Source organism: Tenrec ecaudatus, chromosome 9 (assembly GCF_050624435.1).
Source record: "Tenrec ecaudatus isolate mTenEca1 chromosome 9, mTenEca1.hap1, whole genome shotgun sequence".
Classification (NCBI taxonomy): Eukaryota; Metazoa; Chordata; class Mammalia; order Afrosoricida; family Tenrecidae; genus Tenrec; species Tenrec ecaudatus.
Window position 1 is genome coordinate 159,361,275 of NC_134538.1, and position 140,659 is coordinate 159,501,933.

Consider the following 140,659-nt stretch of genomic DNA (forward strand, 5'->3'; position numbering starts at 1 on the left):
AACGGGGTCTTATAAAAGCAGTCCCTGCTTTACAAGCAGTCCCTGGGCCTGCAAATGGTGACATGCTTGGCTGCTCATTGAAAGGCCTCCCGTTTGTGTCCACATGGAGGTATTCCGGAAGGAAGACTTGGCAGCCAGAGCCACTGATGACCCTAGCCATTGATACCCACAGCCCTTTATAGCCATAAACATTGAGAACCATAGCCCTTGGCAGTCAGTCCCTGAGGACCATAGCCCTTTAGAACCATAGCTCTTTCTAGCCAGAGCCCTTGATAGTCAGAGTTCCTAATAGCCATAACCCTTGATGGCTAGAGCCACCGTTAACCTTAGTCACTGATACCCAGAAGGAGCGCTACTCTGACACACGACAGGGTGGCCAGGTGTTAGTGCTGACCCAACAGCAATGGATTTTTGCAGCTGGGTGATCACACAACACACCCTTATCCTGTGTTCTTCTTTCTCTGTTAAACAGGACCCTGTGTCTGGATGGCGTTGGGCCTCCCTGCCACGGTTCCTGAATTGCTGGTTGATTTGAATCTCTGTGTACAAGGGCGGTTACCCGTAGTTGGCCGCCACCCGCAACTGGTAGGACACACTTCAAACCGAGAGTGGGGGCGAGGTGTCATGCACCCTCTCTTCTGCAGTGCTCAGCAAAGGTCACTGGATCCTGGGAGCCATCTCTGGCGGCGGTTTGCAACCCGCTCACTTTCATTGGGCTGCCCGGGTGTCCATCAGCTATGCGCCACACACATTGGGCAGCCCCAGTGTCAATCAGCCCTCGAGTACAAATCAGTTCCAAGGCAGCGTGTGCGACCCCTGTTTAGAACTCGCCTTTCCACCTCTGTTATGTTGAATCGGAATCTACATTTTAACCAGAGCCGCAAGTGGCTCTTACATACACACAAAGTCACGTGGGAATCCTCATTCAGCATAGCTGAGGTGGATGGACACCCTGCCCAGCAGGAGGCAGAACCCCAAAGAACCCATTTGAAGCCCTGCCACAAACTTGGCTTGTCTTCCAAATAACCCAGCCCTGGAAGCGTTTACAAGTGATACTGTGATCCTGACCTCCATTGGCTACTCTCTGGAAGACTGTCGGGGCTTTCTACTCCTGCAAAGAGCGACAGTCTCAGAAACCCACAGGGGCAGTCCCACCCTGTCCTGTAGGGTCACTCTGCGTTGGAAATGACTCAGTGTCTGTGAGTCTGTTTTTAGTAAAATAACGTGGGTTACATTATCACCTCCCAGGGAGATACTATCTTGGAAACCCACAGGGGCAGTCCCACCCTGTCCTGTAGGGTCTGTGAGTACAAACTGACTGCACGATAGAGAAGTTTTCGTTTGAGGTGAACCTAGAAGATGCCAGAAGCTTCTAGGGTGGGAGGGGGAATGGAGGGAGAGATTTGGTTGTGTAACAAGACATTTGACAGTTTTATTTGGGGCCTGGGTGGGGGCGGTTTGAAAAGACAGACTGCAGCTTGGGGGCACAGGGGAGGCCCTGGAAATTTAGGGAGGGGGCCTGGTAGCCAAGAGGTGAGCATCCGGCCTGCAGCCTACTGTCCCTGCTGAACTAGGGCTCAGGGCTCAGGGCTCAGGGCACAGGTTCATTGCTTTCAACTAGAACTCTTAGCACCAGGTTGACTGGGATAGCTCTTTGCTTACCATACTGTCAGCGTGTTCACTGTTCTTAAGGGAAATTAAGAAGATGAAATTTGCAGGGGTGAGGGGCATTGAAGAGAAGAAAACCCCCAGGAAGGAGGCAAAAACTCAGAAAAGTGGCTGGCTGGAAAGGGAGCCAGCCACCCCCTACCTGGAGAAAGAAGCCTACGCAACAAGGAGCGTTGCCGTTGGCTTCAACCACGCATGAGACGGCTGTGTCTCCAGATGATACCTTCTCTGAGCCCCAGACGGCACCAGGCTCTGCCCTTCGGCACAGAACAACTTTAAATATGATTATTTTTATTCACGGTCGGAGAACATGTCTAAGCAAGCCCTAGACACATGGTAGCAGCAATTCGGGCAGCTGCTGGGTGGAGGGCAACCTGCAGCACTATCCTCCGACGATGAAGACCTGCACATGGTGATCCTGACACAGACTGGTCATGCGTGGCTCTGCCCCCGCTGTACAGGGCCACTCTCTCTGCCGCTCAAGTGTTACTGATGACAACACAAATCACCTGACACAGGCCGGTCCCAGTAAAATCTGATTCTCAAGTCACAGGCTCCGGAATGAGCAGGTGTCAGCCAAATGTTCCTAACTAGGGCAGTCTAGGAAGAAAGGCATGGCGATTGACTTCCGAAAAGCAGTCCATGTAAAGCCTAGGGATCTCAAAGTGTGGTCCACAGCGATCGTGGGCCTGGCACGCTGCTAGGCAGCATTTCCTCGTGTTACGTCCCGGCTCAACCAGGTGGCAGCATCTGTCAGACATGGCAGGAGCACACTCACGATTACAGAACTAGGGTGGGTGTGGGGCGGGAGAATGGCGCCCCTGTCAGCGCCCGCCCTGTTGCAATTAGTGACTGGGGTGTCTGGGGTTTACAGCATTCTGTTTCCCTTTTGTTGCTCATTTCACTTTAACAGAATTTGATTATTTTTTTTCTTCTTCTTCAAGGTTTTCTGCATACTCATGTGGTGAGTTACATAACATCACAAACCAAACTCAAACACCAGACATTGAGTTCCTTGTGACCCACAGAGACCCCACAGGACGAGTCAAAATGCCCCCTGTGGGTTTCTGAGAGGGTAACTCTTTTGCGGAGTAGAAAGGCCACCTTTTCCTGAGGAGCAGCTGGTGGTTTTGAACTGCCGACCACAAACGGTGCAAATTCGGCTTTCTTCACAGACCTCTTTGAGGGCCTTGGTGAGGAGGAAGCGTATCTCTGCGTTTCAGAGCCAAGAAGCAAGTTCAGCGCTGGCCAGTGCAAATGAACTTATTAATAGTGTCCCCATGCGGGATCACAGAGGCTTATTAATTGACTTGAGTTGTTACCAGGCCCCGGGCCATGCGGAGATGAGCTATGCAGCTTTGTCCTCCCGGGCTTGGCTCAGTACGTCTCAGCGTTAGCGCTGGTCTGCCTCCCAGCGCCCCATCAAGAGTCTCTTTGTTCCTTTTCTGTGCGAGCAGCCCGCGAATGCACCCTGCCACCGCCCGTCCTCGTCTGCCCAGCGCGGTTAGAGACGGGATGGATACAGGTGTTAATGAAAGAAGAGTGGGGAGAGAAGGGACGGGCCCTGCGCCCCCAGGGCGATGGCCATTAGGGCCGGGCAGGGGCGACGCGGGGACGACGGGCCTGTGTTCCTGGGATGCGCCAGCAGGTGGTAGCAGCACTTCGTAGGAAGGCGCGCGCGGCTCAGGAGCACCAGACAATAGACCCCATTCCGCCCTCGCTCGGAGGGGCGGCGAAGGTGGGCGGACACACGCTGGCGGGGCGCCCTCCGATTCCCACCCAGTCTCATGCGCCAGCTGAGTTCACCTGCCCCCCGCGCCTCTCCTCTCGGATCTGGGACACCGGCTTCGCCCCCACTAGCCCGACCGCCCCCGCCCCCTGGACAGCTCCCCCACCCCAGACAGCCAGCTAGGTTCCGTCTCTGAGAGAGGGTTCTCGAGCCCGAAGTCCCAGCGTGGACCGAGATCCAGGCCTGCACAAAGCCCCCGCGCGCAGGGCGCCCGGACTGCGAGCCCCGGACCTCTGGTTCGTCTTCTCCTTTTTCTTGCGCTCCGCTCTCGCCCACCTTAGCGCGGCCATGACCCGGCACCCCGCGGTCTAGTTCCCGGAGTTACAGAACTAGGGTGGGTAGCGGGGCGGGAGGATGGCTCCCTGCAGAGCCACCGCGAAGCTCGCCCCGACGCGCCCGCCGGGGGAGCTGACCCCAGCACGGATCAATGGAGCCCGGCGGGACCCCCGAGGGCGGCCAAGGGGCGGGGAGGGGGCTAGGTTGTAAAGGGGCCGCACAGGGTAGGCCTAAGGGGGGGCGGTGTCATGGGTGGTGGGCTGGGCTTAGAGGGGACGGGCCAGGCTGTAAGGGGTCGGAGCGTGGACGCGGCTGGGAGGGGACACGGGGGCGGGGTTAGTGGGAGAGGGCGGGCTGGGCAGGGACACGGGGCCGGGCTTCGTTGGGAGGAGGCGGGTTGGGAGGCGACCGGGGGGCGGGCCGTGGTAGAAGGAGGCTGGTGGAGCCGGCGGAGTTGGGCGGAGCCTGAGCGGGCCGGGGGCGGGTCGTGGTTGGCGGGGCGGGGCGGGGCCCCCGGGGGCGGGCCTGGCTGCGCCTGCTCCAGCCTTGGTCCAGCTCGGCGGGCAGCGGGACCCGCCACCGAGCTCAGCGACGCGGATCCCGACGCGGCCCGTCAGGACCCCCGCGCCCCGCCTCTGTCGCGCCCCGCGCCCCGCCCGTCAGCAGGGATCGAAGCGGCGCTGCCGCGGGCCAGGCTCCCCCGCGGGCTTAAAAGCAAGTCGGAGGGCGGCGGTAGGTGAGCTCCGCGTCGCCGGTGGTGTTTGGGGGGAAAGTGTGCAGGGGGACCGTGGGATTAGGGCTTGCAAAAGTGGTGGGGCCCTCCAGACAGGCTTCTGCTGTTTCTCTGCGCACGCCCCCCCCCACGCGCGATCCAGATCCGTGGGGTGCGCAGCGGTGCAGCTTGTCCCCCTCGGACCCGCCATTACTGATACTCTGATCCCCCGTGCTGCTAGGACCCCTACTCTGGCTTGATGGTCCAGGTTGAGGATCCTCGCGGAGACCTGGGGCTCAGGGTCCTGAAAACGAGCGCCTTTCACTAAGACTTCTAGTTTCTGGGCGGGTGGAGCAGGGCAAAGGACTCTCAGCTGCTCCCAGCGCCCCACAATAAGTCCCTCTGTCCCCCATCATCACATGAAAGCTGGGAGGCGGATGGAAGGCCCCAAGGTGCTGTCCATTCTCAACCCCCAAGTCCCAACTTTCGCCCACCGCCTGCTCCACCCCACTTGGCACCTGGGGCTCACCCTGTGCCCCTCCTCACCGCCTGGGCTGCCTGCCCCCTCCCTCTTGCCCCAGGGAGCTGGCCTGGGTCCAGCCCTGCGCTGCTGTCTTGTGCCTGGCCATGCCCAGGAGAGAAGTGGCCAGGCCTGTTCCCCATTGGCTCATCCAGGCCCTCCACCCAGCAATGTGGCTCAGCGCAGGGTGCCCAGGAACTGCTGGTTGGAGGCAGGGAGTGACTGGGCAGGAGCTTTCTCTTTTTAGCGACCAGCATGCAAATGAGGGGGGCTCTGGGGCCATAAACTGTGTCTGAGAATGCAGGGAACAACAGGCAAGGGTCCAACAAGGGATGTACCAGCTACCAACCACCTTCCCAGCACCTGTTGGACCCACCCCACTCTGCTCCCAGTGAGGGCACTGTGGAGGAAGAACCCCCCTCATCTTCCAGCCCACCACCCTCCAGATGGGGTGGGAGCAGGAATGTGATGGAGTTGAGAAGGGTCCTCTGTCACTCCTGAACTTTTGCTGGTTGCCCTTACACACACACACACGCACACACTCTCTCTCTCTCTCTCTCTCTCTCCCCCTCCCCCCTTCCACAGGACACCTTTGCTTACACAGGATATGCTAACAGGTTCCCCTAGACTTTCATTTGCCTGGACTCAGGCCCTAGGCCTCTCCATCTCCTCTGAAAAAGCATCAAGAGCCAGGGCCAGGGCCCAGCCCAACCAGATGCTAAGTCTGTATCTCAACACCCACCTCTCCACCCTCACAGGCCTTAGGGAGGCACAAGTGTCTCAGCCAGCAGGTTCTGGGGGACATTCCCAGGCCAGACCATGCTTAGATTGCCTTCCCCAGCTGGGACAGCAAGGACAGCAGAGCTCCCCAGACACTACCTCCTCCCTGTGTCCCTGGGTGGCTCTGCAGAGGCTTTGTCGGGGCGGGAGGCCAGACTGCGGTCAGGCTGCCTAGAGTGTGTGCAGAGAGAGCTGTTGGGAGCAAGGATTATGCTGGCATTTCCTGGGGTCAGCTGCTGCAGAGTTCAGGCCTGGGCCTGCTGCTGACCCAGGAACAGGTGCAGCGACCAGCCATTAGCCTTCGGGGCACTGGTGCTGACCCTCGGCCCTCAGGGCGCTGTCTCGCTGCTTTGGCACACAGGGCAGTAGGAGTTGGGTTGGAGGCTGCATTTATATGGTCAGGTTGCTCATGGAGATGTGGTATGACTGTGTGTGATCCCTCTGTCCCCTCTCCTGTCTTAGCCCGGCCATTGGCTGGCATCTTGTGAGTGGTGCATCCTGTTTGGTGTTTTGTTGTTGTTGTTGGGGAGGCACCATTTGGATGGATGTATTGGGAATGAAACCTCAAGGGGTCCTAGGGGGAAAGATGCTTGGCTTAGGCTCAATCTCCCCATCTCTGCGCTGCTTTTAAGAGAGATATAGAGAAGGGAGAAACACGGGGGAATCAATGCATATGCATGCTGTGCTTATTTGGGTTTACAAGTACTTTCCTTCATGCATTTAGACCTTAATTATGAGATCTTGTTTTAATTTTGAAATTAGACTGTAACAAGAAAAGCCACTCACGTATGCAGATGACAGTTAACAACTGCCCCTCCCCACCCCCACTTACCACCCTCCATTTCTTCCGAGCCAAACCCACCCCTCTAGGACAGTCGAACGGCCCCTTGTGGGTTTCTGAGACTGCTCATCTTTACGGGGGCAGACAGCCTGGTCTTTCTCTCAAGGAGTGATTGGTGGGTTTGTACTCTGGACCTTGTGGTTGGCAGCCCAGCGCCTACCCCACAGCGCCACCAGGCCCCCTTCTGCTTCCTGAACCAGCAGAGACAAGGGCCCTGCAGCACCCTCTCCCAGGCTCCACTGTTCATTTTAAACATTTGCTTTGGTGACCAGTGGGCATCGATGATTTTAAGTAAGTTAGATGTGCTCCGAAGACTACCAGATCACACATTGGCTCCTGCTGTGCTTGGAGCCCTTGGAAGTTTAAAAGGAGACCCGCCTGGTGTCATCCTGGTTCAAGCATTTGTCTGGCAACCCCAGAGTCCCAACCTCCCACAGTTCCAGAGCAGCAAGAGGTGGCAGTCTGACATGCCAGGATGATTGACTTGGGGCCCTATGGGGCAGGTCATTCGACTTGGTCCTGTAGGGCGGCTACGACGGACCGGACAGCAGTGGGCAATTTTGATGTACTCCTTTGATTTACTTTTAAGACGGTCTTTGATAAGAAGTCAGAGTTGTAAGCTGGGAGACTGAAAGTTTCTGAAATCTTGAGTTTTTACCGGTTGGGGAAAGCAGACATGGATCAGAAACCCTGCTAATATTCCTGGGGGCCATCTCCTGCATGCCTGTGGGGCAGAGTCAGACAGATGGCCCCTCCAGCTCTCTAGAGCAGGGGTTGGCACATTTTCCAGATGGAAGAGCCAATCCTGCCCCTCACAACAATTTTAAAATGATTCCAGAGCCATATGTATATATATATATATATATATATATATATAACAAATGAAATCACCCTGGTCTGAATGTTTGCCATTTTACTAAGTCAGAGGCACAGGGACACCTCAAAAGGTTGGTAGATGGCTCCCACACTGGCTGAGCGCTGGGCTACACCGTGATCTTTACAGGTGCAGATCACCTGTATGTCCCTGCAAAGGTGCTTCACAGGTTCATGCCACAGCCCTTCTGGCCAGGGAGCCAGCCCAACAAAAATAAACAAACCAACAAACAAAGCCTCACTGCCATGGAGTTAATTCTGCCCCAGAGTGACCTGGTGGGACAGACAAGAACTGCCCCTTTGGGTTTCTGAGACTTCAGCTCTTTACAGGTTCAGACAGCCTCGACTTTCCCCTTCACAGTGACTGGTTGGTTTGAACCACTGGCCACGTGGTTACCAGCATAGTACATAGCCCATGACGCCAGCAGGACTCCCTAAGAAGCCACACAATGCCATTTTTGTCACCCAAGGCTGTCTAACCAGTCCCATTTTCTGAGCTATCCTTTTTCCATCCGCATTCCCACTGTGGCTGGTGCTTCTCATCGTTTAAACCTTCGGAGCACCTGCGACCAAAGGTTCTCATGATTGTGCTCCATCCTTGGCTCTTCCCCTGCAGGGGTGGGGGGTGGGGGTGCTTTCATTTGCGGTCCTGCCCACTGACCCATCCCAAGTCCTGAGCTGCTGCAGGCAGGGCCGCTCAGGCAGGCATGAGGGAGGGGAGCAGGGCCAGGCCTGGCAGGCGTCCCTCTCCCGGCCTGCTCCTCTGGACCATATCAGAGGGATGCTCTGCCCACCCCTGCTCTGAAAATCAGCTTCCAAGTCCTGCTCGTTTGTATTCTAGGCAAGGACTGCAGCCTTGATCTTGTCACTGAAGTGCCTGCCTTTGAAACCTGCTTTAAAGGAACCTGCAGTCGATGAGTTGGCTGACAGCAATCCTTTCCAGATCTTAATAAAGTTTTTCTCCTTCTTTATTTTTATTCTTGTGATAGAGATGTTCTCAGATTGCATATATCTATATATAGATATCGTATGTATGTGCCTATATGTACAGACACACATTTAAAGTTTGTGGAACATTTCCATGATCCTTTAATTCCATTTTTCCATGAACTTTTAAAAAGCATGGGTATGTGTATGTGTGCATTCCCATGTTTGTATATGTTTCTATTGATGTATTAGAGAACAAGAGAGATAGGAGAGACTTAAATGAATCTAGGAATCAATTTGGGATGTTGGGTAAGCCAGAACTGACCTAACTTCTTAGTCTGGCTCAGTAACAGCTTTTGTTGTTGTTTTTTCTGACTTCCCAATTTCCCGGTCTGAGTGTAAAACAGCTCTTTTTCAAATATCCAAAGAAGCTGCCTGGGTCCACGCAAGCCCCCAGCCTGTTCTCTGCTGTGGATTTCTTTATTCTCAGTACTATCTCCTGAGTTTGCCCCTGTGCTAATCCGCAGGCAGTGCCTCCATCGGATTGGTCCTTTTCTGGGTAGCCAAGCCGCTCAAACACTTTCCCTCATTGCGTCTGCTCTTTCCTGGCTCTGGAGGCTGGCCAGCTTCCTGTTGGCATGAAGCTGCACGCCCAAGGGAAACCACAAGTGGCCATGCTCCCTGCATGCTGGGTCCTCAGAGCGGGCTGCTCGGCACCGCTCACCCTCTCAGATGCCTCCTATCCTGCAGCCCCCGGTCTTGGCAGTCCGTGTCTTACCCTGCCTTGCAGTCTCGCAAGCAAGCAGATTCACGGAGGTGTTACTAAAGCGCGTATCCCTCCTGCTCTGGGGGCGTATGTAGGTCTTGTTCTCCGGGAAGCGTCCACAGTTCCTCATTCTTCTGAAGAGGAGAGACAGGCTTGAGGAACATCAGCGGCTTTCACCCAATGGCCCCTCTTGTGTGGCGAGCTTTCTGCAGGCACTGTCCGCTCTAGACACCAGTGTTCGCATTACGCCCCTGCACAGAGCCAGAGCCACTCCACCCCCCTGGGCCAGTGTGCCTCCCATGAAGATATCCAGAGGCAGACAGGTCTTCCTACGATTTGAGTTACTTCTGGATCTCCCCTGAGGGGGACCCTGTGACCCAGGGGTGGAGCACTCGCCTGGCCGCTGGTCCCAGCCCACCAGCGACTCCTTGGGAGAAAGGCTGGAGGTCTGCTTCCATCAAGGCTTTGGAAACCCACAGGGGCAGTTCTAGTCTACTCCGGGTGTGCTGTGAGTCACATTAGAGCAACTCTGGATACTAAACAGTTTTTAAGCCATTCAACAGGACTTGGTGCCAGGTTCCTGGGTGAGGAAAACCAACTGTCTATTAAGCCAAAGGTCGGCAGTTTGCACCCACCCAGCAGTGCTGAGAGAGAGAGGACTGGCTGCCTGCTCCCATGAAGCCCACAGGCAAGAAAACCCTGGACAGTGTTTCTTCTCGGTGGGCCGCAGGGGACACCTGAGCCAGCTGGTGTGTCTTCTGTGGAGTGTTTGATGCCCACGCCTGTGTCCTGGAAGTCACAAACTTGCTAAGCACTGGATGTCAACATAGCATACTTCTTTGCTTCATGATCTCCCTAGAAAACAACCCCAACCCCCAAAAGCTAGTTGCATGGAGTTTCCAAAAACCTGTGTGTTGCTATTGTGAGGTGAGGTTAGGAGTTGGTTCTGACTCACAGTGGCCCGATGGACACCAGAAGGAAACACCGACCCCCGGGCCCCGCCCGCCATCCTCACAGCCCTTGCTCTGTTTGAGCCCATTCTTGCAGGCACTGTGTCAATCCATCTGCACGGGGGGGGGGGGGGTCTGCTTCTCTTTCACCGGCCGGCCCTCCACTTTACGGATCTTGGTGCGCCTCTCCAGGGATTGGCCCCTCCTGACAACACGTCCTCACTACATGAGAGGGAGCCTCCCTCCTCCCTTCTGAGGAGCATTCTGACTGGGCTTCCTCAAGACAGATAAGTATGCTCAAACTAGAAAGAGCAAACTCGTGCCATGGGGTCTGTTCTCACGCATAGTGACCCACCCAGGACAGAGTGGAACTGCCAGGGTTCCAGAGACTGTAACTTTTATGAGAGGAGAAAACCTCATGTCTCCCCCATGGAAGGGCTGGCATTGGCAAACCTTTGACCTTGAGGTTAGCAGCCAGTGCGTGACCTACTGGGCCCCCAGGGCTTCTTGATTTGGGTGTTAGCAGGCATCAAATGATGTTTGTCATATTTATCAAGGATCAACACAGCTCCATAGCTTGAGCTCCTTCGCACTGAGACAGGTATGTTCAGTCCTACCCGGGGACACAGGCCATATGTTCTAGGAAGAGCAGGCTCCAACTTCCCTTCCCATGGCTTTATGCCCCTGCCTTCCCCTGTCCCTCCAGCAGCCAGGGCTGTGGGTGCCTGCTTTCTCCCCAGCAGAAGTGAAGGTCCCACTGCCTGTGGTAACAGAACCTAGGGACTCGGGCCACTCCCATTCCCCCCACTTGATTCTTGGACCCAGGGATCTTGCCTATGGAGAAACAGCACCGAATGTAGAATGCTGGCTTAGAACATAAGCAGCTTCCGGGAGAGCATTGCCTCAACCCAGCAAGGTATTGCCACCCAGCTGGTGCAACCATGACATCCTTAGAAGGTCATGCTATGGTTTTATCTAGCCAGCTGTTTCAGGATGGGAAACATTGCCAGGCCAGCGAGTTCTTTGAGCATTGCCGCACTTCGTTTGCTGTGAAATGACTCTCTTGACCTGAGGAAATGCTGTGTGGGATGCCGCGTTAGTGGGGAAGGCGTTGCATGAGTCCGTGGGTGGTAGTTTTGCCAGCAGCATTGGGTGCAGGGAAGGAAAAGCTCTATCCAGCGTGTCTGTCTCAGTAAGATCAACATGCTTCCCTTTCCATGACAGAAGGCTTCCTAAGGCATTGTGCCACCATGCAGCTGGCTAATCGTCCCAAGGAATGGGTCCATACAGGGGACTCTGTTGGCCTCTGTTGCTGGCAGGGTGGGCACTCAGCATTGGCAGTAGCCAAGTTTACCTTGGTGAATAGAAGTCCATACTGCTGGACCCATGGGTAACTCCCACCTTGGCCATCATGGTCACTTTGCGTATGAGCCCATTGGGCAGTGACAAGAGTGACTTAGGAAAGAAGATGACTGGTTTCCACAGAATGTATCATCTGATTTGCTTGATAGTTGGTAAAGCCCTTCTCTGCCAAGATTAGCCTATGGGGAACATTCACAGGGGATACAAATATCTTCAGGTGTGGTCGATTCAGAGAGTTCTAGCCACATGTCTCTTTCCCATAATTGTCACCAAATATCCCATCATAGTCCTTCCGTGTTTCTGACGAGCCAGCCAGAACATTGGCCGCAGCCCATGAATCAGAATATAGACAGAATACACTTCTTGTTCTAAACAGCATGAACAACCAAGTACATGCTCATTGAAAAATTTCTGCTTCACCACTTGACTTCAGGAATGTTAGCACTGCCCTCTTCCAAGTGATAAGCCTCCAGGAATGATCTCTTCCTTGGTCATCTGATCATAAGCAACGCAACACAGGACTTAAGTGTAGAGTGGTAGAGGAAAGTCATGTGACAGGAGTGGAGGCCATGGGCATTTGGGCCACTTGCTCATTGCAATTACTTGTGTCTTCAGGTCCTTCCTCAAACCTGATCTCATACGTGCCACTTCCGGTTGATAATGGTGTGCTGCTGTGCACTCCCAACTGTATGGCTGATTCAGACATTACCAGCTCATTATGGGCAGTTCAGGTCACTTGGTGATGACTTGGTGGTCAATGGTTAAGTGATCAGTCGTTATTGAGGCCCAGCAACAGCCCCAAACTATTTTCCAATAGGAGAGTGTAAGAGAGAGAGCGATAGGTTAGGAGAAGATGAAAGGGGAGAGAAAGAGTTTCTGATTTATATTCAAGAAATGGCTCATGCAGTTGTGGAGATCTGTGGGTCAGGCATCGGGCTGGAGCCTTCTCTTGACTCATATGGTTCACAAATTTCAAATCAGCCAGCTGGTCAGGCAACAGGCTGCTGGCTCACATCTTGGGACCCAGAGGTCAGGTGGTGGTGAGTCTGCTGAAGGACAGAAAGTGATTGCTCTGCCCAAATCCGCACATTCTGAGCATTGGCTGCAGACCACACCCCCAAGGAAGCCGCCTGACCTCAGACCACAGATGAAGGATCCTAGGTAACACTGACCAGAAACCATTGCCCATCTCCTGTGTCTTCCCAGGAGGCCAGCGTGGGCTGCCCCAGCTTGGCAGAGGCAGCAACCCCACCTGGGAGCAGGTGGTGGGTAGGATGGTGGTGAGAGCCCTGAAGATGCCCCATGGCTCCTGAGGCCGCGTCGGGCATGGTGTGCCGTTTCTGGGTCCTAGCCCTGGTGTCCTCGGCTGTGGCCTTAGAAGGTGAGAGGGAGGGGTGGGCAGAGAGGAGTAGAGATAGCAAAAGATGGGAGTGGGAGGGGGACCAGGCCTGCCTTAGGTATTTCAGGGAGGTCCCAGCAAGTGGAAGAAGTCCTAACAGCCTGATGAATGGAGGGTCAGGGAGGCTTAGTCTTTGCACTGTTGGAGGTCACATGGGGTGGCCCTGCTGCCTGGCCACCATGGGTCTGTTTCTCTCTGGGCAGAGGTATTGCTGGACACCACCGGGGAGACCTCCGAGATCGGCTGGCTCACCTACCCTCCAGGTGGGGTGAGTGTTGCCCCTTGGCTCCTCTCATTTGCCCCCAAAATCAGAGTGGCGATGATGGGGTGCGACCCCTCTCTCAGGACGAACAGGATATGTCCTCACCATGCTGACTTGTGATCAGCCTCCTGCCCCTTCCACCTCCCACCCCCACCCAACCAGCCCTTCACCTACCCACCTGCAAAGCTCTCCCAGGCCCCACAAGATACGTGCTTCTTCCTGCCCCCTGCAGTGGGATGAGGTGAGCGTCCTAGACGACCAGCGGCGCCTGACCCGCACCTTCGAGGCCTGCCACGTGGCACGGTCCGACGGCTCCGTGCAGGACAACTGGCTGCAGACCCACTACGTGCAGCGGCATGGCGCACACCGGGCTCATATCCGCCTGCACTTCTCTGTGCGCGCCTGTGCCAGTCTGGCGGTGGGCGGCGGCGCCTGCCGGGAGACCTTCACCCTCTACTACCGCCAGGCTGACGGCCCCGACAACCCTGACACCGCTGCATCCTGGCACCGCCAACACTGGACCAAAGTGGACACGATCGCAGCTGACGAGAGCTTCCCCGCGGCCGCTGCCTCCCCGAAGGGGGCCGAGGGGCCACGCGCGGGTCTGCATCTCAATGTCAAGGAACGCAGCTTCGGGCCGCTCACTCGCCCTGGCTTCTACGTGGCCTTTCAGGACACTGGCGCCTGCCTGGCCTTAGTGGCCATCCGGCTCTTCTCCTATGCCTGCCCTGCCACCCTCCGAGGGCTTGCCTCCTTTCCTGAGACTCAGGCCAGTGGGGCAGGGGGCGCCTCCTTGGTGGAGGCGGAGGGCATCTGTGTGGCTCATGCAGAACCTGAAGAGGATGGAGTTGGGGGCCAGACAGGGGGCAGCCCCCCCAGGCTGCATTGCAATGGAGAGGGCAAGTGGATGGTGGCCGTGGGCGGCTGCCGCTGCCAGCAAGGACACCAGCCAGCCCGCGGGGACAAGGCCTGCCAAGGTGAGACCCACCACCCTTCTGTTTCTGCAAGCTCACAGCTCCTGTCTGAACACCAATGGTCCCCTAAGAGGTCAGGCGCAAGCTGCTGTAGGAAAGGCCCATGTTCCCGGGGGTGGCGTGTTCTCCCAGTTTTATTTCTTGAGCTCACCTGCTTGCTCTCATTCGCTCTGAAATGTCTGGAGCCTTGTGGGTGCCAGGGCTGCAGGCCCAGAGAAGGGAGGGCAGTCGAAAGGAATAAATTGGGAGGGAGTGTCTTGGCATGGCAAATATGGGAAGGTGTGTAGGGGGTGTGGGGCCCAGTAGGGGTGCAGGAGACACCAGGCAAAGCTGTGAAGACAAGCCAGGACACCTGGCCGCCTGGGGCCTCGGCCTGCATGTAGACACCTCACTTTTTCCATGTGTGGAAATGCAATTCCTTGGCGGTGACATGGGTCTGTGCATGCGTGTGTAATCCCCATCCAGGGCCAGGAAACTAGGATTGGGCTGAGGGTTGGGGGAGAGGGGGAAGGCTCTGGGGCAGTCTGGGAAGTTTATGCAGGATAGTGGGGTTCGGTGGTGAAGGCATGCACATGATGCCTCACTGCCCCCCCTCCAGCTTGCCCTCCTGGATCCTATAAGGCCTCAGCTGGGACTGGACCCTGCTCTCGGTGCCCCGCCCACAGCCACGCGCCAGATCCCGCCGCCCCGGTGTGTCCCTGCCTCCCTGGCTTCTACAGAGCCAGCTCAGACCCCCCAGGTGCTCCCTGCACTGGTGAGCCCCACGCACCCCCGGGACCCAGGGGCGGGATGGAGCCCAGGAGTGGGGCTAGGAGGAACAGGGATTGGGTGTTTGCGGTGGGGATGGTGTCTGGGGGGGTGGTCCTATATCCTCCCCCTCCGGCCTTACCTCTCTATTGATACCTGCTATATGGCCTTACCCCGCTGCCCCACTGCCCGCTTTCCCCCCTCCCTCCCACAGTCGCCCAACCCGCGCCTCTCCCTGGCCCCCAGGCCCCCCGTCGGCGCCCCGCGAGCTCTGGTTCGAGGTGCAGGGCGCTGCACTGATGCTGCACTGGCGCCTGCCAAGGGAACTGGGCGGCCGCGGGGACTTGCTCTTCAACGTCGTGTGCAAGGAGTGCCCAGACCCCCGGGAGCCCGGTGGGGGCCCTTGTCGCCGCTGTAGAGACGAGGTATACTTCGACCCCCGCCAGAGGGGCCTTACCGAGAGCCGTGTGCTGGTGGGAGGCCTCCGGGCGCATGTACCCTACATCCTGGAGGTCCAGGCGGTCAACGGTGTGTCAGAGCTCAGCCCGGACCCTCCACCTGCTGCGGCTATCAACGTCAGCACCAGCCACGAAGGTGAGAGCAGGCTGCCCTACGTCCGGCCCACCACAGCCCCGCCCCTCCTACACCACCGCTCATCTGTGGCCCCTCCCTGCTGTCTCTTCTCATCACCCTGGGCCCCGCCCATATCCTGAGGCCCCACCTCCCAGTACCACCCTCTGCTCTAGAGGCCTCAGAGTACTGCCGGGGCCCCTCCCCTCTCCAAGGCCCCGCCCTCTGCTGGAGGTACCGCCCTCTGCACGTCCGTGTCTCGCACGACCCCTGACCTTGTGGCTGCCATAGTCCCCTCCGCAGTCCCCGTGGTGCACCAGGTCAGTCGTGCGTCCGACAGCATCACAGTGTCCTGGCCGCAGCCTGAGCACGCCAATGGGGACATCCTGGACTACCAGCTGCGCTACTATGACCAGGTGGGCGGAAGGCAAAAGGGTAGCCTGACCCCTCGCCCTGGGCTGCCACTGGGCAGTGAGCTGGGCCGAGGCGGAAGGGGCCGAGTGCTGACTTTTCCCCCAGGCTGAAGATGAGTCCCACTCCTTCACCCTGACCAGCGAGACCAACACGGCCACTGTGACCCGGCTGAGCCCTGGCCACATCTACGGGTTCCAGGTGCGCGCCCGCACTGTTGCAGGCCACGGCCCCTACGGTGGCAAAGCCTACTTCCAGACACTGCCCCTCGGTGAGCGGGTCTGGGGGTGCTAGGTGGGGGCGCTGGGTGAGGCAAGGAGGGGTTTGTGCTGAGAGGGCCTGGGGTTTAGGCGCAGATTGGCTCCCTTGTAGCTCACTTGTGGATCCCTGTGACCCCCACTTTGTGACTTGCTACACCTCCTGTGCTCCCCTATGCCTCCCTGTGACCCCCCTGTGGCTGACCTGTGCCCTGGACCCCCTATGGCTGACCCGTGATACCTCCTCTGTAACTCCCTGTGGCTGACCTGTGGCCCCCCTGTGCTGACCTCTCCTCAGGAGAACTGTCCACCCAGCTCCCCGAGAGGCTGTCTTTGGTGGTAGGCTCCATCTTGGGGGCCTTGGCCTTCCTCCTGATGGGGGCCATCGCTGTGCTGGTTCTCGTCTTCCGCAGGTGAGGCCTCTCAGGTCCCATCCTGCCCCCTGCCCCTGATCCCCAAAGATACCCCACCACAGTCCCTTCCTATCCCCAGCCCCCCAGCCATGTGGAGATAGAAGGGACCCAGCCTCCTCCTGCACAGGTAGCGGGCATGGTGAGTGGATGTCCCTCTAGACCAGAACTCTGCTCTGTCCCCAGGAAACGGCATGGAACAGGGTACATGGAGCGCCTGCAGCAGCCCAGTAGCCCAGGTGGGAGCATGGGGGCTAGGTGGCTCCTCCAGGCTGAGGATATCCAGTGCCCCCACCCCTCACACTGAGTCCCCTCCCCCCAGGACTCGGGGTGAAGTATTACATTGACCCCTCTGCCTATGAGGACCCCTGCCAGGCTGTACGGGAGCTTGCCCGAGAGGTGGACCCTGCATACATCAAGTTGGAGGAGGTCATTGGGGCAGGTATGGCAGGCCAGCAGGCCTGGGGTGGCCAGACCCTGTGGCATGGAGGACCCCAAGCGCCCCTCACTGACCCTGTTCTCTAGGCTCCTTTGGAGAGGTTCGCCGAGGCCGGCTGCAGCCCCGAGGCCGGCGGGAGCAGCCTGTGGCCATCCAGGCGCTGTGGGCCGGGGGTCCTGAGAGCCTGCAGACGGCCTTTCTGGGCCGGGCAGCGGTGCTGGGCCAGTTCCAGCACCCCAACATCTTGCGGCTTGAGGGCGTGGTCACCCGCAGCCTGCCACTCATGGTGCTGACGGAGCTCATGGAGCTGGGGCCCTTGGACAGCTTCCTCAGGGTTCGTGCGCTCCACCTGGAGGGGTGGGGTTTCACACTCCTGGCTGCCCCCAAATCCATGTGTTGTGCCTGTACCCCCCACCCCATGCTGACTTTGCCCTCTCCTCGTGATCGACTGCGTGGCAGTGAATGTGTTTGGTTTCCCAGCAACGAGAAGGCCAGTTCAGCAGCCTGCAGCTGGTGGCCATGCAGAGGGGCGTGGCGGCGGCCCTGCAGCACCTGGCCAGCTTCGGCTTTGTGCATCGAGCCTTGTCTGCTGGCAGCGTGCTGGTCAACAGCCACCTGGTGTGCAAGGTTGCCCGCCTTGGACACATGCCACAGGTGGGCATGGGTGTGTGTGTTTGCAGGAAGGAGGTGGGCCCCTCGTGGGGGCATGAGCATGCTGGAGGCAGGCCCCTCAAATGTGCAGGCCATGGGCCCCTGGATGTGAATTCTTAGTGTGAACCGAAGCTCACCCCACCCCTCCCCAGCATTGAGGACTCAAACAGATCGCTGGGGCCTTGCTTGGACAAGCTGGTCGGGTCACTCCCAGGAGTGTGAGGGAGGCACAGGATGGAGATTGGAGTCTTCATCCCATGGGCTCACAGCCCCTGTCACTAACCCTCTCGTCCCCCAGGGTCCAGGCTGCATGCTTCGCTGGGCAGCTCCCGAAGTTATCACACATGCAAAGCACACCACGTCCAGTGATGTCTGGAGCTTTGGGGTCGTGATGTGGGAGGTGATGAGCTACGGAGAACGGCCTTACTGGGACATGAGTGACCAGGAGGTGAGCCCCCCGCCACCACCATCACCCCCTGAAGATGCCAATTCTATGGCCCCACTCACCTTCCAAGACCCAGGGACTCTCCTGTCCATGTTATGTCCCTTTCTTGCTCCATCCTCCTCTGTCTGGTGGCCTCACTTCCTCTGCTAGCACTGCCTTCCCATGCACCCCCCCCCTCTGACCCCAGGTGCTAAGGGCCATAGAGCAGGAGTTCCGGCTGCCCCCACCCCCAGGCTGTCCTCCTGGGTTGCATCTGCTGATGCTCGACACGTGGCAGAAGGACCGCGCCCAGCGTCCCCACTTTGACCAGCTGGTGGCAGCCCTGGACAAGATGATCAGAAAGCCGGACACGCTGCAGGCTGGTGGAGGCCCCCAGGACAGGTCAGGAGCAGGGCTCTACAGCTTGGGGGATTGGGGGTAGTGGCTTGGGTTTGGAATCAGAAGAAAACAAAACAGATGAAGGGGCTGGCTAAGATGGGGAGGCAACCATGACCTGTCCCCCCTCTTCCCCAAGACCTTCCCAGGCCCTTCTGGACCCTGTGGCTCTGGACTTCCTGTCCCTGGACTCCCCACAGGCCTGGCTCTCGGCCATCGGGCTCGAATGCTACCAGGACAACTTCGCCAGGCAGGGGCTCTGCTCTTTCCGGGATGTGGCCCAGCTCAGCCTTGAGTAAGCAGGTGGGGCACCCTGGTGGGGAGGGTCGTGGGGCGTGTAGCCCCGGCCTCATGGAGCCCTCCCTTCAGGGACCTGCCCGCACTCGGTGTCACCCTGGCTGGCCACCAGAAGAAACTTCTGCACAACGTCCAGCTCCTGCAGCAGCACTTGCGGCCACCCGGCACGGTAGAAGTCTGAGGCCCAGGCCACATACCCAGCCTCCACAGCCCTCAGCAGGGACCAGAGACAGCCAGCCAGGTCCTGGTTGTAGCCTGGGAGGATGTAGCCTGCCTTGTGGACACTGCTCCCCTGATCCCCTCCCCCCCCCACACACACACACATTAAAGGGAGAAAAAGGGATTTCGCAAGTTGGCCGCATAGCGGTCTTAGTCTGCAAGGTGGCGAGGGGGTCTTCAAGGAGATGCCGAGCATGGGCAGCAGAGACACAGTGCAACAAGATGTAGAGGGGCTCAGGGCCAGACAAGAACAGAATGGACTTTATTGAAAGGGGGGAGGAGTTGCCCCCCGCCCTTCCTGCCTGGAACAGCACCTGTCTTCCTCAGACACAAGTCCACAGGCCAGTGCCCTGCAGTCTGCAGCACCACGGAAGGGCTGTCCCTCCCACTTACCACGCAGGGTGGGGGCTGGGCTCCACTGGCTGCTGCCCCTAAAGTGCTTCGCTGCCAGTGCAGCGGTCCCTTGGGAGGGGCTGGCAGCACACTGGCACCTTCCTTGGACCAGCCGTGTGGATGCATTCAGGCCCCCAAAGTGGTCCTCTGTGCCCCGAGCAGAGCCCCTGCTGGCCTGACTCGTGGGGTCTCCGAGTCCCTCTCGGGATCTCCACCTAGTCCCCTCACCCAGCCCTGATGGGCTGTGCTCCCGTGTCCACCGCTCCTGGAGGTGGCCAGTGCTCAGATCTGGTACTCCCAGCGGTCGCCGTCCTCCTGCAGGGCCCTGTTGATCTCCCCCCGCAGCTCCCGGCGCCAGCCCCCCTGGCGCAGCCTCTCCCAGTTGGTGCTGCTACGAGAAGTGCTCCGAGACACGGATGGCGTGGGCAGGGGCAGGTGATGGCTCGGGGTGCAGTACAGCTGCAGCTTCTGCGCCGAAGCGTCCTCCAGGCTGTCCGAGCCCAGGCTCTGGAAGGCTTGCGCGTAGCGCTGCGCACGCTGCCGATTGAGGTCCTGCCTGTCTTCCACCCTGCAGAGGACCAGGCCTTGAGAGCTCGTCCGCCTAGGGGGGCCACCTGCTCTTCCCCTTCCTGCCCTCTGGTCATCATGCCAGTGGGTGCTGAGCACTTCCCGCACCCCTAGCCTGCCCCTTAGCAGCAGCCTGCATCCCAGCGTGGGGTGGGCACAGACAACCCTTCCAGGGTCCCCGTGCAGTGCAGAAACCCGACCCGCATGCCACTCACCGCAGGTACCAGTGGTCCCCCAGCCCATACTCGTGGCCACAGATACCCGCACGAGGCCACAGGCAGCGAGGCAGCTTGCGTTCCAACATCACAGTGGTGTCCACGACCTGGGCGGGGCCAAAGAGCAGTCAGGGGGCGGGGCCCAGCCAACAAGCTGGGAAGGGGGTGGGGGAGAAGAGGAGCCCCTAATCCATCTGCCCTCTGTCGAGCATGGCCGCAGGGCCCCAGCTTCACCCAGGACTGTCACAGGACAAGGAAGTGAATAATTGCGTTCCCGAGGGAAATGGACAAGCGTGACCCTCTGACCAAGGGCGCTTGGGCATGCCCGGGTCTTTGGAGCCTGCAAACCTCGCAGCCACTTAGACAAGTCGAATTCTACAGACGTGGCTCTCAGGGCGGGGCCTTTTCGTCCCTCACCTGCGTCCCGCCTGTCTCCTCCGCTGCTTTCTTTCTCCGAGCTCTGCCCAGGGTGCTCTGAGGGCTCCAACAACTCGTTTCATTTCGCTGGACTGACTTTTGCTGTGATAAATCACTTTCTAAGAATATTTTATGCTGTGGGTTTTTATTCCGTAGCAGTCTTTCACCGCATCAGGGTGATGTGCCTGGAGACAGCTGTTGCCACAATGGGAAGTGTGTGGGATCGTCCTTAACAAGTCCCATTTCTCTGGGCACATTTTGCAGACTTAAATATTGTCAGGAAGGCTTGATGCAGGCGTTTACCCTCTGTCATGAGAGATACCGAATCCAGCTCCACTGCTCGCTGCTCCTTCCTGATGATTCTAGAGGACTAAGATTTTCAATTTTTCCCCCCTTCCCTTAACTAATTTTTGGGCTGCTAACTGCAAAGTCAGCAGTTCAAATTCACCAGTCCCGACAACAGAGAAAGATGGGGCTTTCTACTCCCATAAAGAGTTCCTGTCTCAGGAGCCCATTGGGACAGTTCTACCCTGTCCATCAGGATTGCTCTCAGTCAGCATCAACTTGATGGCAGTGAGGTTGGTTTTTTTTTGGGGGGGGGTTGCTATTTTTGAGGCACCTTGGCAGGGCTGTGGGTTAAGAGCATCAGGCTGCTGAGTAAAAAGCTGGTTCCAATCTTCTGGCTGCTCTGCAGGAGGAAGTTGAGGCTGCCTCACAGACCCAGGGGAGCAGCCCTGCCCTGTCCCTATCGGGTCACTTTGAGTTGGAATGGCCCTGACGACAGTGGGTTTGGTTTCGAGTTTAATCTCCTTCCCCTTGTGGTTGAGAAATCACGCGTAGTCCTTTTCAGCTATTCCTGCATTGCAGTCTCTGGGTGGTGCCAGTGGTGATCTCACCTAGCCACTGAGAGAACGGAGGTTCAAGTCCACCGTGGGGGCACTTGGAAGAAAGGCCTGGCAGTCTTCATGTGAAAAAGCAGCCACTTGAAAACCCAGCTGAGGGAGCAAGTGGGTTCAGTGGCAGCAGGCTTCATGCTGTAGAACTGCTCATGGCCTTGTCCATTCTCCCACAATGCATGCTGCTGTCTTTTGTGATGCGCAATAGCTATGCAAAATGTGTGTGTGGGGGGGGGTAGGGATCAATAACCATGCCTACTGACAGGGAGGAGACAACACCAGCTTCTTCCTGAGCAGCCACAAGGGAGCCTGCAGTAGTCCTCCCAGCCCCCAGGGGGCTCACCTGCAGCCTCCAGAGCTCATCCCGCTCATGGGCCACCCGCCAGTGGGTATCGCCCATCATGGCGATGAGGAGGTTGAGCATGAGCAGTGCAGCGATGATGGCGAAGGCAGCGTATGTGACACTGAACATGAAGGGCAGGTCCACGTCGTAGTTGGCAGGGCCATCGATGACGGTGAGGAAGAGCTCGAAGGTGCTGAACAGAGCCATGGGGTAGTTGTAGAAATGGCCCAGCTCATGGGGGTCCTCAGCCTGGAAGAGGATGTAGAAGGCTGCCCCAGCAAGGGGTGAAGGTTACCATAGCACACACACACACACACACACACACACACACACACACACACACACACGGTCAGCCCACACACTGGCTACTGGGTTCCCTTTGAGCCCCAGTTCCCTCATCAACAGCCTGGTCTCAGCCCTGCAATGCCTTTGTTACACAGACCATCTTTCATAATGCTCTCCCTGACTAAGGGCCACCTCTTCCGAGAACTCCGTCGCCCTCCCCTTGGGGTCCATCCCCTTGAACCTCTCTTCCCATCCTTCCCTGAGCTTGCTCAGGGGTCCTATGCCCTGTAAGGTCCCAGCAGGCCCCTTCCTATGACCTGGCCGGGGCAGGTTATTCACCTGAGGCGAAACCCAGGATGACCACAACCATCAGCCAGCAGAAACGCATCAGGTCTCCAAAGATCATCTAGCAGGAAGAAGGAGAGCATTACCCTGTGCACCCTAAGCAATTGCCACTTCTGCCGGCCTCCCACAGGCTCCCCCAAAGCTTGTCCTCTACGATCCTCTAGACCAGTGGTTCTCAACCTTCCTTCCTAATGCCGTGACCCTTAAATACTGTTCCTCATGTGGTGGTGACCCCAACCATAACATTATTTTCGTTGCTACTTCATAACTATAATTTTGCTACTGTTATGAATCGGAATGTGAATATCTGATATGCGGGATGTATTTTCATTGTTACAAATTGAACATAAACATAATTAAAGCATAGTGGTTGATCACAAAACCATATGTAATTATATATTGTCAAACATTTATGTGTTTTCCGATGGTCTTAGGTGACCACCTTGAAAGGGTCATTCGACCCCCAAAGGGGTCAAGACCCACAGGTTGAGAACTGCTGCTCTAGACTGAGCCTGTAGACTAGAACTACTTGGGGGCTTCCTCTTGGCCCTTGAACAATGGTTCTCGTGCTTTGAAAGAGTTGTAGAAGGAAGAGGGGGAGGGAGGAGAAGGGGAGGGAGGAAGATGTTGAGGCGAAACCAGAGAATGAGGAGAAGGAAAGAGACCACCCACTGCCCACAGGGCCTAAGAGTTATGGTGTGGCCTGTGTCGAACGTGCTCCTGGAGCCACCCTCCAGCAGGCCAGGGCCTGCAGCTGAGCACAGGGGACAAGTGGGGGAGGCACGGACCTTCTGGATCATGATGGTGAAGGGGCCCAGCATCTGGAACCCCCGGGCAAAGTACATGACATTGCACCAGCCCAGCACCAGGGCGAAGGACATGGGCACCACCTCTCCGTTGGTGTTGGTGAGCCTCATGACCATGATGACCAGCACCAGGCAGGCATAGGTGACTCTGGGGAGGAGCAGAGGATGTCAGGGTCATCATGGGGACTGGAAGTGAGAAGGTCATGGTCCGCACACCCTTCGGTTCTGCCTTCTGGCGCGGGGGTCTGCAGGAAAAGGCGCTCCAAGAAGGGAGGAGGGAGGAGCTGAAGGGAAGGAGGACGGAGGGTGGGGAGGATGGAGACTCACATGAGAATATGGAATGGCCCCCCAAGCATGGTCTGACCAAAGAAGCGAGTGACCCCAACCCTGAAGATGTCCGGGACCTGGGGAGAGACAGAGAAAGGACCAAGGTACTCATAGAGCTGAGCTTAGGTGGGTGTCTGTCAGATCCCTCACCTGGACCTGCCAGCAACTCACCTCCAGGAGCAGGATGATCACAGCCCCCAAAATAGTCACTAGCTCCCCTGCCAGGCGGATGCAATCCTTGGGGGTCATGTAGGCCTCCTGAGGGGGAGGATGGGCAGAAGTTAGGTGAGGCTTGGAGGCTCTGCCCAGAGAGCAAGACCAGGGGAAGGCATGGTATGCTCCCCCCACACACACCCCAATCCCACCCCCTGACTCACCTGGAGTGACTTCTGCTGCAGGAGCATGTTGTCTCGGGGGCCCGTGCGGTTGCTGATCCTGGGCTTGAGTGGCCGGTAGACGCAGCACATGGTGAAGCAGATGATATAGAGCAAGTAGATGGTGCCTAGCACGCAGAAGTATGGCCGCCCATACCGCTTCCACTTGAGGCTGACCAGCTCCTTCAAGGGTGTCTGGTCCAGGATCTGACGTGCCTGTGGGGTGGAGGTGAGGGTGGCTCAGAGCCCTGCCCGCTGGCCCCAGACCCTGCCCAGTGCTCAAACCTCCCACGGGCCCCAAGACATGCTATCCACACCTCCCTCTTCTTGGCGGTGACAATGAGCTCCAGCAGGGACAGCTCCTCCCCACATGAGTCGATCTCGGTGAGGTCGTACAGGGTGGAGGTCAGCGGCCCGTACGTCCACTGGATGTGCTTCCGTCGCTGCATCAGGTGCTGGAACATCTGGGGTGGGAGGCAGTGACAAAAGGACTGGTGGTCTATTTGAGGACAGTCACCAGGGGTGGGTGGGGCTCCTCTGGGAACGAGGACCACCGACCACCTTCCTGGGGCTGGTCACTGGGTGGGACAAGGACCATTGGAGTGGACAGCTTCAGCTCTTCTGTGACCCCAGCCCCCTCTCCCATCCTGTTCCCAGAGCCCGAGGGCTGGTTTTCTGAGGGTGGTAGGGAACAGGGGACATCAGGAGGGACCAACGGGACAGTCAGACAACAGGAGAGCGACATGGTGGAGTAGAGAAAGGGTCCCTCCCACCTGGGCTGGGGGCAGGGAGCATGCACCCAAGGACCTTGAGAGCCAGGGTGGGGACCAGGGCACCAAGGAGCCGGGCTGGGGGTGTCCTCACCACCGTGTTGCCCTCCACCCCGGCCAGCTTGAAGGGGGTGAGGCCCTGGTGGTTGGGCACGAGGTCCAGGGACTGCAGGGGGTCGCCCCCGCACCCATCATGAGACAGCAGCAGGTTGTACATCTGGCAGGCGAAGGTCTTGTTGGGCTGCAGGGTGAGGATGTGCAGCACGGTGTTCCCTGGGGGGACAGGGTGTCACGTGGCCGCCTCGCCCAGGCCGGGTACCTCCCCCCAGGCCCCTTCCTTCTTACCCAGGGCGTCCTGGGCACGCAGGTCGGCTCCGTACTCGATGAGCAGCCTCACGATCTCCTCGCTGCCCACGCAGGCGGCAAAGGACAGCGGGTGCTCGCCTGGGGGCAGAGCACACCCCGGCTCAGCTCAGGGCCGTGTGGGGAACAGGAGCGCGGGACACTGCGCATGCCCGCCAGGACCCCAGCTCTCACCGAAGTAGATGAGGTTGTGGGGGCTGCGACGGAAGGCGGTCCCCGTGGCTCGGGCGGAGACGCTGGCCCCATGGGCGAGCAGAGCTCGGACCATGTTCACATTCTGGTTAACGACGGCTATGTGCAGCGCGGTCTGGCCTGACCAGAGAGGGTGTCAGAGGTGCTGTCCTCTCAGTGGGCCGACCTTTCCCCCAGGGGGACTCATGGGGAGCGGGAAGAGTTGGTATCTGAGTACAAGCTATGGGGCGTGGGGCGGGGGGTGCTCCCAACATGCTCAGACATGTGACTTGACATGCCTACTCCTCTAGCCTGCACCCAGACCCTCCTGCCTGGTCCCCAGCCTCCCCACACACCTCTGAGGCCTGGTCCCCAGCCTCCCCACATACCTCTCAGGCCTGGTCCCCAGCCTTCCCATCACACCTCTCAGGCCTGGTCCCCAGCCTCCCTACACACCTCTCAGGCCTGCTCCCCAGCCTCCCCATCACACCTCTCAGGCCTGCTCCCCAGCCTCCCCATCACACCTCTCAGGCCTGCTCCCCAGCCTCCCCATCACACCTCTCAGGCCTGCTCCCCAGCCTCCCCATCACACCTCTCAGGACTGCTCCCCAGCCTCACCCTCATACAGCTCAGAGACCATGGGCTCCCGGACCAGCTCCGGAGCCGCCTCCATCAGCAGCAGAGCAGCCTCCAGGTTGTCGTAGAGCGCAGCCACGTGCAGCGCCGTCTCCCCCAGGGCTCCTGGGGGCGCAGAGTGGAGAGACTGTGGTCTCAGAGGGGGTCGTGGAGAAGGAACGGTGCAGACACAGTCTTCCTGTGTGGTTTTGGGTTCTGTCTCCCTCACCCCCACCCCACAGCCCTGGGCCTATGTGGCCGGCCAGCCAGGGCAGGCTCTGTCCTCACCCCTCTGGTGCAGCTCACAGGCCTCATACTTGATCAACTTGGTCAGCACCTGGACATCATTCTCCTTGGCTGCCAGGAGGAGTGGGGACTCCCAGATCCTGCAAGGGTGTAGTGGGAGCGGGGACAATGAGTGTAGGCCATGCATTGACGTGTATAACTTTCACCGTCACTGCATACAGGCGCCCTGGGTGGGAAAGGACCTGTTGGTGAGGTGGGCCCATGGGGGGTGGGGTGGCAACACAGCTACTTTCCCAACCCCCCTGCCTGACCCTGAAGGCCTTCACAAAGATTGCTGCCTGAGCCTATTGCTGCAGTCACTGTCCATCCATCTCACAGAGGGTCCTCCTCTCGCCCACTGACCCTCACTTAGCCTTGTTCAGGGACTGGTCTTGCCTGGTGACAAGGTCTTGCCAGCCTTCTGGCCTTCCTCCTTGTGTGACAGGTTTGCCTGTGGTCCTGGCAGTCCGGGGCATCATCAGTGTTTTGTCAACATCAGCATCAAAGGCATCCATGCTCTGGCCCTCCTTGTTCTGTGCCTGGCTCTCTCATGCTCAGAAGGTGACTAGATCGACCCCGCCTGGGTCAGGTGAGCCTCACTTTCAAGCGATCCTACTTCAGCTGCTTTCCCACTGCGCATGCCCACCATGCGATTTCTGCATGGCCACCTTCCTTTGACTGAGACACGAAAACCACTGAGGTTGTTTTTCCCTCAACCCAGAGCCGTTGGGTCTTTTTATGGGGGTGAGGGGAGTAAGCATACCTCCGACGGGGATCACCGGGGTGACTTAGGAGAGCTCAGTGGGGCCCTAGGCTCCCACATGGGTGGGTGGGCAGATGGCACAACTTCCCAGGCCTCCCTGACCACACAACCACCTCAAGTCCTGCTCACACCTTACTGTTCTCTCTATTCAGCCCCACCCACTTCCTTACTCCTCCTTAGAGCTGACCAGAGGGTCTCCCACATGCCGCCTGCCCCCACCACCCTTCATCGTGTCTCCAAACACAGGTGTCTTCCAAACACAGGTGTGAGCATGGCCGTCCCAGCCCACAAAGCCCAGCTCTGAGGGACTGCTTTCATGTCTGTGGGCAGTGACTTTCCACCTGCTCCGCTGTCACCTGTTTTCCCCTACCTGGGATGCCTGGGCTCCCTAAACTGGGCCCATAGAACCCCTCCCACCCTCATGCACTGCTCCCCGCAGCCTCTGTCCTCTAGGCCTGCCCATAGACTTCCCGACCACTGACTGCAAACACCAGGGAACAAGCAGTCCCATCAGGGCCTCGGGTGTGGCCTTCAGTCTTCTCTGGCTCTCCATCATCAGCAGGAGCCAACCCTGTGTAAACACGCTACCTGCCGCCGCTGCCCACTACCATACAAACAGAGCTGTGAAACAAGTTCACCGCATGCCCTTTCCCACAATCGGCCACTCAGCTGCTCCCCACCCCACTTACAGATCTCTGAGAGCTGCACAGGGCTGGAGAAAAGCAAATAAAACCTTTCGCAACCTCCCTGACACACACACAGGGCCCCACAGTCACATGCACACTCACACGCAGGCACACTCAAGCACCCACACACAAACCCCACACATTCACACTGAACACTCATACACATACACACAGTCATACACACTCACACTGTACACTCATTCACACACATGCACATGTATGTTGTTGTTAGGTGCCATCGAGTCAACCCCAACCCACAGCGCCCCGAGGCAGAGCAGAAGGAAAGACTGCCTGGTCTTGTGCTATCCTTGCAAGGATCATGTTGGAGCGCATTGCTGCAGCCGCTGTGTCGGTCCAGCTCGCCGAGGGTCTTCCCTTTTTGCTGCCCCTCTATTTTACTAAGCATGATGACCTTCTGCCTGACTGGTCCCTTCTGAAACGTGACCAAGGTAGCTGAGATGAAGTCTCGCCATCCTAGTTTCTAAGGAGCATTGCAGCTGAGCTTCTCCCGAGACGGGTCTGTTTGATCTTTGTGTCGTTTAGGGTACTTTCAATATTCTTTGCCAGCACGGTAATGCAAATGCGTCAATGCTTCCACAAGTTCATGGTATCATTTCATGACCTTTGAACGGAGTTTTTCCAGGAACATTTGAATCCTCTTCATATGCGTGCACACACACGCATTCAACATTCCTGCTCACACACCCCACACCGCACTTGCTCCCACCCAGTCACCGACCCGGGTGTGCTCACAGAGAACACACGGCCAGACACATTCATGTGCGAGGGTGGATGGAAAAACCTGGGGCTGCAACACCAGGCAGACTTTCGTTAAACAAAAACACCTGAACGAGAAGGTGCCGTTCTCCATTGTGTACACCACTGAGGGCTACTCGGTTCTCTGAGAGTTGTTTCCACCTCTCGAACCCTTCCCAGAAGAATTATTGCGCACGCGCTAAAGAACCCCCGTGTCAAAAAGACAGCTCTGACATCCACACGGGCTCAGATCATGTCCCTTTGAAGTGTTGAGTTTGGGGCACAGAAAGACGCCCGAAGGGGCAAGCTCAGAGACGGAGGGCGGAGCAGACGTGCAGACTCCTTGCGTGGAAGGCAGCCTCGTTGCGCCGGGAAGGAGCAGGTACCCTTTTGGGAGTGGAAAGAATCCCTCAAGACAATTCCCTCGCCTTTTCTCACCGATGCAGCCTTCCAGTTCCCCAAAACACCTTCAAAGGAAGCCCTCATGACCATACTCCGTTCTTTGGGAACATCGACCTAGTTGGCTCCTTGGGAATTCCACCCGGCAGTCGCCATAACCTTCAGCGCCGGCCTGTCTGCGTCGAATTGGACTGGCCCAGCAGACGTCCTCGGAGCCACTCTTTTGCTTGGACCTTGCTTTCTGCAGCGTTGTGGGAAAGCCAAGACTCGGCTTCGATGGACTCATCCCAGGACATTGTCCTCCCGCGTTTCCATCTTGCTTAAAAGACTGGGGGAAGATCAGCCCCTTGAGCTACCTGATCTTCCTGTTAAGCCTTGTGGCACCGACGGGGCAGATGTGGTCTTGCAGTCGTAAGTGTGAGACCCCAACATCAGGCGCTCGTGCATGGTCTTCTTCCGCCGGTTTCTGGACCTCATTCTTCGTTCCTCCGCCTGCCTGCTCTCTCTTCGCTCACCTTTGAGGCCTTCCCTCGGCTTCCTTAGCGCACCTGAGCCAGTGGAAACTTCTTTCCTGGTGGGTAGCAGCTTCCAAAGCTGTTCCAAAGCTTCAATGACGGGGACTTGAGGCCCACTTGAGTTCTGCTAAAACTTTGATATTAGCCCTGACCTCAAAATCAATCCTCGCACCCTGGCAGCACAAAGGTATTGATTACGATGATCATCATCGTTTTATGGGACCGAGACAAGTGAGTTCCTGCAGGGGAAGCGGGTCCTTAATGTGGCTCTTCTACACCAAGTCTCCAGCTGTCACCAAATGGCCTTTTCCTGCAGGAATCTGGCTTAGAAGTTGGGAGAAGAAACTGATCATCTGTAATTAGTAACAGGATTCCTTGGAGCGCCATCCTGCTGGGTGTAAATGAGCCCTGGGAGAAGCAAGGGGGGGCGGGATTTTCGCCCACCAGGAATAGAGCTCATCCTCTGGACCCGAGATTCCTGCGCAGTGAACCTTTGGATCCAGAAGGCAGCAGCAGGACCAGGAGTTGGAGCATGAAACAGAGGGATGGGCGTCGAAATCCACGGAGTAAGGACAGCTGAGTGCTTTTGTGCAGGAGGCTGGATTGTGGAGTGGGGTGCCTCTGGGCACTCAATTGGGGAAGTTGGGCTCGCTGACCCACAGAAGTGGGGCCACCGAGTGCCTTCTGGCTAAGGCTTACAGGAGTCTGGGGCCCCTGGGCACCTCCTTCAGGGAGCTGGATTCACCGACCCACAGAAGAAGAGCTGAATGCTTTCAGGCTGAGGCTTCCAGCAGTGGCATGTGCTCTGGCATGTGTTAGCGACCCGAAGTTACTTTGTAACACATCCTAATGCTCATTTCTAACCTGAGCATTTTCCACTGGCAATGCCATCTGTTAACATCCCAGCAAGCCCTTTACCCAGGAATGCTGTCCTTGAGTTCTGTGTAGCCATCTCAACCAACAGATAACCTAAATGAAAGGTCAAAAAGGCTGCTTAAATGACAGAACCAATGGCGACTGAGACACCCTGTCTGCGTCTGTCCACATGTCCATGAGCCAGGGTTGGAATAAACCTGTGCGAGCATAAACTGGAATCCTAGAAGCAATACTTTACGATTACCCTTGTATGCACTAACACACTCATGTTCACATCAACTCACCTGGGCATCCCCCCCCCACATACCTATACACACACACACACACACACACACAAACCTACTCACAGATATATGTACACACACCTACACACATACCTATGCACACATACACAGGTACATGCACACACAGATACATATACACACAGACACAATAATATCTCTACACACAGACACACACATGCTCCACACACAGATACATGTACACACACCTATCCAGACACAGATACATGTATACACACAAACCTACACACACAGATACATGTGCATGCACACGTATCTGCACACATATAGGCACACATACCTATCCACACATAGATACATGTACACACACAGATTCATGGAGATGGGTCTGTGAGAGGTCTGGAGATGGTGTTTTGGCCCCGATCCTTGTCTCAGGTGCCAGTCCTCATCCCCACAAACCTCGCCCCGTTGCCCCACATCCCTTCTATTGCCCATGGGTGGGGAGAGGGCTCGTCCTAGCACCCAACCACAGGCTCAGAGCTTAGCAGATAACCACACAAGACTCCCAGTTAAATTGGAATTTTTGTTTTATTTTGCTAGTATGAGTATATCCCTTGCAGTATTGGGGACACACTTACCCTACTGATCTGTAGTTTATCTGAAACCCAGCTGTAAGTGGGCCTCCTGTGTGTTTTGTTTTCTGAGAGCCCTGCTCAGACTACACTCTGGGGGAAGCACGGGCTGTGTTCCACCCAGCAGGGTGTGCAGATCAAGTCCTGGTGCACTGCAGCGGGTGGCTGTACAGTCCCAGGGGCTTGGCCAGAGCCATTACCTGCAATACTAACTAATGGCCATATGGAGGCAGCAGAGAGAACGTCTTGGCTCAGGTTCTCAGCAGCAAGTCTTCCCCCCAGCCCCACCTCCCGCCCCGCACCCAGCAGCTCCTGACCCCCCTAAAGAAGGGCGGAGACCAGGGCTGGTTTATTCAACTGCACCCCCACTCTGTTCCTCACCCTAAGAGTCCTCACTTCTCATCCTAGAATGTGGGTCTGGAGCCAGATCCTTCCCACCTCCCACATCTCCTGGTGGGGGGGAGGGAGTGGGCTTGGGGTTTTCATGAAATGCCTTCCTGTTGGAAGGATTGAATGATAGACACTCTGTCCCTGGCAGGGGGAACTTTGACCTGATTCTGCAGAAGATGTAAAATGATGGCTGGAAAGCCTTCTTTACTATGCAGTAGTTCTCCGCCAGGGCAATACCCCCTCCCAGCCAAAGGGATGTTTGTGGAGCCAGCTTGTCACAGCGGGGTCGGGGCGCAGGTGCTGCTGGTATTGGGGGGTAGAGGGCAGGGATGCTGCTGAACACCCTACAATGCCCCGGACAGCCACCACCTCTCCAGGGATGACTCGTGCCAAATATCAACAGTGCCCAGGTGGAGAAGGCCTCATTTGGAGGCGCAGCTCATTACTCAAGGTTAATTTCAACAGGGAATTCACTCACTCACTTTCTCTCTCTTGCTCTCGCTCACTGCCATTGAGCCAATTCCAACTCATAGTGACCCTACAGGACAGGGTAGAACTGCCCCTGTGGGCTTCCGAAACTTTAACTCTTCATAGGAGTAGAAAGCCTCATCTTTCTCCTAAAGAGCAGCTGGTGGTTTTGAACCGCTGACCTTGTGTTTATCAGTCCAATGTCTAACCATGAGAAAGCTCCATCCACATGTGCACCCCGATCATCACACACTTAATTCCGGAAGAAGCAGAGGTGAGCACCTCTGAGCACATGCCGATGGGACACCAGAGGAGCCTCACAGGCAAACCTGAAACCAGACTAGTGCAACACTGTGCCTTTATTCCCAGCCTCACGGGGACCTGACTGGCCGTGGCACTGATCATGACCCATGGCAAGTGGGTCAGGGCTGAGCTCCACAAGGCTGCCATCTTCACCACAGACCCCTGAGTCAGGTCTTTCTTCCACGGTGCCACTGAGTGGGCCCGAACCACTAACCATTTGGTTTGTCCTTGTTCTTGAGTCGACTTTGAGTTGGCATAGCAGCCCTGCTACCTAGGGATTTCTGAGATCCAGCAGAACAAGCCCCTGCATGGTCCTGCACCACCCTGACAATTGGTTGCATCTGAGCCCGTTGTTGCAGCTACTGTGTTGGTCCATGTCCTTGAGGGTCTTCTTTTCGCTGCCCCTCCACTTTACCCGGCATGATGTCCTTCTCCAGGGACTGTCCACATGGGCCTGTCCTGATGACACACCTGGAGCAGGTGAGAAGAGGTCCCACCATCCTTGCTTCTAAGGAGGTCTTAGAGGCTGTCCCGCCTCTGGGATAGGCTTGCTGGTTTGATTATCAGGCAGTCCACTGTCCACTGTCCCCTCCAGGCGTGGTGAGTAGCCAGCACAATCCGTTAACCCTGGAGCCTTGGTTCAATATTGTCAACCCCAAAAGAACACAACCACTTGGCTCTGAGTCTATTCTGGCTTCTGATGACCACACTCAGGAGATGGTGGAACTGCTGCCCTGGACTTTCAAGGTGGTGGACATTGGAAAGCGGTGGCCAGGCCTTTCTCCTGCATGCCTTGGGCTCAGATCACTAGCCTGCTGATCATTTGTGCCGCCAGGGGGCGCTCCGGGTTGGGTATCAGTTACAGGCCCATTTCTGACCCTAAACCACACACCGGACATCTTGGTTGAATGAAGGCACCACGGGTCTCCTGGGGTGTGCCACAGTGCCCAGTGTGGGATGTGCAGGTTCCCACTTGTCTGAGTATTGTCCATGTGAAGTCAGACCTGAAGGCCCTAGGACCCTTGGTGACTTTTTCCTCTGGTGACAGAGAGGCGGAGGACCACTGAAGTGACAAGTGTGAGAGCGGAGGAGGCTGGGCCTCTCTGCCTCTGAGTTCTGGGCTGAGGACATCTCAGAGGGGTTAGAGGACAAGTCGATGCGGACAGTCTATGAGGCCCCCTGGGCCGGAGCAGCATACTGTGGGCGAAGGCGCCCAGGGGGCCCAGGCTGTGCCACTGTGGTACCTGACCTGAAAGCCTGACCATGGGGCACACATCTCCCCAGGGTCACCTGCGTCTATGTGGGCAGGGGGAAGTTCCCCCAGTTCCCAGGGGAGTCTGAGGCCGTGTGGCTAGAGGGAGTCGCAGGGTCACACCTGGCCTGGGCACCTACTGGGGGTCCTGCAGTGCTTCCAGTTCCTGGTCCTCAGAGACTTTCCCTCCGGGTCTGGAGGGGGTGGGGGTGGGGCGGGGCACTGACCACAGTGGAGCAGAGAGCAGACAGGTCTGGAGAGGACAGTGGGCACTCCCAGAGCCAGTTCCCTCCGGTGGGGGTGGGGAGGGACACACAGGGAGAGGGCACAAAGAAGGGAGGGGCCTAGGGAGAGGGACACGCAGGAGGAAGCGGGGCCACAAAGACAGGAGGGGCAAAGAAGGAGAGACATGGAGAAGTAGGGAGACCTCCAAGTGTGTGGAATGTGTGGCCTGTGGTTGAAGTGTGTGTGGCGAGGTACACGTGCGAGTGAGGCAGAGAGGGTGTGTGTGCCAGTGTGCTATGTGGTCTGTGGGTGTGAACATGCACATGCCTGTATGTGGATGGTGTGCTGTCTGTGGGGAGTGTGAGGTGGTGCACATGCGTGTATGTATGGTGTGGTTCAGTGTGTGCATGCATGTATGTATGGTGTGATCTGTGTGCGCACATGTGTGGCTCTGTGCGTATGCATGGATGTGTGGGGTTCGTGTGTATGTGCTGACTGAGCCAGAGCAGGCCGGCAGATACACTCATGGTCTATGTGTGTGGGTACAGATGTGTGTGCGGTGTGCTCTGTGTATGTACATGTGTGCTGACTGAGGCAGATCTATGCGTGTGTGTGTGTGATATGTGCGGTGTGTGCCTGTCTGTGCACTGTGTGCTGACTGAGGCAGGGCAGGCATGTACACTCAGGGCCTATATGTGTGTATGGATGTGTGTGGTGGCTAAGGCAGGGCAGGCAGGTACTCTCAGGGCCTGTATGTGTATAGATGTGTGTTGTTTGCTCTCTGTGTGTGTACATGTATGGTCATTGAGGCAGGGCAGGCATGTACACTCATGGTCTCTCTGTGCATATGAATGAATGTGGGGTTAGTGTGGTCTATGTGCATGTATGTGCTGACTGAGACAGATCTGTGTGTGTGTGCATGTATGTGCTGACTAGGCAGGGCAGGCAGGTACACTCAGGGTCTCTGTGCATGTACAGATGTGTGATGATAGGGTGGTGGGGATGTTGGTGTGTTGTGTGTGTTGTAGTTGATGTGGTTGTGTGTGGTGTGTGTGTGTGTGTGTGTGTGTGTGTGTGTGTGTGTTGACTGAGGCAGGGCAGGCAGGTATACTCAGGGTCTCTGTGTATGTATGGATGTGGTTTTGTGTGTGTGTGTGTATGCTGACTGAGGCAGGGCAGGCAGGTATACTCAGGGTCTCTGTGTATGTATGGATGTGGTTTTGTGTGTGTGTGTGTATGCTGACTGAGGCAGGGCAGGCAGGTATACTCAGGGTCCTATGTGTGTATGGATGTGGTGTGTGTATGTGTGTTGTGTGTTTAGGGTAGGTACACTGAGGGCCTAGAGCTCTCTGCCCACCTGCCTTCCCTCCCAGGCTCGGCCTGGAGGGGCATGGAGTCGGGCCCTCGGTAGAGCTGCGCCCCCCCCCCCCCTGCCCCTCAGCAGCACGGGGTCCTCCTCACTACAGTCACTGTCCTCACTGGAACTGTGTTGGGTGACCTGGGAGCAGGGAGCTCCACATTCACTTCCTGCATACCTGCTGGAGACCTTGGCAACCCACAGTTGTCTGTCGGGAAACCCCAGATGGAGGGAGGGGCGACCCAGGGGAGTCAGTAAGGACCCGCAAACGTAAGAGGAGAAGAATGTCCACTTGTCCTCCCGCACCCCCACCCTGACTAGCTCTGCGCCTGCCCAATGCAAAGGAAGGTAGTGGACAAGCGCCCCACAGACAAGGCCTGCTCTCCCCTATGCACCCCCTATCCATTATGTGTGCTCACAGCTCCTCTGCGGGCTGATGCCTGGCCGGCCAGGTCAGTGTTCTCTGGGCTGGGCCCTCCCAAAGGGGCGTAGGCTAGCCCCTTGTCCTTGGAAAGGGACTGAGAGGTCATGGAATGAGCTTGTGGCTGAGGGGAGGGAGGCGGGGTGATGTCTAAAAAGCCAAGTGGGAGCAGCACCCCCCACCCTCCTCTGTCTCCATGTTCACGCAGCCCCTGGGGCCTCTTTGTGCCTGGTTCCCCCAGCCGGTGGGGGGGGGTCCTGGGAGTGGGAAGGGGGTGAGTGGAATGGGTGGCCTGTTGTGGAACAATGGTCCCACTCTGCCACACCAAGATGTCATCAGGGAAACATGTGCCCAGCACCCACCCTCCCAGGCCTTGGGGGGAGGTAGGCGGCTGCTGTGGGAGGCCGAAGGTCTCACAGAAGGAGTACTGAGACCCGGAGCCCTCAGACAAAGGCAGGTCTTGGCCTGCACACAGGCTGGAACAACAGAGCCCATTACTGCCCTCTCTGGGGCCAGAGCGGAAGCCCCCTGAGGGCAGGACTTCCTGCCGGAGCTGCCCCAGGGGCGGGGAGGCCACCGAAGGCAGGGAAACCCCATCCCTGGGAAGCTGCATGGTGGAGTGGGGCACCCCTGGAACTCAGGAATACTTCCAGTACTTGGGGCACCCTGTGCCTGTCCTCAGGACTCAAGACAAAGGTCTCCCTAACACCCAAAGAGTATTTGGTCACCATGCAAACATGGCTCCCTGCAGAGTTTGCTGGGAGAGGGACTTTGGCCTACTTTGAGCCTACGTGGTCAAACATGCCCATCTGAGAAATTGACCTTACGCTGTAGCTAAGGAGCCCTGGTGGTGCGGCAAGTTAAGTGCTCCGAGGGAGAAACAGGAGGCTGTCTGTTCCCCTAGAGAGTTGTAATCTGGGACACCCCGAACAGCTAGCAGTCTGCTGGGCCTGTTGGGTCGCTGTGAGTCGGAACCCACTGGACAATGGAGCGCTGCTCAGGGTCAGAATTAACTCCATGGCTGTGCGTTTGGGTTTGCTTTTTGAGCTCCTGTGTTTCAACCCAAAGGGGGGCCCAGTGGCACAGGGGGTGAGGCGTGGGGCTGCACAGGGCAAGGCCAGCTGTTCGAAACCACCAGTAGCTCCTCAGGAGAAAGGCAAGGCTTTCTACTCCTGTGGCGAGTTACAGTCTCAGACCCCCCCCAGAGGTAGTTCAACCCTGTCCTATCATCCAGCTCAATGCCATGATGCTGAGTGTTCTGTTTGGTTCGAAGTTCCACCCTCCACCAACCTCAGCCCAGCGCTATCCATCCACTCCTCCCTGGAGGGACATCTGCCAGCATCTCCTGCCGCTGGCACCCTCCAGCACCCTCCCTGGGCCCAGCGGCCGCCCTCAGCTGGTCCTTGGCGCCGGCCGGCCTGCACTTACCTCTGCTGCTGCCGGAGGTGCTGCTCATCTCGGCTCTGCGCCCAGGCCTCTCGCTTCTGCACCCACCCGCTGAGCTTGCCCCACAGGCTGCGCAGCAGTCCTGTGTCCAGGGTGCCTAGCCCCATGGGGCCCGGGGCCGGCTCCCGAGGGCGCCAGGGCCGGGGCCACCCCCAGCCGGGGGCCCCCAGGCCCAGCCCGCCTTCGCCCTGCAGAGGTCCCGTCCCGCTGCGCGTCCCACGAGGGACAGGCTCCAGGGACCGGCAGGAACTGGGGCCTCTGGGAGCGCTCCAACAGGCACTCCCTCCTCCGCCCAAATTACCTGAGATTAAAGAGACAGGCGCGCACCTGGCCGCGGATTTACGCAAATGCTCCCGCCCTTCTCCTGGGCCCTGGGGCCAGTCCGGGTGGCGACGCCCCAGACCCGCGTCAGGCCACCTCGTGACCTTTCTTAGAAAGGCCGAGACAGGTCCAGCTGGCTGGAGAGGCTGGGACCCAGGCGCCTTACCTCCCTTCCCGCTGTCCCCAGCCGACCATCTCCTGGGCCAGACAGGTGTGCAAAGGGCTAGGGGAGGAGTGCGTTCTTACGCCCCCTGTCGCCTGCCCAGCAGCCCTCACCCACGCTCACCTCTCAGAAGCAAGGGTCTCACACTGCTCTCTGAGGGTCGCTAGATAGTCCAGTCAGCACTCCACGTCCCCAGGCCAGGCTTGCTCTGCACCCTGTACCCGCTTACAGCCCTGGCCCTCCAAACCCCGCAGCCCACCCCCTCACCAAAGGAGAACACATCAAAACATCTCTCCCACCGCCACGCCCCACCTGGGGCATCCCCGGAGCCCCTTCGCGTTTACACTCATTCCCACGGATCCAGGCACAACCCCTCCTGTCCACACTACCGACTGACGTGCGCCCCGCGTCCACGCGCACCCCTGCACCGCCCAGATGGTTCACACGCGTTCCCGCAGCTCCACTCATGCACACCCGCGCACACCTGTGTTCCTCCTCAGGTATCCCCGCGGATCCATGCCTGTCCTCTCAGGTTCACACCCACACGGAGGTCAGTCTGCAAGCAGGGTTGGGGTGCTTTTGTCCCCTCCACCCTGTAATCTGTAGGTACCGCCCACCTTCCCAGCTTGATGGTGAGTCTCCCCATGACATCCACAGGACCCTGACCTTCAGAACACAGAGCTTACACAGCCTTAGGACAGAACCCTTCCCCAGCCCCTGCTGGTGGTCCGCCAGCAGCCTCGGATGGAGCTGGGGACAGGGGTGGGGGTGGGGGGCAGGGGCCCAAAGCCTACTCTGGGGAAGTAAGTCCACCTTTGTGGCGGTGGGTAGCAAAGGCAAGACCCCCTTCCAGCCCTCCCTCCTTCCTGTCCTCATGCCCACCTTTCCCCAGTGAGTGCCCCAGGGACTCTTGAGGGTGACATGCTCAGCCTGGCCTTGGTCCACTGCTGGGACTCTCGCATGAGAGGCTGGACAGTGGAGCAGCCCAGGACCTGCACACTGGGAGCCTGCAGATGGGCCAGGCCCTTGTTCCCACCACTCTCCTGGCCCAGTCTCTGTCCCTGGACGGAGTGTGGCTTAATGTGTGTGTGTGTGTGTTCACACGCACGCGTTTTCTGTGGCATGAGGTGTGTAGTGAGTGTCTCCCGTGTATGGTGTGTGGAATGTATGGAATGTGTGGTATATATTGTGTGTTGTGTGTGCGTGGCATGTGTTGTGTGTGTAGTATGTCTGTGGTATGTGCATGTATGAAATGTGTACAGGGCAGAGGGGAGTGGTGCTACTGGGTGGAGTGTCTGTCCCTTGAGTGAAGGGTGGCAGCCACCTCACCCTGGTTGGCCCTCCTCCCTTGCCCAGAGGTCAGTGAGTGCAGAGCGGGGTGGGAGGGCCCTGGAACCCAAACCTTGAACCTGGGACCTTTGGGCCCATTAGCTTGTTTGTTGTCCTGCGGACCCACCCAGCTTCTCTACCGCTACTAAGACAGGGCAGAGACCCCACCAGGCCCTCGTGGGGATGGGCAGGTGTGTATGGGGGGGGGGGGCTGTCCTGTACTCTCTTCCTCTTGCTCAGGATGGATGGAAGGTTCTGGATGAACTCAGAGTGAGGTGGAGAAAGGCAGAGAGTTTGCTGCATGTGAGCCTCTCTGCCAACAAGGTTGTGTGTGTGTGTATGTATGTGTGTGTGTGTGTGTGGTGGGGGGGTGGGAGGGTGGGGGAGGGGGTAGAAGGCCAGGTGGGTGGAGCAGCCATGGGATGGTGTCACCTCCCCAGGCTAATGCTGCCTTATGCCCTCACCCCTTCACATCTTCCTGGTAGTCCCGGGGAGAGGGGGGCAGATAGACCCTCCACAGCGGAACCTGGCCCTGTGGTCACACTGCAGGATATTGACACAGGGTGCAGGACCCCAAGGCTTCAGCTGAGGGCAGGTGTCAGCTGGCTTGTACCTTTAGGGGACTCCCCACCTGTCAGTCAGTCCTGCGTATCTGAATGGAGGTGACTCCCCAACAGCCCATGATGAAGGGAGCCCCTGCACCTGCTCTGAGGTCTGAAAAGGTCTCACCACCAGGTGCAAGCCCCTGGCTCAGGGTTGCTTGTTCTGTACCTACAAGCTCCACACCGGTCCCCCAGCTCTGCTGCTCAGGCCTCCATTGACGCATCTGCTTCCTTCCCTGCTCCTGCCATGGCTGCCCTGCCCCTGGTGTGTGTGGTATGTGAGGGTGTGCAAGGGTATGACTTTGTGTCATATGTCTATGCAGTGTTCATGGTGCATATGTGGTATGTGGTATGTGAGTGTGTATGTTGTATATGGTATGTGCTGTGCTGTGTGTGTTTGGTTTTCCATGTGTACTGTAAATATTGCGACATGTGATACATGTGTTGTGTGTCTTATGTAGTGTGATTGTATGTGGCATGCGATGATGTCATATGCACATACATGTGATTGCATGTATGTGTGCTATATGGCCATGTGTGAGTGTGTGCAGTGTGATTGTATGCACATGTGTGGTATGTGGTTGCATGTATTTTTATCATGTGATTATGTAATCTATGATTGTATTATGTGATGTGTTTGGTATATATATATATGGGTATGGCTGTATGTGTGGTGGGCCATATCCATGTATCTATGGTGTATGTATGTATGTGTGATTGTGTGTGATGTGTGACTGTGTGTGTGATGTGAATGTGTGGTGGTATGTGGTATGTTTATGTGCTTATGTGGTATAATAACTGTGTGGATGTGGTATACTGTGGTGTGGTTGTGGTTATGATTGCATTGTGTGTGGTATGTGATTGTATGCATGTGTGTGGTGTGTGTGGGACACCTGTGTGTTATATGTGTTGCATGTGTGGTCTGCGTGTCTGTGTGAGGTATGTCCCCGGTCAGCCCCCATGTTCTCCAGTGTGTGAGAGGGTGTTCCCTTGGTACTGCCTGTGAGCCACCTACAGGCCAGCCGGGTGAGGATGGAGCTATTGGGCGTGAGGTCAGGGAGGTCAGCTCACTGCTCGTGCAGCTTGGAGTTTGCTCAGGTCACAGGGTTCTCTTGTCCCCTGGGTGGTTCCAAGAGCCAGCAGAGAGCAAGCGAGTGAGGGAGAGGCCAGCAGGGAAGAGCTCCTGCAGGATGACGCATGTACACACACACACACACACACACACACACACACACGGCTACAGTGTCCAGCAGGATGGCTGAGATGTGGGCTGGGAGTCACTACCTGCATGTTGTCCACTCCTGGCCTCCAAGTTCCTGGCCAGCCGATTCTGGGACAATGAGTCGCGTGTGACACCCTGTGAACACCAGGCAACAAGGCGTTTCACCTTCCATGGAGGGAGGGGGAGCAAGAGCTACAGAACCTGTGTGTGCCCCTCCTCTCCCTGTCTACAACATAGCAGGGAGGGGCACAGGGCTGAGAGGCACAGAACCTGTGCACACCCCTTCCCATACACACCACACTCTGCTTCTCTGAGCTCCCGGACCTTGTCCCCAGCCTGGTGCAGAGAGAGGCAGGGGTGAGCCGGGCCCTGACAACAGCCCATTCCCCACCTCAGAGAGAGTCTCCCCCTCCCCACCAGGAGTCTTTCATGTGAGAATGGAGCTGTGTGGCAGCAGTGTGTGTGTGCACGTGTCTGTGTGCGCATGTCTCTGTCTCTTCGTGTTTGTGTCTCGGTGTGTCTGTACATGTGTGTCTCTGTGCATGTGTCTGAGTGTCGTGTGTCTGTGTGTGTCCGAGTACCTGTCTGTGTGGGTCAGGATGCTGTGTGTATCTGTGTTTGTGTGTGTGTGTCTGTGGATCTGGGCACTGGGTGCATCTGTTTGTCTTCCAGCGCCTCCAGGGTTAACCAGGTTCTCATAGGCCACTTGCTCCCCTTTGCAGAAGGGGCCTTCAGGGAAGCCACCCCTCTCTGGGGCCCACAGCCTCAGCTTCCCAGTGAACGTGAGCAGCTGTACTGGACCCCGACTGCTTGCTGACCTGCAGGGTCAGTGTGTGGTGGAGGGTGTCAGAGACCCCTCTTCATCTCTCTTCCTCACCAGGCCCTCTCTGTCGCCCCCAGTCCTCCCACCTTTGCCTCTTTGGGAAGAGAAGTCACAGAATGTGGGGCTGACCCCGGGGGGAGCAGGGAGAGGGGCTGCTGAGACAGCCAGGGTAGCTGCCTGGGCCCAACTGGACCAGAAGTCCCCAGGGCTCAGGACAGGCATGTCCCTTCAGTGCCCTGCTGCACAAACTAGGGCCCTAGTTTGTGGGCCCTCTCTCCACTGCCCAGCAGCCCTACCTCCCTTCCCATAGCCCCAGGATGTCTCTGCCAGGCTGAATCAGGACATGGGATGCACAGTTGGGGTCTCTTGTCCACTCTGTTCAGGTCACCCCCTGCTCCACCAAGGGACAAACAGCAGGCCACTGGGTCCACCAAACATAGGGCCGTCTGTAGTGGGCACCAAACTCCCTGGGCAGCAGACTCCTCCAGGGGGTGGTGAGGAGTGGACAGAGGGGCCTGGGGTTTGACAGAGAGCAGCCCCAAGCAGGAGGGAAAAAAGTCTTGGGTGGGGGGTCCCAGGGTTGAAGGCCGGGACAGGGAACTGAGCATCCCAGGACTGTGGGGCAGACAGGGGTGGTCCCTGAAGTGGAAACCTGAGGAGGGTAGGGTGGGGGCTGGGCAGGGGTGTCAGGAGCCCAGGGTCAGGTGGTGCCCCCACTGGCCTTCAGAGAGGGATGACTATTGGCCAATTCTGGACCCAGGCGCATATGAGGTAGAGCCAGTCACTCTACCAGCAGGAACAGGGAAATACAAGCCACATCTCCAGGGACTGCCCAGTCCCATGTCTGCCTGCCCCGCCTATGCCAGACACTCTGTGTGGGCATGGCAGGCAGGGGGCCATGATCAACTGGAGGGACACTGTCCCCACTGCAGGAACCCTGCCGTGCCTGGCCCCTCCTCTCTCCTGGCTCCTCGAAGTGCCTGCCCAAACAGCTTACTTAGGAGTGTCTGGGCTGGGCCAGTATGGCCATGCGCCTGGGCGCCGCTTAGGGGCAATGGTCAGGTGGGGCTCTGGACACACATCATTACCCTTTGAGGTTTTCAAGTGCTTCCTGGTAAGCCACTGTCCACTCCAGGGCCCCAGCTGTGGTGGTGGACTGAGGTCAGTCCTAACCTCAGGATGGCTTCCTGTTTAGCCCTTGCAGGGAAGGACAGGAGAGGTGGCCTGGGACAGAGTGGACATGCCCACACCAACCTCAAATAGAGTTGCCAGCTTGGAGTGAGTCTGGGGGGCCTGGATACCCGGAAGCCTGCTCAGGGGTCTAGCCAATGGGGTGGTGTCCACTGGTCTGAACCAGCTGGCCTGGACATTTCAATGGCCCCAGGACTGTGTGCACGATCTCAGGCCCATCATCTTCCTTGTCCATGTTCCGGCTGCTTTATGGGGCTGTTCTCGACATCTTGGAGATAGTGGCCCGAGATGCTGGGTGGGACGTGCTGGGTGAGTCTGTGTCCAGTGAGGGAGAGACTTCTTGGTCAGAGACCAGCTGCCCTACTGGGGACACCTTGGGGCCAGGAGATTACTGAGCACTGCTCTCTTGGACCCCAGGCCTGCCTCAGCTTCCATGTCCACAGTGTGAGTGTGGTCAGCCTCACCTGGTCCCTGGCACAGGGCCATCTTCGTGGGCCTAGTGGCCTCTCATAAAACCGGGTGATGTGTGCTGTTAGTGACTTATCAGATGAGCCGGGAGCCAGCCAGGCAGCCTGCCCTGGTGGCCCTCCTCCTGCCCAAGCCCTGGAGTCCCTGGTGACCCACTGACCCCTGAGGGCAAAGGAGCAGGCCCTTCCCCAAATGGTCAGCACCCAGAGTGAGTGCTTGGTTGTTGGCTCCCATTACTGGCTGAGGGGACAGGGTGCAAGTGGGCTTGGAGGAAGTCCATGACACCAAGATGGGCGGGAGGACCCCAGCTTTCTCTGGTCCTTCAGCTCAAGTGCGAGATTGTCCGAGGCCCCTGCTGCAGACCTCCCCCTTCTCTGGGTGCCCCTCACAACCTGGAGACCCCCTTCTCACACCTTTGATGGATGGGAGGTTCAGCGCAGCATCCATACCCCTCTCTGCTTCCCTAGACTGCCCCCCCCCCACTGCTGGGGACACAGCAGCCCTCTGCCCCCTGGAGCAGCTGACACGGCATCAGGCTGAGTCAGGTTTTATGAGGGATGATCTGTGTGCAGGAAACCCCAAACTATGTAGTGGGTGCAGGTCTTTTCCTGGGCCTCAGGCAGAGGTGGGCCAGTAGGGGCAGGACACGTGTGTGTTGTGAGCACAGGGTATGTGTGTGTGCATTGTATAGTTTGTGTTTGTGATATGTATGTTCTGTGTATGTCTGTGTGTAGGTGGCATGTATGTTTTGTGTGTGTCTGTGTATAGGAGGCATGTGTGTTTTGTGTGTGCAGGTGTTATGTATGTTTTGTGTGCGTCTCTGTGTGTGGTATGTATGTTTTTGTGTGTCTGTATGTATGTGGTATGTATGCTTTGTGTGGACATGTGTGTATTTGGTATGCATGTTTTCTGTGTCTTTGTGTAGGTGGTATGTGTATATTTTGTGTTGTGCGGGCTTGTGGTATATGTGCACTTTGTGTATGTCTGTGTCTGCGTGGTATGTGTAGTGGATGTATGCAGTATTCATGTGTTTATGCATTTTGTGTAGTGTGTGCACTTTGTAGATGTCTTTGTGTGTATGTAGTACAGGTGTTTAGTGCAATATGTGATGTGACATGAGTATGTTGTGATGTGTTTTGTGTATGCTTGAGTGTGTTGCATGTAGTGTGTGCATGTGTTGTGTATGTGTGTGCATGCATTTTGTGTAATGTGTTTGTGTGACGTGTGTGATGAGAGAGGGGGAAGTCAGTCCCCATCCCCTCACAGAGCAGTCACTCTGGCTCATGGGCTGTGGAGGAAGGAGGTGGGGTGGGCAGCAGAGGCACCTCAGTGCACACTGTCCCTCCCACCACCCCGCCCCAGGCCCTGGCTGGGACCCAGACTGGCTGTCTATGGTTGGCTGGCCTATGGTGCTGGGAATCAGGCCCGGGCTGCCCTGTGGTCAGACCACAGCACGACTGAGACCCAGGCTGCTCCCTGGGTGCCCTGTTTTGAGACCCAGACTGAGACCTGGGATGCTCGTGGCTGGCCAGCCCTGAGACTGGGACCAGGCAGCTGAGAGGGCCCCTTTAGCAACTGGACTGTCCTGGGACTAGGGGAGAGGAGACATTAGCTGGAGGCATGGTCACTGGGAAAAGGAGGAGGCAGTGCCCTCTCTCTGGAGCGGTGTCCACGGGGAGACAGGAGAGGTAGTGGACCTGAGAGCCTGTGTGCACCCCCTGGGATCACCCCTGGAGTCTGGGCAGAAAGAGGACCCGAGGGCAGGTCAGAGGTCACCTGTGTCGAGCCCTTCCTCCTTCTTGGTCTGAGTTGGGAGTACACAAGGTGGAGACTCTGAGCTGGCCACACAGCCAACATGAAGTGTCAGGAAGGCTGCTTTATGCCTCACCTTGTCAGGTGGACAAGCCAGGTTCCCGCAGGAGAGGAGCTGGGGGAGGGGCTGTGGTGGGAACCGTCTGTGGGTGTGCACACATATGTACATGCACACACACAGAACTCTCTTGCGGTGAGATTACACGGCACTGCATGGGTCAATGTGCATGCACACACAAGTACACTGACACAGACTCTGACGTTCACATGTACCCGTAAGTGCACACCTGGAGACCTTACACAGGTACGCAGTGCAGTGTGAGTCAGGGGCACATACAATAGTGTACACACATGCACACATACACTCTCACATGCACACATGCGGGCAGGGAGCCTCTGTACAATGGGTCAGGGCACCCCTTGGGTCAGGGGCGTGTCTCTCAGTTCCTCCAGCTGTGCAGCAGGCTTGCACCAGCCCACCCCCTCGGGCCTAATTGCCGTAATTGCTCCCTCCTCCACCCCAGGGGGAACAAAGAAGAGGTACAACAAGTGAAGAGCTATGTCTGACCCTGGCCAGGTGGCTCCTGCCCGCTGCCCTCCCTCCGAGGTCAGCCTGACCTAGTGCGGTTTCCTTCACCTTTCTCGTCCTCCTGGCCTTCCAGGGACGGGACTGAGGGCCTACAGGAGTCAGGCATGGGGCCCAGCCAGAGTGTCCAAAGGGAGGGGACAGACCACGTGGGCAGCATCCCCGAGGCAGAGACGGGATGTTTTCTTCCCAAGTCCCACCCTGTCTCTGGAGCTGTGGGTGGGAGCAGCACTGTGGGCAAGGACTCTCAGCAGGAGTCTCCCCGCTTCCTGGGCTGCCCAATGGTAGGGTCAGGCTCCTGGGGAGGGGTGGGGGCCTCTCCTGGACTTCCTTGAATACCACTAGCAGTGAGCACCACACAGCCAGGGCCACTGAGTGCCGGCCATCCCTCTCTCTCTCTGCTGCCCCTCCCTCCCTCCCTCTCTCCCTCTCTGCCGCACACACACAGATTCATTTCAGCCGAGGAACTTCCCTGCTGCTCACGAACACCTGCACTAAGGGCCCCACCCGCAACCCCCGCGCCTCTCTGCCAGCATGCGCCTACACCAGGGCAGGATTGCCACCCACTTCAACAGTGGTTACCCATTGGGCTGTTAACCGGTTCGAAAACACCAGCCGCTCCTTGAGAGAAAGATGAGGCTTTGGGCTTCCATGAAAAAGGCAGAGTCTCCATGAGGGAGGGGGGAATGGGGAGGGAGGGGGAAAAAAAGAGGACCTGATGCAAGGGGCTTAAGTGGAGAGCAAATGCCTTGAGAATGATTGGGGCAGGGAATGTATGGATGTGCTTTATACAATTGATGTATGTATATGTATGGATTGTGGTAAGAGTTGTATGAGTCCCTAATAAAATGTAAAAAAAGAAAAGAGAACAAAATGATTAGGGCAAAGACTATACAGATGTGCTTTATACATATGTATGTATATGTATGAACTGTGATAAGAATTGTATGAGCCCCAATAAATTGTTAAAAAAAAAGAAAAAGGCAGAGTCTCTTTGAAAATGACGATGGCAACATCTGTACAAATGTGCTGGACACAATGGATGGGTCAATGGACTGTGATCACAGCTGGAAGAACCCCCAATACAACGATTAAATAAAGAAGCAGCAATATGAAAATATCTTAAGTAGTAACAACAACAAGTTAGTCTCAGAAACACCCCGGGGGCAGTTCTGCCCTGTCCGGCGGGGCCACTAGGTGTCTGCATTGACTCAACGGCGGTGTGTTCGGTTCGGTGTTCAGCAGGCAACACAAATGCTGAGGGATGGCCAGTGGGGCTGAATGAAAGCCGAGCCCAGCAGCCACCAATTCAGTTCACAGATATTTATTACAGCAACACAGACCAGGACTCGTAGTCAGCACTGGGAATACAAGTGAACAAGACAGAACCCACCTCTGCCCCCCACAGGGCTCCCAGTCTTAATCAAGAGGCCAGGCCTTTCAGGGAGCCATCACAATGAATCATGGGAATGGAAATAAAGGGACAGACTGTGGAGTGGCCCTGGAACGTGGAGCAGGGCACCCTAAGCTAGCCTGAGGCCAAGGGGCACCATCGTCCTTCCAACACCCTCCTCACTGAGTTGTGATCCTGTGATCGTCTAGCTGAGACCCACAGGTGAAGGCCTGCTACAAAGATGGGGGAGGGGGTGGGGGGGGCGCAGAGAGGAGGAAAGGTCTGCAGAAGCAGAACCTGCTTCTCTCCAGGAGCCAACACCATTCCGCTTGCTGAGCTGGAGGCCAAGGGAAGAGGAGCAGGAGCAGAGCCGGGAGAGGGCCAGGAGTCAGCTCATGGAGGCTCTTCCTTCCACCAGGCAGCAGGCTGTGGCGGAAGGTGAATTTTCCAAAGAGCTTCTGGGCTGCAGAGTGAGTGACAGCCCAGAGGGGGGCACAGAGCGTTCTCGGATGGGGACTGGCCCTGGAAGCCTGGCAGTAGGGTTTCTGAGGCAGGGACACATGACGGATGATCACGGTTTCTAATGTTCCATTGACGCAGAACTGTCTCCAACACATACTGTTAAGTGCGGGGCAAAAGCAAGGGTTCTTTTTCTGCAGACGCTGTGGGCTGCTGCCTCTGAATTGCCTCCAGATCCAAGGCGATCCTTCCCTACAAACAGAACGAAGCCCCTCCCGGACTGACATCATTTTCCTGATTGGTGGTGTGCGCGCGCGTCCATTGTCCCAGCTACCATGTGGTGTTCGCCCTTCCCATTGAGTGTTCTCCCGGCCATTTGCTTCACCCTTTTTGAGAGTGATATTTCCTGATAACATGTCGAAAGGGTGTAGGCCAAAGTCTGACCATTCTCTCTTCTAAAAAAGCATGCTGTCTGTCCTGCCGCCAGGACAATTTGTTTGTTCTTTTGGCAGTCCTGTGGTGCCTTCAGTGTTCTTCACCAATGCCACCGCTTGAATGCACCCATTCTTCTTTGGTTCCCCTTTGTCTGCAGTTCAGCCTTGTTCACATGCAGATGGGAGGAGGGAAAAGACCGTGGCTTGGGTCAAGCTCCTTCTAGCCACTATGGATGTGTCTTTAAGAAAATTTGAGGGGGCTTCAAAGAGTGAATGGGGAAAAAACTCCTCTTCTCTTTTGACTGTGTTTCCCATGGACGTTATGAAGTTCTTCGCGTACACACACGTATGTTTGGATAGCACGGTATCTTCTGGGGGAGAACAAGCCAAGAATAAGCAATGAGTGATTGAGGCAAGGTGAGAAAGCTTAGATTCCCTGTGCAGTGTACGTAGTTGTGGTTGAATCATTGAATCTCCAATAATGATCCTGTATACAACAGCACAAACACCCCCAGGTCCCACATTACCTCACCGCTGTTATGCAGCCACTGTGCCACAACATCTCATCGAGGGTCTCCCTCTCTTCTGAGGACCTCTATCAAGCATGATGTCCTTCTCTGCGGACTGGCCTCTCCTGATACTATGTCCAAAGTACATGAGATGAAGTCGCACCAGCCTCATTCTGAGACAAACCCTGGCTTGTACTTTGTCTACCATGTAGCTGCTGTCAGTATGTTGCCTGTCGTGGCTTGTGTGTGCTGTGGTGCTGGAAGTCCTGTCTCTGGTATTTCTGAACCCCGAAGGGTCACCCAAAGTAAACAGGTTTCAGCGGGGCTTCCAGACTAAGAACAGATTCCGAAGAAGGAATAGGCTGTCCACTTTGGGGGAACTAGCCACTGCAAACTTAATGGACAGCTGGAAACACTGTCAGATGCGGAAACATCACGGAGAGAAGCAGAACACTGCCCGAGAGGAATCGTTGTGACAGGGGTGCAGGACCGGCCCATGTTTCACTCTGTCACACAGGAGGTCGCCGCGAGCCAGAACCGACTCAATGGCCCCGAGCAACGCTTTTTCCAGGAAAGATTTGTTTGTTCCTCTAGACCAGTGGATCTCAACCTTCCTCATGCCGTGACCCTGTAAGACAGTTCCTCCTGTGCTTACCCCCAACCATAAAATTATTTTCGTTACTACCTCAGGACTGTCATTTTGCTACTGTGATGCACTGGGCGATCCCTGTGAAAGGGTCATTGGACCCCCAAAGGGGTCGCAGCCCACAGGTTGAGAACTGCTGCACTAGTCGTCTCCATGGCACCTTCGGTGTTCTTCACTGACAACATACTTCAAGTGCATCAATTTCCCTGTGGCGTTTCTTCACTGTCAAAATTTCATGTGCCTATGAGGTCATTAGAAATACCATGGCTTGGGGCAAGGGCACCTTAGTCCTGAAAGCGACATCTTTCCTCTTTCACATCTGGAAGGGCTTTGCGCAACAGATTTGCCTAATGCAGTGTGTTGTTTGATTTCTGGACTATACATCTTGACTGTTGATTATGGATCCCAGAAGAATGAATTCCGTGGCAACCCTCAGTTGCTTCGTGTCTGTTGGTCCAGTTGTGAAGACCTCTTTGTTTTCTTTTTTTTTTTCCTCTTTGTTTTCTTTACATGGAGTTGTAGTCCATCGTGAAGGCTTCAAGTCCTCCTCGCTGCATCCCACAGGTTGTTATGAGCCTTCCTCCGATCCTGATGCCACGGTCCCCTTCATATAAGCTCCGTGTGGCTGGGTGCGTTATAGGCTGTGTAAGACTCACTGGTTTTCAAAGGACGTGCTTACGCAGTAGAATTTGCAAGACTTGTGTCTTGCTGACGTGAGAGTTGAGGCAAGAGTTGAGTTGATGCTTGGGTGCAGGCAGCTTTGCTGCATCAAACTACTCAGGGGATCTCAGGGGGAGAGCAGGTTGGCTGAGGAAGGACATCTGTCCCAAAGGGAACCATCTGAGTTTTCAGGTGCAACCCAACCCCCCGCACCCCACTCCAACCCAACCCACCCCAAACTAACCCAACCCAACGCAACCCAACCCAAACTAACCCAATCAAACCCACTGCCATTGAGTCAAGTTTAAAGGTCTAGATAATTCCAGGTAGAGCCACTGAAACGTGCCTGGGCTGATCCTTCTTGGAGGTCAAGAGTCTAACTGGAGCTGGACGCAGGGTGTTGGGGACTTCAGCTTGGGTAAGTCACAGAGTGAGGGAAGGAGCCGGGTTTGTGGATCAAAATGTTGGAGCATCTGATATTGACAAGAAGCATGGGTGCCGGAAATAGGCAGTGGCTGATGACCGTGGCATAGTACAGAGAGTTCAGGTAGGCCCAAGACTGCCCGAGACCTGGCTTCAGGTCGACTGCCTTGCCAGGGGTGATGTTTGCAGCATAGGAAGGCCAGTCCAACTCAAGATGGGCTGAGAGCTCAGTGGGCCGCTGGGCTGGTGTGGGTTACTGCGAGAAGCCTGGCCTGCATCGGGAAGTAGGGCAGGGCTGAAAGGAGACATGGTGGAGAGGGTGGACAAAAACTGAGCAGGAGTGTAAGCCAGCAGTGACAGCTTGCGAAGAGGGAAGTTGACAATGTGATGGACACAGATCGCATGTCCGAGACAGACTGACACTGAGACAGAACAGGACCTGGGTGAAGAAAGGGGCTGAGCTAAAACTGCTGTGGACATGTTTGCATCATGAAAGGCAATGAAGCCAGACTGGTGACTGAACCCACTTACGCCCGTCCCCACACTACCTCTGTCTGCCAGGGTCTGTGCCTGTGTGCATGTGAGCATGCATGTGCAGGAGTGTGCACGCATGTGTGTGTGCATGTGTGCGCCTGTCAATGCAAGTGTGTATAAAGTATACGCACACCCAGGTTACATGTGAATGTGTGCCTAAGTGTGTCTGAGTGTGTGTATGTGTGAACCTGATCCCACTGATGGACACACTGGTGTGTGTTTGTGTGTCTGGCTGGTGTCACCACCAGCTGCCTCTTGGCTCGTCCAGACCACTGTTCCCTTGAAGCAGACATGGCCTTGCGATAAGGTCAGTGACAGGGACAGAAAGGGGTGTCATGACTGTGGAATAAGAGGGAGCTGCCCACGAGCCATTGCGGTGGATGCTCTGGAAGCTGGTTCCCAAGTTCCCTCCGAGGGTGGCCCTGCCCTCTGCCCTGCTTCCCCCTACAGCTCCTCACAGTGGAGGGGAGGGGAGGGGGAGTGGCCAGGATGGGAGACACCGAGGAAGTGACTGGTATCCGAGGAACCCCTAGTGGAGGAGTGGGAGGCCCCCATGGGAGAGAGGAGACTCTACTCTACTGCAAGCTATGCCAGGAGGTGAGTGGGATGGGCACACTAGCAGACCAGGACCCTCAGAGAGCCAGGAGAAGGAACTACTTCTTGCAACTTCCAAGGTGGGTGATGGGTCTCTGGGTGAGAGATCCCAATCTCTGGGGGAGTGAGAGATCCCAATCCCTGAGGGAGTGAGAGATCCTAATCTCTGGGGGAGTGGGACACTGAGAATAAGCCACAAGCTCCTGGCCACTCTGGCTCCTCCACACTCCGCCCGTGGAAACCAGGCTGTGTATCCACACGGGGCAGAAACAGACATGCCCCAGGGATTTGTCCAGCTACTCCAACTGGGGCCAGGAGTGCCCAGTCCCACACCAGACACCTCCTCGCCCTGAGGCATGGTGATCCCAGAAGCTGGGGCACGTGCTGTCCATGGGTCTTCTCTGACATGTGGATGAGACGCAATTCCCCGAGAAGTGAACTGTTCATGTCCTTCATGGCCAACAGGCATAGAGGCGCCGGCCCAGGCAGGCCTCTCCCACTCTGCTGGCCCCTTGGCCCACCTGGACTCAGACCGGGAGCAACAAGTTCCTCGTCATATGTGGTAGACTTTCTCCTCCCCGTCCCTCTCGTCCCGCTCACCCAGGTCCAGCCCCAGGTTCACATGGCCCAGGGTGTTCTGGCGAAGGATCTCCCAGCCGCGGTGGCTGCTGCTACTGCCAGAAGTAGTCCGGGACAGTGAAGACATGCGCAGGGCCAGGGGCGCTCTGGCTAGTGCTCCGCTCTCGGCCGCAGAGGGCAGTTCCCCAGGAAGCTGCTCCTGCCCATCCTCCTTGTCGGGAGCCTTGAAGGCTTCCACGTAGCGAAGCACACGCAGAGGGTTCTGGTCGTGGTGGGTCTCCACCCTGGTGGGGGAGGGCAGAGGCAGAGGTGAGTGGACCCCATTGCCCATGACTGGGAGGGAGAGCCGAGGGAAGCAGGGAGGCCAAGGGCAGGCAGTGGGATGGAGGGGGCAGCAGGTAACCAGCATCAGGGTTCGGCCTTGGACACAGGTGTCTCTGCTTGCAGGTGAGAGACAGTGGAGTCAGGGAGTGGATGTGGGTGTCATTAAAGATGAGGAGAACACAGATCTGGAAACACTCTGGGGAGCGTGGAGGCCAGGAGGTCAGGAGCTGGGCATAGGGGTGGAGGAGGAAGCTGGACCAGGATGGGGGAGGGGGACATAATGCAGGTCAGGCCTCTGCCTCCATCAGTGAGCCCAAGGAGGTCCCCACCTGGCCCACATGTCGCTGGACCTTCCCTTCCAGCCTTATGCTCCACCGCCTAACTCCTCAGCTATCAATCATGGTGTCACTTCACTCAGGGACAACCTCACCTCCAGAGGGTCCAGGCTGGGGTCTCAAGAAGGGAGAAGGAGGCAAGCATGTGGTCTCATGTCCCCGGGCCCACCTGGCCTCCCATGGGTCATCGCTCACTCACCGCAAGTACCAGCGGTCCCCCAGTCCAAACTCGCGCCCACAGATGCCCGAGTGAGGCCACAGACAGCGAGGCAGCTTCCTTTCCAGCATCACTGTGGTGGCCACGACCTGGAAGAGGCCAGAGGCAAAACTCAGGCCTATGGGTTTCAGAGGGCCAAGGCCACTGACAGAGGACAAGGACAGCAGGTCAGGGGTGAGGATGGCAGTCTGTCCTCTCCCCATAGTGCGCTCCCCATCCCATAGTCTGTCCCCACCTCATCTTATACCCCCACCCGACAGTCTGGCCCAACCCCATCATTTGTGCCCCCTACCCCCAACCCCCGAATACTCTGTCAGAGTGACCCCTAGAGGCAAGGACCTCGGGACTTCGTCTTAGATACTTTGAGCATGTTGTCATGAGGCCACTCCTGGAGAAGGACACCGTGCTTGGTTAAGTGGAGAGACGGCCCAAAGAGGCAGGCCCTCAAGGAGATGGACAGACATGGTGGCTGCAGCCATGGGCTCGGGCATGGGAGCAATCATGAGGAAGGGGAAGGGGCAGGCAGGACTTGGCTCAATCGCGCATAAGGTGGAGATGGGTCAGGCCGACCCAGCGGCATCTCACGGCAGCAACAGACTGTGCCCCCACTCCAACACCCGTCCACCAAGAGAGGAGGGCAGACAGCACCCTCTGGGCCAGTGGTTCTCCACCTTCCTAACGCCACGACACGTTCACACAGTTCCTCATGTGGTGGTGACCCCCCAACCATAAAATTATTTTCATTGCTATTTCATCACTGTCATTTTGCTACTGTTATAAATCAGGCAATCCCTGTGAAAGGGTCGTTTGACCCCCAAAGGGGTTGTGACCCCAAGGTTGAGAGCCGCTGCTCTAAGCCATAACCAGAGCCAGGCACTGGCAGCTGGGTGAATGGTTCCGGGGAGGGAGGGACCAGGAGAAGAAAGGGTGTTTCCCCTGCTCACGTCCAAACTGAGCTCATTTCCTGTTTCATGGGAAAGGCACAGGCCCACTCTCTGGGCTATCAAAGCACCAGATCAAACCGTCTCTTTGTGATCCCGGCCGAGAAGGACCGTAGCTCTCTGTTCAAGGACTTTGCAGCAATCACAAGCCCTCGTCCTGAGACAGACTGATGGATGAGTCAGAGAGACATTCCTGGTGGCCCGTCACGTGTGGTGTGTGTCCCTTGCCCAGCTTTCCTCCCATGCATGACTTAGATGGAACACAGCGGACGTGCCAATCGAGTATGCCTGTGGCCCCAAGCTGAGATGGACGGTGACAGCAGCCTTATCACGATGACCGCAGCAGATGAGATTTCTCACCTAGTGACAGTAGTGTGGGATTGACGGAGACCGAGTGGAAGGTCTTCCCTTTATGCTGCAGCTTCGAGAAGGAACTAGGCAGCAGAGCTGAGCTGGGTTGCAGGGAGTGTGGAAGGGGTGCAGGGGTTCTAGGCAAACATAAGCTTCATTTTCTAGAAGGCCGAACTGGGCACTCAAACCCCAAACTAGACTCACCGCTCTTGAGTCCATGCCGACTCACAGGGACACTAAAGGACAGGGTAGGGCTGCCCTTGGTGTCTGCGACTGTCCCTCTTCATGGGGTAGAAAGCCTCATTCTCCCATGGAGCCGCTGGTGGTTTCAAACTTTCTGCCTTGTGGTTAACAGCCCTGTGCATGACCACTATGCCACCAGGGCTCCCGACTCAGCATTAGGTGGTATTAATAGTGTACCTAGCACGGCTCCTCTTGTGACACATCGCTCCATCGTATAAGGACCATGTAACTTCGAAAAGAGCGGGATCTATTTGGGCATGGACAGAGGGTGCGATTGGGAAGGACTGGGGCAAGGGAGGCTTTGGAGTTGAACCCAAACCAAACTCACTGCCATTGAGCCCATGCTGACTCACAGTGACCCTACAGGACAGGGCAGAACTGCCCCAGTGTGTTTCCCAGGCTGTACTCTTTTACAGGAGTAGAAAGCCCCATCTCTCCACCTAGCCACCCCCTGGAGTGTCTGGTGATTTCAAACTGCTGACCTTACGGTTAACCGCCCGATGCATAACCATGGCACCACCAGGGCTGCTAGTTCAAGGAGCTAGCAATCCTCAAATAGCCGACTCCGGCCTCAAGCTCTTCCATCCCCGCCATTCTCGTCTCTCCACGCTGACCTCCTCTCAGCTTCCTCCCAGCCCAGCAGGAGTCTGCCATCCTAGTCCCTTCCTTCCCTGGGTGGTTCTCCTCCTCCTGTGTCTAGAAGATGCTGTTCATGGCCTCCTTCCGCCCCATCGCTCAGCACCCACCTCCTTGTGGTAGCAGAGCTCACCCTTCACTGGGGATCAGTCCACTGGGCAGAGTAGTAGACTGACCTGTATGGAGTCAGTAGATGTACTGTCCCCCAAACTCATCACCTCCCCCCCAGCACCTCCACCACTGCCACCACTGCCTCTACCTCCAGCACCACTGCCACCCTGTCCATTTCTCCTGTCACCTCCACCACAAGCCCCACCCCCACCATTACCACTACCACCGCCAGGATTTTTGCCACTGTCATCGCTGCTCTGCCCTTGAGGAAGAGGCGCTCTTTGAAAGGCTGCCATGCTGCACAGCACCGGGGCACACTGAACACATGGCGGGCCTGTATAGTGCCGCCACCAGGAGGTGCAATGCCAGGGACCAGCTCCTCCCCTGGGAAGTCTGGGGCATCAATGAGCCCTCATGGTGGGTCCACATATCGTCCTCCCTGCAGCCTGGAGTCCTAATGGACACATCCTTCATCTTTAACTGACTGACTCCTCGCCATCTTTATGACCTCATCTTCAATGGCACTTACTCAGGACACATTTCCTCCCTCTCCAGGCAGACCACCCCCTTACTGTGTGCCCCCGGCTCAGTGCACCATGTGTTTCTCATAGGACCCTTTGACTACTGGCGGTGCGCAGCTACCTGTAGGTTGTCTGTTTGTCTGTCTACAGCAAGTTCCAGAAGATCCTAGACTGCACCTGCTGTGTCCACCCTGTGTCCGCAGCTCCCAGGTAGCTCCCAACACGCAACAGACTCTGGCTCCTTCGTTGTCCTTGGTTGGGCAGTCTGAGGGGCTGCATGCTGGCTGTATCCGAGTGTGGGAAGGGTGCTCACAGGGAAGGGCCTGCTCTGCTCAGAGACAGAGGGAGGAGGAGAGTGGAATGCTGGGACCACAGGAAGAACGGCTTCAGCTCAGTCCAGCATGGATCTTTCTACTGGCATAAGCTTTCAACACCGGGCAAAACTCACCGGTCACCAGCCCTGATCCATACCCCTGAGAGAATCCATTCCTGTGCAGGCCTCAGAGGAGCCGCGGTGGCACTGTGGGTCCCACCAGGGACTGCTAAGACATGTTTGGTGGATCAAGCCCACCCACCAGCTGCTCCACGGGAGAGCAATGAGGCTGTCTGCTCCCGTAAAGACTTACAGCCTGAGAAACCCTACAGAACAACCCTACCCTGTCCTGTAGAGGGCTGCTAGGGATTGCAATGGACTTGGGGTTTGATCAGGGTCTGAGAGGATACTGAATGGTTCTTGGCCAATAGATGATTATCATGCTAGGTAGGAGGAGGGTGGATTGTTGGTGTACAGGGTACACATCAGGCTGCTAACCGCAGGGTCTGCAATTCGAGACCACAGGAAAAAGATAGGGCTTTCTGTCCTGTGAAGAGCCTTAGTCTCAGCAACCCACAGGGGCAGTTCTACCCTGTGCTACCAGCCAGCCTCGACTCAATGGCAGGGAGCTTGACTTTGGGTTTCATGCTAGGTAGCGAGCACTTGAGCTCCCTTCCAGCTCTCAGATTTGATTAGTCCATGATGGAACCAAATTTAAAAAGATGAAAAAGCAACAGGGACCCAACAGGATTCTAACTAAAACTCAGAACCAGCAAGAGAGGTCTTTGCTCCCATTGGAATCCAGGGTGACTCCTGGGCTGGTCTCCTCTCCTTCCAGGACCCAAGCCCTCACCTCTTGCTGCTGTGCCACGATGCCATCCTCCTTCCCCCTTCTTTTTCTCCTGAGGCATCACCCCAGGTTGGCACTCAGCTCAGTCAAGATGAGGCCTCCCCTGGTCATACTGTCGCTCTTCTCTGAAGAGCGTGCTATCCCAGATCCCACTTTGACGTTTCTCTCCATCCCTGTCCCATAGCAGGACCCATTGTCAGTGACCATTGAGGCCACTCCAGTGCACGGTGCCCTCGTTCATGCCCAACAGATTGAAATGCTGCCCAGGCTCATGAGCCTTGGTGCATTCAAGCCCATGGAGGGAGCTGGCGTACTGATCCATCTTGTTGCGGATCCCTCTCATTCCCACAGACTCTACCTAAAACCCATGCAGGACTACACCACCGAACTCACCTGGGCCCTCCAGAGCTCATCCCGCTCGTGGGCCACCCGCCAGTGGGTGTCGCCCATCATGGCGATGAAGAGGTTGAGCATGAGCAGCGTGGCGATGATGGCGAAGGCACAGTAGACCACACTGAACATGAAGGGCAGGTCCACGTCGTAGTTGGCAGGGCCATCGATGACGGTGAGGAAGAGCTCGAAGGTGCTGAACAGAGCCATGGGGTAGTCGTAGAAATGGCCCAGATTGGTGGGGTCCTCTGTCTGGAAGATGATGTAAAAGGCTGCCCGGCCCAGGGAGAGGGGCATGGGGACCATGAGCAGAGACCTGTCGGGCACTCACCCAACCGTTAGCACACAGACCTCCACCGATGGATTTGCACCCCCAACACCCTCCAAAGTGCAGCGGTGTGCATGTGTGCAAGGAGGTCACATTTTATCTCTCAGATGGCCCCTGCCTAAAGTCATCAACGGGGGTCATGGGGATGCTCAGCCATTGAATTGAGATAGAGAGAGAGAGAGAGAGAGAGAGAGAGAGAGAGAGAGAGAGAGAGAGAGAGAGAGAGAGAGAGAGAGATGGTGAGAGGCACCTAACTGGTCTGGGTGTTTTAGAAAGCCACAGGGTTAAGAGGGCTCACTGCAGGAACTGACTGAAAGCACTGTTGTTGTTGATTTTAATCTCAATGGCCCCTGGAGGATCCTCCATTACCCTGGAGATGGCCATTAGAAGATTATCCTGGGCAACCTAGCATCTCAGAACAGTGGTGGAAACTTTAAGACCCTTCTCTGAGTTGTGGCAAGGCTGACCTGCTCCAGGAGCAGAAATGGGGTCTATGGTCACACACCACTTACTTACTTACGTATGGGGAAAAAAAACAAATAAAAACAAGTGCAAGGCTGAGAAGACTCAGTTCTGGGGGTTCTCGGCATAAGGGGTCTCCTGAAACTGCCAAAAAGCAAAACAAACAACAAACGTAATGCCCCACCCTCTCGTCAATTCGAGGCACCAAGACACCGAAGGACCGAGTAGAGCTGCCTCCTTGGGTTTCCGAGTCGGTTCATCTGTGCAAGCATAGACAGCCTTCTCTTTCTGCGCAGAGCGCCTGGTGGGTTGAATTATCTGCCTTAAAGTTAGGAGCCCAGCAAGGGATCCACTTAGTCACTGGAGCAGGTATAAATGGCACAAGGGTAGGTGCAGAGGGAGGGGGTGGGGAGCAAGGGCGGAGGAGGATTCATGGGGGAGGAGGGCCAGCAGACAACCCCAGATCGACCCTTCCCTTGTCAGTCCTTGGTGGGTTTTTCCTCTGCTGTTTTGGGGGGGAAGCTGGATCAGTGGCCCCTGTGCCCTGTCCTGTTCTGTTAGAATTGGTGGGAGGTCTTCAAAGGCCATTGAGGATACCCCCCTTGTCTTATGAATGAGCAGCTGGAGAAACAAGGGGGCTGATTGAGAGCTGTGGGCCTTCCTCTCATCCTGCTTAGCCCTCTGCAGCCTACGTCCCCCTGGACAGTTTCTCCTCCTTTCTGCCCACCCCTCCCCCTGGCTCTGGCTCTGCTCTCTGCTCTCTCTCTATCCCCGTCTCTGTCCTGCTTCACCTTGACCGAGTCTCTATTCCCCCTGTACCTTCTTTTTCTGACTCTCCCCTTTTGCTCAACTTCAAATAGGCACAGATGTGGGAGAGGAACCCCGTGTTTTATTGGATGCTTTATGCTTCTTCTTCTACTTCTGAACAACAAAATGTAGGAGGTGAAGTGTAGCATCGTTTGCCCACACCATCCTCCAGGGTCCACAATGGGCCAGTCTTTCCTTCTCTCTCTCCCTTTGAGACCTTGCTGGGCATTGAGTCCCTGCCATGCAGTTGGTTCAGAGATTCTGAACACACGGGTCTTCGTCTCTCCCCTTCTGAGTGGTACAGACCCTGTGGTGATGGGTGTGTTTTGGACGCGCTGGTTTGGAAGGACAAAGGGGAACTAAAAGCTGGAGTGAGCATGGGCTCTCTGGAGACCTGGGTCTGTTGGTCAGTGGATGAGGGAGTGGGACTCTCACCTGAGGCGAAGCCGAGGATGACCACGGCCATGAGCCAGCAGAATCGCATCAGATCTCCAAAGATCATCTACCAGAAACCGAGAAGGGGACAGAGCGGGGACGAGTCCTTCTCTGCCTGTCCCTGCGCAGCTTCCCAGCAGATCAGGCTCCACCAAGTCCCCCTCCAGCAGTGGTTCCCCTTAAGCTCTTACAGCCCTTCCCGTGGTTGACCCAGAGATGCCCAGGGGAGGCACGGACCTTCTGGATCATGATGGTGAAGGGGCCCAGCATCTGGAACCCCCGGGCGAAGTACATGACGCTGCACCAGCCCAGCACCAGGGCGAAGGACATGGGCACCACCTCCCCATTGGTGTTGGTGAGCCTCATGACCATGATGACCAGCACCAGGCAGGCGTAGGTGACTCTGGGGAGGAGCAGAGGAGGGCAGGGTCATTGTGGAGACCGGAAGCAAGAGGGGAGAGAGAGAGACCCACATACCCCAGCTTAGTCCTTATCCCCAAAAAACCCACCCATGCTGTTCCCACACCCACTTAGGAAGAGCAACTTGGGTGCAGGTCAGCTGAGGTCTGGACCCTAGAGAGCAGTCTAAACAGCTGGAGGAATCTGAGGGGATGGGGATGCTGGGAGAAGGACACACTCACATGATAACATGGAATGGACCCCCGAGGATGGTCTGTCCAAAATACCGCGTGGCCCCGACTCTGAGGATGTCTGGTATCTGAGGCAAAACCCAGAGAAATGAAACAACACAGCTTTGAGCTCCCTGGAGACTGACTCTTGGGCTGGGGTTCTGGGCAGAGGGCCTCACGGGGACCTGCCCACATCTTACCTCTATGAGCAGTATGATCACAGCACCCAGGACGGTCACCAGCTCCCCCACCAATCGGACGCTATCCTGGTAGGTCACATAGGCCTCCTGCGGGGATTAAGGATAAGATATGCTTTCAGGTGAATGGAGAGCTGAATCCTTTCAGGGAAGAATTCTGTTATGGATCCCAGTTTCTCCCAAAGGATATATTGATGTTCTACATCCCCTGCCCCTGTGTACATGGAATCCATTTGGAAGTAGGATCTTTGAAGATGTTGTCAGTTAACACAAAGTCCCACTGGAGTTGGAAGGTCCTACACCAGTCATCGTCACGTCCTTACAAAAGAGGAGATGAGACACAGAGGAAATATGGCCACCTGAAGATGGAAGCAGAGTTTAGAGTGACCACCAATCCTTCTCAGAAGTGGAGAGAGGCACAGTACTGTTGGCCTCTCAAAGCACCCCAGAAGAAATCAACACAGCCAACACCCTGAATCTGAACTTCTGCCTCCAGAAATTTGAGACAATAAATTTCTGCTCTGAAGAGAGCCACCCAGTTTGTAGTCCTTTGGAGGCAGGTCTAGCAAAGGCAGTCTGGGGTTTCTGGTTGCCAGGGACTGTCTGAGCTGATGAACAACTTTCCCTGCCACCCCCAGCCCCCTGGTATTCCCTATTGTGGCCAACTCTGTTGACAGAGTTCAAGTCCATGCAGTCAAGGTTCAGTGTTAGTTCCTCCTGCCAATGGCTGGTGCTTTCCCCCGGTGAGTCACCTCTTACGTGTGTGTCTGGTCTGTGGGCCGTTTATAATGTGTGTAAGGAGGAGCTGGGTTCACATTCATTTCTCAAGAAGGCTGAACCAGCGGGAAGACTCATGATGGTCTGAGGTTCAGGCGGGACCAGCCTCACCAAGGGGCATTGGGGACGTTTCCGCAGAGACCAGGGCAGGAGTGGCCTCGGCGTGTCTGGCAGACCCAAACAAACAAGCATGACTAGACTTCAGTTAGCTTAAAAAAAAACTGACCATCTGTAAACTTCCCCAAGGCGTCTCTCTTTTATTTTATCATGCCATGGGGATAAAAGCTCCCCAGCCCTCCCAGCAGCCCTTCACCATGGTGCAGTCCTTTCGGTGGCTCTTGTTTGGTTTGTCTGAAGCTGCTGTAATGGACTGTACGCATTTCCTCTCTCTCTGTGGGAACCCGCTCGTTTCCATCTCAGTAACATTAGTACATGTGTCCTCTCTTGCCCTCCTGGTGAGAGGCAGGTAGCTGGGTGTATTGTTGTTGCTGTTGCTGGCTGCCATGAACTTGCTGCAGCCTCCTGGATACTCCAGGCAACTGAGTGGAACTTCCCAGAGGATCTTCTTGGCTTGAATCTATGTTCCAGTCAACACCAGGCCTTTCTCCTGAGGAGTTCCTGGGTGCCCTTGAACCACCAACCATTCCATTAGCAAACAAGTACTTAACCAGTTTCCTACCAGGGACCCCTGAGGAGGAGTTCATGAAAAACAAAAGAAGTCTAAATTTTGGGGGGAGAGAGAGAGAGAGAGAGAAGACAATACCACTCAACTGCATCTATACTGTGCATGTGTCTGTACAACATTTTCAGATTCCTTGTAAGCCTCAGTGTGTTATTCGCTGAGTTTTCAGAAAAGATCATCCATCTCCCTGGGCTCAGAGAAGAGAAGGAAGTCTACCAGATGGCCAGGACCACTGTGGGGCTTAGAGTGCTCCTAGTGGCTGGTGGAAGGTAGCGACAGTTTTCCACCAGGGAGTTTTAAACCAAGTGCCCCAGGGTACTGTCCAGATGGGAAGGCGTAACTCCCAGGCCAGACAGCACTGGGGACAGTGTGATTAGTGAGCCTGCCTGCTGAGACTTGTCTGCATCAGTTCCTTGTCTATCCAGAGGATCCCTTTATAAGTGGGAGTTCCCTCAGCCCAAGTCACCTTTGTCTCAGGTGCCCCAGCCCCTCCCTGGTCACAGCAGAGAGCCACAGGCTGGGGCAACTCTCCCAGACCACTGCATGACCCCATTGCTGGGGGCCCTCAACTGTGATTCTGGGAGAGCTGCCTCATAGGCTTTCCTAGGCTGTAAGCATCATGGAAGCAGGCGGCCACTTCTTGCTCCCACTGAGCTGCTTGCCGGATTTGAACCATCCACCTTTGGGTGAACAGTCAACTGTGCTGCCACCAGGGCTCCTTACCAAACCAAAACCAAAACCAAACTCATGGCCATAGAGCTGATTCCGACTCACAGTGGTTACGTATTGGGCTGCTAACTGCCAGGTCTGTGGGTCGAAACTGTCAATCTCTCTGTGGGCGAGAGACGGGGCTTTCTACTCCATCCTATGGCGTCTTTGTGAGCTGCATGGACTTTAGGGCAGTGGGGGCTTCCTGCAGAGACCTTCATTTAGGGCTGTAGTTTGTTAACCGGCCCCTCTGGAACCACACACGCTGCCATCAAAATCACAATGATATTGGACGCCTGACCCACTGGCTCGTCCCATCTCAGGGGAATCTTTCTCTCGAGCTCCGAGGGACAATGGCGCCTCTTGGTTTAGAGTACATCCTCTTTGTGAAGTTGGACAACGGGTACAGGGATTCGATTCCACCACGTAACTTTTCTGTATCTGCCACACTGATAAAACAAGGGTTCCCCCTCCCCTGCCGTGAGCATCCGAGAACAACTCCCAAACCTGAACCAGTGACGGAGTCTCACTGTCAGTATTGTAGAACGTTTGTCTCAGGATTCCATTCAAGCTTCCCCCTCTTGCATGGGAGGAGGCTCCGTGGCTTTCTTGGTGTGTGGCCCTCATGGAAAGGTCTTGGGGGTTGGTGCTCTTTGACAAGGCGAGTCAGCCAAGACTGGCTCATAAAAGGCTGTCGGCCCAGTCTCTGTTCAATCCTTGCCCTCCATTCAAGACGTTACCAACAGAATGCAAGCCCCTGCCATTTACTATCTAGACCACCGAGGGCCATTTCTCCCCTCTCAACTAGAGCCCCCATCTGGACTGATCTCTCTGAAATACAAAGGTTATCACCTCCTATCTTTCATAGCCCCCAGTGCCATCGGATTCAGGAAGGAGGGGCAATGGGGTGGAGGTCTTTGTCAGATGTTTTTTCCTCAGTAGAAAGAGTCTGAACCTGATTAGCACCTCATTCAGCCCCGTGGCCAGATACCAACAAATGAACAACAAAACTGTTGGCAGAGTGGATTCCGACTCACCACCCACCTGTTGGGTGGTCAATGGAGAATATTTTGGAAACAGATATCCAGTTCTTACTTTTGAGACACCTCTGGGTGCGTTTTGACCTTTGGCTTTTTGGTGAGCATCCAAGGCTGTTAACTCACTGAACCTCATAGAGCCAGGATCAGGGACCTTTTGTCAGCCAAGAAGTATTTGGATATTTATAGCATCACTCAAGGGCCATACAAAATCTTCAACTTAAAAGTGAACTTGCTCAGAGACTCACTAGGACAGTTCTACCCTGTCCTCAAAGGTTGCTATGAGTTTGATGGGAGTGGATGGAAGTGATGTCCCAGGTGGTTGAGGGATAATATCCTGTTACATAAAATGACAATCATGTCTCTAAGGTGAACCAGAGTCATATATAAAACATAGATACATAAGTAGATTTTGGGCTTCCTCTTAATTTTAGTCCAATCCAAGAATCATTAGTTCTTATGACTTGGCCCTGTTTGAAGCTTGCCCTCATGAAGAGGTCACTGAAGATAGAGGAGCTATGGTAAAGTGTGGTGAAGAAACTAGATGGTTCACAGTTATCAGAAAGAATAGCATTGGGGGTTTGAAAGGCTTGTGTTCAAGAAAGCAGCCCTCGAAGTGAGGCATCAACTACGTCCACATGGAAGAAGCACACCAGCCTGTGTGATCCAAGCACTGTAAATAATATAATCCGAATGTACAAGAAGGAATGGCATCAGAGCTTAAATTGTGAACACGTGGCTTGAGAAGGATATGGATGACAGTGGAAGCCCAAGATACATTTTCAGGGTCCACACCTGGGTCAAGCCTCCGACAAATCCCCTCTGACCATAGTTGAGGAATGTGAATAGCCCTATCAGACAGGGAGCATTGTAAAGGTGCTTATGGCAGACGTAGTTAGGTCAAAGTCTAATGTCTCATCACTTCATTTCCCTTTTGATCCATTTTAAAGCTGTTTCCCGTAAAAAAAAATGAAGGGAACCCACATGAACTAATCCTCGGTGGGTCTCCTCTGACCACGCACCAGGATACGAACAGCTTTGCTATCATTCAGAATGACCCGGAGAGTGGATTGTTTCAGATACAGTACATTAAAACTGAGTGCCCTTATGACTGGATTAATGGTTCCTTGAGGGTATGGCAGGGGAAGTTGAGGGGACATGGGGAGCTAATAACGATGACTATGAGAAATGGAAGACATTCTGTCAAGATGGCAACTGAGTAACACATACCAGAGGGACTCCACAGAAATCAGCACAGCAGAGCAACTGAGAGGGAATTCCACACTGCCAGGTCACAGGAGGAGCATCATAAAGAAAAGTAGACACAGATTCGCTAGGTTTTGAGGAACTGTGGGCTTTTGGCTTACTATAGTGGAGCCAGTTGAGGCTTAACCTGAACCCTGCCATGGTCTCAGCCAGAGCCAGGCTCCTTCAGCTGGCTCAAGAACTTTACCACAACAGAGCCACAGCTTGCCACCACCTCTGGGCAGGGTTTAAACAGTCAGGCGATCGGGGCTTAGCTATATTTTTATTTTTGTTTCTTTCTCTTCTCTCTTTCCTCGCACAGTCTGAAATGGCTCAGTTTTTTGTCTTCTCTTTCCCCTCACATGCCACTGCCAGCCTCCAGGCCACACTCCCCTTCACCTAGGGTAATGGCGCCCACTATCCACCTAGTTGAGGCAGCTCCTGCCCTCTACGGTGTAACACATGGATGGGGAAATCATGCCTGCATTCCCAGTGCAGGGGAACTCACACCAACCTCCAAGGCCCTTTAAGTGGCTATAGGAACTCCTGCCCACCGTTTGGGGAGCTCCACCTGGCTGGGGGAATCTCTACCCACCTCCCATGGTACTCCATGTGGCTGGGGAAACCCTGCCTGTCCTTCACCAACCAACATGATGGAGGAAACTTCCTCCCACCTGCCATAGTACCTCACACAACCTACGGCAACTCTGCCAACACTGTAACATTCCACACTATAGTAGGAATCTCCACCCAACCTACGCAGCGATCTACTCCACTAAGGGAATTCCGCCCACAATCTGTGGTGCTCTACACCAAAGCAGGAACACCCAACTGCCCTCTGCAGCACTCCTATTGCAACAGGCACCCCTGCACACCTTCTGAGGGGCCCCAAGCCACCACGGGCCACACCATCATGGCTTCCTGTGAGATCACCCAGTGTTGTGCCATCCTCAGAGGGCCACAACCACCAAATCAGTGTCCCCTGAGAGGATCATCAAACTTGCCATCAAAATAACAGAATACTGGTTATGTAGGGAAAGAGTGAAACCACAGGATAAACCAGTAGCCCCGCCCCACATTGCAATTAGCAACAGGCAGTTCGAAGAAGCATTCCTATGAGTCCCCCAAAGAGAACACCCAGTGCCCTTCAAATCTCTGGAAAAAGGCACTGGGCTCCTGAAAACACACACACACACACACACACACACACACACACACACACACAATACAAATAGAAATCAGTCCCTAGAGCCTCAACGAAAACCAGAAAAAAATGAAAGGATGTCAGAAGATGTCCTGAATCTAACGATGTGCATAGAAGAAGTGGACACTGATCTGCCACAGAAAGAAATCTTCAGAATGTTGCTCGGAGTCATACAGGATATGAGGGAAGCAATATAGAAAAAGGATGAAATGATAGAGGAGATAAAGGCCATGTACCAAAGGGAAATACAAGACTTAAGGGAGAAGATAACAAAAGCTAGTAGCAAATTCACAGATTTTGCCAAGAGACTTGAGGAGGCAGAGGATCACACCAGTAACCTAGAGGACAGCCTAGCAGACTTTAACAAACGTGAAGAAAGGGCAAACACGATAACCAGAGAAGCTGAAGAAAACCTGAGAGCCATGTCTGATGCTATGGAGAAGCGCATCAAAATAATTGGATCACTGGAGGAAGACACAACAAAGAAGTCAACAGCAAAAATAGCGAGGGAATAATTGGAAGAAAACTTCCCCAGCTTAATGAATGAAAGCCAGGAAATCATTCAGGAGGTCGAAAAAACACCAGCTAGACTGATTCCCAAGAAGTCACCAAGGCATATCATAGTTAACCCTCCTGGAGGTCTAATTATGTCAGTAATTTTGTTAATTGAAGGGCGGATTGATAAATGGTTTGGCAAGCCTCGTCTTTCTTGTATCTTGCTCTTTGATCATCAGACCAGTGTGTGGCTGCCTTGCTGGTTCTGTGCCTCAATTCGAAAGCTACACTACCTGTGGGACACCTAACCCATGGACTGTGTCACTGTAATTTGAGGTTCCTTAAGGGACTCCTCTGAAGTGTAACACTCACCAGGAAGTAGCACCAGGGAGGTTAAACTATCCAATTTTGAGGAAAAGGAGAAAATCATGAGAGCAGCTATGGAAAAACAAGCAGTCACATATAAAGGTATCCAAATAAGAATATGCTAAGACCCATGAGCAGATACTATGAAGAAGAGGAGAGAGTAGAGTAACATATTCCAAAAATTGAAGGAAAATAATGCAAACCCAAGAATACTCTACCCATCCAAATTATCTATCAAGATAGATGGAGAAGTAAGAGTCTTCCCAGACAAGGAAAAACTCAAAGACTATATTAAAAGAAACCTAGTCATACAAAAGATCCTTGCCGACCCAGTATGGGCAAAATAATATCACTCACCCAGCTCAAATAAGAGACCGCTACATAGAACAATCCCACCCTGAAGTCAACAAAGAGAAAAAAGCCCCCAAGATAACATTGTCTCAAGGGTGGAAAGAAGACAAGAATGAGACATACACACACACATGCACAATATACTGACAAGAAAGGGAGGTAGGAAAACACCCAACACAAAAGGTACAATATGAGATTACAGTGTCCACAGATGGATGTAATAACTCTGAATATCAATGGTCTGAACTCAGGAATTAAAAGGCAGAGGCTAGCAAACTGACTTAGAAAACACAACTAATCGATCTGCTGCCTACCGGAGACACATCTCAAGATTATAGACAAAAAATAGGCTGAGAATCAAAGGCTGGAGAAAAATATACCAAGCAAATGGCACTTCAAAAAGCAGGGGTTGCAATCCTAATCTAGGACAATATTGAACTCAAGGTGCAGGCCATAAGAAGAGGTAAGGAGGGGCACTATACATTGCTCAAGAGAATAGTAGACCAAGAACCAGTGAAACATAATAAAGATATACATGCCCAATGAGAGACCCATGGAAGTCATCAATCAAACACTCTAAAACATGAAAAACTAAATAATAGGCTCAACAATTATGATAGATGAATTTAATACACCACTGTCCAATAAAGATAGATCACAGGGAAAGAAACTTAACAAGGAGGCTACAGATCTAAAAATTGCAATTCGATGACTTGACCAGATAGATACTTTAAGGACTCTCCACCCAAATGCCAAAAATTCGCATTCTTTTCAAGCCCACATGAAACATACGTGAAGAAATGCCACATGCTGGGACACAATTTGAATCTGTGTTAATTCAAGCACATAGAGATTCTTACAGGCTTCTCTCTCCAACCACTATGCCATAAGGCTGTAAATCAACAAAAGGACGATTAAGAAAGCAAGGACAAACAATTGGAGGATGAATAGCTATCTATTGCAAAAGGAATGGAGACTGGTCAAAATCAGAGATGAAATCAAGGAGTTTCTAGAAACCAATGAGAATGAGAATATGACATAACAAAACCTTTGGGACACAGCAAAAGCAGTTATAAGAGGAAGTTTGATAGCAATACATGCACACATGAAAAAGGAAGAGAGACTTATGATTGATATGCTGACATAAAACTTAAAGCATTTAGAACAGAGTCAACAGGACTATCCTATTAATAGGAAAAGAAAAGAAATAATAAAACTTAGTGCTGAAATTCATGATAGGGAAATCAAGGAGACTATGGAAAAATGAATGCAGTGAAAAGTTGGTTCTTTGAAAGGATAAAAAAAATCAACAGACCTCTGGCAAACCTAACCAAGGAAAGGAAGGAACAAATTTCAATAGCAAGGATGAGGGATAAAACAGGGGACATTTCAATGGACTCTAATGAAATCAAAACAATAATTACACAGTCCTACAAAAACCTGAACGTCAATGAATTCAACAACTAGGAAAACCATGCATAAATACTTTGAAAAAACAATCCCTCCTTTGATTATCCTAGACGGATGTCAAGAATCTCAACAGACCTATAACAATAGAAGAAACAGGCAAGGTTATCAAGGGATTACAAACAAAAAATTCCCTGGACCAGATGGCTTCACAGGAGAATTCTACCAAGCATTCAGGGAAGAACTAACACCTATCCTCCACAAACTCTTACAGACATAGAAAAAAGATGGCAAACTACCAAACTCTTTCTATGAAGCTAGTATAACTCTGATGCCTAAATTGAACAAGGATCCCACAAGAATTGAGAACTAGAGACCAATACCCCTAATGAACATTCATGCAAAACTCCTTAACAAAATATTGGACAATAGAATACAAAATATATATAAAATAAATAATTCACCATGACCAAGTGGGATTCATACCAGGGCTGTAGGGATAGTTCAATATACAAAATACCATTAGTGTTATTCACCACATTGACATGAAAAATTATAAGAACCACATGAGAATTGCGATAGATGTGGAAAAAGCATTTTGACAACAACCAACACCAAATCCTGTTTAAGACACTTTAAAAGATAGGAATGGAAGGAAAATTCCTCAATATAATACAAGCTATACATGAAAAAATAACAGCCATCGTGATAGTCAATGGAGAAAATACGAACACAATCCCACTGAAAGAGGGGACCAGAAAAGGATGCCCCTTGTCCCCACTCTTATTTAACATCTTACTGGAAGTCCTAGTTACCAGCATAACACAAAGGAAGGACATAAAAGGTATTTGCGTGGGGAAGGAAGAAGTGAAACGATCATTATTTGCTAATGATATGATTTTATATATGGAAAATCCCAAAAGCTCCACAAGGGGAGTATTGGAAGCAATAGAGGAGTTTGGCAGAGTGGCAGGATACAAGATCAACAAACAGAAGTCTATAGGACTGCTATACACATTGGACAAGACCACAGAAGAGGTGCTCGAAAAGGTGGTACCCTTCACAATAGCCAAGCACAAATTGAAATACCTAGGGATATACCTGACTAAGAGAACAAAAGATTTGTATGAGGAAAACTACAGAACACTATTACAAGAAACCAAGAGTGACCTCAACAAATGGAAGAATATCCTATGCTCATGGATCAGAAGACTCAATATAGTAAAAATGTCACTTGAGCCCAAGGCACTATATAAGTTTAATGCTATCCTGATACAAACACCATCATCTTTCTTCAAAGATCATCCAACTTCATATGGAGTGGGAAGAAGCCCAGAATTAGCAGAGAACTCCTCAAGAAGAAGGACCCAGTTGGAGGGCTTGCTTTACCTGACTTTAGCACCTACTATACAGCCACAGTTATCAAAACCACATGGTATTGGTACAATGACAGATACTCAGACCAATGGAAAAGAACTGAAAACTCAGAAATAAAATTATCAGCATATAGACAACTGATCTTTGATAAGGGCCCCAAAGATATCCATTGGGAAGCAGATGCCCTCTTCAACAGTGGTGCTGGAAATAATGGATATCTATCTGCAGAAAAATGAAACAAGACCCTTACCTCACTCCATGCACAGAATAAACTCAAGATGTGTCACAGATCTTGAGGTAATAGCTCAAACTATTAGGGCCATCAATGAGGGAATTGGGATAAACCTGAGAACTTTGGCACAAGGAATACAGAGGCTATCAGAAATAGGGTAGGGCACAAATACAGAAGAGGCACAAATTGACAAGTGGGATATCCTGAAGATAAAACACCTGTTTATGTGGAAATAATTCACCAAGAGAGCTAAAAGAGAGCCCACGGTCTGGCAAAACATCTTTAGCAATGACACATCACACAAAGGCCTTATTACTAAAATTTACAGTACTCGGCTAGTTTCCAAAAAGAAAAAAGCTAATTGCCCACTGAGGAGGTGGGCAAAGGACCTGAATATAAGTTTCAAAAGGGTAGACATCTTAATGGCCAATAAACATGGGAGAAAAGTTTCTTGATCATTATCCATAAGAGAAATGCAAATTAAAACAACTATGAGATACCACCTAACATCCTCAAAGATAACCCAAACAAAAAAAAAAATCAGAAAGTAACAAGTGTTCAAGGGGCTGTGGTGAGATAGGAACTCTTTTCCACTGCTGGTGGACCGGTAGGTATGTACAGCCACTATGGAAATCTATTTGGCAATATCTAAAACAGATGGAAACCAAGCTACCATATGGCCTAGCAATTCCCCTACTGGGTATATACCCAGAAGAGGCAAGAAATAAACCATGGCCAGACATTGTGTTCCAATGTTCATTGCAGTACAGTTCACAGCTGCAAGGAATTGGAGCCAATCCAAATTTCCATCAGTAGAGGAATGGATTGAAAAACTGTGGTACATACATACAATGGAGTACTATGCATCCCTAAAAATTAGTGATGAATACATGAAACACACTACCACATGGGAGGAACTGGAGGAAATTGTGCTAAGTGAAGTAATCCAAACAAAAAAGGACGAGTACAAAATGAGTCCACTGAGGTAAGCTTAAAAATGCAAAAGGGGCATAGAAGAAAAGCTACTGTATACATACATTCCTGGGGTGAGGTCCAGGTAGTATGGCAGGGGCCAGACCCAATCCAGGGCTACATATGACAGCCAACTAAAAAGGAGGGGAAAGAAAAAAAGAGACATGGGTAGTGGGGGAACAGGGCTCTAACTTACCCAATGGGAGGGTGTTATTTATATTTCCACAAGAGTGGGAAAGAGGGACCAGACCCAGCCTTCAACCTGGTGGGCCAAGGCATGAATGCACCAAACCAGCATGAAGCAGGGAACCAATAGAGAGGTCTGCAGGGCTGGCCCCAATCTCAAATACCTGGACACCCCACCCCCTCCCCCCAGAAGAATTCACTTCAGAGGACAGCACTGAAGCTACAGTTCAGGGAGAGGGACGCGTCTGATCAGTGCACACAGGAGCAAATGCAGAGGGAAAGAGAGAGTGGAGCACATCCTGGGCCCCCCAAGCCCCAAGGATGATATTTCTTCTCAGAGTAGCCATGCACAGAGAAGACCTTAGGGTTGGCCCCATGATGAGACACGTCGTCCCTCACTGACCCATAGCTCTATGAGGGTCAACACTGGAGTCACAGTGCGGGAATTGTGCCTGATGTGACCCCACCACACCGGGGCAAAATTCTAAGGGCATGCAGCAGAGCAACAAGGGAAGAAAAGCAACGAAGTCCACGGGAAATATAAAAAATAGACTTTGGGGCCAGGGCATGGCATGTCATCAGACTGGACTGGAAAACACTCCTAAAGGTCAACAAACAGACCTGGAACTATTGAAAGGCTTTTCTTTTTCTTGTTGTTGGTTTTGTTATTGTTGTTTTGTTTTCCTTTGTTGTTTAGTTTTTCTCTGTCTTGTTTTTCTTCATTATCGTTTCTGTATAGCAATCTAGATAAGATAGGTGGGATAAACAATCCAGAGGAGAAAACATGGGGATCGATGGTTCCAGGAGGACACGGTCGAGGGGATGGCCCAGGAAAGGAAGTAGGTATTACCAAACCCAGGGACAATGGGAACAAGTGACCTAAAATCGATGATGAAGAGGGCATAGGATGTCTGGTAGGGCATGATCAAGGGCAATGTAAGAGAGGAGTTACTGAAACCCGAATGAAGGCCAAACACGATAGTGGGACAAGAGGAGATTAAAAGGAAATAGAGGAAAGAACTCGAAGGCAAATGGGCATTTATAGAGGTCTAAATACAGGCATGTACATATGTAAATATATTTATGTATAATGATAGGGAAATAGATCTACGTACATATATTTCTATGTTAAGTACTAAGGTAGCAGATGGACACTGACCCTCTACTCAAGCATTCTCTCAATGCAAGAATACTTTGTTCTAATAACCTGGCATTCTGTGATGCTCATCAGCTTTCTGACATGATCACTGAAGACAAAGCAGGTACATAAGCAAATGTAATGAAGAAAGTAGATGGTGCCTTGCTATCAAAAGATATAGTGTCTGGGATCTTAGGCTTGAAGATAAACAAGCAGCTATCTAGCTGAGACGCAACAAAGTCTACATGGAAGCAACACACCAGTTTGTGTGATCATGACTTTTCAATGGTATCAGGTTTCAGGCAGCAAAGACCCAGGGGGAAAAATCATATCAATGTGAATGAGGGGGAGTACAGAGTGGATACCCAAGCCTATCTGTAGACAATTTGACATCCCCTTATAGAAGGGTCACAAGGAAGAGACGAGCCAGTCAGGGTGCAGTACAGCACCGTAGAAGCATACAACTTTCCTCTAGTTCAGTGGTTCTCAACCGGGGTCACCCGATTCATGACAGTAGCAAAATTACAGTTAAGAAGTAGCAATGAAAACATTTTTATGGTTGGGGGTCACCACAACATGATGAACTGTATTAAAGGGTTGCAGCATTAGGAAGATTAAGAACCACTGTTCTAGTTCATTATTGTTCTTCCCCCCTCTATCATGACCCCAATTCTACCATACAAATCTGGCTATACCAAAACATGTCCACAAGTACAGAGGGGAGCTGGAAGCATGGGGAATCCAGGACAGATAAACCCCTCAGGACCAATAATGGGAGTATTGATATAAGGAGGGGAAGAGGAAGGTGGGCAGAGAAAGGGGGAGCCAATTACAATGATCTCTATATTATCCCCTCCCAGGGGGACAGACAACAGAAAAGTGGGTAAAGGGAGACATCAGTCAGTGTAAGACATGAAAAAATAATAGTAATTTATAAATTTTCAATGGTTCGTGAAGGAGGGAAGATAGGGAGGGAGGGGAAAAAATGAGGAGCTGATACCAAGGACTCAAGTAGAAAGAAAATGCTTTGAAAATGATGATGGGAACAAATGTAAAGCTGTGCTTGACACAATGGATGTATGTATAGATTGTGATAAGAGCTTCATGAACCCCTAATAAAATGATTAAAATAAGAAAAAAGAAAATGTTATAAAACATAAACAAACAAACAAACCAGCCTGGTATATTTGGTTACTGTCTGTCAGTTTGTTGCACTGTGGGGGCTTGTGTGTTGCCGTGAGGCTGGAAGCTGTGTCACTGGGATTTCAAATGCCAGCAGGGTCACCCAACGTGAACAGGTTTCAGCCGAACTTCCGGACTAAGAACAGACTTTGAAGGAGGAATCGGCTGCCCACTTTGGAGGAAGTAACTGCTGAAGGTCTTGTGCACAAAATTAAAATATAGTCAGATACAGAAGGTCTATGAACCGGAAGCAGAACATTGTCAGAGCTCGTGTTAGAGGGCGTCCCTCCCGTGCCTTGGCCCTGGCCCCAGGTTGGAAGGCACTTGAAATATGTCTGAGAAGGAGCTTCTTTGCCAAAGCAGAATCAGTCATGGTGGCGTGAGTGGAGTAAAGTCTGTGGGAGTCATGAAATAAATCTTCACTTGCTGTTGGGGCACAACGGAAAATGAAAAACCGCAGCTGCGAAAGTCTAATGATCAGAACTTGTAATATACAAAATATGAATCTAGGAAAACTGGAACTCATCAAATATTAAATGGCATGCATAAAGATTGATATCCCAGGTGTTAGTGTGCTAAAAAGAACTGGTGTTGGTCAGTTTGAATCAGGAAATCAAATGATTTACCATGTTGGGAATAACACAATCAAGAAGAATGGCATTTCATTCATTGTTGAAAAGGAAATTCCAAGAGCTATTTGAAGTACATGCTGTCTATGGTAGGACTATATCCACCCACCTTAAAGGCAATCCAATTAATACAACTGTGGTTCAAGTTTATGCACCAACTACAAAGACTAATGATAAAAAAGTGGAAGAATTCCACCATTGTCTTCAGTCTGAACTCGATCAAACATGCAATCAAGATGCATTGATAATTATTGGCTACTGGAATGCAAAAGTTGGACACAAAGAGGAAGGAACTTCAGTTGGAAAATAGGGTCTTGTTGATAGAAATGAAACCGGAGAACTCACAATGGAATTTTGCAAAAGCCAATGACTTGTTCATAGCAAACACTCTTTAAACAACACCAACAACAACTCTACACGCGAACATCTCCAGACGGAATGCAAGACATCAATTTGACTACCTCTGTGGGGAGACACAAAGGAGAAGCTCACGATCAGCTGCTAAAGCCAGGCCAGGCGCTGACTGGGAAGGAGATAATGAATTATTCATATGCAGATTCAGGTTAAAGCTAAAGAAAATGAAAACATGTCCATGAGAGCCAAATTACAACGGTGAGTCCATCCACCTGTGCATGAGAGCCAAATTACGACGGTGAGTCCATCCACCTGTGCATGAGAGCCAAATTACGACGGTGAGTCCATCCACCTGTGCATGAGAGCCAAATTACGACGGTGAGTCCATCCCACCTGTGTTTTGAGAACATCTCAAGAACAGATTTGCTGTGCTGAATACTCATGACAGAAGGCCTGAGGAGCTGTGTGAAGACGGCAAAACATCAGTCATGAAGAAAGCAAAAGGCCATGGAGAAGGCAAGAAGGACAGAAAAGATCAAACCGATGTCAGCAGAGACTCTGAAATTTGCTCTTGTTCATAGAGTACCTAAGGAGAGTGGAAGAAATGAAGACGTCAAAGACCTGAACGGAACATTTCAAAGGGCAGTTCAAGAAGGAAAAGTCAAATATTATAATGAAATGTGCAAAAACTTGTAGTTGGCAGAACAAAAGGGAAGGACACACTATGCATACCTTTAACTAAAAGAACTCAAGAAAAATGCAAGCCTCAAGTTGCAATATTGAAAGATCCCATAGGCAAAATATGCTTTCAGAGTCCAAATGTAGGTGTTTATTATTATGGAACCTTGTCTTTTTTAAAAGGAAAGCTTTGATTCGGACATAATCCAAATATCACACAATTCAACAGTCCAATCATCTCAAGGAGAGGTGTAGAACATTTTCTTCTTTCTTGTTCTCCTGGTTGTTAGCTCCCCATTTCCGCACAACCTCCCCTGCCATACCCCAAGGGAACCATTAATCCAGTTACTGTCTCTGTAGATTCACCCATCCTGGATCTCATCTACCATAGAACAAAAACCAGAGTAAAAAAGCTAGCAAAAAAAAAAAAAAGAAAAAAGCTAGCAAAAATAATAAAACAGAGAAAAACTCTAGTTGAAAAGAAAACAGAAAATATTAAAAACCAGAACAACTGGAAAGTAGGTCAAAAGAGAGATCGAAAGGTAAGTTGTCAGGCTTTCACTTTCTCCTGCCATAATCCATTTTCCCGTGCACTCTGTGTGACAGTGAGGCTATTCACCTGCCTGGGCAAGGCTCAGGGGGAGATTCGCCAGAGGTAATTCACATGTATTTCCCTTCAGTTTTTCTTTTGTTAAAAAAAATCTGTTAGGTTTTATTTCTTCTTCCCAACAGTTTTATCACAATAAAATCCCCGTATCATACACTTCCATAGTTCAGTCATATTTTAAGAAGTGCTGTGTATACATCGCCGCAATCGGTTCCAGTGCAGCTGCCCTCCTCCAGTATTCACTGTTTGCTCACCAATTCCCCTCAACCTCTCCCTCCACCCCCATATCCCTGACAAGCCATTGCATCAATTATTGTCTCTAGACATCTGCCCCTTCTGTGCTTTATATACTGGGAATCATGGCAAAGACAAAAAAGAGAAAGAATAGAAAAAGTCCTCGGGCAATATTAAAATAAGGCAGAGGAAAAAACCTCTGTTGAGAAACAATCGAGAAATATTTAAACCTAGAACAAATTCAGAATGGGTCAAGAGGGAGGTCAGCTGATCAGGTATTCTATAAGACCATAGTTTCAGCCACCATCATCGAGTTTATAATAATCTCTGCCTGATAGTAGGACTATTTATATCTCTGTCCCCCATAGCTTTCTAAAAGTTGGATGTTTATAATTTGAGCTTTTATACAAAGACCTCTTTCTGGGAAAAACATTGCATGATGCAGGAAGCATCGAAAGAAAATGGAACGAATACAGAGTCACTGTATCAGAAAGAACTAGTCCACAGCCAATCATTTTAGGAGGTAGCATATGAGCAAGAAGCAGTGGTTCCGATGGAAGAAGTTCAAGCTGCACCACAAGCCAGAAACAAGGCTCCAGGAATTGATGTACAGAATACCAATTTAAAGGTTTCAACAAGCTGATGAAGCACTGGAAGCGCTCACTGGTCTATGCCAGAAAACTTGGAAGACAGCTGCTTAGCCAAATGAAGGGAAGAAATCCCTATTGGTACCTGTTCCACAGAAAGGTTGTCCAACATGATGCTCAAATCATAGAAAAATATCATTAATATCACATGTGAGTAAATTTTGCTGAAGATCACCCAACAATGGTTGCAGCGGTCCCTTGACAGGGAGCTTGCAGAGGTTCAGGCCAGATTCAAAAGAGGACATGAAACAAGGGGCGTCGGCGCTGATTGCAGATGGATCTTGCGTTTTATTGACGGTGCCAAGGCGTTCGACTGCGTGGAGCCTAACAAACTAGGAATAGCCCTGAGCAGACTGGGGAGCATAAAATACTTCCTTCTGCTCATGTGGAGCTTCTCCACGCATCAGGCGGCAATTATCCCAACAGAGCCACGGAGCACTGCCTGGCTCAAATTCGGGACGGTGTGCATCGGGTTGTTTCCTCGTACCATACTCGTTCAATCTATATGCTGGGCGACTCATCAGAGAAGATGCCGAAAAGAGTGCACATCAGGTTTAGAAGAAGGCTTATTCACAATTTGCCATATGCAGATGACCCCACCTTGCTTGCTGAAAGTGAGGAGGACTTGAAGCTCTGGCTGATGGAGATCAAGGGCTGCAGTCTTCAGTGTAGATAAAAACTCAATGTAAATAAGACTGAAAATCCCCACAACTAGACCAATAGATAATGTCATGATAAACAGAGAAAAGACTGAAGTTGTTAAGGGTTTCATCTTGCTTGGTTGGCTCACGTCCTTTCCCACAGCATGCTCTGCTCAGGACTCAGCTTAGGTGGACATTCCCCCTAGGTACTCCTTCTCCTTCTGTGAGCACATGGTGAGGTCCTCGCCCCAGCTCACTGAAATGGTCATGGTCCTACCAGGAATCTTGGAGCTCCTTGCTGCCGGGGGCCGTGGCTCTTACTAATTTCCCCCGGCACACAATGTGGAAAGTGCTCTATCAACAAGTATGGGAAGAATGAGGAGGGCAGGGCAGAAGGCAGGTCAACGCAAACAGACTTGTTCAGAGTTAGGCAGTGGGGGAATATAGCTAGAGAGGAAGCCAGAAAGTGGCAATGGACTTATCCATCTGAAGACAAATGGAAGCAAGGAGTCCTCATTAATAGGACCTTCCTGGGATTTCTAGATTCAGAGCGCAGTGTCCCACCAGTCACCTGTCAGTTTGTCATACTGGGGTGGCTTGCATGTTGCTGGGATACTGGAAGCTAGGCCACCCACTGGTTTCATCAGAGCTACCAGACTAAGAGAGAGTAGGAAGAAAGTCTTGTGAATTATTTCTGAAATTGGTTCTTGTTAGTTGGCGCCCACTCCTGGTGAACTGATGGAGAACAGAGCACCAACTTCAGGATGGCTGGTAGCATGTCTGAAGTCATTGTTAGGGCAGCTGTGTCAATCCACCTCAGAGAGGGTTTCCCTTGTTTCCACTGACACTCTATGAAAATATGCCACCGAAACCCTATCGATCAAAATAAAACATGGTAATTGCCCTCATTAAGAGATCACGGAAGATATGGGTGCTTTACAAAGTGTGGTGAAGAAATCAGATGGTGCCTGGCTATCAGAAAGTACTGAATCCAGGGTCTGACACAGCACTGGCAGGTGAGCCTCTGGGTTACTCAGAAAGCATATAGGACACACGGGCGTGAGTACAGCAGTTGTCCTGAGGATGGCACGGGACACGGTAATGCTCCTTTCTGTTGAATGCCGCGGGCCACGAGGCAGAGCTGACTCCATTGTAGACAGTAACAAAAGCTCAAGGTCACCTAAGCAGGCCTGACTAATGATGCACTTAGAAGTACCCCCCCCCACCACCACCACCTTGGGAATGTCTCCCAACCATGCCTGAAATTCCTTGCTTGATCACATGGCTTGGAAATTTCAAAAACTGTCAACAACCAGATCTTTCTCACCAGGCTGCCCATCATACTTCATTGAGGGTGGGAGGGGATGTCAGCTGTGGAGGTGAAGGCCTGGGGCTCTACTGGACTGTTCCACTGTCGGGAAGGTCAGGAGTGGAAGGACACCAGAACCAGCCGGCAAATGCCAGCCCTGTGCCCTTGACTCCTTCCTGGGTCCCCGGGAGGGGAACCTGCTGGCTCTCCACAAAGAACTGCTTAGACCCCCTAATCTTGGGGATTCCTAACCAGACTTCCCATTAACTCCCCTTGGGAAGCTTGTGCTCAAGCCCTAGGGCCCAGCCCAGCTCTGGACATTCTAACCTGATGGGCTTGCAGAAGACCCTGGCATCTCCTGAAAAGCTCTTTGGGGATTCTGATGTATACTCTACACAAATGACACTGGCCACTGCCTAAGGATTCATCTCATGCTCTGGCTCCTCCATTCAGGATCAACTTGGCCAACGTCCACTCTCTGCAGTGGAGAATGAGGCTGACCAGTCAGTCAAACACATCAGAGAAGGGTGTCTGTTATCAAGACTGGGAAAGAGTCACAACTCAGCAGCTGTGGGTAGAGGAAGGGGCCCCACATGTGACCTCCTGACCCAGTACTCCAGCGCTCCCTCATTATGACAAATAAATATCGATTGTAGCAGGCCGCCATCAGCTCAACTTCTAGAGGCGGGAACCTCTCATGCAATAGATCCCTAAAGAGAAGATTGAGATCCCCAACCTCACTCTGGAGGGAGAGAGAGAACTCCAAACTTTGAGATTCACTGCCAGCCCTGGCTTTGGCACAGCATGTTAAAAAGGGTGATAGAAATGATATTCCCAGATCAGGGTATTAAAAAACAAAAGAAACTTACTGCCATTGAGTCAATTCTGACTCACGGCTTTCCTATAGGACAGTGTAGAATTGGCCCTGTGGTTTCTGAGACTAACTTTTTATGGAAATAGAGAGGCTCTTCTTTCTCCCGAGGAGTAGCTGATGGTCGATTGCTTGTAGATTGTAGATTGCAGCCCAATTCATAGCTAGTATGTCACCAGGGCTCCTCATGATTAGGCTATTTGTTATGCACTGGATTGTGTCCCCTGAAAAATATGTGTGGAGTCCTCACTCCTATACATGTGGATTAAGAGTCCCAAGGGAGCAAGTTAGGTGTTCAATTGCAAACTGAAGGGCAGCCATTTGAACCCACTGTGGCAGTTACATGGTCTACTATCAACCTGAGGGACGGGGTGAAGTCTAGCCAGTCAATGAGGTCACAGCTTGATCACCTTATTTGGAGGCACAATAGAGATAAATAGCTCACTGGAGGCAGGACACACACTCTCTGCTTTGTCTTCCTGCTGAAAAGCCACCTGGAGCTTGCTGATGGAGCCAGAGCCCTGAAAGTGTAGGAACCATGTGGAGACCCACACAAATGCTGAGATGTTTCCACTGTCACTGGATCCACAAGACTTTCCACCCACTGGCCTGTGATTTTCCTGCATCTGACATCATTGCATGTGTTGTTTGAGCTTGAAGAGGATTTTATAGACTGGTATCAGACATATGGGCTAATATCAGACTTATGGACTTGATTTGGGCTGGGTTGGGATGTTTTCTCAATATACAACTGCTCTTGTATAAAACTCTTTCTTATACACATATGAGTGTCTATGAATTTGTTTCTCTTTTCCATCCAGACTAACACACCCACCCAGCAGCTCTGCAAGAGAAAGGTCTGGAGATCTTCTTCATGAAGATTCTAAGCCCACTACTTCCACTGGTCCAACTGGGTGTAAGAATAACCTGGCAGTCAACTTCTAGATAAATTGAAAAAACATTGGAATGTACTCAGACTACAACTGGGGAAGAGCTGCCTCCTCAAAGTAGAGTCAACTAATCATGTGGATGGAGTACAGTTTCTGGGACCTTCCCTTGTTGATGTGGCATGACTCAAAAGCAGAAGAAATGGATACAAACATCCATCCATGAACAATCAGACAGATTATTGGAGTGTACAGAGTATGCGGCTAGAAAGACTGGAATTCATTAAAAATGAGATGGGACCGTTCAAAATCATGGCGTTAGTGAAGTAGCGTAGACGGGTTTTGAGCATTAGCGCCAGACAATGATATGGTCTGTTCCGCCAGGAGCAATGGCAAATAGAAGAGAAAATAGTCACATTTATTATTTTTAAAATGTTGCAAGGTCTAGGCTAAAGTCCAGTGCTGCCAGTGATCCACAACTGAGTGCCACTGAGTTGATTCTAACTCATAGTAACCCGCCCGGTCGGACTGTAAACTCCTGTTGGTTTCCGAGGCTCCAACTCCTCACAGAAGCCTTACCATTCTCTCACAGAGCAGCTGAGAGTTTCCAACTGCTGGCCTTGTGATTGGCAGCACAAAGCATAGCCCACCATACCACCGTTCATAGTAACCTCATAGTATGTATACTGTCAATACTAGGATAATACATAATATTAGTAGTACTGTCATTACTAGGGTAATATAAAAAATTAATATGCATTACCCTATATACTACCTCCACATCACCTATATATTATCATATATCACCTGTTAATATATGTTTGGGATATTATAGGCATATCACCTATATTATATCAGCCACAGGTGGATCATCTATACCTGTATAAATATACAGGTGATATCTGTAATAGATAAAGTATACATCACCTATGTATTATTCTACATGTTTATATATATTATCCTATCCCTGACAGTATATATATATATATATATACTATACATACTATAGTATATTATAACACATACTACCAGATAGATCAGTAAATATGACTATTACTCTAATTTACACACCAACCATTAGTGCCAAATATACAAAAATCTATTACCTTATGCATTATGAAATTGACCAAATATGCAATCAAGATGCATTGATGGTTACAGGTGATGAATGTGGAAGTTGGAGACAAGGAGGATCAGTAGTTGGGAAAGATGCCTTGATGACAGACATGACCATGGAGATCACTTAGTAAAAATTTACAAGACCAACGACTTCTTTGTTGAAAACACCTTTTTTTTCCCCAACAATATGAATGGTGGCTGTAAACATGGACCTCACCTGATGAAAAACACAGCAATCAAATTGACAACATCTGTAGAAAGAGATGATATCATCAACTCAAGCAAAGGCCAGGGGCTGACTGTGGAACAAGCACTTGCTCATATGAAAGTTCAAGGTGAAGTTGTAGAAACCAGAACAAGTCCTTCAGAGACAAAATACAACCTTGAATATATCCTACCTGAATTTAGAAATTATCTCAAGAACATATTTGAAACATTGAAGCCTAATGGATGAAAACATGCCGAGTGTGGGGTCCTATCAAGGGCCCTGTACACGAAGAAAGTTAAAAGTTATCAAAAGACACAAGAAAGAAAAGACTAATATGGATGTCAGAAGAGACTGAAAATTGCTCTTTAGAGAAGTTTAAATGAATAGAAGAAATGATAAAGTAAAAAAAAAAGTTAAAAAAAATGATAAAGTAAAAGCTGAGGAACGAGGCAGACATCTCAAGTAGACCCTCTGCAACACAGACAAGAGAGACCAAATGGAACAGTTATAGGTGACAACAGTACTGCAACTCGGAAATACATAGATCCACCAAGAGACAAGTGATCTTTGTTGAAAAGTCAAAACACTTAAATAGGGATGAGACAGTCTCTTTAACAATTGATTGACTGTTCCACAGTTGGCCCCTGGGCTTGTTTTGGCTGATAAGATTGAGCTTCTCCATCAACTTTCCCCACAGATGTAGTCTATTTTATTCTGTATATTCTATCCGGTAATGCCTAAGTGTATAGTGTCCATTTATATTATTGGAAAAAGGTATTTGTAATGAAGTCAGTGGTCTTGCAAAATTCTCTCATTTGATCTTCATTACCATTTCTACCCTCAAGGCTTATTCTGCAACTATTGATCCTTCCTCTTTGTTTCCAGCTTTCACATTCCCATCACCAGATTCATTATCAAAGAATATCAATATCATGTTTGATAAGTTTCAGACCAAAAACGGTGGTAAAATTCTTCATTTTCCCCATCGCTGGGTTTAGTGGTTGGTGTATAAATTGAATAATGATAGTCCTAACTAGACTTCCTTGCAGGCATATAGAGCCTGTTGCAGACAGCCTTGTGCTCCAAGACAGTCCTTGAAATGTTCTTTTCTATGATGAATGTGACTCCACCCCTCTGGATGTGTCAGTCCCCAAATAGTAAACCATATGATTGATTGTCTGACTCAAAATGGCCAATACCAGTCCATTTCAGCTCATTAATGCCTAGGAGATGGAATTTGATGTGTTCCATTTCATGTTTGAGGACTTATGTTATTCGACTCATACTTTGTACTTTCCATCTTCTAATTCTTAATGGGTGGATTTGTAGCTGTTTCTTCTCATCCAGAGTCACTGAAAGTCCTGAAAGCTTTACTCCATCCATGTTTTTAAATTTTAGTCTACTTGGAGGAGGCAGCTCTTTCCAAGTTGTTTTTTGAATGCCTTCCAAGCTGAGGGGGCTAATCTTCTGGAACTTTATCAGACAATTTTCTCTTGTCTTCTAAAGGTTTCCGTGGTGAACCCCTCAGAAGTGAGCATTCTATTCCTTCGATCTGTGCTTAGTCTGGAAGCTTGGTGTAACCTGTTCATCGTGGGTTTGGGTATGGGATATACTGATGGCATAACTTTCAGCAATACACACACACACAGTATGACACACTGATATATATAAGTATAAGACATAGATGCAAAAATTCACAACAAAATCCTAGTCAATAGGTTCCAATAATGTATCAAAAAAAAAATCAATGCACTTGACCAAGTGGGATTCAAGTCACATGCACAAAGATGGAACTATATTAGAAAAATAATCAATGTAATCATCACATAAATAAAACAAATGAAAATGACTACATGTTCACATCAATGGACACAGAAAAGGCATCTGATAAAACCCAATACCAATTTCTGATAAAAACACTAAAAAAATAGGAATATAAGGGAAATTCCTCAACTTAGTAAAAGCATGGATGCAAGATCAATGGTCAAGGTTACTCTAAGTAGGGAGGAACAGAAAGCACTTCCTTCGTGAATGGGAACCAGACAAGGATGCCTTTTTTCACCACTGCTATTCAACATTGTCCTGGAAACCTTAGCCAGAGCTACTAGGTACGAAAGTAAAAGTAAAGACATCTCCGTTGGCAATGAAAAAGTAAGATTCTACCTGTAGATGATATGATCCTATACATAGACTATCCCAATGTCTAGGCAAGAACATTTTGGAAGTTATTAAAGTATTCAATAAAGTGTCAGGGTAGAAGATCGACATACAAACAAAAGCTAATGAAGAGAGCTTTGAAACAAAGACCAAGAGAACAATACTCTTTATAATAGTCAGCCAAAATATGAAATTATTAAGAATACATATACCCAGAGAAACAAAATACCTGTACAAAGGAAAGTATAAAATACTACTACTAGAAACTAAAACAGATCTACATAATGGATGAATATATCTAGTCACCCCAACTATGAAGTTATTAAGTATAAATATATCCAGAGAAACAATATATCTGTATGAAGAAAACTATAAAATACCGCTACTATAAACCCAAACAGCCCTATATAAATAGAATAACCATGCTCATGGATACGAAGATTTGACATTGTGGAAATGTAAGCACTACCCAAAGCCATCTACAGATTTAGTATAATCTTGATCCAGATTCCAGCACCATTCTGGAAGGAGATGAAAAAAAAGAAGACTCACCAACTCTATATAGAAATGGCAGAAGACCCCTTTCAGCTGTTTTAGCATATCCCTATCTCACTGCCATATAATCAATTACAACTCATCGTGACCCTTTACAGGGCTTCTGAGGCTGCAAATCTTTATGGGAGCAGATAACCTCATCTTTCTCCCACAGAGCAGTTGCTGGGTTTGAACCACTAATCTTAGCAGTCCAACACTTACCTTGTAACATATGTGGCACCCACAAGCAATCAGACTCTATATGGGAAATACACTTGTTGAATCTCTATTTTCAGAAGTGCGCTCTAATCATGCAACACACAGAAAGTCTATTGCAACTTTCAAGGGCAGATTGTCAATCTCCTCCACACCCCACGCATCCTCACACACCCAGGTCTTCAAGGACATCCGTGAAAGGAAGATTTACAAAGGGGCAAGGAGATTATTGACTTCGAGCTGCCGCTAATCCTGGCATCCTTCTGGGGCGAGTAGGGCAGGTGGTGAAGCAGCTGGCACAGTGTTGCTAATGCGCCTTATTGACAGTACACAGAGGAGAACAGTGGACAGGGGGACTTTCTGTGTTGTCCTAACAGCCCACAAGGGATGCAGGTGCTTGGAACACGATTTTCCTCTTTAGCTCAACAGTTTCCCTTCGGTTTCCAACTTCCATCTTCTTTGTAAGTAGAAAAAAGTCATGCTCACTGCCATCAAGTGGATGCTGACTCACAGCCACTCCACAGACTCACAGCCACTCCACAGGACAGGGTAGAATTGCCCCCGTGAGTTTCAGAGACTATAACTCTTTATGGGAGCAGAAAACTGAACCAAACTCACTGCCATCAAGCCGATGCTGACTCATCGTGATATTCCTGTGTCTAGTTTCCTAGACTGTAGCTGTTCACAGGAGTCGAGAGGCATCTCTCTCGTGGTATGGTTGGTGGTTTCGAACAGCTGACCTCGTGGATGGCAGCCCCATGTGTAACCACCTGTAATCAGGGCTCTCTTTTTAATGACAAAACATCTCCTAAATGTCTTGGGTTCACAATACCAAGCACTCCTTCCATGTTCATGAAAAATGTCATAGCTTGGATAGTGCCCAGCTATCAAAAGACATAGTATCTGGAGTCTTAAAGGCTTGAAGATAAACAAGCGGCCATCTAGCTGAGAAGCAACAAAACTCACATGGAAGAAGCACACCAGACTGTGTGATCATGAGGTGTCAATGGGATCAGGAATCAGGCATCTAAGACACAGAACAAAATCATACCCAATGTGAATAAAGGGGTGTGTGTCGGGTAGTGGAGACCCAAAGCCCATCTGTAGACAATTGGACATCCCCTTATAAAAGGGTCACAAGGAAGAGATGAGTCAGTCAGGGTACAGTATAGCAATGATGAAACACACAACTTTCCTCTAGTTCCTTGATGCTTCCTTCCCCCCACTATCGTGACCTCAATTCTACCTTAAAAATCGGACTAGACCAGAACATGTACACTGCTACAGATAAGAGCCCCAAACATAGGGAGTCCAGGATAGAAACCCCCCTCAGGGCTAACGATGAGAATAGAGATACCAAGAGGGGAAGGGGAACATGGGGGAAGAAAGGGGAAATTGATCACAAGGATCAACACGAGGTCCGAACAACAGAAAAGTGGGTAAAGAGTGACAGAGGATGATTAAAGATATGAAAATAATATTCTATAACTTATCAAGGGTCCATGAAGGAGGGCGGGCGGGGAGGGAGGGGGACAAATGAGCTGAATAAAGGGCCCAAGTAGAAAGGAAATGCTTTGAAAATGATGAAAATGATATGGAAAGTAAAAAGGGAAATGATGTAGAAAATAGAAAGGAAAATGCTTTGAAAATGATGATGATAGCATATGTACAAATGTGCTTGACACAGTGGATGAACGTATGGATTGCAAGAGTCCCCAACAAAAGTATTTAATTAAGAAAATAAAGAAGAAAGAAAAATGCCATGGCTTCCTGAACAAACAGACAAATGAACTCTCATGTGCCCCCCCTGGTCCCCGTGCCCATGCCTACCTTCTACCTGGCCCCAGTGAGTGACGGTGTTCCTGGGAGAGAGAGGGGTCATTCTGCGCTTCAGTACCACCCCCACCTGTGTGACTGCCCCGATCACCCGGAGTGTGAGAAGATTCACCTGCAGGGGCTTCTGTTGGAGGATGGTGATGTCCCGAGAGTGAGTGCGGTTGTATCCACGGGACTTGAGTGGCCGGTAGACGCAGCACATGGTGAAGCAGATGATATAGAGCAGGTAGATGGTGCTCAGCACACAGAAGTACGGCCGCCCGTACTGCTTCCACTTGAGGTTGACCAGCTCCTTCACGGGCGTCTGGTCCAGGATCTGACGTGCCTGCAGGAGTGGAGAGCGCTGCTTAATTTGACCAACACCATGGCTGGGACTCAGAGGGCAGGGCGTGGCCATTCCCTTTTCAGTCAAGCAGTCAGCGATTCTGTATGCTGGGCCTTGCCGCGTAAGGGCTGCAGACTAGAGAGGCTTTGAAGGATGAGCAGCAGGTGGTTGAATAGGGAGGGACTGAGAGAGCTCATTCCCCAAAGCAGCCTCAGTTGCAAAGCAAGAAGGTATGACGAGAAGCCATGGCCCGTATGCCAGTGAGGTGTGGTGGGGATGTCGGGAGATCTCTTGGAAGTGGTGGAGGAGACAAAGGCCAGGCCATCCTACATCTTGACACAGAGGTAGGGAGTTTGCTTTCTTTTGGTAAGGAAACAGAGAGCAATGGGAGGACTCCAGCAGATTTCCCCAGCAGACCCTGTGGACTGGGGGACAGAGGGTACAGATGGCAGGATGTGGAGGTTCCCCGGTCCAGGTGAAAGGCTCCTCTGATGGGCAGTTTCCAGTGAGAGGTTGAAGCTCCCAATGACAGGGGGCAATGGATGGGATGAGGGTCTCAGCAGGAAGAACAGATTCTAAACCCAGGAGGAGGGATGAGTCATCAGTGGACAGTATACCTCTCCCCCTGGGGCCTGTAGAGGATACAGGCATACCTGCTCGGTAAGGGCCAGAGGTCTAGGACATTCTAGTCTTGTTTTCTCCATAAGATACATGAATCAAGGGCTCCTGGTGGAACTAAGGGTTGGAATACCACCAGATGTCATTGAGTTCATTCAACTCATGGAGGCACCTTGTACGCTCAACTCCCGGGACATTGCAGCTACTCCCTATTCCGAATGAATGAATGAATGAATGAATGAATGAATGATCAGGTGAGCAGCAGGGCAGAAGTATCTCTCAAGAGGAAGGTGGCACACTTGAAATGTAAGCTGAGGAGCAGGAAGGGCTGGGGCTCAGATGGGAGGGAGCAGGAGAGGGAGGGTGGTGGGAACAGAGTCTGTTTCAGATGGATTTCCCCAAGGTGGAGGAAGCCATCCCCTGCAGGACAGTGGCTGACCCTCGCAGACATTGTACCTCACGCTTCTTGGAGGAGACCACGAGCTCAAGAAAGGACAGCTCCTCCCCACATGAGTCGATCTCGGTGAGGTCGTAGAGGGTGGAGGTCAGCGGCCCGTACATCCACTGGATGTGCTTCCGTCGCTGCATCAGGTGCTGGAACATCTGGGGTGCGGGGAGGCAGTGACAAAGGGCTGGTGGTCTATTTGAGGACAGTCACCAGGGGTGGGTGGGAACAAGGACCACCGGCCACCTTCCTGGGGCTGGTCACTGGGTGGGACAAGGACCATTGGAGTGGACAGCTTCAGCTCTTCTGTGACCCCAGCCCCCTCTCCCATCCTGTTCCCAGAGTCCGAGGGCTGGTTTTCTGAGGGTGGTAGGGAACAGGGGACATCAGGAAGGACCAACAGGGACAGTCAGACAACAGGAGAGCGACATGGTGGAGTAGAGAAAGGGTCCCTCCCACCTGGGCTGGGGGCAGGGAGCATGCGCCCAAGGACCTTGAGAGCCAGGGTGGGGACCAGGGCACCAAGGAGCCGGGGCTGGCGGTGTCCTCACCACCGTGTTGCCCTCCACCCCGGCCAGCTTGAAGGGGGTGAGGCCCTGGTGGTTGGGCACGAGGTCCAGGGACTGCAGGGGGTCGCCCCCGCACCCATCATGAGACAGCAGCAGGTTGTACATCTGGCAGGCGAAGGTCTTGTTGGGCTGCAGGGTGAGGATGTGCAGCACGGTGTTCCCTGGGGGACAGGGTGTCACGTGGCCGCCTCGCCCAGGCCGGGTACCTCCCCCCAGGCCCCTTCCTTCTTACCCAGGGCGTCCTGGGCACGCAGGTCGGCTCCGTACTCGATGAGCAGCCTCACGATCTCCTCGCTGCCCACGCAGGCGGCAAAGGACAGCGGGTGCTCGCCTGGGGGCAGAGCACACCCCGGCTCAGCTCAGGGCCACGTGGGGAACAGGAGCGCGGGACCCTGCGCATGCCCGCCAGGACCCCAGCTCTCACCGAAGTAGATGAGGTTGTGGGGGCTGCGACGGAAGGCGGTCCCCGTGGCTCTGGCGGAAACGCTGGCCCCATGGGCGAGCAGAGCTCGGACCAGGTTCACATTCTGGTTCACGACGGCTATGTGCAGCGCGGTCTGGCCTGACCAGAGAGGGTGTCAGGGGCACTGTCCCCCGCGAGGGTTGACCTTTTCCCCAGGGTGGAGGTCGAGGGCTGAGTGCTGAGGTGTGAGCATCAGCTATGGGGTGGGGGCTCCCCACATGCTCAGGCAGGTGACTTGACATGCCTACTCCTCTACCCTACAGCCAGCTCCTCCTGCCTGGTCCCCAGCCTCCCCATCACACCTCTCAGGCCTGGTCCCCAGCCTCCCCATCACACCTCTCAGGCCTGGTCCCCAGCCTCCCCATCACACCTCTCAGGCCTGGTCCCCAGCCTCCCCATCACACCTCTCAGGCCTGGTCCCCAGCCTCCCCATCACACCTCTCAGGCCTGGTCCCCAGCCTCCCCATCACACCTCTCAGGCCTGCTCTCCAGCCTCCCTACACACCTCTCAGGCCTGCTCCCCAGCCTCCCCACACACCTCTCAGGCCTGCTCCCCAGCCTCCCCATCACACCTCTCAGGCCTGCTCCCCAGCCTCACCCTCATACAGCTCAGAGACCATGGGCTCCCGGACCAGCTCCGGGGCCACCTCCATCAGCAGCAGAGCAGCCTCCAGGTTGTCGTAGAGCACAGCCACGTGCAGCGCCGTCTCCCCCAGGGCTCCTGGGGGTGGTGTGGGTGGTGGCAGAGATGCCAGGTCCTTCCAGAGCCCCACAAGGACGGGCCCATTGGACCCCTTTGCCCTTTTTGAAAACACCCAGAGTCAGGGTGCTGGGACAGCCATCTGACCCGCCCATTGCCAGCTTGCTCACCTCTCTGTGCAAAGTCGCAGGCTCTGTCCAGCTGGAGGTTCTTCAGGGCACACAGGTCATTCGCTTTGGCTGCCTGGAGCAGTGGGGACTCTCGGATCCTAAGGGAGAGTGAGCACAAGTTGAGGGCCTGTGCGCTGTCTGTCCTCTCCTGGCTGCTGGGGACTGGGCTGCCAGTTCCTCTGTGTGATTGGGGGGCTAGTTCTTCGCTGCCTTTTTCTGTCAGAGGGTGGTGAGGAGGGGGGAGGACTCAGCAAAACATCACAGTGAGCCGAAGGCTGAGGTAGAGGGGAAGCAGGGTCCCACCCCAGGACTGTTTCCCATGGCCACTGAGCTGGAAGAGGGGAGTTCTCTGTGAATAGGTAGGACTCAGACCTGACCCCTCGATGCCCAGTCCCCTAGCCCTGTCCTTAATGCTGAGGTTTGGGTCTGACCCCTAGGGTAGGGAGCAGGCAGCTGGGCTGCTTGGAACCCACGGCCTTTTCTGAGACCTGCCCAGCCCCTTATAGAGCTACCCTCCAAAGAGTTGTTGTAGTCAAAGGCTGAAGGTTCCACTTTGGGGCCTAAGATGGGGGCAGTGGTCAGCTTGCAGCCATCCAGCAGGAGGGCTCAGGCTGCTGTGGGCGGCTGGATGCTGGTGCAGCAGGTGAGACTGGATTCCCAACACTGCAGGAAGGTGGGCAGTGGCCCACCTGCACCTGGGAGGCCACCCTGAAATGCTCCCTCTAGGAGCCTCACCAAGGCAGTCCCTAAGACTGGTGAGCTGGCCATACAGGGTTTCTCCTCCTGTCTCCCAGCTGCTCCTCCTTGAGGTCGACGCCCTGGCTGTCCTCTGCCCTGCCCCCCGACAGGCAGCCTGGCCTGGGGGTGCGGGGTACCCACCTCTTCTGCTGCTGCATGTGGGCCTCATCCAGACGCCGCTGCCAGCTCCCTTCTCTGATGAACCAGGAGCTCAGACGCTTCTGCAGCAGGGCCCAGGGTCGCTTAGCCTTGAGTGGAGGTGCCCCCATGCCACCCGCCAGGACCCTGGAGCACTTTGCCTCCTAGAAGCAGGTGGACCCTGAGGATACCCCGGGGTGTGTGTGTGTGTGCACGTGTCAGTGTTTTATGTGTCTATGCACTGTGTGTCTTGATCTATATGCCTGTGTGTTCCTGTCAGTGTGACCTGTCTCTCTTCTGTGTCTGTGTGTCTATTCTATGTAAATGTGTGTCTGTGTATACCTGTGTGCCTGTCTGTGTGAGCCTGTGCATGCATATCTGTCTGTCCGTCTGTCTGTGTGTCCGTTTGTCTGTGTGAGCCTGGGCGTTTGTTCCTTGTGTGGGATCCTGAGTGGGTGTGGTTTTCCTGCAGGGGGAGGAGCCCTCTCTCCAGCTGAGCCAGGGGCAGCACGGGGCCTGAAGGGAGGGGATCCATAAAGGAGAGGGGACACTTCCTAGTAGTGGCCTAGGGCAGGGGATTTGGGAAGGGCCCAGGACAGATAGAAGATGTTCCCAGAGAACCCTGGCCCATGCAGGTCAGGGTCTGGGGCAGGAAGACCTCTGGCTGTTGGGACGAGGTCCTGTCACAGCCTGTTGTCAGCATTCCTCAGCTCGGTCTTCTAACCTGCAACTCAGAGTAGTCACACTGCTGGAGGAGAGCCTGCGACTGCTCTACCTGTGCTCACCTCTGCTTCACCTCAAGGGAGGAACACAGGTGACAAACTGGAGACCCCACGTGGAGAGGCCAGTCAGGGGAGCGCCAGGGGTGCAGCCTCTGCAGAGAGGTGAGGGGTGGGGAGGGCAAGGGCTGCTAACCTCTGGGTTGGCCTCTTCTGGGAGTGAGCCAGCCAGCAGGATGAGTGGAGCTCAGCAGGTACACCACTGTATTGGGGGAAGTGCTATCTTCTGGGAACTGCTTTGCACTGAGCTGTAAAAATGTCTCATTAGCAGCGCAGGGGCCTGGAGGGCGCATGAGACCAGGCCCAAGATCCGTCCACTGTCGGAAGAGCAGATGTCCAATGGCACCGGCCAGATCCTCAAGACAGACCCTGTGACCTTGACTTAAGATACTTGAACTGGGACACATGGGGGACAGTCTTACTTGGGGTGGGGCTTCAGGCACTGGGCCGCCCCCTCCTGTGCCACAAGACAGAGCCTGCCTGACAGCTTGGACTCAGTGACCTGCAGAGAGCAGGCCTTCAAGGAAAATGAATAGGGGGAGGGAGGGAGGAAGGGAGGGAGGGAGAGGCAGGGGTCGCAGTGTGGGGCTGGTTTCTAATTGCCTCTGAGCCCTGAGACTCCCAGGCTAAGGAGATGGCAGAGTGATAAGGGGGTGGGGGCCATAGATGAGAAGATATGGCAGAACTGGAAAGCACCGGTGAGGAACTGGGCTGAGGAACTGGGCTGGGCGAGGCTGCCAGTCAGAGCTGCATGGAGCAGGAGCAGGAGCAGGTGCTGGAATGGTCCTGCAAGCCCTAGTAGATCTTGCCCCCCTGGTGGGGGAGGGTGTCCGAGGACCTAGGTGGGGCCCATGTGCCCCTCCTGTCCCAGCTGTGAGGGTCAAGTCATAACCCCACAGTCCTGCTGCCCCAGAAGCAGCCCTGGTGGCAGAGTAGGTTTCCCATTGGGCAGCTAACCACAAGGTCAGCAGTTTGAAACCACAAGGTCAGCAGTTCAAATCCACCAGCCACTCTGAGGGAGACAGATGGGCCTTTTTGCTCCCATAAAGCCTCAGAAATCCACAGGGACAGTCTGCATGGGAGCGAGTGCGGAGAGTTTTAATTTCACAATGCCCCTCTACCTTGGACGTTCCCTACACCTGGACCCCATCTCCTGGAGTCCCTGCTCCTTTCTGGCTCTTCTTCTGTGCCCCTCTCATTCTTCCCAGCCTTCTCTGGGTCCATGCAGCCCCCTACCCACAGGCTGTGCCTCCTCTCCTGGTCTCAGACTGGCTCAACCTGGCCAGTAGCTCCATGACCTCAATCCAGTGGGTGTGTTCCTGTCACCTGTTCTTGGCCAGCGTCCGGTACTGGTTCCCCAGGTTCAGCATCCACCCCCTTCTCCAGCCCTCTCGCTACTTCCACCCAGTGTACACAGAGTCCTGCTGCTGCACTGTCCATGTGCCCTGCCACCCTGGGTCCGCCTTCCCCCAAGTGTTGTCAGTGCCTCTAGGTGAGAGGTGACACTATGGGGACAAGCATGGACAAAGCGCTGCCTGCTCTCCGAGCACACACCCCCCTGACACACACACCCTGCCTTCCACATAACCTCTCCGACACCCCAGCCGAGGCTTGAGTCCATTGCAGGTGAAGCAGCAGCCCAGGGTCCCTCAGGGGTCACGCTCATCTCTGCCTCAGGCCTGGGCCCCTGGGGTGCCAGCGGGCCACCCACTTAGGGGAAGGCCTAATTGGGCACGGGTGGGGGGCAGGAGTGGGGGGCTTTGCTGTGTAGACTCACAAGGGTTCGCCCAGCATGATCTTGCTTGGCCCCTCACTGAGTGGTCTTGACTCGCTCCGTTTCCTCGTCTATATAATGGGCCCATGAACACGCTGGATCTAATGATGGAAAGGGTCCATGCATGAACATGTGTGCGTCTGTGTGTGTCTAAGTACACATAGCCCAAGAGACACCATCGCAACAATTTTTCCATACAATCCTGACATGTCGCTTATAGGTATCCAAGTGGTGCTCCCACCCAACCGCAGGCCCTTCTCTGGGAGTCAAAGACCCCTGGGCTCTCCCCTCAACTTGTCCAGGAGCCATGTGCCTAACAGCCAATTGCTTTGGCCCTTCTAGCCATGATTCCTACGTGAGAAGTTATTCTGGACTCTCTGCCCATGGCTACACTCCCTGCTATGCTAGCAATGATGCAGGGGTCAGTGGTTCAGAAGCACCAGTCACCCCATGCGACAAAGATGAAGTTTCATGCTCCTGTAAAGAACGGCAGTCTCAAAACCCACAGGAGAAGTTCTGCCCCGTCTTATAGGGGGACCACGAGGCTACCGCCACTCAATGGCAGTGAGCGATGTAGTAGAAGGTGTGAATCCAGCCACACCCTTCATTTCCTTGGGGGTGTCTTTAGTAGAGACTGACTTCCTTCGTTTTCCTTGCCTAGAGACTAGTCCCACCATAGGCTCTCACTCACTCTGCTGCACCACGTGAGCCGGACCTCGGCTTCCTGACGGAGCTTTGGTGGAAGCAAGAAGACCTGCCGTCACTTTGGGATATTCTTGACATCCGACTCTGGCCCTGCATTTGGCTCACCTCTGCCTGGCCTTTGGATCTGGGACTGAACCGCACCCACCACCCAATAGCTTCTCCCTCAAGTCCTGTGAGTTTCAGGGTCCCTTATAGTGTCCCCCAAACCCCAGGGACACGAGGGACTGGAGTTGAGGGAGGAGTTGGGGGAAATGGAACAGACTCATATCTTGGAAGAGTTAGACATTTGGACCACTTACATTTCCAGCTCCTTGGGACTAGTCTAGGGTTAATTCTTTCAAAAGAAAGGAACCCAGCTTGTTCAGTCTCACATTACGTGGATGGTCCTCGAAATGAGTACACAGCCCAAAGCAGGTGAATTCAGTTTGTGTTTTAGAGGGGAGGGGGGTACAGGGGAGCAGTTTGAAGAAGATTCCAGATGAATTCCATTGAAAACTTGGAATTCTGTTCTGCACGTCCACTCTTTTAATAAGGATCCTTCTGTAGAATCTTTGACCAAAAAGTCCAGAAATGTCTTTATCACTGGACACCCACTCCGAACATCCCAGAAGCCTCCCTGGCCCCTGCTGGCTGCCTCCCCCTGTGGGGCAATGGAACCCTCTGGGAGCTGGGCCTCCACTGTGACCTCACAGAGCCCAGGAAGCTAGAGGCCCCATGGGATGGAAGGCAGGAAGACGACACAGGGCAGGGGTGAGGGCCGGGCTGGGCAAGGGAAGGGGAGGTTGTGGGGCAGTGGCAGGGGGTGGGGGGCAGGCCCATGACACCTCTGGGTCCCCAGTTGCACAGGGTCGCAATCCTGGCTACCCTCCTGCTGCTGTTGCTTCGAGTGAAGGGGGTGAGGCCGCCAAAGGAGATTCCAGACTCTGCGGAGAGCAACCAGAAGGAGGCCCTGCCGGCCACAGGTGGGGAGCTGGGGGACGAGGTATATGGGGCAGGCCTGCTTGCTCCTCAGGAGTGGTAGGAGGCAGCCAAGGCTTGCTGCAGCAGGCTGGTGTTTGGAGCCTGGCTGGGCTGGCTGAGTTCCAGGGCGCCTGCATGAGTGCCTCTGCACGTGTGCATGTGTGTGTGTGTGCCCACAGGCATCTCTGTCGGGGGAGGATGCCCAGAGGAGGAGGGGAAGCCAGAGGGGGCATGGCTGGGGTCAGAAGCACCTATATGAGGCGCAGGAGTGGGGTGACCGCCCCGTGGCCTACACGCTGGGCAGGTGGGCCCCGGGACAGACTCTGCTCTTGTGCCCAGATCAGGATGAAGAACAGCTGGAAGAGCACTTTGTGGCCTCCTCCATGGGGGAGATGTGGCAGCTTCTGGACATGGCCCAGCAGGAGGACAAGGGGGCAGAGACGGCCGCCCTGCGAGACCACCTCTTTGACCTGGCCTTCTGCCTGAACCTGGCCAGCATCCTGGTTTTTTTATGAGGGACATTGAAGCTGAGGTCCTGGCCTGGCTCCTGGATGAGGACTTGGCTCTCTACCTCCGCTTCATGATCACGTACTGACCCCTGACCCCTGGCCTCTCTACGAGGCAGCATCATCGCCCTGCCCCTTCACAGCCCAGGGCTAGAGACCCCATCGAGCCCAGGGCACCGCCCCCATGAGGTTCCAGGTTGGCTCTGCCTGGGGCTAAGGACTGGGGAGGCGGCCAGACCAACGCAGTGGCAATAAACCCTGAACACAATGGGGGCGGCTCCTTGAGACTTCACCTGGACCCCTGTCGCCACCAGGCTGGTTAATCGTCCATCCCTGATGCCCACTCTCTGACCTTCAGTCCCTCAGCTGCTTCCAGCTTGGCACTGGCCCCTCCTCTTCTCCTGGTAGGCCGGTGGCTGGGAAGCCCCGTGGGAGGGAAGCCTGGAGCATGTTTAATTTCTCAGTGTGGGGTCAGGCTGGGGGGATGCTGAGGTGTCCCTATGGGAGGGTCTCAGGCAGCCAGATTACCAGAGCTGGCAGCGGCTGGAGGGGTTCATAGGGGCCCCCCAGGGACAGCTGAAGTGCCTGGCAAAGGTTCGAGTGTTGCTGAGTGGCCCGTGGACTCGCAGAATGGCTGGGCTGTGCCGGTCCCGGGGATCCTGGGGCCAGGGTTCCTTGCACAGCACCTGGGACAGTAGAGAGGGGGGCGCAGGTGAGGGGGCCTGGGAGAGGGGGGCAGACCAGGAGGAGGAGGCTGTCCTTTGGAGGTCGCTGGGAGCAGTAGGGGCCTGGGGGAGGGTGGGCAGTACTCCCTGTGGGGGCATCTCAGGAGGCTGGCCGCTGAGGGTGCCCCGAGGCTGGGCCTCGGTGGTGCGGAGAGGGAGGGGCCACGGTCGCTAACAGAAAGGCCCCGCCTTGGGAGTCCACCCAGCGGCCTATCAGAAGAAACGCCTGGTGATCTAAGCCCCACCCACTCACCCCAAGCAAAGCTGCAGGCCTATGGGGCAGAGAGGGCAGCTAGCTGCGCCCAATGGCTTCCAAGACTGTCCGTCTGTTTGGACACTGAGGGAGGTTTGAGGGTCCCCTACTGGCCCTGGGCAGCCTTCCAGTCACCTCTGAGCGCCAAGCCTCCTTGCCTGGTCATCTACTTTTGGAAAACCCTGCTCTGCTGGGGCAGGGCTGGCTGGCTGGCTGAGTTGAAACTTGAAGGTGGGGTTCAAGGAGGCAGGTGCTGGGGGCATGGCGAGGAGTTGGTGGGGGGGGTTGGGGTACTTGGGGGGTGCATTTCTGCAGTGGGGCCAGGGGGGAGGGATGAAGCACTGCCTACCTGGGCATAGCTCCGGAAAAAGAGCTGCTGTGGGCTGAGGCCCAGGCCAGGCAGGGTGGTCTCCCCACGGTACCACAGCAGCCTCTGGTTGTAAGCCTGTGAATGGGGTGGGAGACCCCTGTCAGACCCAGGCCCAGGCCCACCCCTCCCCAGGGGAGGGGGTCCTCAGGGGCAGGAGAGGGACCCCCCCCCCAGCTTCCTGTGCAGAGAGAGAGGCACCATGCCTGTGGGACAGCGGAAGGGACACCGGGGTCAGGCCTTCCGACCAATCACCTGCAGTGCCACGGCCAGCCCCCCCACATCGGCAGCGTCTTCCAGCAGTGTGTGGGAGTGGTTGAAGGAGACCCCTCTGGGCAGGGGGATGGCAGCGTAGTGGCGCTCCAGACACAGCAGTGCCTTCTGCAGGGCAGGGGTGTCACAGGCTGCACAGCCCCCAGGGAGCACTGTTGGAGACAGGGGTGGGGCAGGGGGAGGGGGGGTGAGAGGTGGGAGAAGTGGGTGAGGGTGGGCAGGAGCTGGAGGAGGTGAGGGTGGGCCAGGGTTGGGAGATGGTCAGGGGTCAGGCAGAGTATGGGAGGGGTCATCTGGAAGGTTCCTACCCCCTCCCCCCAGCAGGCCCGGTACCCACAGAGCTGGTGGAAGGTGTGCAGCATTTCATGGGCCATGATGGTACCAGCAGCGCCGAAGTTGACGGCCCTGGGGGACAAGGCGGGTCTCACCGGAATCCCCTGCTTCTTAGGTGGCCCTCACCAGGTCACCCCTTGCCCACGCCAGGTCGCACATACCTGGGGTAGCCAGGGTGGAAAAGGGGTGGCTGCAGGAGCCCCGCGGGGAATATCACTGTGTGGTGTGTCAGGGAGTAGTAAGCGTTGACGCCCCAGGGGTACATACTCCAGCTGTGGGGACAGCGAGTGAGCACTGCCCCCCCCCCCACTACCACCCCCAGCTACTGTTGTGGCACCTCACCCCCTCCTGTCCTGGGTTGTGCCCCTACCTGGGATGGGGGGAGGGTTGCAGGAAGCCCCTGATCTTCCTGGCTCGGAGGGCTCGGACACAGCTCAGGAACCGCAGCAGGAAGCTGCTCCCCGCCTGTTCCTGGGGTACACACGTGGCTCACTTGAGTCTCCTGGGGGCCGATGACCACCCGAAACCCAGAGCCCACAGGCACGAGTGCAGAAGGCTGCATGAATGTGCATTGTGTCCGCGCGCTGCACATCCCAGGACGCCCATGAGCACACAGATGGGCCTGGGGTAAGCACCAGCATGCATGCTAGGACGGTGCACACACACGCACACACACACACACACACATACACACACACTGTGATTTAGGGCACTTCCATGGGTGTGATGGTCTCATGTTTGGAGCAAGGAGCGGGGAACTTAGATCACTGGAAACCAAGAGGACTCAGAAGCTTCAGGGGAGGTGAAGAACCCACCTCTGGGTACCCTTGTGTGGCCAGCTCAGGCTCCAGCATCCATTCGGGGGCGCCCATCTTCACCTGCAGCCGGGTGATCTGGAAAGCATGGAAATCCCAGTAGAGAGAAAGTTCTAGTGCATTCTCGCCTTGGGATGTTGGTGGGGAGCCTGGGCCCTGCCCTGCCTATATCTGGGTGTGGCCAGCCTCTCAGAACCCTCTGCCCTCATGACTGTTCTCCATGAGTCCCCATGGCCTACCTGGTCCTGGGCCTGCCTATGCGCTTCCTCATTCATCCAGTGCACCCTGTGGAGCCGGGCTAGGAGGGAATTTTTGATGCTGGAGAACAGTTCCATGGCCTGGTAGGGGGAGAGGGTGCTGAGTTCACCTCCCAAGAGGGGTGGTATCTCTTGGGTGAGTGAGGAGGGAGGGACTGCAGATGGAGGGGGAGGTGGGCTTGCTGGTCCTGGAAGTTCCTGAGGAACTTCTATGAAGAGGCCAGCAGAAGGGGACTGGATGCTATCCTGACCCTCAGGCCCAGGCTGAGCAACCGGAAGCAGAGGAGGGAGATGGCCCCTGCCCCTCTGCCCTGAACCTGGTCCTCCACCCTCTCCAATGGGTGCATGATCTCCTCCCACCTCCTGGGTTCCCACCTTCAGCACCCCAGCCTGCAGAAGACCCCAGCCTTAGCCATCATGGGGTCAGGTGTTTTATATGGAGGGCCCAGCTGAGATAGACCCAGCTAAGGGGGTGACACGGCCCAGTCCAAGTATGGGTGGACATGAGGTGACCTGACCAGACCATGGCCAAGGCACCCATGTGGCCCCACCCTCTCATACCCCAGGTCTGGCCCTGCCAGGGCACAGGGGCCCACATACAGCTCTCTGGACGTGTGGGCCAAAGGTATCCCGGACGAATAAGGCCGCCAAGGTAGGCTCGAAGAAGGCTCCCGTTTCATCCACGCACTTCATCCACCGGGGCCGCTGGGGCTGCAGAGACAGGGTGGCTTCTGGGGCCCTGCTGCTGGCCCACCAGCTTCCCTAACTGGCTCTAAAGGGCTATTTCCTTCTGGGCTTTCTGGGTCTAGCTGATTTTATCCCGTCAGTCCTGTGGGGGTTCATGGACCTGTTGCCACCCAGCAACAAGACCCTCTGTCCCCCTACAAATGCCCCCTTGCCAGGTCTCCCCTCAAGCTCACGAGCTGTGTGCATTCAGTTGATTCTGAGGCAGGACAGCCTGAATGTTGGAGAGGACAGACAGCCCCTTGGGGCATGAGTCTTGGGTCCAAGGGATTCTGGGAAGGAGAAGACGGAAGCCATAGCCCTTGTCCTGCGTATGCTGTGCACCTGCCGCACCCTTCACACTGGATCCCAGCAGTGATTCCACCTTCCTGTGCAGCTTGCTTCCCCCAATGAAGAAATGGCAGAAGCCATTCCCCCCAAGCTAATCCCTGGGGGTCCCACAGTAGGATCCTGCCTCACAGGGAAGAACTGAGTCGAGTTGGGTTTTATAGCCAGTGTCTGCTAGGAGAACACAGGGAAGGCTACATGTGAGCTTTCAGCCAAGGGCCTGTCCAGGGAAAGCAAGAGAGCCAGAGAGGAAGGGGGTGGGCACCTGCGATGGCAAAGAGCAGAACCTCACGGACCAGAAAAGCACACAAGAGGATGCCAGGATGCCCTGACCAGGTGTCCCAGGTGGACGAAGGGCCCAGGAACAGAGAGGGTCTGCTCAGATCAAGCCAGTCAGAACTTAGGAAAACCAGTTAATTGGGGCAGGATGGGTAGAGGTGTCACGACATCCCTTCCTGCGACATTCACCCAGGGAACTCCTCCCCAGGTGAGGTGCCGCCGCCATGCTTTCAGCAGCCCCGGGCTGGTCCTGAGGAAGAATTTTCCCCCTCCCCCAAAAGGGGAAATGGAAGGACCAAGGAAACCTAGGTGGCCTGGTCCTTCTAGCCAGAAGGCTGATGGCTCAGAAGACATGGCAGTCTGTTTCCACAAGTGTGGCAGCCTTTGGAACCCGATTGGCAGCCCTACTCTGTGTGACAGGGTCATTGGACAGGGTCTTGCACCCTCAGTTCCACAGAGCACCTGGCGGGACTTCTTTCAAGACGACGTGGTGGTTCTCGTGGCAGCCCGTGAGGCTTCAGTGTTAGTTGTCCAAACTGTAATTCAAATGCCTCAACTCTACTTCCATCTTCCTTCCACAAGTGTGTGAGGCAACTGAAAGCTTCATGGCTTGGGTCAATCCTCGAAGTCGCGTCTTAGCTCTTTGCTGCAGATTTTCCTGGTGCGATCTGCGATTTGATTACTGAACCGCTACGTCCACTAGCAATGATTGTGGCGCTAACCGAGAGGAAATCCGTGACCGCTTTAATTTTCTCTCCATTTTTCACGAGGTTGTCTTCAGTCCAGTTGTGAGAATTCTGTTTTCTTTACCCCGAGTTGTAAAGAACGCTGTATTCTCTGATCTTCGTCAACAAGTGCTTCGCATCCTCTTGGTTTTCAGCAAACAAGGCTGTGCCATGTGCCTAGCTCCGTGTGTTAACGAGCCTTTCTCCCATCCTGGTGTCATGTAGTATAATTTGGGATTCTTGGCTCAGTAGGCAGAATGGGCAAGTATGGGGAAAGATTACAACATCGATGCATAACTCTCCTGCGATTGAATCATGAAGTATCTTCCTGTTCTGTCTCGATGGCTGCCTCGTGGTCGACGTTCAGGTTCTGCATGAGCACAATGAGGTGTTCTGGAGTTTCCAGGTCTCTTGATGGTATCCGCTGCTTGCTAGGATCCATACCGTTGAATGCCTTTGCATAGCAGATAAAACACAAGTAAACTAATGCATTGCATGAGGAAGAAGCCCCTGGGCCACCTACTAGGGGCTGCCCTTAGAGATTATTCCAGAGGGGCTTCTCCATTGATGGTTCTTCTCCTCCTCATGTAGTGGTCATGGTCTCCTTTTCTGAGTGAGCACCTTCGACTCACTGTGGGGTGGCTGCTGAATATCAGAAACAAGTTCCAAAGGATGGACATCAGGACCTAACAGCCTTGATGGGCAAGGATACATCCTGCAGTCCTCCTCCATCCCCCTGTAGGCTGGGGCATGTCCCCTTGGAAGAGCTCCTCCAATGGGAGTGTATTTCCATGGTCATCCCTGCCTTCCACACCTCCTGTCCTTAGAACTGGGCCAAAGCAGACCTTCCCTGGTACCCTCAAGTAGAGATCCACCTCCAGCTACCCAGCATGCCCTGCACAGGCTCTTGCCCTAGACTCCTGGTCTGCATAGAGCAGAGACATGTCTGTGGCCCAGAAAGTGACTCCCAGGATTTCAAATGCAGGTGGCTGCCGAGGTGGAGCTTGGCAGAGCATCTGTTCACCTGCTGGGGCCCCTGTGTCTGAGCTTTCTCTGGAGCAGTGGACAGAGAGAGGAGGCTGCATGAGAGAGAGAGAGAGCGAGAGAGAGAGAGAAAGAGAGAGAGAGAGAGAGAGAGAGAGAGAGAGAGAGATCTCAAGTACATATGGCACAAGATGTTCTAGAAACACAAGATACTCAGACCCAGGAGACTAATTTTAGGAAGAAAATTGAGATGTAAGCTTAGGACCAGAAATCAGACAATTTCAAGAGTCTGATGAGAAGTGAGCATTTGCCCAGTTTTCCATGTGTGTGCATGTGGGGTGGAGAGGGGGGTGTTGGTGGGAGGGGGACAGATGTCAGACACTGCAGGCTGGCCAGAATCCCTGAGAGCTCATTTCTGAAGGGAATTCCAGAATGAATCACGGCGATGGTGGCTTGTGAGCCTTTAATAACCGATGCGCAGTCCCTGAGGGGCAGCGTGGGGATGCATCGGACCCCTCTCCTTAGAAGGATCACCCAACCATGACTGATGTCCGGTTCAGACTCACACCCACCCCATGGATAGGAGAACAAAACACTGCATCCTCCTGAGCCAGCCTGTCATCACTGTGTGGGCCCATTGCCACAGCCACCACGTCAATCTATCTCCTAGAGGGTCTTCCTCTTCTTCATTGACCCTCTCCCTCAGCAAGCATGAGGTCCTTTGCCAGGGCCTGTGCCAGCACACAGCTGCTAACTCAAAGGTCAATGGTTGAAGCCTGCCTGCTGCCCTGTGGGAGAATGCAGTGGCCGCCTGCTTCCATAAAGATTCCAGTCTTGCAAACCCTTGGGGACAGTTCTGCTCTGTCTTAGGGCAGAGTGACTAAGTCGGAGTTGGAGTGACTAAGTTGGAGTTGGATTGACTCCACCACCACCATAGACCAAACCAATCAGTAAAAACCATTGCCCCTGAGTTGCCCAAAGGCCGACTCATGGTGGCTCCATGAGTGACAGAGTGAGACTGCTCTAGAGGGAAAGGACCCCAGGTCTTTCTCCCACCGCTGCACTAGTGGGTTAGCCTTTGAGTGTGAACTGTTACACCACCCATAGGCCAGGACACCACATGGACAAGAAGTCCCACACTCAAGCAGGGAGCCACAGGAGCAGTGACATAGCTGTGAGAAGACATCTGACATCAATGAAGAGGACATAGTGTCCTGGGGATGTTGGGGGTGGGGGAGCATGCTACAGTGAAATGAAGGATGAACCTCATGGGAAGTAGCCACACACTTCTATCCCAGCCAGTTACTGCCCTTGGATGGTGCTGGTCCAGTGTTGCTGAGCCTTATGGTAGGGAGATTCAGCTGCTATCTGAAAGGTTGGAGGTTCAAACCCACCAGCAGTTCCCAGGAAAAAGATCTCGCCATCCCCATCTGTAGAGTTGACAACCTAACAAACTCTCAGCCTAAGAAACAGGATTGGTCCAAAGGCACCAATTTTTTGATATATCTTAGGCAATGAAATATAAACTACAAGGAAGAAAGACAAGGCATTCTACTCCCAAAAGGCGTTATAGCTTTGGCCAGACAGCCCAGGGCAGTCAGACTAATGTGAATGAGCCATACGCTATCCTTTCTAGTATATGAAACTCGGGATGGATGAACCTCTATGGAGAGACAGCAAGTAGAATAAGGGTTTCTGGTGGGTCCAGTGGTGATGGGGCGGGGGGTCTAAGGGAGTTGATGTCAAGGAGTTCAAGAAGGAAGAGAATGCTTTGTAACAGATGTGGTAGCAATTGTACACTACTGCTTGTTGTGATTGAACTATGGAATGATAGGATATCTGTATCAGTTCCCAAGAAAATGGTTTTGGAAAAAAATATATAAATAAAATAAAACATAAAATGTATGTTATGATTTTAAAAATAAGAGTTATAGTCTTGGACTGACAGGGGCAGTACTACCCTGTCCTCTGGGTCTCTATCGTTGGAGTCCACTCAAAGGCTGTGAGCCTTTTTTGTCGATACATATACTATAAAAGTAAAATGCATATTTACAATCTTGTAAAGTGGAAAGCTTACTGTCTGCATGCCAGGCCCCTACTCATACATGCTGGCATCACGCTTAGTTTTGAATCGAGGCCGACTGGCTGGCCCCTAACAGCAGGTGAGGATTCTATGTTGCCAACAGACTCTCAGGCCACCACAGCACGAACCCTGCCCAGAGAACCTACATCCGCGGTGTGGGGATCACTGACCAGGGCCCAAGACCAGTGGCCCCAGGCCCTTGGTCCCTCCCCTAGGTTTCCCTGGAAGATCAGGGAAAAGAGCCCGAGTCCTTCGTAACCCCCCTAGCATGCCCCCTCTGCTCATGGTCCCCTGAGTTCAGCAAGGCGTTTCGTCCAATCACCATTAAACCCTTGTGAATTTGATGGCGACGGAGATGCCGGATGGCCGGGTAGGGAATGTGGACACTGAACTGGTTGAACCTTAACTAAAAATCAATGATTAATGACTCTGAGTTACTGTTGTGACCTTCTCCACAGCTGCCCCACTGTGAATCGTAGCCGGTCCCCCTCTGGCACACCCTCTCCTGTTTCCCTGCTGGATTCCTTCCCGACATACCTAGTACCCCCAGCATATTTATCTGTTGAGACTCTTGCTGTTTTCTTTGTCGAGGAGAACGTGTGTTGGAGGACAAACTGCTAATCTTGTTGTGTTAACTTGCTGAAACTCCAATGCCAGCAGGAGGTTCTAGCACATGGCAGGTGAATATCTGCTACCTGGTGGTGTACTGGTTATGTGTTGGGCTGCTCACCTCAAGGTCCACAGTTCAAAACCGCCAGCTACACTGCAGGAGAAAGATGAGGCTCTTTACTCCCATAAAGAGTTATGGCTTTGGAAACCCACTGGGGTAACTTTATTCTGCCTTGTGCAACCACTATGAATGGGAATAGATTTGATGGCAGCGAATTTGATTGTTTTGGACATAAATGAACTGATTGGTGCATACCCAGGTCTCCAGTAGAGTCCTGGTGTCATAGGGGGTTACATGTTGGACCGCTAACCACAAGGTGAGCAGTTTGAAGCCATCAGCTGGTCCGAGGGAGAAAAATGAGGCTTTCTCGTCCCATAAAGAGTTACAGAAACCCACAAGGACAGTCTGGCCTTGTCCTGTAGGGTAGCTATGAGTTGAATCGACTAGATGGCATTGAGTTTGAGGTTGATCTTTGTTTTGTGTTTTTAAAGGACTCCAGAAGTCCTTCCAATGTTAGGATTTTATCAGTCATCTGAAGGCAATGCTGCACTAAAACTTCAGATGACCTAAAGCTGGAGGGGAAAATTAATACGATGACTGGTTGAAGGGAAAGGTTAAAATTGAGCACAACCAAAATCAAAGTCGCTACCATTCTGTCGTTTCTGCAGCACAGCGACCATACAGGTCAGGCTGGAACTGTCCCTATATGTTTCTAAGACTGTCCATCTTTAAACCCAAACCAAACCCAGCTCACCGCCACCAAGTAGGTCATGACATCGCGGCCGTATCTGCCAGGCTAGGGCTCTCCCGAGTGGGTGCTGCACAGAGCTGACCTTGAAGTTAGTATCTCAACCCTTCACCACGATGCCCCAAGGGCTCCGGCTTCCAAAACCCACTGGGGCAGTTCTAGTCTGTCACATAGGATGGCCCAGTCAGATCTCTCCTGGAAGAGGTACAGTAGAAGGGAGGCAGGCGAGACTTCATCTCATGTGCTTTGGAAGTGCTGTCAGGAGGGAGCAGACCCCAGAGAAGGAGGTTGAGGGTCAGCGAAAAAGAGGAACACCCCCCCCACCCCCGCCGCCAGGAGATGGATTGATACCGCGGCTGCAATGATGAGGGCCCAAACAATGGGAGGGTGACTCAGTGGCTGGGCAGTGTTCTGTTCTATTGTCCACGGGGCTACTATGACTTGATGTGTGGCAACATGTAACAACAAGAGCAACCACACCTTCGAAATGGGTAAACAAAAGATAGGCAGAGCAACAGACCAAAGAGTCCTTTTGGGTGCCCCAAATAAGCCAAATCCACCAGCATTGAGCTGATCACAACTCCTAGTGACCCTGCGGGACAGAGGAGAACTGCCCTTTCCAGTTTCCTGTTTGTGGGAGCGGACCACCTCCTCGCCGTGGCATCCACCGCCGGTGGTTTCCAACCACTGACCTTGCAGTTAATAGTTCACCATGTAACCCATTACTCACTCCCATCAAGGCTCCTTCCTCTTGAGTAAGGAGCTAACAATAGAAATCTGTTCAGAAGGCGGCCCGAGATCTATAATTAATGACTGTGGGGAAGACCGTCGGTGATGCTGGGTCCACCTCAGGCCCAAACCTTTGTGGTGTTTCTGTAGTCTGCCTCCCATGCTGCCCTCCACCTGGGATCTCTGTGCCACGTGCCTGCAAAGTAGGTCCTGAAGTGGTTCCCTTCACCTCCAGGGCACCAAACCAGGTGGAGCCTCTGCCCTTTCTAGCTCTGGCTACGACTTTGATCTAGATCAGTGGTTCGCAACCTTCCTACCACCAAGGCCCTTTAATACAGTTCCTCATATTGTGGTGCCCCACCCTCAACCATAAAATTATTTTCTTTGCTACTTTATAACTGTAATTTTGCTACTGTGATGGATTGGGCAACGCCTGTGAAAGGGTCATTTGACCCCCAAAGGGGCTGCAACCCACAGGTTGAGAACTGCTGATCTAGGTCTTCCTTGCTCTACCCTTCCCCACAGTCTGGCCCCAGACAGCTCCTGTTAAGACAGACAGCAGGCAGTACCCCCTCAAGCTCCGGTTTCACACCAAGAAAAGTATTCTGATGATGTCCGGACCCCAGTAGGCCCCTTCCTCCTTCTCCCAATTCCTCCCTGCCTTTGTTCTCTCTACTCAGGCTGCTCCAGGGGACTCGCTGGCTTCCTCGCTGGCCTGAAAACATGGGCTTCTTCAGCAGCAGCGGGACTGAGGCAGCCTGCCACAAACCCAACCACCTCATCTCAGCCAGTCTCCAGAGCAGGGGTGCCCCTCGGGTCACATTGAGTTTCAGCTAGTCTGCTCCATGCCTGGTCGCCTCTCCAGACACCTCTGCCCTCCCCTCTTCTGTGCTGTCCATTCCAACCCTGCCTGCTCGCTCCCTCCTATACCAGTTTCCTAGGCACTTGCCTTTGCCCATCCATCCCATAATGCTAGCCTGCTTTCACGATGCTCTGGCAGAGGTGCGTGGTCCCAACAGACCTATGGACCACATGCCAGCAGCATTTACAACCAGCATAGGGTTTGCTGACTTCCCTGGTTCCATGCCTTCCACTTCTCCCAGAGCCCTGGCCAGTGTGGGGTTCTGGTACGGTTCTGGTTCTGTGAGCCAGGTGGCCTACTCTTCAGTGACAGCCCCTTCACTGGTGAGCTGCATGGCCTGGGGAAAGTTGCTTGGTCATTCTGAGCCTGCTTCTACATCTGCAACCTGAGGGATTCCTTGTCATCTTCTGGGAAGAATACAGAAGACCCTCTGTGCTAAAGGCTTTGTGAAGGCACCCTGGTGGCACAGTGGTTTAGGAGTTGGGCTATGAACTCATAGGTAGGTGGTTCAAACCCATCAGCCGCTCCTGGTAAAGAGTCTCAGTCCCTGAAACCCTAAGGGGTGGCCGTGAGTGGGAATCCACTCAAAGGCAGTGGGTCAGCGCTTTGTACAGTTCCCAGAATGGTAAGAGTGACAGTTACTAAGAAGAAGGAAGACTGGAGGAGAAGCGGTGCTGGCAAGGACGGCCAATAGAACACGAACACACACACACACACACACACACACACACACATCTTGGAAGAAGTACAGCCTTAGAGGCCAGGAGGGCGAGACTTCATCTCCCGTGCGTTGGACACGCTCTCAGGAGAGGCCAGACCCTGGAGAAAGACACTATGCTTTTGGTCAAGTGAAGGGGCAGTGGAAAAGAGGAAGACTTTCCAAAGGAAGCGCTTCAACATGGTGGGTGATTGACACAGGGGCGCCAACAACGAGCGCAAACGTGAGAACAAGTGTGAGCGTGGCGCGGGAGTGGGTGGCACTGAGCTCTGTTGAGCATCCAGCTGCTATGAGTACGGACCACCTCGGCAGCTCCCAACGACGGAGACGTCCTGACGACTGTGCATCGTGTCTGGGTTCAGAGACATGAGGCGCTTTCCCCAAGACCAGCCCGCTGCTTGCGGGCAGACCTGGGCTCCGCGTGTAGGCCGTGGGACACTTAAAGACCCTTCTGGGAAGGCTGGGATCTGAGCACTTTGCAGCCTTGCCCCTTTCCTGTGACGACCCGGGTTCCATCCTGACCAATGCTCCTCAAGCACACCTGTCACACCTGTGAGGGGAGCTTGGGTGCTGCTGTGATACTGATGGAGATTGAGTATGTGTGTGTGTTTATATATGTATGTATGTATGTGTGTATGTTTCTGTGTAGACGTGTGCATGTGTCGCTGTGTGAATGTGTGTATTTATAGGTGTGTGTGTGTGTGTGTGTTTAAATACCGCGGGAGCTGGGTTTTCTTTGTGATGTCAACGAAGTCCTCTCAGTATAGGATGTAACTGACATCGATCTCTTTCTGAGATCTAAAGACCAGAGTAAGCAAGCGGAGATGAGGAAGAGAGATGCTGTGAAACTGGAATCTCTAAGGAATCAGGAAACAGGCTGACCGGAGATAAGAACCTTTTCCCAGAGACACCCCCGCCCCCCCCCCCACACACACACACCGAGAACCTTTCCCCTAGCGCTTGTCCTTCAGTCGCCTTGAGAGGACACACCTGGCTCTGTGCTGAAAGCACCTCCACGTATTCCTGGCAGAGCAGTGCTGGAGAGCGGAGACAGGTGTGGACTGGTGCCAGGGGAGCTTCCAGATGAAGACAGACCAGCGAGAGAGGCCTGGCAATCTGCGTCCCTAACTCAGCCACGACAAATCTGAAGCATGGCCACAGAGGGGAGATGCACCCCATGGTTGGAAGACACTGGGGACACGCACTGGCCACATGCGTGGACTCTAGCAAAAAGGACGATGGTGAAGGTGTCACAGACCAGGTGGGATTCCAAGCCGCGTGTGAGACAGAGCCAGCTAGCTCCATGATCACAATATTCAACCAAAGGCCAGGAGGTGAACGCTGGCCTGCCTGGCGGCAGCCAGCCACAACCAAGTCCCTGCACACCCAGCCTTCCTACATCTGTCCATGTCTGCCAACCTTTCCCTGAGAAGGCAGAGCCCTCCCACCTCCTCCTCACCGCAGGTGGGCGCTCCATTAGCACCCAGAGCTTCTGCCTCAGCTCCAGGCGGGCCTTCTGGAACTTGCTGTCCAGGGCGGGGGAGAGGGAGCCCACCAGCCCCAGGATCATGTGGCTCTGCAGGAATTCCCTGTGGAAGACAACCCCACACACGCCCCTCTGGTAAGCAGTACCAGGCGCCCCACCCAGCCTCCCAGCTCAACTGGCCTCCTTGATGGTGGTGAGACCTCCCACTTGGGCAGGAAGCCAGAAAGGCTCTCCTGAGCATGGGGTGGGCTGGTGAGGTCCCTCAGTCTCCGGAAACTTCCCTCCACCCAAGACCCCACAGGCCAACCTCCGCTGCATCCTTAACAGCTGCGACATGTTCCTCAGGTAGTCCAGGTCGTGGACCATGACGAGCTGCGAGGGACTCAGGCGCATGGGCGTGAATGCTGCTTGCAAGCAGGACAGCCAGTCGATGGCAGGAGCCATTTCCTTAGGGGTGGGGGTGGGGCGCACGGAGGCTGAGGGGAGCAGAAAGGGCTTCCCTCCCTCGTGTGTGAGAGGAAGGAGGAGGCTGAGGGTAGAGCTCAGGCCAGGCAAAGCAGGAGTAGAGAGCAAGGAGGGCAGGGACCGGGGACGCAGTGCTGAGCCAAGTCCTCCTGCCACCCTCAGCCCTGCATCCCAGGTACCTGCAGCTGGGCAATAGTGACCACCTGGGCCCGCTGCTGCTCCAGGGGCCGCAGGAACTGGCACAGCTGAGAGGTGATGGAGATGGACAGGCCGGCATGCTCCTGCACCTTGACAGGGGCCCCTCCCAGCAGGGTTCCCAGCTGGTTCAGGTAGGTCAAGTACTCCCTCACCATCTGGAGTGGTGGAGGACGAGGTCTCAGTCACAGTCCGGGGCAGCCCTGCCCACCTACTCACGTGCGTGCCAGCCCCCCTTGTCCATCTGGGCTTACCTGGGCATAGATCTTCTGTTCCTTCTCTTGCTTTAGGGGCACGTCAAACTCGGGCTGACCTATCTGGACAGAGAGATGCTGGAGAGCAGCAGAACGTGATGGAGCGGCGGGGCAAAGGTGGGGTAGAGACGGCCGTGGGTGTGGGAATGAAGGGGGCATGGGGGCAGGAAATGGGTGTGAGGCATGGGGGGGGTAATGCAGACATGGAGGACTGGGACATGAGGGTTTCTTTCAGTGTCCAAAAGCCCCAAGACCAGGTGGAGTCACTGAGACACCCTCCCCACACACATGGGGAGCAAAGTCAAGAAGGTGCGGAAAAACTCAGGAATCCTGAGAACCACTGTTGTAAGGACAGCAAACGACCACAACAATCCCCGGTGACCACAAGGTCGGAGCTGTGTTCGTTGTGAGAATGTAAACATTCCTACATGGACGTCGATCTTTTTTCTTTTGGCACTTGGAAGGACACCAGCACCACACCCAACCTTGTCGATTGAGAGCTGGGCGGAACTTTACACAGGAAAACTCCTTTGTCTCCACCCAAGTCAGTCACATTTTTGCGTCCCCCCTTCCCCCAAGGTAGGCTCCTGAAGTAACCACTGCTCATGAGCCTTCTCCCTGGGTGTTCTCCTCACCCCGTCTCTCCTCACCCTTCTGAACTTGGTCCTGGGTTCAATGCTGCCTTTCAAAGTCTCAGTGGTTGGCTCCTGTGAGGTGTTTGTACCTCTCTGGTGTTTTTGCTGGTCTTCTCAACCTGCCTATTGTCTAAACAGTGAGCCCTGGTGGGCAGTTCACAGCCTCTATGAGTCCAGGAAGCCTGGCCCTTTCTATGCTTTGGAGTCCAGGTCCATGTTTTTCCTCCCACTCTATCCAAGACCTTCTAAGGCGATCTCTTTGAGAGCAGTTGGTGGTAGCCGGGCACCATCTAGTGCTTCTGGTCTCAGTCATGGGGGGATGTTCGTGTGGTCAATCAGCACCCTGGACTAATGTTTCCAAGAGTGTCTTCAACCCGCTTCTCTCTTCTTCCCTCCCGATGAGGAGAGCCCATGATCGCCCCTCAGATGGCCACTCACCAGCTTTCAAGACCTCCATCAATACTCAATGAAGTAGGAGGAGGGAGAATTTTGTCTTTGTGAAAACTCTTAAACTGGTCGACTGTGGTGTTACTTAGTTAGTTTGTTTTGTAATTTTGAATTGAGCGAAGGTTTACAGAGGAGTATCAGGGATTTTTCAGAAATTCACAAGAGCGTTTTTGATCCATGTTTTTTTTTTGAGGGGTATTTAAAAAAATCTACAGTGAACACCAATGTTTATATTTTGTTCATTATGGGTTTTGCATTTATTTTCGATAACTCATGCAAAGGCGATTGGTCTTGATTGCTGCATCTGGCTCTTGGCGAAAACTCTACTTCCAGGCACTAATCTTGACCTTGCTTGCCCTTGATTTTATTTTCCACATATTTCTTCAATGCGCTCCTCCTGCTTAGCACCACATACTTTCCCAGTATTTTGAAACAACAACAGAAGCCACCAAGACCTCTTTAATCATTGCTTCGGTCCAACCTTTAAAAGCAAAAAGGTTCCTATGCCCATGCACCGGCTTCCTTGCTGCCCCTGTCAGTTCTGTTGAGTCTGCCTGCACTCCTGTGCACACACAGCACAGTGTGCACCGCACAGTGAAGCATTGCTCCGTCTGTGTCCTGCTTAAGTCCAATGGATCCACTTGAGTCCAGACACCTGTGCCTGTTCTCACACTGGTTTTTAAAACTGTCTCTGGAAGGTTTTCATTGGTGCGCTCTTATTCTGCTTTCTCTGTGAACTCAGAAGGCTCAAGAACCCACGGTGGGCACTCTATTTGAGAGCTCTTCTTTCCGTCCTCTGTGGACACCCACATTGGTCTCGCTGCCACTCGCGTCTCTGAGTCTTTCCTTCTGCCCAGCGTCCTTCCTTTGCCATCTCTTCCCTCCACATCTGCTTCTCCTTTGGTCCTCAGGTCAATGGCAGCCATGTCTTTCGGCTCACCCCAAACCAAAACTGTGATTGTCTCCTCCTGTTTTATTGATACTCAGCTCACCTACCAGTCCTGCATGCATAACCGCCACCCAGCACCACTGGCATGAGTTTGCACCAATCCCCGTGCCTGGTCCTTCCTGTCCACAAAGATGCTCAACACCTTTCCGGCTGTGCGTGAGACTACACAGGACAGCCATCAGCACATCTGAAGGTCCTCAGTACCTCAGCCTCCTATTGTTTCCAACCTATTCCTTCCACCTGGCTCTGACCACCGCTCCTCCCCCAAAACCACTATTGCCACCAGGTTGATTTCAACTGAAAGCGACTGCAGGTGGAAGACAGAGTCGAACTGCCCCACCGGGGTTCCACAGCTCTCGACATCACCGGTCTCTGTGTAGGAGAAAGACAGGGCTTTCTACTTCCTTAAAGGTTTACGGTCTCAGAAACCCACAAGGACAGTTCTACTTTGTCCTATAGGGCCACTGGGTGTGGGGAACATCTCGCTGGCAGTTATTGAAATCATTAAGGAAAGAGACCTGATTGCACAATTGGGCAATTCCTGCAGGGTCTATCATAATCTCTAGGGAAGCAGACTGTCACCTTTCTCCAGAAAAACAGCCGGCCAACTTGGCAGTTAGCAGCCAAGCACATAGGCCGCTAGACCACCAGTGCTACCAAAAGTAACAATGACCACAACCCCCCAAACAATAACAACAAACACAACGAAATCTCACCAAGCCCATTGCCATCTGACTGATAGAAATCCTATAGCACAGAGGGGAACTCCCCAAGATCTCCCAGGCTGTGAGTAATGGTGACAGTAGAGGGTCATGGGAAAATCTCACTGCCATCGAGCTCGTGCTGACTCATGCTGACTGACGCTGCAGGGCAGAGCAGCACGGCCTGTGTGGCTTCCGAGTCTAGATCTTTATGGGAGGAGGTCTCATTCGCCCCGAGAATGGCAGCTGGTTTGGGACTGCTGATATACTACAGTTAGCTGCCCAACCTGAAGCCCACCCTTACGGCCCTGAATGGACACAGCGCCTGCATCCGTAGGCCCACACCGGACACTTGTGAGGACTGTGCAGGACCGGGCAGTGTCTCGTTCCATGGCCCACTGGGTTTGGGCCAGAGCATTCCTCACCTGGATGACGGGCGGCTGCGGAGAGGTGGGATGGGGCTGCAGGTAGGCTCTGAAGAAGGGGAAGTAGTCATACTGACCCATCAGAAGCCCCAGCGTCCTGTTGAAGTCAAAGACGGTCCGGTTCCCAGAAAGCTGCCAGCCTCCAAGCTGGGAGGGAAAGAGGTGCAGAGGTCTTCGTGATCTGTCCCCATCCATCAGACGGCGTCACGCCCTGACTTCCGCCAAGTCTACCCCTCCAGGCCCCACCTCCAGCTTCATGGTACCACCATCTCTACCTGCCGCCTAGAGCCTGGGGAGGGGGCCCACCCACGGACATGCGGTGCTCCTGCGTGCTGGGCTTCTACAGCAGTGGAGCCCCGGGTCTCACCTCCTCTATAACTTGCCTGAGGGGACCGGCCCCCGCAGCCTCAATGGCATCGGTGTCCATGCAGGAGTTGTAGAAGCGGACAGCCTTCTCCTCTCCGGAGCCGGGGGGCCAGGAAGCTGGGGCCTCTGGAAAGGAAGTGAGGGTGTGGGTCAGCACAGAGCAGACAGGGAGGGTGAGCGAGCTGGGGCTCACGGGACAGCAAAGACCCCCAAGAAGACGGAAAGAAGGGGAAACGACAAGATGAGGGGAGCTGGGCTGTTGGTGGAAAACTACGAGGAGGGTCACAGTGTGGGAGAAGAAGACATGGAGGCACAAGGAGCCGGGATACCTGGTGTCTGGAGAAGAGGTAGACTCAGAAGAAAGGATCCGGACATCAGAAAATGGTCAGGAGACCAGAGAATTGGGAGGGACTCAGAGCAACTGTATGTGTGTGCACATGCTATGGGGCCCCCTACTGACTGCAGACCCTCCTGATCCCAGGAAACCAACATGTCACCATAACCCAAATGCCCCCTGGCACCCACCACTTCCCCTTTCAGCTCTTCACTGGGCACTGGGCATGGAGTCTGTACCAAGTCCACCTTTGTCCATCTCTGTGCCTTAACTCAGGAGACAGATAGGGCATCCGATGCCCACAAAGAGGTACCGCCTAGGAAACCCACAGGGGAAGTTCTACCCGGTCCTATGGGTCCCGGTGAGTTGGCATCCACTCGATGGCAGCGAGCTGGTGGTTTGTGTTGATGAGTTAACTGGCATCACGGCTCTTCCCCGCAGGAGAGCCTGCTCTACACAGTCAAAGGAGGCGGGCAGAGGGATGCGCTTTTCCCGAGTCCAAACTGCCTTGTCAACACTCGGTCTCCGTGCACGGCGAAGACATGCCTGGCCACCACTCCCCACACGCTCCCCACCGCACACCACCCTCAGCTTTCATCTTCCAGCTCCCACGTGGGCAGCCCTTCGGTCCTGTCTCAACGTGACCTTGTCCTCAGCACCCTCACCTCCTCACTCTCCTCTCCCAGCCCCTGAGAGTTGCTGTCGACAGAAACCTGCTTTGCTCCCAGAACTCTCCTTCCAGTATATTCACTGTGCCTGTATTTCCCCCATTTACCTGCCGTACCTCCAATGACACATTCAGCCCCCTTTACCCCTTATCCCCCCATTCTCTCATTCCCACCAGCACCCCATCATTCACCCCATAGCCCTGTTCCTTCTAGGTCAGCCCACATGCCTGGCCCAAGCAAGGAGCCCAAGGAGTCAGGGGGCTCTGAAGTCAGGGGGGCTCTGAGGGCTAGAGGTGAGCAGGATGGGGGAAACCAAGCATGACAGGTGCCCAGCAGGTGCCGGTGAGGGAGGTCAGCTTGGGGAGATCAGCTGAGACACAGCCCCAGGTGGCAAACGGGAGACATTGGGACGCATGGAAGAGGAGAGGGACAGGGACCCCGTAAAGACTGGGTGCAGGGAGAGTCAGATAGCAGGAGATGGGCTGTGGTGAGGGGAGCAGCCTGGCCCAGGCAGCTGGTACCCAAGGAAGCCCAAGAGGGGGGGAGCGGGGGGTGCCTACACTCCCCAGGTGGGGCTGTCCTGAGACTAGAGTGGCAGGCTCCGAGTCACCCTGTGCTCCGTACCTAGAATTCTCCGGAGTCGACCCTTGTTTTCCTCCTCCAGAGCCTGAAAAGAATTGATGGTCCCCCTGGCCTTCCCACAAGCGAAGCTGGAGAAGTCATGGCAGGGTGCCACGCTGCTGTTCCCCCAGGCTAGGTAGCGGGCCACCAAGTCCAGACACACAGGGGAGGTACAGGACCCTGTGGGGCGGAGAGAGAAAGAGGCGAGGGTGCCCCCCAGGGGCCAGAGAAGGCACTGTGGGTGAGGCAGTGAGGAGGCAGCCCTGGGCAGAGGTGGATGGTGGGGTGGGGGTGGGGGTCCAAGGACAGAGCTGGGTTCCAAGAGGTTGAGAGGTCATCTGCGGGGATGGCAAGGTGCAGGCAGGACTGAGGGAGGGGGCAGGTGGGGATCCCCAGGGCAGTGCTTACGTGGACCGCAGCTCCCGAAGACATAGCCCAGAAGCACGGAGAAGCTGATTAGCAGCCCAAGGAGCAGGAGCGTCAGCAGCACCCTCCCCGCCCGTGGCCACCGGCGGGCTCCTGCTGGGGGCAGCTCCTCGGCAGGAGGCCCCTGTGGGGACAGGAGGGGGCACGGGTTGGGGGCCATGTCTGAGGGAGCACAAGGGCTCCTTGTCCCCCTGAGCCCACCCTCTGCACCTCTGGGGACGCAGAGACAGCAGTGGTTGAGGACTGGCAGGGCTGGGTGACAACATGAGCTTTTCCCCAGCCGGGTGGTGGTGGTGGGGTGTGTGTGTGTGTGTGTGTGTGTGTGTGTGTGTGTGTGTGTGTGTGTGTGTCACTTACCTCCTGGATAGACCCCATTCCAAGGTCACGTTCAACCTCCTGAGTGGGTGGAGGAGAGAGAGGCGGCTCAGGACAGATGCATTAAAGGGTCTGGGTCGAACATCTGACACCTCTCCTGTTCCCACCCCCAACATTTATCTTCACTTCAGATGAGCACCCCCTCCCAGACTCTACCATTTATCTTCCAACATTACCTCCTTCCTTCTCCCCCCAAATTCAGGTCCTCAGCCCCAGCAGGGCAGGGCCCTTCAAGACACAACCTCCACCCAACATCCTCCACAATACCAATTCAATATCCCCCACAACTCCTACCCAATATCACCTGAACCACTAATTCAATATTCCCCACAGCCCCCACCCAACACCACCTCAATATCACCCACAGCCCCTACTCAACATCTCCCACAACACCAACTCAATATCATTCACAGCCCCCCAACAATATCACCCATACCACATACAACATCACCCAAATCACCTCAATATCCCCCACAACCCCCACCCAGTATCCCCCACAACACCCCCCAGTGCCATCTGGAGCCCCGTGCTAACGTCACACAACATCACTCACAGAGCTGTCCTATCTCACCCATAGACCCCCCACCCCAACATTACCTACAACATCACCCCGATATCACCCATAGCTCTCACCCAGCATCCCCCATGCCACCATTCCAACGTCACCTACATCCCCACCCAATTTACCCATGCCAACATCACCTGCAGCCCCCACCCCATGTCGTCATCTACAACCCCTACCCTAGTGTTACCCACAGCCCCCACTGCAGCATCACCCACAGAGCTGCCCCATCTCCCCCACAGCCTCCGCTCCCACTCTCCCAGCACCCCCTCTCAGAGACCTGACCCCAAAGGAAATGGTTTTCTGCAGGAAGTTTGCTGTCATCCAGCTGTCTGTCTGCCTGCCTGCCTGCCGCCCCTCTGGCTGTGTCCACCTCTCCCTCCTGGTCCTGACCCAGGAGGTGGTCCCTCTCCCGGCCTAGCCTCCTCACTGCAGCGGGAAGGGTGTCTGTCCCCCAGGCGTGCTCTGCCCTGAGGGCTTCATTATCACCGGGGACACTTGGCCCTTCCTGTGTTATCTCAACTGCCAGGCCAGGCCAGGGAGGGCCACAGGCTCCCCCAGAGGCAGAGCCCTGCTGGCTGAGTCTTTGTTTATGGAAGACTCCTGTGGGCCCCCCACCCCACCCCCATCCCAGCCACAGATCTTTCACCAAGGGGGCTCACATGTCCACGACTCCAGCCCAACAGCTTCACAGTGGCCGTGCTGGCAGGCTGGGCAGGACCAGCACAAGACCTCCACCCCACCCCTGGAGCCAGAGTCTGCTGCCGCATCTGTGGCAGAGGCTCAAGCTATCTCTCCTGACCTCTCAGACAGGGCTCACGCTGTCTGGAGGGGCTCCGTCTTCCCCATTGCACTCCCCATCCTGCAGACTCTGGAGGGCGGGCATGGCTTCCTGGGCATCACCCATCTGAGTGCTCCCTAAGTGTGGATAGGAGTGGGTGCCCGGAGCCGGTCTGCTGTTGGCTCTGCTCTCTCCATGGCTCAGTGAAGGGGTCGACGTCTACCCCTGCTCCCACCCCAGTCAGAGGCATGGACCCAGAGAATCCTGCCCGCAGCACCCCCAGCAGGAAAGGAGGGCTGAGGGTGGCAGAGGGTACTGACTGAGGCCACAGGGTGGGCCATCCTGAAAGGCAAGCCGAGAAGACAGGACTGAACATCACCAGGGGAGGCCTGGGCTGGGGTCCACGTGGACCCACTGAAGACTGGAGCCCCCAGCAGGGTGCAGGACCCATGAGGGCCCTGCCCACAGTCTCACACCAGCCCCTGGCAGAGGGGATCGGAACTTGGGGAAAGAGATGGTTCTGGGAGGGAAGATCGGAGCTGGGGAGCCCGATGAGTGAGATGCTCCCAGGCTGTCTGGTTGAGCGAGATAGTGAAGGTGGGGTTCTGGCCAGGGCTGGGAGAGTGAGAGAGCCAGGCTGTGCTGCGGAGTGAGAGGCCGTTCCCCTCCTGTCTGCCTCCTCCCCCAAAGCCCAGTCGTCTTCCTGGGCTTCCACAGTGCCCCTCCCAGCCACCTCAACGCCCCTGGCCGTTAGCCTTCTAGAAAAAGATACAGAGACAGTTCCAATTAGATAAGAGGGAGGTCAGGCCTGTGCCCTAGGTCACTGCCCAGGCTGTGACCCTGCCCCTTCCAGAGAGCTGTCCAATCACAGCATTCAGGCAATGAGACCCCTCCCCACTGCCCCCGAAAACAAAGTCCCCAGAAGATCAGAACCCCCTCCTCTCCTGTGCCCCTCTCCACTGTGAGTCCTAGCTCCACAGCCACTGCTGCCAGGCTGCACCTCTAGGCACCCAGAGCAGAGGTCACACCTTGCTCTGCAGGCTGACCTCCCAGGCCATCCCCAGCCCAGGGCCTCCATGTGGTGGTGACATCAAGTGGCAACCGTCCTAAGATTAAGTACTGGGCACTTCCTGTGGTGCCAGGAGCCCGGGCGGTATAGTGGGTTCTGCGTTGGGTTACAAACCTCAAGGCCGGCAGTTTGAAACCACCAGCTGTTCCTTGGGAGAAAAAGGAGGCGTTCTACTCTTGTGAAGGGTCGTGGTCTGAGAAACGCACCGGCAGTTCTACGCCGTCCTATCGGGTGGCTATGAGCCTCTACAGAATCGACTCGCGGGCACGGAGTGTGGGCTGGGCATTGCCATCTTAGAGGGGCGCACAGACGCCTGCAAAGACCGGGGCTCTGAGCGGATAGGCGGGCAGCCGCTCGGGCTGCAGGGGCGTGGGAGGGAGTCCACTCTGAGGACTAAGGTGGGCCTGGCCCACGCCACGGTGCTCTCGCCCACCTCTTATCTGGAGAGAGCTGGACGATGGCTGCGTGATCTGTGCAGACCGCAGCTGGCGGCCGGCAGCACGAAGTACAGCCAGTGCTCCTTAGGAGCAAAGGTGTCAAAACTTCAGTTCATGTACATCGGACGTACATGTCGGGAGCGAAAGGCCCTGGGAAAGAGCTTCATGCTCAGTCCAGCAGCAGGGCAGCGAGAAGGAGAAAGACTCTCAAGGCGATGGGCTGAGACAACAGCTGCCGACAACGGGCTCAAGAGTGAGAGGTGGTACCAGACTGGGCAGGGTTCTGGTCCAATGTACATGGGTTCACTGGGGGTCAGAGAGGCCTCCGAGGAACCTAACAACAACGTTCTGTTTCCAAAAGACTTCCGGAGACCATATTTGGTTTGAGATCTCAAGATGATTTCAAGGCAGTCCTTTCAGGATTCCATCCAGCCTGCATGGCTCCAGAAAGGCTGGAGTCCAGGAGAATTTGAAAATCTGTTCTGCATTTCCCACCTTTGAGGCAGAGTCTGCTGTAGAACCTTTGATCACAGCCTTCAGTCTGGGGAGCTAGGCGGTGTTCCCTTCTGGCCGCAGGCAAAGGAAGCAGCTGTGCCTGGAGGCAAATTAACCACCTGTTCCACAGAATCTTCTGGTTTCTCTTCCTCCTCTGTTGCTCCAGGCTAATAGAGACCAATTGCTAGACTTGGAAGGGCCATGCAGCAGCCTTCAAGACCTCAGGCACTATCATGTGATTAGCCCACCAGCCTATACCTCCAAGGAGCCCTGGTGGTGTGGTGGTTATGTGTTGGGCTGTGATCCACATGGTCAGCAGTTCAAAACCACCAGTAGCTCCAAGAGAGAAAGACTGAGCTTTCTACTCCTGTAATCGGTGACCCATAAATCCACAGGGGGCCCGCTATGAGTCAGCACTGGCTCAATGGCAGCGAGTGAGGTGAAACTGAGGAGCCTATCCCCATGAGGTTTTTAGGGGGGCTGTTTGTCATTAGGTGCCATGGTGAGAGTCCTGGCTCCTTGAGACCTGATATACAATAGACTGTCACACTACCCAGTCCTGTGCCATCTCACCATTGTTCTCATGTTTGAACCCATTGTTGCAGCCATTGTGTCAACCCATGTGGGTGAAGGGCTCCCCCTTTTTGCCGCCCCTCTACTTTACCAAGCGTGATGTCCCTCTTCAGGGACCAGCCTCTCCCAATAACATGCCAGGACATGATGTCTCGCCATCCTTGTCTCTTAGGAGCATTCTGGCTGTACTTCTTCCAAGACATCTGTTTGTTTCTTTGGCTGTCTGTGTTGCTTTTAATGTTCTTCACCAGCTCCATGATTAAAAGGCATCGATTCTTCTCCCGTCTTCTTTATTCAATGTCCGTGAGCAGATGGAAGCAACCTACACAGCATCAGTAGGCAGATTGATGCTTGGGCAAAATGTGGCAAAGACACACAATGGAGTACTGCCCAGCCAGTGCTATGTGCTAAAAAAATATGGAGCTTGAAGATATTATGCGGAGTCAAATAAACTCGTCACAAAAGGACACGTCTTGTAGGACTTCACTTGCGTACAAAGACAAGACAAAGGAGCAGACATTGAAGATGGTGATCGTGGTCCCACTGGGGCGCCTTCATAAATCGCTTGTGTCTTCTTCATCCCCGTGAAGTAGGGATCACAAAGATAGCACTTGTTTCTGCAACCAGTCTCAGGGGTACATCACCCACACTCACCCTGCCACCCAACTGTCCCCAGGCCTCCTCCCCAAACCATCACCACTCTGAACAGAACCCCGGCACCCCCCACGGCCCCTCTGCTAGCATTTTCTCCCCCGTGGTATCACCTGTATTTTCTTACTGTGGTCAATACGGGAGCGCAAGTCAAAGCGTATTGTTAACTGGGGTCTTTGTTCATAAATGCATGGGCCATTCCAAACAAAACTCACCTCCGCAGTCAGTGGGTGTCTGTGGGTAAGTGGTCTCGGTCTCCTTCCTGAAAGCCCACCCAAACTCACACGCTGCAATCGAGTTGATTCTGACTCATAGTGACCCTGCAGGAGGAGGCTCATTCATAGATCGATGACTTACGTCTGTCTCTGCTGACTTCAGAGAAATCCTTATCATGCTATGAGAGTGAGCGCTATAACACCCCCACCCCCACCCCGGGGGGGGCACAGTGCGCTTCTGTTGATAAGGTCATGAGTGCAGCCCAGGGCATAGATCTGAAAACGTTGTTGAGCAAAGGAAATTGTACAAGCAGAGGCTCTCTTCAGACTGTGAGACGTGAACTGGTGACTTGTGCAGATGAAACTTTTAAGTGACTGGGCACTAATGGGGTTGGTGGTTGGGCGAAACCTTCAATAACACTCATTCTCATAGGCAGCCCGAAGCCTACCAGATTAACACATGTCATAAGAAAGCAAGGGGACAGTAAAGCAGTAAGTATGCAGTAGTACCAGACCACCGTTCACGGAACACTCTCACAGCTAGAGATCTAAATCCGATGATCTCTGGTTCTGTAATTTGGGGATCACCGTGATCTGCTTCTTCTCACACTAGGATGGTCCAAAGGAGTGTGCCAGTTCCTTAAATCTGCTACAGGTGAGTTGGAAGTAAAGCCCAGCTGTGTAGTGGGGTTTCCTCATCAAATCCTTCCAGTGGGTGTAGCCTGCAGGTGTAGCCCACAACCTTTCAACTGATGGGGTGCTTACCTTAGACTGCAAAGGGTGGAGCGGCTACATGATTTCTTCCAAACCGCTAAGCATAGCGACTCCCCCATGGACACCTACCACAGGCTCCCCTGGGTACCACTGATAGTAAACCTGAAGCCAGGAGGCTGCATTCTGATACCTGGGCAGCAGCAGCAGCATGCGCTGGGTTCCTGCTTAGGGCTGGCAGGAAGTGGCAGGACTCAGGAAGAAGGCAGTTAATTCCAGGACTGGGAACATACATAAATAACCAAGGGCTGTGACCAGTCAGCATTCTAAAGCATCCGGAGCCGCCCAGAGCAGCTGCTACCTCAAACCCCAAGACCCACATCAAACCCATCACTCTCAGTTAATTCTGACTTATAGCCACCCTACTGGACAGAGTTGAACTGTCCCCATGGGTTTCTAAATCTTTGCCAAAGCAGACTGTCACATCCTTCCCCTGTGAGTGCCTGCCTTTTGGGTATCCGCTGAGCACTTCGAAGCTGGCACCACCTGGGCTCCTTAAAGCACCTGCTGTGGGTGATGCGCATTAACACTCAATTAGCACTTGATCCCAACCTGGTCAGCTGAAGTTGTCCCCAAATCCTCTTCCGTCTCTTTATGGTTGGCACTTCTTGTCTGATTGCCTCATTAGCGTGAATTCTTCTAATTAGCTTTCCTGATGCGAGACTCAGCTCTTACTCATTTAGCTTCTGTGGACCGTTGACCAGACCCATTAACATTTAGCAAACAATTCAGTGAACCATCAATTCTGGAAATGCGGTCCCAGTGACAGTGGCTACATCTGTCCACAGAGGTCTGTCTGTCTGGACATAGGTCCTGTGTCCTCATGGAAGGAAGTGTCTCCCGCCTGACACTTGGGCCCTCTGTGGAGGAGTCTTCCCTCTGGATTATATGTGAGGAGTAAACCTTCTGATTCCCAGCAATCATTTGGTGCTCAGGACGTGAATTCCAAGCAGAAATATGACTGTCCCAGAGAGCTCACTGTCCTGTGGTGAGCGTCTCCTCTCACTGCTGGGGCCTTCAGAGAATTCTCTCTCTCAGGCTTTTGCCAGCAGCTGCTGGTGTCAATTATGGGGCTTATTCAGGATCCTATGTGACTCAAGACAAGAGACACTTCTTCTGGCCAGGAGTCTCCTCTCTCCATGCTCATAGACTGACCTGTCTCTGGACCTTGACCCCTCGGCCTGGCCCTGTTGCTACCCATCCTGCTCAAAGGCCCTCAGCTTTCTTCCCTGAGGAAGCCCACTTCTGCCACCCTGCACAGCCTCCTGGTCCTCTGTCAAGGCTGTTCACTGGCTCCAGCGCTATAGCTCGCTCTGTCCCCTGCATCGAGGAGGCTCCCAACACAGGGTGCCTGGGCTCGCTGATGCACTCCACTCCCGCCTGTTCTTCCCGGTGGTAGTGAAGGTCCCTCCTGTCCCCTCTCTCGATTAGTCCTTCAAGAGTGGGAAAGGTGGCCTCCTAGTCTGTGGCACCCCCAACCCCCATCTCCTTTATTTTCAGAGTTTCCCACTTTGCTGAAACAGCTGAGTGTCCTGTTCCCTCCCACTTCTCCACCTGGCAGCTGGGCCAGTCCAAGATTGTCCACACGGCCAGGGTTCTCACTTCCTCATGGCTAAACCCCAACCCCCTCCAGCCGCCCGTGTCATTTCTGGTTTCAGCACCTCAGCGTAGAGCCTTAGAGGTGTGCCGTGTGTGCAGCCTTAGAGGTGTGCCCTGTCTGTGGCCGCTGGGTTTATAGTAAACTAGAAGTGGCACGGCAGCCATTCAGAGGTGGAACTAATCATGCCAAGAGTCAACTGGAGCCCTTGCACCTCTGCCTCCAGGACTCAGATCGGAAGCGCTGGATGGTGCCCGCCTACCTCTGCTGATCGCTCTGAAAGGGGCCACAATGGGAGGTCCTGGGGGAAATGGAAAGGAGATGTCTGTGGATGGGGGAAATCTCTAAGTAACACAAAGACCAGGTTTACTGGTGGGACCCTTCAGGCTATGGCCCCTAATCACCTTCAAACCTGGAATAGAACTCATTCTCTTTGCTCAACTTTCAGCCAAACAAATAGGCCTGCAAGGTGAAAGGGTGAATCTGCCTCAGAGTGTTGAAAAGCAAGGATGTTCCTTTGAGGACTCGGGTGTGCCCCACCCTGGCCGGGGACTTTCCAATTGCCTTGGAAATTGCACGTGAAAGTTGACATTGAATACGGGAGACTGCAGAATCGATGCATTTGAATTACGGTGCTGGGCAAAAGTAGGTAACGGACCAAGAACTGTCCAAAGACCAAACAGACCTGTCTGGGAAGAAGTCCAGCCAGCATGCTCTTTAGAGACAAGGATGGTGAGACTTTGCCTCAGATACATTGGGCTGCTGTCCGGAGAGACCAGCCCCTGAGGAAGGGCAGCGAAAAAGAGGGATGGGCTCAAGCAGGGGAACAATTGTGAGGCTGAGGCAGGACTGGGCAGGGTTTTGTTGCCTTGTTCACAGCCTGGAAATGACCAAAGCTTGTCTTCTTAACTGGGAGGGCCAAGGAAAGCCCCCCGACTCACCGGAGGTTGTGCTCAGAGCAGCAGGCTCTGATGGAACAGGCTTTGCAGGCATCGCTGCAAGGAAGAAGAAAGTCAGTTTAACTTGCCCCCTGCTGGCTTTCTCTCCATCATTAAACCAGTCACCTTGTCTACATGGCTAAGGGCACATCCGCTTATGTATTCTTTCATTTACATCTATCTTATTAATATGAGTATGATAAAACATTGAACAGTGCTGGGTTCTATTTAGGGCCTGGTAAATATCTGTGTTGTATAAAGGACTGATGAGCAATGATTTTCCCTCTCTGAAGACCAGGAAGGAAAGAATGGAGCAAATGGTAGGTGTGGGCACAGAGAGTGTCAGTGACTAATTAAAGAGGTACCAGGTGCTTTTTGTGCTGTAATAAATCACCCTCAAATCTGACATGTTAAGAAAAAGACCATTGATTTGCCCTCCATCCTATGGGTTGGTAAACTGGGAACAGATAGGGTGTAACGTATTCTTATGATGCATTTGGTGTTAGGACTACAGAATCCAGCATGCCCTCAGTCACGTGTCTGGTAGTTGGCTGGGGATCAACCAGGGGGCCTCGGTTCTCCTCTGGGGGAGCCCTCTGGTTGGCTAGCTCAGCGTTTTCCCACAGAAACTGGTCCCAGGAGAACAAGAGCAGAAGCTACAGGCTCAGGCCTGGAAGTATTGGCATCACATCTGCCCTATTCTATTGGTGAATCCAAATCCAATCAACATTTAAAAATGGAGCCCCGCCCCACCCCCACCCGACACAGGACCACGTGAAGATCAGTGCTTCAACGAACATGCGGTCGTTTCCCTTGTTACCAGGAGGAAGGCAGCCTTCCTGCGAGGCCCCAGGTGATGGAGCAATCAGAAAACTAGGAGTTAGAACACTTGATTTTCAGTCCCAGTTTTCTCACAAACAAGTTGTGTGATTAAAAAACAATAAAAACCAAACTTTCCATATCTGTAAATATCTAGCACCAAGGACTGAGGATTTTATGTTGGATAACCAGTGACAGAAGGAATTGAGAAGCTGTGTTAGTCCACGTAGACTAGAGAAATAAATCTAGGGATACTCGTGTGTATAAGAAAGAGCTTTATATACAAGAGTGATTGTATATTGACAAAATATCCCAGCCCAGTCCAGATCAAGTTCATAAGTCCGATCGTAGTCCATATGTCCGATACCAATCTATAAATTCCTCTTCAGACTCAGATAACACATGAAAAGACACCGAATGCAGGAAGTGCAAAGGTCAGTGGGTGGAAAGTCTCGTGGATCCAGTGGCAGTGGAGGCATCTCAATGCTGGCGTGGGACCCTATGTGGCTCCTCCAGCTCCAGGGCTCTAGTGTAGCGCCATGTGTCTTGTCATCAGGAATACCTCACAGAGAGTCTGTGTCCCGCCTCCAGTGAGCTATTTATCTCCGTAGCGTTTCCAAATGAGGTCATCAAGCTGAGACCTGATTGACAGGCTAGACTCCACCCCTGTGCAATGTTGACACCAGATGATGTAAGTCCCACAGAGGCCAAGTGGGATGGAGGAGGGCAATGAGGCTGTGCCAGGATCACCACTTTATAGGACAGAGAAGCAAAAGGGGGTGAGGCCCTAGGCAAGGAGGGACTCTTGGGGCCTGCTTGGCCACAGAAAGAGCTGGCTGCTCCGCCAGCGGACGATGCAGAAGAAGGAGCTGTCCAGGGACTTTTGGAGACACTGAAAGGACCACCTGGAGCGGAGCGCCCTTGTTAAGGAGGAGAATAGCTCCCTTCCCCTCTCCGCGCCATCGCCGAGGCCTGGCTGGTGTGAAGGGCTCCATCCCAGTGCTTCAAGCTCTACTTGTCTATTAAGCTAACAATGTCCTGGTCACATCTTCGGTGCCTCTCACCGGACCCCCGAGGTGCCACCCACGGGTGATTGGACCACAAGTCCTGACATCTGATGACAGGCAGATGAGCATCCCTGCCTGTCCCTGCCTTAAGTCCATTGGTGACCAGTCTCGGTAGGGGGTCTCCTGGATAATGATCTTTGAGAGACGTGGAGCCTCCCAGAAGATCCTGTTTCAAATGAGGCACTCTGCTCCGATCTTGTTTGCACAGGTTTGCACTACATGGTTTTCGAAGGCTGGTGGGCGACTTGACCTTGGATGCCTCCCTGTCTTCCGAAAGAAGAGGGGAGCCAGACTGTGGTAAGCCAGCAAAGAGATGGCCCAGGGTCTGCTTGTCTGTGGACACTGAGCTTCAAACCAGGCACTGCTGTCCGTGGTGGACTGCTGGTCCCCGAGGCCCACTTAGTAGAGGTCCTTCCTCCCCTCTCTGGATAAGAGACACCAGGCTACAAGGTGACCCCTAGCTTCTCTCCCAGTACGTTTCCTCCCTCTGGCCAGGCATTTTTAGGAATTTCCCAAGTTTGAGTTGGGGCAGGGACAGGGTACCCAAGGCAAAAAAGGCAGGCCGTCAGCAGATACACAAATAATACTGTCGCGTCAGGTAATGGCGCAGGCTGTGAAGAAAGAGCGGCCTGGACTGGGCAGAGAGGGGTGGGGGAGTGGTCGTGGTTGATGGAGGAAGCCCTGTTGCCCATCAAAGGAACATTTTGATCTCTTTCACTGGCTCATCCAAGGCCTTAGAATTGGGGTTTTAAATGAAGGGAAGGGGGCTCGCTGCTTTGAGGTTTATGGAAAAAACCTCAGATGACTGGCAGGGATAGGAAAGAAGCAGGGGTGGGATTGTGGGGGGAAGTAGGAAGCATGCTGTTGCTACATGGTGGGCTGGTGGCTGCAATGTGGACATTGTTGGTATGTTGCGGAAACTGTTGTTACATTGTAGGGACTGCAGTCAACGGAAGGAAATGCATTGGGTAGTTGCCAGCAAGGTGACGCCAACTCCCGATGGTGACCTGATGTGCACCAGAGTGGAGCGTACGCCGGGGCTTTCAAGAGCTGCTGTCATCGTCCGTTCTACTAGATCACCAGGCCCGGGTGATCTACTAGATCAACAAGTGTCTGAGTGGAGTTGAACCGCCAACTCTTCACTTAGCTGCAAGCTACATTAACTGTCGGAACCACCAAGAAATTTCCAGAAGGCTATTTAATATTCTCATAATACTCAAGCCAGAGATGATGGAGGTGCAGATGCTGTTGGTGCCGATGTTGATGCTGTTGGAAGGTGCTGGCAAGTTGGCTCTCACTCAGAGCAACCCACATATGACAGACTGAAAGATGCTCTGTGCACTCACGACTGCTGCTCAGACTCGAACCCATGGAGGCAGCCACTCAGCCAGCCTGTCCGGATCTTCGTCTTGTTCACATGTACTCTGTAAGCAGGATGTACTTCTCCAGGAACTGGACCTTCCTGATAACCTGTCCAGGTAGGAGCCACAGTCTCACCATCCTCACCTCTGCTCCCTTCAGGACTGACTTGTTTGTCCTCTGGTGGTCCATGGGACTTTCAATATCTGCCACCGGCTCCATAATTCAGAGGCATCAATTCTTCTGTGGTCTCCCTTATTCACAACCCGGCTTTCACGCGCATATGGGGCAATTGAAAATATCATCGCCCGGTCAGGCACACATTAGTCCTCAGAGTAACATCGTGGCTCTTTAACGCTTTACATGGGCCTTGTGCAGATTTGCCCAGGGCAATGCTCCTTTGATTTATTGACTGCTGCTTCCATGAGCATTGCTCCTCAATCCAAGGATAAGGAAATCCTTGATGTCACCCATTGGTCCAGCTGTGAAGACTCTTGTTTTCTTTACATTGAGTTGTAATCCCAACTGAAGGCTGTAGTCCTTGATCTTTATCTCTGTGTTAGTCTACGTAGACTGGAGAAACACACTCATATGTGTAGAAGAAAGAGCTTTATATACAAGAGCAATTGAATATTGAGAAAACAGCCCAGCCCAGTCCAGATCAAGTCCGTAAGTCCAATATTAGCCTATATGTCTGATACCAATCTATAAACTCTTCTTCAGACTCATGAAACACATGCAATGATGCCGAATGCAGCAGGATCACAGGCCAGTGGGTGGGAAGTCTTGTGGGTCCAGTGGCAGTAGAGGCATCTCAGTGCTGGCAAGAGTCTCCACGTGACTCCTTCAGCTCCAGGTCTCTAGTGTAGCTCCAGGTGTCTTGTCAGCAAGCATGTGTTGCAGGGAGTGAGCGTGTGTCCCACCTCCAGTGAGCTATTTATCTTCTTAGTGCCTCCAAATGAGGCTATCAAACTGTGACCTGATTGACAGGCTAAACTCCACCCCTTCACTCTCAAATTGACAATCGATTGTGTAACTCCCACAATCTGTAAGCAAGGTCCTGCTATCTGCAAACCTCAGGCTGTTGATGAGTCTTCCTGCACTCCTGAGGCCATGTTCTTCTTCCTGAAATTCAGCTTCTTGGATATTTTGTATAGCACGCAAATTCAACAAGGCCAGTGAGAAGACACAACCCTGACACACAGCTCTCTTGAATTTAAGCCATGCAGAATTCCCAGGCTCTGTGTGCCCAACTGCTTCTTGACCCATAGACAGGTTCAGCATGAGCGCGATGAAGGGTTCTGGAATTCCCATCCTCGTGATGTTGTCCACAGTTTGTCGTGATCCACACAGCTGGCTGCGTTTGCAAAGTCAATAAAAGGCATGCAAAAATCTTTCTGGTAGTCTCTGCTCCCAGCTAACACCCTCGAGAGATCAGCAATGGCATTCCTTCTACACCGCTGGCTGCTCCCTATTGCAACCATTCTTAACATTCATCTTCAGCAACATTTTACTTGTGCGTGAAACCAATGATTTTGTTTGGTAGTTTCAGTGTTCTGTTGGATCACCTTGCTTTGGGATGGACACAAGTATGGATCTCTTCCACTTGGCTGGTCTCCCAAACTCCTTAGCATCAATGAGTGAGTGTTTCCAGGGCTTCATCAGCTTGTTGAAACATTTGGATTGGTATCTCTCAATTCCTGGAGCTTTTTTTTTTTTTTTATTCTCTTCTTCTTTTTGCCAACGCCTTCAGTGAAGTTTGGGCTTTTCCATGTCCTATTGGTTCTTGGTCATCTGGCAGCTCTTTAAGTGCTTGTTAGTGAATTCTTTTAGATTCAATGACTCTGAATATTCCTTCCATCTTCTTTTGATGCTTCCAGCATCTTTAAACTTCTTGTCCATGAAACCATTCAGTATAGCAACTCACAGCTTGAATTTTCTCTTCTGTTCTTTCCGGCTTGGGATATTCTGAACATGTTCTTTTCTTACTCTAGGTTTTTGCACTAATGAGCTTTCCTTTAAGGAGCCCCAATGGTGCAATGGGTTAAGTACTGGTCTGCTAATGGAAAGGTGGGCAGTTCAAATCCACCAGTTGCTCTTGTCTAATTGGGTCACTGTGATTCACAATCAATTTCATGGTCATGGCTATGGTGCACCTTCCTCTTTGTTTCCAATTTCCTCTTTCCATTCACCAATAATTACCAATGCATCTCGATTGCACATTTGATCCATTTCAGACTGAAGATGTGGGTAGAATTATTCAATTTCTACATCACTGGTTTTAGTGGTTGGTGTATAACTTGGAATAACATTTGCATTAATTGGACTTAACTTGTGGGTGTCAGATACCATCCTCTCATAGTTCTACATTGCACTTCAAGAAAGATCTGGAAATGTTCTTGTTGACAATGAATGCAAAGCTACTCCTCTTGAATGCTTCCATATATATATATATATTCAAAGGAAGAACCAATAGAACTGGTTGATGGATTGCTTACAAGATGTGAGAGGGAGAGTGCTGGGGTCTGGTGTCTGAAGAGTGGATGAATAGAATTGGAAGTACCATTCCCAGAGCGAGTGAGTGAGAAAGAGAGAGAGAGAGTGCATGTGTGCATGTGTAGAGGATTCTTGTCTGGACATTAAAATTTTGGGATGTTTGCTAGGCAGTAGAGCTATTGAGAAGGAAGCAACATGTAAGTGTCTACAGTTCGGGGGCCAGGGGACCTCAAGGCTGGAGCTATCAATGGAAATTTGGACTTACGTTGGTTACCATGAAAGCTGGAGACCACAGGGTGAGGTCCTCTCCACCTGGACAGCCAAAGGTAGAAACCTCCAGCCAGGAAGCTGACTATGGGGGCTGTCAAAGTGGCCCTCTGTTTGTGAGCACCATGATATTTTCAACTGGGACATCTCACACTGGGGCCTCCATACAGATAGCTTTGTGTACTAGAAGCCTTGTTTGGATTTTTAATTGCACGTAGGCAGGGGTTATCAATGTTCTTCCCCTCATATGGTCCTTTCCGACTTTTATCTTTGATTTATTCCATTTATTTCCAGCTTATTAATTTGTCCCTCAGTGTTGTTTTTCTGTTCTGCCTTATTGGTACTTTGTTCTATTCTAGAGCTTTATGGTATAACTGTGCTTTCATTAAATATCTATTTTTTATTTCTCCTTATTAAAGACCTTCAAACGAGTACATTTTCTTCTCTGTCCTGTTCTGACTGCAGTCGGCACACCGAGCTGCGGAGCTGGTCTGACTCTTGGTTTAAAGAGGACTCTTATTGCATTCTTAATCTCTCCCCTGAGTCACTTCCTATTTATTAAAATTTTTTTCTTTCACCCCTCCAAGAAAGCAGTGGCTTCATTATATCTTGATTTTCATTTATTTCTTAAATGTGCTATGGTCAGACCTGCATTGGGCAGGATTTCTGCTGTTGGGAGGTGGGTGTTTGGTTTGTTAAAAATTATCTTTATGGCCTATTTTTTTTTGAGAGCTGATGGCTATGAACAGGTATTTTGGGTTCTTAAGTAACTAATTCCAGAACCAATCTGAGGATGACTGAGTCCCTGGATTATGCAGGCCTGGCCTGTTTTCCCTGCCATCCCGGCGAGGAGGATGTCAGCCCCTGTCTTTCCCATGCCCAGGGCTCCCTCAATCATAGGGGAAAACCTGGAGAAGCAGCAAAGGCACATGTGGGATCCCTCTGTGAAAAGTTCCGTTTCTCTAACAGGGGACTTGAGGTGGCTGGGTGCCCCTTGAAAGGTCCCTGGGGGCTGCACATGGACAACTGACCTAAAGGTGGACAGTGTGAACTCACTCCCACCCCCACCCCCCCTCCCGGGATCTGCCTCCTTCCTTCAAGACAAGGCCAGGACAGCCCTCCAGTGCAGCTCTACCCTCACTCTCACTTGGGGCTCCAGGGGTCAAGGTCGACAAGCCAGCGATGGGCTGGGTTGGTCTGAGGATCACCCAAACATGGCAATTAGATTTTATGTCAACTTGAACCTGCGTGAAAGTGTAGGGGTGGAGTCCAACCTATCAGTCAGGTCACAGCCTGATGATACCTCCTTCGGGGTGTGACATTTTATAAGGGAGACAATGAGGACTTCTCTTTGTCCCCTTCACTTCCCTCCTTGCTGGGACTCTTCCTGCCTTCAGGAGGACCCTCGAGCGGGCTGCTTGCTGCCCCTGGGAGCTGCTGGGCCCTGCCCTGCTCCCATAGACCTTGGATCCACACAGCTCTGCACCCAACAGCCTGGGGTCTTCGCTTGCTATTTCACCTTTCTGCGTCATCAGCCTATGACTTCATGAGTCTGAAGAGGGCTCCGGCTCATGCCTGGCTCATGGAATTGAGTTGGCTGGGATGCCTTCTTGATATAAAACTAGTTCTTGATATAAAGTTCTTTCTTCTACATATTTGAGTGTCAATGGCTTTTTTTCTTTGTTTCTCTCGAAGGCCTGGGTTAACACAGACTCAACAGTAAAAGGTTGGGTTGGGTTGGCGATCACCCTGAGCATTGCCTTCCGACCGGATCCCCGGGATGCAGAACTTCTGCCTCGGTTTCTGCGTGTCATCTCGGCTAGCACTGACTTTGCTCCGCTCTCTGCATCACTGTCCCCAGGGAGCCTGGCTCTTCCCCCTAAGCTCCCTTGCTGGTGGGATGGTACTGCCAACCACACCACTTACTGCCAAGCCTGGCACTTCTTGGTCTGCTGGGGCTCTTTGCAACACTGAATTCTGCCAACATGGAGGTCAAGCTTACCACTGGAGAGCTACCCACCTTGGGGCCCTGCCTCCTGCCACCCTTGAAATGTCGAGGTTCTAGCACACAGGCTACCTGAACTTGTTGTACCATAGCAGGAGGGTCAGGTGTCCCCACTCTGACACCACGCTTGCACTTGTTCCTTGCTCTGCATCGGCCTGCTTCCAGATTGGACATGGATGTGGGAGGGCTGATGAGGGAGGGCTGGTGAGAGACTTGGGAGGGAGCCACAGCCGGCTGGGAGAGCGGTCAGGCCAAGATGCAGGTCGGCCAGGGTGAAGCAAGACACAAGAGAAGTGGGTGGCTCTTTCCAGACAGTCCCTGTCCTTGGAGCAGTGGGGTAAGCTGATGGCAAGCCCTTCATCCGAAGTTGCACAACCCTGGTCTCCTGGGGATAGATTCTGCCTCGCTCTTCTCTGTGAGCAATGGCGCAGGGCATGTCCTCACTACAAGACCAGCGATGGAGTCACTGCACAAACTGGGACGTCTGGTGTCGCCACACCCCTGGCCATGTAATCATGGTTTCACTGGTGCACTGCTTGATTGGATGTAAAACAGCTGAGCTCATTTTTCATTTTAGTCTGGGAGCCCTGGTGACCTGGTGTTCATACCACAAGGTCAGCGATTTGAAACCACCAGCTCCCCAGAAGGAGAAAGGCATGTTTCTACTTCCACCAAGGGTTAGTTTTGGAAACCCACGGGGACAGCTCTACCCTGTCCGCTAGGGAGCTCGGAGTCAGAAGGCACTCGATGGCAGTGAGTTTGGCTCACGAGGGTTAGCTAACGCAGGTGGTTAATTGTTTGGCTACTACTGGAAAGGTGGGCGGGTTGGGTCCATGCAGAGGCTTCTCAGAAGGGGCCTTGGACACGTGTAGCAAACCAGCCATCAAAACAGTCTGGAGTTCAGTCCCACTGTGGTCTCCTGTGGTGGCCAGAGTCAGGGACCATTCCCTCGTGGATATGTCTCCCCCTATTATGTTACATGCATAATGACTATTGTTCTTAATAATTTATGTGTTGATTTCTACTGCAGTAAATATCATCCCAGCCTCGCCTGTAATTTAGCACCGGCTTCGATCATCTTCTATTTTTAACCTCAATAAGTTGGTAAGACTTTCAGACAGAGCTGTTTCACCAGCAAGGCGAACCCCATCTTTCAGAGACATGGTTGGTTATAGCTGAAATTGCTTGATGGGCTTGTTTCTCTCCCCCCAACATTTGCTATTCTGCTCTGCTTTGAAACGCCTGCCTTCTTGGGTGCAAACTGCATTTCCATGATCTACTCGCTTCGCAAGCCGGCTGAAGGCAGCTTGATCTAACTCAATGGTGCGTGGTTAACTGGCATGGTTAACTCATTTCTATTTATAATCAACATGGAAGAGAGAAAGCCTGGGGCCCTCCCTCTGGTGTGACGCTCGGCACTGGTTGCTCCACATCTAAATGTACCCTTCATTCATTCATTCTCCTTTCTGGGACCACAGACGGAGCACCCGTTTGTCACGTAGCCCGGTTCTGAGGCCCATCCTGACAGCCGCCTAGGAGCTGCTGGAATTCTCCATTGCGGCTTCTCAGCACGGTCTTCCCACACAAGAAGCTGCTAAAAATAACTCCCACATGTTATTTATAGGGAAGCTGTGTGGTCAGCCAATCTCCTGTAGGCCTTTGAACCTAGAGGGGGCGGGAGTGGGGGCCTGGAGCTGGGGTGGGGTTGGGAGGGGGGTGAGTCTACTTTTACTTCTTTGCGGGGTTGGGAGATGGGTTTTCTTTTTCTCCGGGATTTTATGACTCAGGCTCTAAACGCCATCCCCCTCCTGCTGTCATCATTCGTTTGCAATCCGTTCCTCTAGAAATACGTGCATTTTTATAACCCTGCCACATGGCTATCCGGCTGAGTCCAGCCCACAGTAACCCCACAGTGCAGTGTAAAGCAGGGCCCTGTGGACTGACTCTCAGTGGCTGTGGCCCTTTGAACGCAAAGCTCCGGGTGGGTTCACTGGGCCAGCAGCTCCACCATGAAGTGGGCATTCACACGAAGGCAAATGCGGACCCCCAGGACAGCGTGCCCACACTCCTTCTCTCTATGAGCCAGTGTGTTTATGGGCTGCAACCCAACCTGAACTTACTTCGGCAGGACATATGTGTCCCTGTCACCATGAGCAGGGTAGTGGGACCATGGGCCTCACTGCATGTGGACATGCATACACATCACACCTACATGTACACACAAACCCAAGCACAGAGACACCACATACAGAAAGCTCATGGAATAATCCATTCTCTTTACATTCCATTTCCCATGGACTTGTTGAACCTCCTCATTCAAATAAACACACATTCACACACACATACACACACACACATACCACCACCAAAGCACATAGACTCACACACATTCACACGCACACACACATTTACTCACATACCACCACCACCATAAAATAATGATTCACACATATTCACACACACACACACACACACACCACCACCACCACCACCACCATGACCACCAAACATAGACTCACACACAAGCGCACGCGTACAGGTGCCATGGAATTTTAAAAACACAATATGTAGTTGACTTGCTCTTTTGGAACTTGATCATCTTGTGGTTAAAAACAATAACAGCCAAACGCCCAGCCCCCACAGCCAAGGTGTCGACGATCTAGCACGAGGTAGCCCTGCCGGGCAGGTGTCTGAGTCTCGAGCTCTTTAGGGAAGCAGAAAGCCCGTCTTTCTCCTACGGGGTGGCTGGTGGTTTCCAACTGCCGGCCTCACTGTTGCAGCCCAATGTGTGCAGAGTAAACTGCCGCGGAGAGTTTCCAAAGCTACGGCCTTGCAAAAGCCGAACTCCAGGTTTGTCCTCTGAGCTACCTCTGGGTAGATTTGAACCCTTAATCGTTCCGCCTAGAGTCAAATGCATAATGTGTATGACACCAGGGGCCTCCACTCAACCTTGCATATCAGTGTTTGTAGAATTCCCTCCTTGTGCTCACTGGCAATCTAGGGTCCTGCTGTATGGATACACCGATTCACCATCTGTCTCCTGGGAGTCGACATCACATTGTTCCTAGTTTTCATTATTCCAGGTAAAGAAGCAGCGGCTTCCTTGTTCATTTCTCTATCTCAGCACCTGGTGGAAGCTTTGGAGACTCCCCGAAGCAGCTCTACTCTGTGCAAACAAATCACAAATGGCTGGATGGCAACTCACCCCACGATTATCTAGAAGAGCGATTCCTAGAAGTGGTTAGCTGGGTCAAAGAGTAGACCAGCAACATTTTAAATGACTCTATTCTGGTTAATCATTATGCCGCCCTGTCTTTATCCTACCTGTCCTCGATCAGTGAGAGCGGCAATGCCCATCTTTCCGTTGCATACAGATGCGATCCGTTCTTAGCCGGTTGTGTGTGCATGCATGTGTGTGTTCTAACTGTTCTACCTCAGAGAAATGAGAGAGGCCTCTGTCCTCTGACGCATGGTGAAGTTGTGGTAGAGAGCCTGCCGTATTCTGGCGCCTTTATGGACCCCTTTCCAGTGATCTATGATCTTTCCAGTGATCTACTGATCTTTCCATTGGGCCCCAGTGTGGGCGCTTCCAGTGCTAGATCATAGGACACAATCTCCAGACGTTCCAATGCCATCTTGCGTGATATCTCCAGTGAGATGTCCTTCCAACACTCTCCGAAACCCCGCCCATCAGGAAGGCATCGCTTTGCTTCTCAGAGAGTCCAAGTGGAACACCTGTAGCTGTTCTGCTTCCTTTAGGCTGTACGAGGTCCAAACCACTCTGAACTGGGGGAATGACACAATGCTGTGTGCTACAGCCAAGACGGACCTCTGGCGTGCATCAGTTAAATCCCACAGCGCCAACCACCGTGGAGAGTGAACCTGAACGCGGATTATGGTCTTGGTTGGCAATAAAGTATCAATCCACACGGGCGCACCAATGAAACACATGCACCCAGGAAGGCAAAGTGTGACGAACAGCAGGAACTGTGCTCAGGGAAAAGGGGTGGAGGGGACCCTCGTGTTGCTGCAGCAGTTTACTGTAAACCTAAAATTTCCCTAACCATGAAAAAGCTCATTAAGTGATCACCACAGACAATCTCAGCAGAACCCACTGAGTACAACTGAGTGCTTCCGGCTCCCTCTGGGTAACCCTTCCCACATCCCCATTTGCTGCGAAGACCTGCCCTCCTCTTGGGGCCTCAGACATGGTGGTGCTTGAGTGGGGGGCGGGCTCTGTGGAAGTCGTTTCCTCAGCAGACGCTACAGATAGTGAGCTCACTTGAGGCTCCTTCCAGTAGGATTTGCCCTTCCTATCAACTCTCTTTGAACAACTGCATCCATTCATCAAGCCGGAAAGAATGGCACCCGATCAATAAACTCGAGGAGGACAGCACAGGTAGTCTGGCTGACTTCCTGTGATAGAAGGCCCCAGGTTCATTGAGTTCATAGACTTGGTGACCCCTGTTCTGACGGCTTGTGGACTTCATGTCGCTGCTTCCTGGTCCTGAGCCACAATCTGGGGAGGTGCGTCGGCTGTGCAGAAGTGCTGGTTGAACAATGGTGTGGTTCTCCAGCCCTGCCTTTTACAAGCAAAGCTGCCCTGAACGACCCAAACACACGTCTTCTTCCCCGAATAGCAGCTCTGTGGGAGGAAGGGAGTGAAGGTTTATAGCCATGAGCAATAGCACGGGATTGCCCTTCATGAAGGTGGTGTCCGTGGACAACAGCCACACTGCCAGGAAATTGGTCTCACACCAGACTCACTGGTCTGATAGAAGCTGGTGGGACCCCAAGACTGACCTTAGGCCCCCTTCACGCCTGGAGCTGAGCTCACCCCTGTAGTAGAACCATCAACCAATTAAGAGCAAGAGGGCATCTTTTACCCAAGGAGAGCTCAGAGGTTAGGAAAGAAAGAGGGGCTGAAACAGGCAGTGCAGGGAGGGGGGGATGGTGCACTGAGAGGGTGGGTGGTGTATTGAGGGGCTGGGTGTACTAAGAGAGTGGGTGTACTGAGAGGGTGGTTGGTACACTGAGGGAGTGGGTGTACTGAGAGGGTGCATGGTACAGAGAGGGTGGGAGTACTGAGAGGGTGGGAGTACTGAGAGGGTGGGAGTACTGAGAGGGTGCGTGGTACACTGAGAGGGTGGGAGTACTGAGAGGGTGGGAGTACTGAGAGGGTGGGAGTACTGAGAGGGTGGGAGTACTGAGAGGGTGGGTGGTACACTGAGAGGGTGGGAGTACGGAGAGGGTGGGAGTACTGAGAGGGTGGGAGTACGGAGAGGGTGGGTGGTACACTGAGAGGGTGGGAGTACGGAGAGGGTGGGAGTACTGAGAGGGTGGGAGTACTGAGAGGGTGGGTGGTACACTGAGAGGGTGGGAGTACTGAGAGGGTGGGTGGTACACTGAGGGGGTGGGAGTACTGAGAGGGTGGGTGTACTGAGAGTGTGGGTGTACTGAGAGAGTGGGAGTACTGAGAGGGTGGGAGTACTGAGAGGGTGGGTGGTACACTGAGGGGGTGGGTGTACAGAGAGGGTGGGAGTACGGAGAGGGTGGGAGTACTGAGAGGGTGGGAGTACGGAGAGGGTGGGTGGTACACTGAGAGGGTGGGAGTACGGAGAGGGTGGGAGTACTGAGAGGGTGGGAGTACTGAGAGGGTGGGTGGTACACTGAGAGGGTGGGAGTACTGAGAGGGTGGGTGGTACACTGAGGGGGTGGGAGTACTGAGAGGGTGGGTGTACTGAGAGTGTGGGTGTACTGAGAGAGTGGGAGTACTGAGAGGGTGGGAGTACTGAGAGGGTGGGTGGTACACTGAGGGGGTGGGTGTACAGAGAGGGTGGGAGTACGGAGAGGCTGGGTGGTACACTGAGAGGGTGGGAGTACGGAGAGGGTGGGTGGTACACTGAGAGGGTGGGAGTACGGAGAGGGTGGGAGTACTGAGAGGGTGGGAGTACTGAGAGGCTGGGTGGTACACTGAGAGGGTGGGAGTACTGAGAGGGTGGGTGGTACACTGAGGGGGTGGGAGTACTGAGAGGGTGGGTGTACTGAGAGTGTGGGTGTACTGAGAGAGTGGGAGTACTGAGAGGGTGGGAGTACTGAGAGGGTGGGTGGTACACTGAGGGGGTGGGTGTACAGAGAGGGTGGGAGTACGGAGAGGCTGGGTGGTGCACAGTAGGAGGTGCGACACAGTGTGCACCTGCACCCAGGATCTGCCCTGTCCACCTTCACTCAGTTCACAGGGTTGTTGGTTGTAGGTGCCGAGCAGTTGGTTCCCACCCATAGGGGTCCCTTGCCCAACAGAAGGAAACACCCCCGGGGCCCGTGCTATCCTCACACCGGTCATAACTCTGCGCTCCTTGTGGCAGCCACCGTGCCGATCCACCTTGTCGAGGACCTTCCTCTTTTCGCTGACTCTGCCTCATAAGCTCGATGCCCTTTTCCAGGGACGGGTCTCTTCTGACAGTGAATGGATGTTTGGCGTTCTTGCTTCTCATTTTGGGTTGCACCCTCTCAGCCATCGAAGGTCCAGAAGGCTTTATGCGGGCAGGCTTTTCTCTGTGCACACCGGATGGTCCCTCGTGTTTGAGAAGTAGCTCTTTCTCAGCCATCTTTTCCGTGCTGGCTGACCCGAGGGGCTCCTCTTCCGCTGCTGTCTCAGACAATGCGCTGCTGGAATCCATGAGGTTTCCGTGTCGGACAGCGTTTCCCTGTTACCCATAAGATGGTCAGTGGTTAATTCCTCCCAAGTGGTCAGCCTGTCCCTTCTTTGTAGTCTGGAAGCTCTGCTGAAACTTGTTCACTGCGGGTGATCCTGCTGGCATTTGAAATACCAGGGACATTACTTCTAGCATCAGAACGATGTTCTAGCCACCACAGTACGACAGACTGAGAGGCGAACGATGGTCATTCACAAGCCTGAAATCAGTCTCACAGCCATCGAGTGGATTCTGACTCGCAGCCACCCAGGACAGGGCAGCATCGCACTGTGGGTTTCCGAGACTGTGGCTCTTTCAGGAGTAGAAAGCCCCATCTTTCTCCCAAGGCGTGGCTGGTGGTTTGGAAACACTAACCCGCAAATTGCAGCCCAACACGGAGCCAGCGGCCAGCAGGGCTCCTATAGCAACTCACAACAGAAAGTCCAGGAAAAGACCACGGGTCCATGGGAGTGGTTATCGTTTGCCCTGCGGCCCCCTCAGGGTGGAGAGGAGGAGATTCTTATGTGATTGTAATATTGTAGCTGCCGTGAAGCTTTTTTATTGGGTCATTACACAAAGGTCTGTGAGTAATTTGTTGCTATTGAGCCAAGTTGACTCATGACGAGCCCCCACACATGCAGAAGAGTACTGTCCCCTTAGGGTTCTCCAGCGTGTGACCTTCTGGAAGCAGATCACCTAACCTGTCTCTGGAGGTGACTACCGCCCTCTCAGCTCGTAGTTCAGCACCAAACTGCTGGTGCCACCCGATCCAAACCCATGGGCAGCAACTCAATCCCAACTCATGGAGCGCCTGGAGGGCAGAGAACAGCTGCCCTGCAGGGTGTCCAGGCCTGTAAATCCCCATGGGAGCAGACTGCCTCATCTTTTTCCCTTCGAGCTGCCGCCTGGGTTGGAACTATTTGCAGTCCAGTGCTTAACCCTTTCACTACCAGGGCTCCTTTTTCACCACCCAGGGATTCTGCACTGACTGTAGGATGCCTTCATACACAATGGAGCCCTGGTGGTGTAGTGGTTACATGTTGGACTGAGACCCACGAGGTCAGAAGTTCAAAACTACCAGCCACTCCTCGGGAGAAATGATAGGCTTTCTATTCTCGTAAGGACTCGGGAACTCAAAGGGGCCGTCCTATCCTGTCCTATAGGGTCACGCTCTGTTGGCATCAATGCCATGGGGTGAGTTTGGCTTACACAAAGGCAGGGTCCCCTTTCCCTGTTTGTGACATGTACAGTGTTAGAATGGCAATAAAAGGAAGGCGGAGTGAAGGGGGCAGGGTGAGGGGAGATTGGAAGAGAGAGCGGAGAGGGGATTGCTGCAAGGAAGAAAGGGGAAGTTAGAGAGAGGACGAGACAGAGGAGCGGACGTGCGGCCACAGGACAAGGTGAAGAAAGTCAGAGGGAGCAAATAGAGGGGCCCCGCGTCAATAAACGTCTGGGACAGAAATAGATTATTGGGTCTGAAAGGAGCCCTCACTTCCCTGGTTGCCTGTGGCACCAGCAGACTGGTGAAGAGAGGGGGAAAGTTTCTGTCTTGAGAAGGCGAGGTGCCCCAATACGCTGCTAAGTGGGGATGGAGAAAGGGTTAGAGACACTGGCTGTGGCTGAGAACCAGAGTGCTCCTGCTGGACCCTTTAATCAGCAAACGTGATTCCTGGTTTGCCCTCCTTTGTCCGTTGGCCTGGTTGAGGGTGGTGCTCACCACGTAACTTTGAAAATAGGCCTTCTCGACTTCGTCTCCTACGATGTCTGCATTATACGTCACATTTTAGGATGCTGTGCTCCCTTCCTATGTACATATGGAAAACCCTCTGAGGCAGAATGTCCGGTCTTGCGTCCTTCACCAAAACCTTTCACTTATTTGAAGCATGTGCCGAGATCACACACATAGCAGTGAGCTTAGCCTAACTCCCCCCCCCCCCCAGCCCCGGTGCACTGCCTGGGGCCTCACTGCTGACCCAGCGCCCCTGTCTCCCCAGTTGTCGTGCTGAGGGTTCTATGATGGCGATCTAATGGGTGCTGTAGCCGATGCTCTCGCCATTCCTCTTCCCTTTCGGAATTCTTTTCCAGCTCTGGCTTGATTACCATTTTGTTTCTATTTCACACCCGCTTGTCTATCTAAAATAAAAAATGAAACCCCCACAACCTCTGTCTGTGTATTTACTTTAGAAATAATTTTATTGGGGGCTCTTACAACTCTTATAGAAATCCATGCATCAATTGTATCAAGCACATTTGTGTTGTCACACGGAACCCAGGACAGATAACCCCCTCCAGAACAATAATGGGAGTAGTAATATCATGAGGTTAGAGGGAAGGTGGGGGGAAAGAGGGAAAAGGGGGTCACCAATTGCAATGATTGATGCATAACTGCTTCACCCCACCCACCCCCAAGGGGGACGGACAACGGAAATGTGGGTGAAGGGAGACAGTGGGGAGTATAGGTCGGTGTGCTTTGTGGAGAGATGCTCCTTCCCTGTGCATCCCCTTTGGGGACACTTGACACCTTGGTGGTGTTGCCTCTGCCTCCCCATCCCTCCAGGCTTCCTTGGGTCCCACAGGAACAACGTCAATGTTTTTTCCTGCACATGAGGCACTTTTCCTTCAAGCCACTTTGGCTTCGTGGTTGGTGTCGTCCCCGGGCTCCTTTCTCCCGCCGTGTCTCCTCGTTGGAGTTGTGTGTTGACGTGAAGGCTTTTGGCTTCTGAATATAAGCTCTGTACCCAGCCAAGGTCCATGTTCTCACTAAATGACCTTATTGATTTGTCAGC

The 140,659-nt window shown here is 53.4% G+C and overlaps 5 protein-coding genes across 5 annotated transcripts; 2 read left to right on the forward strand and 3 right to left on the reverse strand.

Annotated features, from left to right (window-relative positions):
• The first annotated feature begins 12,695 nt into the window (after positions 1-12,695).
• EPHB6 (EPH receptor B6) lies at positions 12,696-19,408 on the forward strand. Its single transcript, XM_075557765.1, has 16 exons — positions 12,696-12,845; positions 13,067-13,131; positions 13,358-14,102; positions 14,698-14,853; positions 15,093-15,440; positions 15,708-15,832; positions 15,936-16,098; positions 16,383-16,497; positions 16,681-16,733; positions 16,817-16,936; positions 17,020-17,267; positions 17,414-17,587; positions 17,883-18,032; positions 18,217-18,410; positions 18,544-18,699; positions 18,774-19,408. Exons 1-16 carry the CDS (start codon positions 12,767-12,769, stop codon positions 18,880-18,882), a joined length of 3,000 nt encoding a protein of 999 aa, XP_075413880.1. The 5' UTR covers positions 12,696-12,766; the 3' UTR covers positions 18,883-19,408.
• A 187-nt stretch (positions 19,409-19,595) lies between these two features.
• TRPV6 (transient receptor potential cation channel subfamily V member 6) lies at positions 19,596-36,930 on the reverse strand. The gene is made up of 15 exons (XM_075557766.1): positions 36,806-36,930; positions 26,096-26,193; positions 25,811-25,933; positions 25,196-25,333; positions 25,004-25,102; positions 24,753-24,931; positions 24,206-24,352; positions 23,892-24,104; positions 23,686-23,772; positions 23,515-23,591; positions 23,170-23,335; positions 22,376-22,442; positions 21,752-22,020; positions 20,096-20,202; positions 19,596-19,881 (listed from the first exon to the last, which is right to left on the reverse strand). The coding sequence occupies exons 1-15, from the start codon at positions 36,928-36,930 to the stop codon at positions 19,596-19,598; spliced, it is 2,181 nt and encodes a 726-aa protein (XP_075413881.1).
• A 14,615-nt stretch (positions 36,931-51,545) lies between these two features.
• On the reverse strand, positions 51,546-90,244 carry TRPV5 (transient receptor potential cation channel subfamily V member 5). The gene is made up of 15 exons (XM_075557767.1): positions 90,117-90,244; positions 89,238-89,335; positions 88,966-89,088; positions 88,329-88,466; positions 88,137-88,235; positions 87,887-88,065; positions 87,347-87,493; positions 86,060-86,272; positions 59,665-59,751; positions 59,477-59,553; positions 59,073-59,238; positions 58,836-58,902; positions 56,807-57,075; positions 52,430-52,536; positions 51,546-51,855 (listed from the first exon to the last, which is right to left on the reverse strand). Exons 1-15 carry the CDS (start codon positions 90,242-90,244, stop codon positions 51,546-51,548), a joined length of 2,208 nt encoding a protein of 735 aa, XP_075413882.1.
• A 3,944-nt stretch (positions 90,245-94,188) lies between these two features.
• On the forward strand, positions 94,189-94,846 carry LLCFC1 (LLLL and CFNLAS motif containing 1). Its single transcript, XM_075557425.1, has 2 exons — positions 94,189-94,333; positions 94,671-94,846. The coding sequence occupies exons 1-2, from the start codon at positions 94,189-94,191 to the stop codon at positions 94,844-94,846; spliced, it is 321 nt and encodes a 106-aa protein (XP_075413540.1).
• Positions 94,847-95,361: 515 nt separating this feature from the next.
• Positions 95,362-116,545, reverse strand: KEL (Kell metallo-endopeptidase (Kell blood group)). Its single transcript, XM_075557426.1, has 18 exons — positions 116,459-116,545; positions 114,684-114,825; positions 114,279-114,455; positions 112,654-112,778; positions 112,287-112,433; positions 109,130-109,192; positions 108,860-109,033; positions 108,523-108,662; positions 108,189-108,318; positions 98,461-98,571; positions 97,843-97,941; positions 97,604-97,681; positions 97,159-97,259; positions 96,950-97,060; positions 96,793-96,860; positions 96,438-96,607; positions 96,165-96,260; positions 95,362-95,523 (listed from the first exon to the last, which is right to left on the reverse strand). The coding sequence occupies exons 1-18, from the start codon at positions 116,543-116,545 to the stop codon at positions 95,362-95,364; spliced, it is 2,181 nt and encodes a 726-aa protein (XP_075413541.1).
• Between the last annotated feature and the right edge of the window lie 24,114 nt (positions 116,546-140,659).

Bases quoted from the DNA above. Each gene is read 5' to 3' on its own strand.
- TRPV5 (XM_075557767.1), bottom strand. From the start codon at position 90,244: ATGGGGGCACCTCCACTCAAGGCTAAGCGACCCTGGGCCCTGCTGCAG. The intron at 88,467-88,965 runs GTGAGGCTGGGG...CTCTCTGGTCAG, and splicing joins GGTCTCTGAGCTGTATGAGG to GCCAGACCGCGCTGCACATA. The intron at 59,752-86,059 runs GTGAATCTTCTC...TAATCCCCGCAG, and splicing joins TCCAACAGAAGCCCCTGCAG to GAGGCCTATGTGACCTACCA.
- KEL (XM_075557426.1), bottom strand. From the start codon at position 116,545: ATGGGTGATGCCCAGGAAGCCATGCCCGCCCTCCAGAGTCTGCAGGAT. The intron at 114,826-116,458 runs GTGAGCCCTGTC...CTGTCCCCACAG, and splicing joins ACGGAGCCCCTCCAGACAGC to GGGCCTCCTGCCGAGGAGCT. The intron at 96,608-96,792 runs GTGGGTACCGGG...TGTCTCCAACAG, and splicing joins GCACACCTTCCACCAGCTCT to TGCTCCCTGGGGGCTGTGCA.
- TRPV6 (XM_075557766.1), bottom strand. From the start codon at position 36,930: ATGGGGCTAGGCACCCTGGACACAGGACTGCTGCGCAGCCTGTGGGGC. The intron at 23,592-23,685 runs GTGAGTTGCTGG...GTCTCTCCCCAG, and splicing joins TGATCATCCTGCTCCTGGAG to GTCCCGGACATCTTCAGGGT. The intron at 23,336-23,514 runs GTGAGTCTCCAT...GCTCCTCCCCAG, and splicing joins GGGCCATTCCATATTCTCAT to AGTCACCTATGCCTGCCTGG.
- EPHB6 (XM_075557765.1), top strand. From the start codon at position 12,767: ATGGCTCCTGAGGCCGCGTCGGGCATGGTGTGCCGTTTCTGGGTCCTA. The intron at 14,854-15,092 runs GTGAGCCCCACG...CCTGGCCCCCAG, and splicing joins CCCAGGTGCTCCCTGCACTG to GCCCCCCGTCGGCGCCCCGC. The intron at 16,937-17,019 runs GTATGGCAGGCC...CCTGTTCTCTAG, and splicing joins GGAGGAGGTCATTGGGGCAG to GCTCCTTTGGAGAGGTTCGC.
- LLCFC1 (XM_075557425.1), top strand. From the start codon at position 94,189: ATGACACCTCTGGGTCCCCAGTTGCACAGGGTCGCAATCCTGGCTACC. The intron at 94,334-94,670 runs GTGGGGAGCTGG...TCTTGTGCCCAG, and splicing joins GGAGGCCCTGCCGGCCACAG to ATCAGGATGAAGAACAGCTG.